The sequence below is a fragment of the Lepisma saccharinum genome, chromosome 9 (assembly GCF_977018435.1).
Source record: "Lepisma saccharinum chromosome 9, izLepSacc3.1, whole genome shotgun sequence".
Taxonomy (NCBI): domain Eukaryota; kingdom Metazoa; phylum Arthropoda; class Insecta; order Zygentoma; family Lepismatidae; genus Lepisma; species Lepisma saccharinum.
In genome coordinates this window covers 82032577-82169548 of record NC_139237.1, presented here as the reverse complement: position 1 = coordinate 82169548, position 136972 = coordinate 82032577, and the positions used below count along the sequence as shown (strand labels likewise).

General features: G+C 38.0%; 2 protein-coding genes across 3 annotated transcripts in view; both read right to left on the bottom strand.

The window, feature by feature from the left end:
• Positions 1–43409: 43409 nt before the first annotated feature.
• Positions 43410–101634, bottom strand: coro (protein coronin). Of its 2 annotated transcripts, none has more exons than XM_083128515.1 (9): positions 101552–101634; positions 97544–97741; positions 58899–59053; positions 56419–56516; positions 54926–55104; positions 52832–53053; positions 52379–52585; positions 50983–51207; positions 43410–45525 (listed from the first exon to the last, which is right to left on the bottom strand). In XM_083128515.1, the coding sequence occupies exons 2-9, from the start codon at positions 97739–97741 to the stop codon at positions 45310–45312; spliced, it is 1500 nt and encodes a 499-aa protein (XP_082984641.1). In that variant the 5' UTR covers positions 101552–101634; the 3' UTR covers positions 43410–45309. The 2 variants fall into 2 exon arrangements, with proteins under 2 accessions (XP_082984641.1, XP_082984640.1); XM_083128514.1 differs by lacking the exon at positions 101552–101634 and adding an exon at positions 101225–101352.
• A 33126-nt stretch (positions 101635–134760) lies between these two features.
• Positions 134761–136972, bottom strand: part of LOC145992192 (uncharacterized) — a 7065-nt gene continuing 4853 nt past the window's right edge. Inside the window, exon 2 of the mRNA XM_083128512.1 lies at positions 134761–136972. This exon is cut by the window's right edge and continues 2488 nt beyond it. The gene's annotated coding sequence lies outside the window, so the exon portion shown is untranslated.

Here is a 136972-nt window from a genome sequence, read left to right as displayed (position 1 = left end):
AAAATTCTTCCAAGGGGGGAAGAGTTTTTGTTTTAACAACAAATATAAACAATTAGCTTGAGATTCGAATATACATGACTGGAATAATATCGAGAACATACAAAAAGAACTGACAACAAAGAGCCTCACCTCTAAGGACCCTAAACCCAGCAATCCCCAGAACACAGAAATTAGACCGACTTGTTACTTCTTCTCCATTTCTCATCGTCTTTCGTTAGCAACCACGAAGTACATAGATATATTAATAAAACACGTAATAGCATTTATATGTGAATTTTATACTTGAAACTATTATCACCTTAATATATCTTATTTTTTATCCCTCCTCCCTTATGCACATCATTGTTCATCTATTTGCAATTATACATTTTGAATGAAAGACAGTCGATATAATATATTGTATATATTATAAAATAATTTGAGACATTTAATGACATTATATATATAAATATGGGTCGGGTTATTCATTCCATGTCAAATCAGGCAGGAGTTGACCCTCATAGTCACGATGTTGATGATATTTCGGACACAGCTTTGCTTTGCTCCAAAACCTGTGAAAGGATTTTGCTGAAATATGATTATTACGAATTATATGAGGGTTGTTCAAAATGTCAGTTTTGAGCATCATGCTCTTTTCAATTAAGTATATCTCGGGAACGAACAAAGATACAGAAGCGTTCTTGAGCTCGTTGTAAAGGGGAAAAACGGTTGCATATTATGAGATGATAAAATGTTGAAACTTTGTAAAATTTGAACACACTGTTCAAATGTTCAAATTTTAAGTTTGAACAGCTCAAAACATCCCCCCATCGATTTTTCTCATTTTTGAATATTTTTAACTTCCATCCTTCCTCTTCATACTAATAAAGTTTTATCGAGGTTTTTTTTTATATAAGAGAGAAAAATGAATTTGAAATTTGTCCTGCATCAGCAATGAACTGAGCTATAATGAGACTTTTCATTTGTGTCGCGCTAGAGGATATACATACGTACTGTTCAGGGACAGATGATATTCCTCTTGATAATTGCCTTTATTTTGTGCTGTTATTGCTCATTTATACGTTACTGTTTTCATATTTTTAGCCGCGTTCATGGAGACGAGATGTGGGAGTGTTGTGAAAACTTCTGTGTTAGCCAAAAAAAAAAAAAGTTGAAAACGACGAATGTTGGGAATGATTCCGTAAAAGATGGATTTTGGTCAGTTGTTAGACCTCTACTAGAAGAAAAAAATCTCAAAAGTTCACGTCCTTCTCCCCTGTGCTTCCCCTCAAGCATCGGATTCACAGACTCTTAGTTACTGGCTTATATCTAAGCAGTTATTTTTCTATTAAACTTTTGATCCTCATTAGATAGACTGAAGAAAAGGTAATGTTTCGTTGTTCAATAATGCGTAACGATCTGTAGGATTTTATGTTTTGGTAATGAACGATACCCCCATAAGATTGGATCACATATAAAGACGAATTCAAAGGAATTATTTTCCGGAGAGGGGCATCGTAACGATCTGTAGAATCTTTTAAATGTAACGTACAACGAACTCTAAAATCCCAGACATTTAGCCATCACTTTCCAAATCAGGAAATTGCTAGAACCATCTAAGGAATGAATGTCTTGTCAGACATTGCCGAGCTTCCTTGATCGCCGTCGTTGCAAACAGGTGTAAACGATCGCAATCAAGGAAGAGTCTACAGATAACTGAGTCGGCATTACTGAGTAAATTCGATTGGAATAAATGTCTGGGAGGAGAGAGGTCAGTGGTCAGTTCTAAGTCAGTCAATCGAGGAGCGAGTACGAGGATTACGAAGAGAGATAAGAGGACGCCTTGGGAAGACCGTGTCGAGACGAGTCGCAAGTCAGACTCTTTGTATAGTCTCGAGCGTAACCTCTCATCACATATCTTCAGCTGTAGTGCAGAGACAAGTATACCCTTTCCAATAAGCCATGTTGATCCAGTCTTTGGGGGTTTAAAACTCAAGTGGTGCGTCTTGCCACACGTAGGGTTACCAGACGTCCAGTTTTTCCCGGACATGTCCTACATTTTAGCCTTAAGTCCAGCGTCCGGGAGGAATTTGAAAAATATCATAAAAGTCCTACATTTTGAACGTCACAAAATATTAATTAGGAAAATAGGTAACGGAAAGAAATCATGCTAGTTACAAGTCTATGGACTACGCTTCCAAACTCAATAGTGAAATTTATTTTGCTTCAGTCATTGATGTCCGTGTGCACGAACGAAGATCAAATTTTAAACTCGGATCGGGAAAGGATCACTGGAAAATTCCATTGCACGAAGACGGTTCAACACTTGTTTACCTTCTGATCGGCCATTCGCGACCGTTTTGGTGTGTGATCCTGGTTCACGATACTGACGCTTCGACTGCAGGCAGTTGTTTTTTAATATAAAAAGAGCGGAAAGTGATATCGAGGGCGTGCAAACGCTAGAGATGTTGGATGTACAATGCTGATAATTCGAGAACTATGTAAACTAAAAACTGCTAAAATAATAATAATAATTTGTGGTTCTGTGGTGCAAAGTTGTAATATTTATAAATACTGTACTTTCTATCCCAGAACACAAAACATATATAAATGTCATATATTACGTGCAAGGTAAATTAGAACACAGCAATGTTTACGATATTGCTACATGGTGTTGGAAATATGATTGTATAAATTTACGAAAATACATGTTACTGGCTATTTACACGACACGACAATATAAATATATAAGAATTAAGAAATGAAAAATTCAAATAGTTACCACAGTACAGTAATAATAGAAATAATAATAATAATAATATATCTTTATTGCGGGCGAGGTTCAGCGTACACTGTTCTCTCAAAATCGAATGTATTTCGTAAGGCATTAAAGTCCCGTAGAAGAAGGTTCCATGCTTTCTCCTCCTTTTGTGTTGTGCCGTCAGTTCTTTTTTAATATCATTATTTCTTTACACTCCACTACATCCTTGTACATATTGACAAGGTTGATTAGTACATCTCTCAAATTCAGAGAAGTTTGCAGCCCGAATTATCTTCTTCTCCTACATGTTGATACTTTACCACATCACATTACTCTATGGAGTTCTTGGTTGTAATTTGTGTTAGCCAACCAATCAGGTATAGCCTTACAAATTAATCTCGGATCAGTTGAACGGAATCTCCTGAACGTCGTTTTTCGTTGGTGCAATGCAAATCCTTAAACCAAGTTCATTTATTGTGGATTAAAATTGATCTCGTTCATCTGAACTTCGAAATAATCGGAGTTGGTGAACGCGGCCATGAGTCATTGCCCCCCCCCCCCCAAAAGTTTGTCCTGCTATTAAACAAACAGGAAAACGGAAGCACTTAATGAACAAAGTTTTGGGACCACTTTCTGATAACGTCACTGTTCAATGCCTGAGCAGAATTTCTTGCCTTAGGGTTTATACTGATGGAACAAGGTCTTGCCCATTCTGATTCAATATTCAATACAATTTGATTGTAAAGCAGGGGTATAGATAACAAAATTATTCATGGTGTCTGCCAGTCAAGAAAGTCATGGTAGTCAAGAAAAAGTAAATATATTAACAAGTAGGTCAAGAAGTCAATAAAAAGGCAATAAATTATTCTTGTGGTCAAGAAGTTTTGCTATCATAATGAATGATTGGTTGATTTAGTTTATTTTACTTCACTTTTTTCTGTCCCTTTGGCTAATCGCGAAGATGAGGATGAATGGTGGTAAGATAAGATGGATGAAGAGACAGTCACAAACATATAGGGACAACCGACACAAGCCCCACATGAGTAGACGCCAAAGCCTCGCTTATCTGCCAAACACAGTTCAGGTTCTTTAGTAGGGTTTTTCATTAAATAAATATTTATTTTCTTAATTACTAATTTTCAACTTTACCTAAGTAGCGGTCGAATAAATAGACATTAAGAAAAACGGAAAAAGGTATAGAAAAGTCCAGAAAAAGTCAAGAATTCTGGATGTGTTATTTTGGTAGACACCCTGGACACTACTCAAGATGAAACTTCTCGAACCATTTTTAATTACGGTAACTGCTGAATATTTGTTTGCCATTACAGGTCATAATTCAAATGTTGAGAGAGTACTTTCATTACCATCAGCACAACAGACTCACGAGAGAAATTATTTTTTCATGAAGTCTGTAAAATGTTTGTTTGGTACTGGTCCCTATAATTTCAAAGAGTTTGACTGTCCACTCTAACATAAATATAGTTTGGCTAAACCTGAAATTTTGATAAAGATTGTCTCCTCTGAGAAGTACCGCTTAAATCATGTAGTGAGAGGTGCATTGATTAGTATGATTGCAAGTTTTGAAATTTTGCATTTAAAAATTCATTAAGAATTAATTTTTTTAAAACTGAAAAGTGTCACTTTTCAACTACTTTCTAAAGTGTTCTATAGAAATATCTATCATTTATTGAGAATATTTTGTGTCCTACCTACATTTTGGATAGCATGTCCTACATTTCCCTTACAGCGATCTGCTAACCCTAGCCACACGTATGTGTTTAGTCAGTACTACTTGCACCTTACCATCAGGTTTGCCATGAACAGCGAGTATGCCAATAGTTGGGGTGATGAATGATGAATGAGCTACATTACCCGTAGTACTATCCCACGTGGTGATAGATGTGGGATATTCATTTATTTCAATTCGAAATAAATGAAAATTGGAAGGATAAACAATGATACGAATGTAAGTGGTTTTCACGTTATGTAAGAAATCATCTTTTAAAATAAAGACAAGTCTTGTCTTCCCCTGTAAAATAGAGACAAGTCTTCCTGTACTTTTAGAATTTTCTCGATTGTAACTATCAAATAAATTATGCGACAGAATATTATTTGGAATAAAAATTATAGCCTAATTTATAAGCGTTAAACTGATATAACTTTTAATGTATTTAATCAAAGAATCGCCATAAGATGTGTCTCCAAATAGAGGACTCGTACCCACCATCTTGATCACTGTCCAGCGGCTAAGTCCCTAATGATTGACGAATTGTTACACTTTTTGATAAAAGCAAGAGACTTGGTAGTATAATTGTTATGCCATTTAAGGAATTTTCAGTCGAGGAGCCAATCGCTATGTGCGTGCCGATGCCTCCCATGTTCAAAATAGTTCACCGTATTAGATTTATTTTGGTTTGATATTTCTCGGGAACGGTGACGCCTATGAATGTCTGGTTTTCTCAGAAGTGCTCCAAATAGTATAAACTTTCACACTAAATCAATAAATCTATTTTTAAAAAATAAACGATTATTTTGTGAAATACTCATTTTTAAAGTATTTTGTGAGAATAACTGCATATTGAAAATTTTGTTGATGGTTATGTTCTTACATTTTCAGTCATATAAATTAGAACTCATTCCAACATCTCGAATTGAGGTCTCAAGCAATAAAATTTTGTATAACTGTCATTTGTCCAGTAACTTTATAAATATAAAAATAGTATTTTAAGAGCAAATCATGCCCCTTGCCCGAGCGCGACCGTCTCCCCCTCCCTTTCCTAGAAAGACGAGTTTTCCCCGTTTATTTGTAAAAGAAGTAATCAATTCCACTCCTCCGTAACTATTGGACTTACGACCTTCATATTTTTATGGGACACTTTTTAAAGGTTTATTTCATAATCTATTCACTCAAATTCTCTGTAGCAATAATGATTTCATACTTGATTTTAATTACATTGAGTTTGGTAACAGCGTACAATTGCCTCACTAAATGGTCGGTCGGCTTCTCACTTTCCGATTCCGAGGGTAAACAAAACAGGTTTCGAGAATCGACGGGACCGAGCGGGCAGTGGTTTCTAGTGTTTCGCCCGATGGGAGGGATTGAGAGAGAGGGGAGGGGGAGTGAACTGCCTCCTCCAGAATAAATAGCCTCGGCCTTTTACTATAGCCATGGGCAGGGGCAGCGTGACAAAATTCGCAGCAGCTTCTATTCTCCACTTGCTTGTGTCCATAGGAACACAGAGCAGATGGTAGGTTGGTTACTCTATCCCAGTGGTTCTCAACCTTTTCAAGACCTCGGCCTAGTATTTTTTTATTTTATAGGACGATGCCCAATCCCAACAAATTTATTCGTAAATACTTTTCATTTTTTTTATAGTGTATACTAACAATTGGAAAGTGTGGTATAATCATAAAGACTGACAAATATAAATTTAAATGAGTTACCAATCACTGGACCAATGCAATATTATAGCATATAAGTTCCTCAAGCCATCATCATTAAATTAATTTCTGTTCATTATTATTGACAAACCCCTTTCTGATAAAAAATATATAATATTATTCCGTATAAAATTGATTGATTTTAATTGTGTAATTAAAACTGCCGGCCCCCGTGGCGGAGTGCTTAGCACATCGCGCTACGACGACAGGGGTCCTGGGCTCGAATTCCGGCCTGGGCATGGATGTTTGTGAGTGTCCATTTATCAATTTCATCATATCATTCCTCATCACCATCCTCGCAAATTAGACAAAAATGGCACAAAAAGCGAAGTAAAAGAAAGCAAATCAAATCAATAATTTTAATTAAAACTGTACTCACTATAGAAGTCAATTAAGCAGGAAGCCAGCAGAAGAATGACAGCTTATCGGCGAAACCCTGTCCTATCATATACACACAACAAATATGTACATGCGTAAAATATATAATTTAGTCAATAAACACTAGTTCAACACTAATACCAGGCTGTCCCAGAAGTCCTGCACCATCAGCACACTGAGCCCCAAGAGATGAAGTTTGCGAGGGTAGGTGGCGCCACCGGTGAAAGGCTGTTGGCAGGCATAGAGGACAGGTTCGTGGGATCAAGTGAAGGCACGCGCAGCATGTGTAGCGAGTGTTCCTTTGAAATTAAAGTGGGCACGATGCGTGAGGACCAAATTGCACTTCGTGCAGTGCTAGCTTTTTTTATGGAAAAAATGTCTAACAGCAAAAGCGGCAGCGGAGGAAATTTGTCGTGTGGAGAACGAAGAAGTGGTGAATCGATGGACAGCTTCCAGTTGGTTTAAAAAATTCGCTTCGGGTGATCTACGCCTCGCGGACAAGGCCCGCACGGGGTGACCTCAGATGGACATTAACGAGTCTCTGCAGGATGCTGTGCATGCTACACCACAATCCAGCACACGTGTTAGCCAGAGTGGTTGGGGCATCCAAATCGACAGTAAAACTTCGCTTGCATGACATGGATTACACCAATAAACAGTCTCGACAAAGTCCACACGAGCTGACAGAGGTGCAGGCCCAGCGCAGAGTTGCAATTTGCCAGACATTGCTACAAAACCCGCATGATCTTCGTTTTTGGAGGAGAATTGTGACAGGAGACGAGAAGTATGTGTTTCTGAAAACCCCGATACACGTAAACAGTGGGTGAAAAGAAGGCAGGAGGCCATCGCCCATGTGAAACAGGACAGATTTGGGAAAAAGCTCATGCTGAGTGTGTGGTGGAATATTGACGGGATTGTCCATTATGAGTTTGTTCCAGAAGACCATGCTGTAACAGGTGAAATGTATTCTGAACAATTACGCCGAGTGTATGCCATTCTGGACGGGAAATACCCGGCATTAACGAGGAGGAAGAGGTTACTGCTGCAAAATGACAATGCTCCCAGTCACCAGTCTCGAAGAGTGACCAACACACTAGCTGAGCTTGACGGATTTGAGTTGTTATCTCATCCCGCCTATAGTCTGGAAGTTGCACCATCGGATTACGGTTTGTTTCGCTCGCTCTCATTTCCTGTGTGGTCGGCACTTCAGTTCATATGATGAGGTAAATTCTGCCTGTCGTGAGGTTTTCAATTCTAAACCTGCCACCTGGTATCGCCATCAGATTGAACGGTTGTCGCAGAGGTGGGTGAAGGTAATTGAACATGGAGGCCTGTACTTTGCTGAATAAAGTCTGTCTTTGTTTCTGATATTCTGTGTTTCGTTTTCGTTCTAGTATGGTGCAGGTCTTCTGGAACAGCCTGGTATTTTATTTTGAATCTGCAAACTCGCTGAAAAAAATAGTTGGCTTATTTTATTACAACTGAGCTTCTTTTTTTGTAGGTTATTCTAGTGAAACTTTTGCTGCCGTTTTCTGTCCGTAAGTTTGTTAATTCAGGAATGAATTAAAGTGATATCCAAACGAAGACAGTCACAAAATTGCAGGTTTTTACCTTGGAACACTAAAACACTTCTATCTTCATTTAACTTCTTAGATTCCATTTTCTAATATTCCTGTGAAGAGCATGTTCCAATGTCACTTCGGGTTCGGGCCTATTATAATAATTAATGCACTGTTACAGAAATTGAATTACATGTTTAAGAGATGATAATTAACCTATCGTTAATGTCCAGGTTGAAGAGGTCCTCCATTTCTTCTCTTGGGATCTCGTCAAAGAAGGCGTCATTAGAAATATTATGCTTATTTCTGTGCTTAAGTCAGAAATTAGTTTTTAGATTATATTTAGTCCAGTCTTCACAGAATTGCTTCCACATAAAAAAAAAAAAACATCCACTGTGAAATGAGATTTGAAAAGCCTCAATTGCGTACAATTTATACGAATCCATGTTTGAAAGACAAATTGAACGACATCCAGACAGCGCAAATTTGTAATTTATATTTTCAACAGATAGTTTCTAATTTATATGATCAGCGATCAATATATGTCGTGGGATATACACTAATGAAATCTGTCCGAAAATCTTACTAATTCAAACATTAATAGAATTTTCAAGAAAACGTGTACATTACCCAGGGCGAAGTTCGAACCTGGAATCTTCGGCGGTGAGATTTTGAGTCGATAACTCAAATCATTTGGCCACTGAGGCTGTCCATTAAATGTAGAAAATATAGGTACGTGTACCAGTTTGTACTTAATCACTCCGGATAAATTCTAAGATGGTACCATAATGGAGGCTCCTCCTCCCAGTTTCATATTTTTATTCCTCCATCTCGTCTTTCTTAATCTAATGATATAAAGAGCAATATATTTAAGTTTATTACACTTATATTCACCTCACCGTTAGATCAACTTTGATGGGGAAAAAGTTTCAAGATAAAGAAAATTGAAAGAAAGCATACGAGGTCTTTATGGAAAACACAGTCTTATAATTCACATAAACTGACTGTATTTATTATTTTCCTTGCTTTTATAATTCTTAGTTTAATCGCGACTATGAGGATGATGAAGCGTATACAATACAATTTCTCTCTCCGTGTAAACAATAATTATAATTATAACCCATGGCGCAAAGGTCCAAGCAGGTCAAGATACTGCCGGCATCACTCCCACATGCCTCAGCAGAGGGAGATCATGCAACAGTGGCGCAACTACAGGGGGGCATTGCCCCCACCCCAACCTTGGACGGAAATGAGTTCTGGGGGGGGGGGGACATTGACGGCCAAGTGCATCTGCAAGGGGCAATTACCGCCCACAACTTCAAATTTTATGTAAATAAAAATGCTTTTCGTAAAATTTTCTTCCTCGCTTCGCTTGCAATACCTGCTTTTCTTAGTATTATCAAGTCCCGAAACATATCTGGGAATGGCGAAAGTCGGCCTTGGGCGCCGAACGATCTAAATGAAAAGAGATGAATTGTGGTTTTAAGTCCACTTTATGCACAGAAAGGCTAATAGGGACTGGACATACAGTTTAAAGTGGGATCCGAAGCACTGTCATGTGCCTCCGCCGGGTATCGAGCCCGGGACTCCATCAAAAGGTGACGACGTTACCACTACGCCATCGGGGAGGCTAAAAAGTTGTAAAAGAGAGAATGCGTTGGCGTCCCGTGAAATTATTTGCCCCCTATTAATTTAAAAAAAAATGGATCTAAAAATATTCTTGCTCGCAGGTTGTTTTCTGTAATGCATTGTAAATTACCAGAGAGAGAGTAACACTTTTATTAATTGATTTTGTTTTAAATGTATGAGCAATTGTTGAGGAAAAGGAGCGTGCACAATTTATGTAATTTTTGCTGTTGGTTTATTGTGAGATGGATGAATTTATTGTGTAATGTATTTAAATAATATATTATATTGTATATAATATGCATTAAAGCAACTTTGAATACGTACACAATTTAGTGTTGCATATGTGCGACACATATATCGTGCATGAGTTATACATGTTAATGTAAAAGGGAATTATATTTGGAATGCATTTATCAAGCATTACTATCTTTCAAAAATAGTTTGAGTACTTGTTTTCCATTATTAATGTGAAATTGAACGTGTTGAAAAATAATTTAGATCGTTTGTTCGAAAACAAATACTTTAGCACCAACTTCTACCCCTTTTTGCATAATTTACGAGGGTAATAACGTCTTTGATACTACTACTACTACCGCTACTACTACTACTACTACCAATAATAATAATAATAATAATAATGTTGGTCCCGGGTTCGAATCCCGGCTGGAGTGTCAATTCATCAATTTCATCATATCATTCATCCCCATCTTCGCAAATAAGTCAAAAGTGGCACAAGAAGCAAAGTAAAATAAAGAAAATCAATAATAATAACATTATTATTATTATTGGTACGTTTATTATGGTACTTGCCCCGCCCCCAGACAAAAATTTAAAAAATTCGTGGTTCCGCCTCTGTCATGCTACCAGTTACGGGATGACGTGTGATTAGCACGACGAACCCTCAGTTGTTGTTATAGGTTTCCACGACCTGATTACACTAATCGTTCGTAGCTCCCCAATTTGCTCACGATGGTGAGTGGCCTCCGACCTCATACCCTGGCCAAAATTTTCGGGAGAAAAGTTCTTACTAAGTAGAAATATTTTCCAAGTATAATAAGTAAGAATTTGATATGGTTCTACTAGAAAGTTTGTATTACTAGGAAGCTAGCAAAAAGTCTATCACAGTTTTGCAATTGCAAGCCGAACGATACTGATTTTATATGACCAGGGGTCAACCTAGAATTTTACAGAAGTATAAGGGTAAATTTAGAGCCGAAATAATCATAAATTTGACTTCAGTGAAAATTTTTTGGTGAAAGTTGAGAAATTTTGTAGTCGTTAGGGGTGCGTGGATAAATTTCTGTATAGGACGTCATTACTTTCACAGGTAAGGTAAAGCAAAGTTCCCCGTGCATATAACACCGTGCCATAACACACATTTAGGGGATGTGAGGTAGGGCCCCACACATTCTCGGTCTCGGTCATGTGATCAGCACCACGATCCGACCGCCTTTATCCCAAGGGTTGCCCCCAGATACACATTGATTAGAGGCTAGGTGAGCCTCAGAGCCGCTTTATGAGGGGACAAGGCCCACCTCCAGGTTCGAAACTGTGTCTCCCACGTGGCAGTCAGACGCCCTACCGAGTAGACTACCGAAGCCGTATTCTTTATTTTTATTTCATTTTGTCTTTATTTTTTTTATTTTTGGTGATCTGGTGTCCCTTGCTATCACTTCGCTTAAGAATGATTTAATACACAAGGATTCTCTGTTATTTTTAATACACCAAATCGCCGACCTACATGACGCTGTGGTTGGCACTGTGCGCAACAATGCCAGGGATGCAAGGTTCGAAGCCAGGGCTTTGCATGGTTGTTCTTTGTGAGTGTCGGTTCATCAGAACATCAATCATCCTCATCTTCACGATTAGCTAAAAGTGGCAGAAAAGCAAATAAAATAAACCAATTCAATCAAACCACAAAATCGAAATTAAATATTTGTTTTTACCCGGACATGCAAACAATTTTCATTGTGAACTCAGCCGGCTCCCGTGGCGGAGTGGTTAGCACATTGCGCTCCAACGCCAGGGGTCTCGGGTTCCCGGCCTGGGCATGGATGTTTGTGAGTGTCCATTCATCAATTTCATCATATAATCACTCATCCCCGTCTTCGCATATTAGCCAAAAAGTGAACAAAAGTTGAAGTAAAAATAAAGCTAATAAAAAATATTGTGAAATTTTATGTAAATAAAAATACTTTTCGTAAAATTTTCTTCCTCGCTTCGCTAGCAGTACCTGATTTTCTTAGTATTATCAAGTTCCGAACCGTAGCTGGGGGTGGCGAGAGTCGGCCTTGGGCGCCGAACGATCTAAATGAAAAGAGATGAATTGTGTTTTTTCCATTAATTCCGAAGAAGAGCACCCTGCCGAGATTTATTCTTTGGAACCTTTGAATATGGTATTCTGCGCCTTTTCTCTCTTCGATCTTCCATTTCTTGAAGGTTTACTCTTCCAACGAAGGTTTGGCACTTGTTACAAATAACACAAACTCCCGTTGCTTCGTAAAACACACTGAAAGGAGGTTCAAGCATTCCGTGGTCAAAAGCAGGCGGGCCATTAGCAGCACCCCTCCCTTCCTTCGCGGTCCTGCCGAAATGAGGGGGGAAAAACTCCAACCGCCGGGAAAGACCCCGTTCCGTGTAAAGGGTCGATTTTGACTTCGCCTGTTTATGGCATTTGGAATGAACATTGTCAAATTTAATGTAAATAAAACCAAATATCAAACCATTTGTGAGAATGAAAATTTGAATGAATAGATTATGAAATAAACCTTTGAAAAGTGTCCCATAAAAATTTGAAGGTCGTAAGTCCAATAGTTACGCAGAAGTGGAATTGATTACTTCTTTCAGAAGTAAATGGGAAAAACTCGGGAGACGAACGCGCTCGAGCGAGAGGCATCATTTCTTCTTAAGTATTCAGTTAATCCAAAATTTAAATTAAAACTTCTAACAAACATTGCCCAATATTACAATACATATAATACTATCGTTTGATTCTGGAATATTTGTAAGACTGCTAACTAGGAGTGGTGATCGGCACAAGAAGAGAATTAAAATAAAGTAAATCAATAATAACAATAATAATAATAATAATGTTACAATAACATTATTAGCAACATTATTATTAACATTATTTTATTAACATTATTATTATTATTATTGGTACGATTATCCTGGTACTTGCCTCCCCCCAGACAAAAATTCGTGTTTGCGCCTCTGGTCCCAACCAAGACAAAGCCTACATCACACAGGAAGTCACAGCACGGAGTTTGCGGGTTGTTTTTAAAGAAATCGTTGACGCACGACATCAAACTATGGTCAATGGATTCGTCTCTCCCCCAACCTTCCCTCGCTCAAGGACGACTGGTCCTCTATGCCTCGCAAGAAGGCATCCCTTCTGTCCCGCAGTCAAGTTACGTTGTGTTCTCTGCCCACTGCCTGAAGGTCCCCTTTTGCAGGGATATAAAACCTTTTTCGAGCAAGGCCTCATCCCCTTTTGCAAAGAGAATGACTGGGATTTTGTCAACCCTCGCGGTCTGAAAATTCTGTGACGTCATCGTCACATCGGCTCGAAGAACTTGCCTTCCTGTGATGTGTTCACTTGGAAGCGTATAGAAATAGAAACATCAGTGGAGTGTACTGAGTGTACCGAGTTTAAACCCATTCTTGAGCTTTGATTATATAATGGAAAATTTGGAGAGCGGTATTGGAGGTTTATCACGAATCTTTACAGTGTCGTTTGAGAACTTTCGATATGTCTAAACCATGTAAGCTACCGCCACCGCAAAATTCAATTTTGCATTCCCGCTCCCCGCCCCCCCAAAAAAGTCACGCGGTGACTCTTGCCAGAATTGTGAAAATTCCTTTCCTCGTCGCATTGGGTCGTCGTTATTGCGAACGTTCTTCCCGGTATTGATTTCGTATCCCCTTGTGAACTCTCAAGTGGTACTGAATCTACATCTACATCAGTAAATAATGTTGATGAAGTGCTTTCTGAATACCCTAGAAGTGATTAATGCGTTGCAATTTTTTAAAATTTACTTTTGAACGCAAAAATAGACTCAGTGGAATTTAGCAACATGTATTCTGGTGAGTTCCATAGGTAAAGGTAATGTAAATTTTCCCGTGCATATAACACCGTGCCCAGGGGCGCCGACTTGTCAAAATTATTGGGGTGGCTCTGATCACTGTAATAAATGAATGAATGACTCACTCCCTCCCTTTTTTAAAAATAAAAATTACGTCTTCGTATAGCAGATTTAAGCAGCTATTATATTCCTCATGCAAATGAAATGTAACATGAAAAACGTGTGTCTGCTCATTTGTTTTTTAGATAACAATTAACATTTTTATTTAAAAGTAGGCTATGTATTTACATTATGCCGGCCTCGGTAGCCGAGCGTGTTGGGTGATCGGCTCAACCCGCTTTGATCCGGAGGTGTCGGATTCGAGTCCCGGCGAGGGCATGGGTGTGTTTTAATGTCCGCAACAGACTTGTAAAGAAAGGACATGTGACGGGTGCAAAGAACCTTAGTGTTCACGTACCCATAAAAATAGCGAATATTTACAATATTTAACAGCTTTATTTAATTATTTACATAAATGCTAACACAAATCGCAGGCAAATAGTTTACTTTTTTGTTCTTGCTACAATATTTTACTTTTTAAATTTAATTTTGCAATAATAAATAAACACATAGCACGCCGTGCTTTAGCAATAATGCCTTTGATCATAGCCCTTCCCGCTTTCGCAATACAGACTTTTCATAAGCTTTCCTTGCGTACTTTACTGCAAGCCAGTGTTAAATAAACTCAAAGACTTTAGAATTATTTTCCCCTTATTCTTTGGACTAGAGGAGGAGATTTCGAGGATAACTAAATATCGTACATATCAATATTGCCTGAAAGTCGTGTTTACGACCTCAAATTGTTCCGATTTCACTAAACAACATACTGGTATAATTGTCATATCACCTCGTTATTTTGAAACTCTTTTTAGTAAAAATATTATCAATACTCATAATTATATACTTAGTATATAGTAATAAGTCATGTGTTTTGCTGTCTCCGCTCATAGCCGCCCCCCCAAAAGTTGATGGTTTAGCGGTCTCAGCCCCCAAATTTGATGGTCTAGAACATTTCAAATGTGTATTTTAAGTTAAGTTCATGTTGCACAATTCAGAGTAAACTTTACAAGAGAAGCAAAATAATACATTAGATTCTCTTAAGCAAAATTATTTGAGGGTCTCTTCCCCCATATCATTAACATGGGGGGGGGAGGCTCGAGCTCCCCCCCCCAAGCCCCATGGAGTCGGCTCCTATGACCGTGCCATGATGGCATATGCAAGGGTGGGGCCCACACATTCTCGATCTCGACCATTTTGGAGGTGATGTGATCACTACGCTCTGGCAGGCTTTACCACGTTGATTTACTCTCGGGTACCCATTGATATAAGGGTGGGTGAACCTTGGAGGCACAAGGCCGGAAAAGTACCAACCTTAGATAACCCATCCCGAGAATCAAAGCCAGAAAAACACCAGCTTTGGGCCTCTCTGCAGAGCTGATTAAGGGAGTCCTTTATAAATCGTGCTTCATAATGTTTCCCACTAGTTTCCAGTATGTAAGATTTTTACTCACAAAGGAATCTAACGAGAAACCAACAACACCATTGTGTTGTGTTATGCAAGAAAAATCGAATTAATTAAATAATAATGGTTACATATTATCTATACTTTGATGATAAATTATGTAAAACTTTGTAATATTTTTTTTCCTACTTGCTAAAACATGGGTCCCTTAGTCCACCACGGTTTCTATTTCCTTCAAAGGGCAGAGACTCTTGCATCACAACAGACAATGTTTGCCTCCTGGTTACGTTAATCATTTTGCAAAATGTTGTGTGAATTTTGTTATTTTATTGTTGAAATAAATGTGTTTGACACCCAACAAACAAATTGGAATCCCTTGATTGATCAGTTACTTCTTGGATTACTGTGGCATCATTAATATTTCATATGAAGTTTCATAGAGAGAAATTTAATTAAAAGGGTGCAAATAATTTTACGGGGCTCCATGGCATTCTCTTTAACATTTTTTCCCCCACATAGATCATTTGGCTCCCAAGGCCGACTCCCGCCGCCCCATGGTATGGCTCTGAATTTGGACTATAAGTGCGAAGATATTGCGAGCGAAGCGATCAAGAAAATTTTACGAAATGTATTCTTATTTGTATAATATTTGAAATCCAGGGGGCAATTTCCACTCTGTGCCCTCCTGCAAGTGCCCTCGGCCGTCTGAAAGATAAATGCATGGAACACGTGAAAACTAATTCCATCTTGAGTATCCATTTGTTCTTGTTTTTCTTTCTTCCTCAATGTTTGCTTCCCCTAGAATGAACTCAATCCAAGGTCGGGGAGGGGGGATGGACAATGCCCCCTTCACCCCTGTAGTTGTGGCACTGTTTGTGAGTGTATCTTTATCAATTTCATGTCATCACTCATTTTTGCGATTAGCTAGAAGTTGCACAAAAGCAAAGCTAAGTAACAAAAATTAAATATCCACTCCCTCTCTCTACCATATGATTCATATGATATGAATCAATATTACCAAAAGGTAGACTTGGGAATCAAAAATTTAAGCAGTTCGAAGTTCATACCAACACATCAAAGAAAAACATCCGAACACATTAGGGAACTTTAATACAACACTACTCAAAATGCCACAACTGTTCTAGATATTGAAAATTGCGAAATCATTTCCCGAAGTCTGAATCTCGAAGAGAATCCCCCCTTGCATCAATGATTGTAAAATAGAACTAAAAATACACAATATTGCAGACTGCAAACTTCTGATGTCTGTCTCTCTACACAACAAACACATTCATTTTTGCAAGAAGAAAATTGGAATTTTACAAATTTGAAAAATCGTCGATGTTATTTTCGTAGCTTATTGTAAGTTCACATTTAAATATTTCATAGTTCGAGGAGGGGCATGCCCCCCGTGGCCCCTCCCCTGGGTACGGGCCTGCCCATATTATATAATATTGCCTAAAATACCAATTTTTCTATTATTTTTTATTCATCTTTATTTCTTCAACTCAGGTTTAAGTACATTGTAAATGCATTTATGACCTAATACATGCAAGAAAATGCCCTATAAACTTAGAAAAATGACCTAGAAATTCTGAAAGATTTTTAAAACAAATTTATAAACTACCAAGAGAAATTCAAATTACAAATCAACGTTACGGTATCTAGCACATGCTCATTGCGTATGATGGTAGTACAAGTAAGAAAGTTCACTTTTTGTCATCTTTTACACTTTAAGTACTGAGTTGCAGTACACAACGAATGATTGTCGGTTTTTGGACAAGAGAGCCTTGTACACGGAAATTTTTTTCTCGACTTCCATCTACACAAGAGTAGCTTACTTGAAATGAACAATATCACTTCCTGTTAAGTCACTTTCAATTCCATAGAGTGCAAATTGCTCCCTGACAAAATATCCGATACAGAACACAAAACTTTGTACCCTTTGTTTTTTTTACAATAATCCGTCTGGCGACAATATATTTACTGATATAGGGGAAATCACATTGTTTGAGCTGAGTTGTTGAACAACACCTTGTGTCAACAATTATGCAGAGAATTTCTTTGTTTCTTCAAACACAGTCATTCAGAACTGCGCTGAAGACAATGAGACGAGAGTCGGGAACCTCTCTCCTTCAAAGGGTTACATTTGCATGTAAAATGTCCCTTCTTTCACCAAAATGTAGAAAATTCATAAAATGACTTAAAAAATGGCCGAAAATGACAAACGGTTTAAAAAGTCTAAAAAATTACATTTACTTCAAAAAGGTTCAAAGAATTGCAAAAAAATGCCCAAACAATGGCGTTCCCATTTATTCACTTACGAGTAAAATACGTTCCTATCTACTTATGCAATGTTTCTGCCTTACGAAAAAAAATTTCATTTGCATCAAAATCCTCGCCCTAGTTATCACATTACAAAGGATGTAATATTATTGAAATTCCAATTTCTTACTACCAGAGTAAAGAACCTGGATAGCTATTTAGTGACTCGGACAGAACGACACCAATCAGATGTCAGCCCACCCCTTCCTTTTTTTCAGCTCCACATTTATAGTAGTCAATCATTATTAAATTGTTTCGTTCTACGTGTATTTCGATGCCCGGCCTGGGCATGGATGTTCATTGTGAATGTTCTCATATGAATTTCATCATATCATCACTCAACCTCATCGCCGTGATTAGCCAAAGTGGCAGAAAACGACGTAAATAACCTAATTCAATCAATTGAGCATTCAACACTTTCGAATCTGCCCCCCCCCCCACAAATGCTTTGTGTGAGCCTGACATACACCCCCCTTCTTCAAATCAACATGTTTTCGTTGCTGAAATGGCGACCCTCGGAAGAAGTTTCACCTACGTAGGTGACGTCACAGCAGGCCTGTAGCTATAGGGGGCAGAGGGGCAACTGCCCCCCCCTGTAAAAAGTACAGAATACATATCTACCTGGAATTCTCACTAATCTTTACAATTTGATCCTGTATTACTCAACAACATAACAAAGACATTTATTGATTTTGTGATTTATGAAGGTGTGTGGGATTCCGTATAATGTCGCATCAGGATTTGGGGAATAAAATCTCTTCCAGATTCAAACTTCGGGAAATGATTTATCAATTTTCAGTATGTAGAACAGTTGTGATATTTTGAGTAGTCTTGTATTAAAAGTTCCTAATGTATTTGGATGTTTTTCTTGGATGTGTTGCTAAGAAGTTTGAACAGCATAATTTTTTGTTTCCCAAGTCTACCTTTTGGTAATAGCGATTCATGTGATAGAGAGAGGGAGTGACGTGAAATTGATGAAGAGACACTCACAAACAGTGCTGCAACCACAGGGGGTAGGAGCATTGTCCCCCCCCCCCCCAATCTTGAACGGAAGTCCAATCTGGGAGGGGGCAAACATTGAAGTAAAGAAACATGACTAGCAGAATCTAAGAATAGTAGAACAAAATGGTTACTCAAGTTGGAATTAGTTTTCAAGTGTTTCTTGCTATTTTCCTCCAGACGGCTAAGGGCACTTGCAGGGGACAAAGAGGGGCAATTGCTCCCTCGATTTCAATTTTTTTTTACAAATAAAAGTACATTTCGTAAAATTTTCTTGCTCTCTTCGCTCGCAAGGTCAGTATCTGATATTCTTATAGTCCCACGTTCAGAGCTATAGCTAGGGGGCGGCGGGAGTCAGCCCTGGGAGCCAAAACGATCTAAATAAAAAAAAAAATGTTAAAGAGAATGCCATGTTCCCCGTGAAATTTGTTGCGCCCTATTAAATAAATATTGTTTTCAGTTTGCAAATATTTGATACTAAAGATTTTCCTGCTCGCTTCGATCCCAATATGATTATTTTCTGTAATGCATTCTAAATTACCCGAGAGAGAGGTAAGGCCAGATATATACTTCAGACTGTTGCTGCTTAAATGCATGAACAATTCTTTTGAGGAAATGGAGCGTTCACATTTGAGAGACAATTTGGCGGATGAATTGACCATGTAATATATTTAAATTATATATATATATATATATATATTAAAGAAACTTTGAATACGTACACAATTTAGCGTTAACATGTTGCATATGTGTTTTCTTATTTTATGTCGCCCTATGTTACATATGTTTAAAATATATGTTGCATACATGAAAGTTATACTTGTCATATGTACAAAATAATAATGTTCGTCATTATTCTGTCCTTGAAAAATACGGTTTGTGTGCTTGTTTTCCATTATTAGCTAATATGAAATTGAACGTGTTGGAAAAATATTTCAAATAATAACGTCTTGTAATGCTACTATTATTACTACCATTACCAGCACTATATTACTATTATTATTATTGGCACGTTTGTCCTGGTACTTGACCCCCTCTCCAGATAAAAAATTGTGGTTTCGCCTCTGCTCACAAAGAAGACTCATGCCCAGGCTCGAACCTGGAACCCCTGGCTTCGCAGTGTGTTATGTAACCATCCTACCATGTAGGTCGGCTAGTGAAAGATGTAGGACAGCTTACTGGCTCAAATATCAAACACGATGAAAATGTGATAGTGTTTCACAATTATTATTTCGGTTAGAAAGCGATAAAATTTGTAGTTCGATAGGGTTACACTAAGCATCTTATGGAGTGTAAATATCAATTTCAAATCTTATGAATCATTTCTCTATGCAAACGCATCAAATATGGTAAGCAACATAGGTGTGTGTTATGATATCCATTTTATAAAGGAAAAGTTAAGTTTTAACCCTGACTGTTTGCATGATATCGTTTCAATAGCATGTTATATATTGCTCTCAGAATTTTAAACGGCAGAAAAAATAAATGACATTTGCAACTACGAAGCTTACAATGGGATTGCATCCATTAAGGACAGAAGATGTCTATTTTGATTGCTTGTAACATCGAAAGATGAATTAGAGGCGCAAATAGTGACTGAGAAAAGTTGCTTGCCTTGATGTCCTGCACACACTGTGAAAGTTGTCGATGTTATCAGGCGGCACCTTATGAATATAGGTTCAAGAAAATGACAAGTAGAAAAAAGCTGCAGTGAAATAAATACGATTGAAAATCTCTCAAATTACATTCTATTTATTTTCTTATATTTATAATAATAAATTGTGTCTGTAGCAGAAGTTGTCTGTTAAACCTACCTCAGGCACAACCTAATTTTTTGACAAATAATTATGTCAACTCTTCTGCTATGTAGTGGATTCTCCTAATTTTATTCATATATCTTAAGCCATTGTGTGACTGGTAAAAATTAGTATCAGAATAAAAATCCCTGATATTTGGGGTTTGTACTCTTCTGCTCAAAAAGTGGTGACGATAAGCTGCTCAGAGACTTCGTGCCGCGGAAATGGGGTAAAGCGAAGGAGGCCCCTTATATCTTTCGGTTTCGTACCATAGTCATTAAGGAAGGTATTTTTCAAAATGTAAAGAGGATACAGCATTTCCCTCGATAAAACTTGATAAAACATGAAATATTAATGATGACAGTGTAATCCAAGAAGTCGCTGATCAATCAAGGGATTCCTATTTGTTTATAAGGTGTGAACACAATATTTTGCAAAATGGTTAACGTAGGCAAAGATTGTCTGAAGTGATGCAAGAGTCTTTCATTTGAAGCAAATAGAATCCATGGTGGAGTAAGGGACCCATTTTAATGTTTTAGCAAGTAGGCCTAAAAAAATGTAAATGTTTACACAATTCATCAAAGTGTAGATAATATGTAACCATTATTATTTAATTAATTCTATTTTTCTTGCCTAACACGACACAATGGTGTTCTTGGATTCTCGTTAGATTCCTTTGTGCGTAAAAATCTTGCATACTGGAAACTAGAGGAAAACATTATGAAGCACGATTTATAAACGTCTTCCTTAATCAGTTCTGCAGAGAAGCCCAAAGCTGTTGGTACATATTAATCGTCTATTAACATTATTGACCTGTAAATATAACGTAGATACAGTCCCGATTAGCCTATTTATGTTAAACTTTATCTTTGTATTCTTTGGTAGTCCGAAAAGGTCATTATCGAAATATTGTTATTTGATGTTGCTCGAACTTTTTTGTTCGTTGGAGTTTCAAGATATCATCCCTTTCCTGTTACTTATAACTTTTGGAGGAGGGGGAGGGGGCATCTTCCAATGCAACACAATATATTAAAAATTTGCCCCCTCTAGGATTGACTTCGCCCCCCTACTAAAAATTCTGGCTACGGGCCTGCGTCACAGAGAAACTGGCTCTGGCGGGATTGTAAACACGAGAGTTGGGGGAAGAAAATGCCTGTAGGACCTTCAAAAGCTGACCAAACCTGAATCAGATCCGCGAGCAGTTTGGGCATCGGGGTAATGGTTGCGGTCGTAAACTTGGGAACATTACGACAGTTAGTGAGTCCTAACTCAAGGTTACCCCCCCCCCCCTCCTCCTCGAAGCCAATGCGTCGCTATTTTTCCACAGAAGATTTGAATCTGAAACCTGCGAAGATTGACATAACAGCTACTGAAGGGAGCCACGAAAGCTCAATTGATCATGATAATTAGAGACAGTGGCGTAGTGGTCGCCCGGCAATGCAGGGTGTGGCAAAGTGTAAAACCAGCCCCGCAATATTCTTTCTCTCTCTCTGCTTCTGAAATTTTATATAGCTTAGAAATTCAACAGGAAGTGTCGCTTATGAAATAATTTAATTTACAAGACAGAAATCTGGTTTCCAGTAACATATGATACGACATCTTCGATAATAAGCAGGGGCGTTCTGGTTCGGCCAGAGGGGCCCGGCTAACTTAACATATGTGTCCCCTCCGAAATGCAGAATTAACTTCCTTGCTAGCAGGTGGACATCTATAGGAAAAATCCCATATCTCATAACTAGACCTCGGATTTTTAGGTGCTAAAAATCCTGAAATAGGTCCTAAAAATCTTAAGTTAGGCTCGAAAAATCCTAAAATAGGTTCGAAAAACCCTAAAATAGGTTCTAAAAATCCTGAAATAGGTCCTAAAAATCTTAAGTTAGACTCGAAAAATCCTGAAGTAGGTTAAAAAAAACTTAAAATAGTTCAAAATTTCTGAAAAATGCTGATTAGGTATAGTCACCGGCAATGAAAATGGGACACATATATCCTGAAATATGCACTATCTTGCATAACGTTATGTGTGTTGCCTAACCCTACGGCGATGGCAGAACTCAACATTGGAAATTTGCTATTAAATTCCACTCATCGCCGTATAGTTAGGCACCAATCTGTTTTCATGTTATCCACAGTAAAACTCCGCAATTTTGTCTGTGAGGATCATCTTATATTCTGAAAATCTTACAACAAAAATATAGTGAGTGGTGCAAACTTCAATGCTGAAATGTTAGTTTGCAAGGCGTGAATGCCACAAAGCATGGAAGTGACACGAAAGTGAGCAAGACCACACAGATCAGACCACTTTGTATTGCACAGGTAACAGTGGAACCTAAAATAGGTTCTAACAAGCAAAATAGGTTTTTAGGCACTAAAAAACTTTTGTTGCGTTTTTTAACGAAACGCTGACATAACTTATTATTTCTTGCATTAATCCAGTATAGAAAGATCCAGTTACTCATCAGTCGTTGCTTTGTTGCTGCACAATATAAAGAATTAAATTTGATAAATCATGAACTTTTATCACTAATTTTAATTTTACGTGTGGTATTTGAATGTAACTTCACATCAAATATTTTCAAGATGGCTCTAAGCCTTTTTATATTCAAATAAGAGCTGAAAAAATTCTAAAATAGTTTACACCTGTTCCATGTTACTTCAAAGTGGTCCCAAAACTCAGTTTGATGTGGAGTCGAATTATCCCTTTGCCCTAAGGGTTCACAGCGTATGGGTTAAATGTTACCATTATTTGGGGGCATTTTGTGAAGTTCATTTTTCTTCCATATTGAAATTCTGTGGACATTTCCTTCTTTCCAGTGTGTTTTTATTTTATGATCTACAGTGCTCGAAGTGGATACTCCTATAGCTGGTATGCTTGGTCGAGGAGGATTGGATTGATTTGGTGTTTTAAGTCCACTTTATGCACAGTAAGGCTAATCGGGACTGGACCTACAGTTTAAAGTGGGTTCCGAACCACTTGTGCCTCCACGGGGTATCGAAACCGGGACCCCTTGATTACAAGGCGACGACGCTACCACTGCGCCATCGGCGAGGCCTCTTGGTCGAGGAGGGTCTTTGTGTAGATCAGCATGGAGACAATGAAGAAGTGGGGGATGCTTATGCAAATTATCCTAGCAGGAGGGGATGGTTAATGGAAATGTACATAACTGGGGGAAAAGCACCCATCTGCACTCCTTCTCCACACCCACAACTCCAGCACTGATGATCTATTATTAATATAAAAAGGTCTTGTTTCATGAAATATATCGAAAAGAAATGCTATTGTTGAAATTATTATTAATAATGTCCACTATTATTAAAATTGAAATCCTTTTCGGAATTCAGTCTTTCCGATCGACTTTCATTGAGTGACGAATTTTCAGTGAATGAAGTCCCATCACCGCCCTATTACCCGTCTTTCAAGGCTGGAGTTCCGCCATATTTCCTTCTACTAGATTTCAATTGAACTTGTGATGCTGGGTTAACACTGGAAATCTAGAGGTCCAGTTCAACCCCCAAAACAGAAATGAGCACATTGTTGAATACATTAGTTACTATTAGTATTAGAAGGCTAATGTGAGGGGATTACTTTATATCATACATTTTAGTCCGATGAGAAGGTCCGGAAAAATGCAGATAGATACCTCAAAAATTTTTAGATCCAATTTGTGCAATTGAAAACAATATTGATTTATTAGTGCGCAATTAATTTCCCTGGACGCCATGGCATTCTCTCTTTTACAACTTTTTTTAGATCATTCGTGCCCAATAGCTGGCTCCCGCCGCCCCTCTGAACTTGATGAAAAAAAGAATAGCAGATAATGCGAGCGAAACAAGCAAGAACATTTTACAAAATGAATTTTTATTTGCATAAAATTTGAAATCGAAGGGGTAATTGCTCGCATTAGCCCCTGTCCCCCCTGTAGTTGAGTCACTGTATAATGCAGACATACAGGGTGCTCTGAAATTCCCCTTACAAACTCCTAGGGCAAGTAGAGGGGACTGAGTAGACAATATTTGGAATAGGAACCCATGTCCGGAAACGTACCGTTTCCGTGCTACAACCATGACAATGTGTCGGATGTGCCTGTGTTGGTATGCAACCGGGTAGGCAGTATATGACGTCAGAAGATCACCTGATGACCTAAAGTGTAATCATTTATTACAACCATGTCAAATGAGGTGTTACGTAAGGTACAGAAGTGAATGACGTGTGACTCAGTCCATAATACAAACAAATTTATTTGGTAACAATGCCAAGGGAACAAAAAAGAAACTTACTATTCATTAATCAACACCTGTGTCGACAGTGGAACGCAACAATTTGTAGACGTCACGTGCCATCAGGTGATCTTCTGACGTCATGTACTGCCTACCAGGTTACATACCAACACATGCACATCCCATACATTGTCATGGTTGTAGCACAGAAACGGTACGTTTCCGGACCTGGGTTCCTATTCCAAATATTGTCTACTCAGTCCCCTCTACTAGCCCTAGGAGTTTGTAAGGGGAATTTCCGAGCACCCTGTATTTAAGCAATATATGTTTACTTTGGATACTTTAGGCTCACTGCCATTGTTAGTTAACCTTATTCTGCACAGTTGCTCGACTAACCTTGTGGTTTGGTTTGAGTTGCTGTTTTAAGTCCACTTTATGCACAGTAAGGCTAATCGGGACTGGACCTACAGTTTAAAGTGGGATCCGAACCACTTGTGCCTCCACCGGGTATCGAACCCGGGACCCCTTGATTACAAGGCAAGGATGCTACCACTGCGCCATGGGGGAGGCCCGACTAACCTTGTGTTAATGCGAATACCACGCACCCTTCCCCCTTCCATCCAAACCGATTCTAAAGGCATAAGAGATAATGTTTTATTTCAACCCTATCGCCGCGATCACACACAGGTAGGTAGAAAACCTATACATATTAACCAAAACTAAAAATCAATAACAAGTCAATCAAACGATAGTTTAAAGTGGGATCCGAACCACTATGTGCCTCCACCAGGTATCGAACCCGGGACTCCTTGATTGCAAGGCGAAAACGTATTCACGGCGCAATCGAGAAGGCAGTTATAAATATCTGATACATAAAAAATATCAAATAAATTCCCTTATATGTATTAAATACTAATGTATTTTTACATGTTTAGTAATTTGCTTTTATATTTAATAACATTATAAATATTAATCATATAGGCTCTTTCTTGTCAGTTGCTTGGTAGAAAATTTGAAAAGTTTCATGCACATACATAATATATATGTATAGTTTGTGTATGTCTGTGTAGACCACAATCTTCTTCCCCCCCCCAAAAATCAATCTTCAATGATTTCGCGCCCTGGTAGGGTATGTAGCTGCAGGCCCGTAGCCAGGAATTCTTTGTAGGGGGGGCAAAGTCAATCCTAGAGGGGGCAAATTTTTAATATATTGTGTCGCATTGGCAGATATAACAGGGTACACGGAGGCACTTGCCCCCTCCACAAAAAGAGATAAGTAACAGAAAGGGATGATATCTTGAAACTGCAACGAACAAACGAACTTCGAGCAACATCAAATAGCAATATTTCGATAATGACCTTTCCAGATTGCCAAAGAATATGAAGTTTAACATAAATACCTAGGTAGGCTAATAGGGACTGTATCTACTTGATATTTACAGGTCGATAATGTTAATAGATGATTAATATGCGCCAACAACTTTGGGCCTCTCTGCAGAACTGATTAAGGGAGCCCTTTATAAATCATGCTTCATAATGATTCCCTCTAGTTTCCAGTATGCAAGATTTTTATGCACAAAGGAATCTAACGAGAATCCAACAACACCATTCTGTTGTGTTATGCAAGAAAATAGAATTAATTAAATAATGATGGTTACATATTATCTACACTTTGATGAATTGTGTAAACATTTGTAGCTAATACATTTTTTTTGTACTTGCTAAAACATTAAAACATGGGTCCCTTAGTCCACCACGGACTCTTATTTCCTTCAAAGGGGAGACTCTTGCATCACTACAGACAACGTTTGCCTACTGGTTACGTTAACCATTTTGCAAAATATTGTGTGAATTGTAGTATAGTTGAAATACATGTTTTAACACCTGACAAACAAATAGGAATCCCTTGATTGATCAATGACTTCTTGGATTACAGTGTCATCAGTAATATTTCATATTGAGTTTCATAGAAAGAAATTATTTTAATAGGGTGCAATAATTTTACGGGGCACCATGGCATTCTGTTTAACATTTTTTTCTTCATAAAGATCGTTTGGCTTCCAGAGCCGACTCCTGCCGCCCCATAGATAGCTATGGCTCTGATCTTGGACTATAGAATAGAATAGAAGAGCAGATATTGCGAGCGAAGCGAGCAAGAAAATTTTACGAAAAGATTTTTTAATTGTATAAAATTTGAAATCGAGGGGGGGCAATTGCCCCTCTGTTCCCCTTGCAAGTGCCCTTGTCCGTCTGGTAGAAAACTGCAAGGAACACGTAAAATTAATTCCATCATGAGTATCCAATTGTTCTGCTATTCTTAGATTCTCCTAGTCTTGTTTTTTACTTAAATGTTTGCTTCCCCTATAATGGAATTCTGTCAAGGTCAAGGGCACTGTTTATGAGTATCTCTTCATCAATTTCACGTCATCCTTCATTGTTGCGATTAGCTAGAAGTGGCAGAAAAGCAACGCAAAGTAACAAAAATCAAATATCCACTCCCTCTCTCTACCACACTATTACCAAAAGATAGACTTTGGAAACAGAAATTTAACCAATTCCAAGTTCATAGCAACACATCCAAGAAAAACATCCAAACACATTAGGCACCTTTAATACAATACTACTCAAAATATCACAACTGTTCTAGATACTGAAAATTGTGAAATAATTTCCAGAAGTCTAATCTGGAAGGGAATCCCCCCCCCAATCCTGATTCGACATTATCCGGAATCCCATACACCCTAATAAATCACAAAATCAATAAGTGTCTTTGTAATGTTGCTAGAGTAACACATGATATAATTGTAAAGATTAGTGAGAATTCGAAGTAGGAATGTGTTCTGTATTTTTCACAAGCGGGGCAGAGCAGGCTCTCAGGGGGGGCAGTTGCCCCTCCTGCCCCCCTCTAGCTACGGGCCTGCGTAGCTGCCTGGCAAAGTCCTCATTCCGTAAATTCACGAACTGCATGAAATCAGAAAAAGACATATATTCCCCCTCGTTTTGAGAAAACCTGTTTCACAACCCACCCCTGTCCTTTCTGTGGTGAAGGACACTCCAGTGGGACAATGAATCTCCCCCTCCCCCTATTTACTGCGAGCAGCAAAAGAAGACGGCCGCTCCATCTACTGGCCACCGATGGAAATGCAATTTCAAAGCGCAGCGAGGTTTAAATGTGGGGTAATCCTCTACTCCCTAACTCCTCTATGCCTGGAAGAGGGGGGCACAATATTTCCCCTCAGTAAACGCCAAAAATATTCCAAGATTTCGATAGCTAACGTCACTCTCACTTCCACCCTGAAGATGAGAGTGACGTTAACTCTCGTAAGCTTGGAATCTTCTCCACAACTCACCTGGTCGATAACCCGAGAGAAACTTTTCATCAAAGGAAAAAAAATCTCAGTATAAAAAAATATATTTGTTTTGGTGTTTTTTTAAGTCCACTTTATGCACAGTAAGGCTAATCGGAACTGGACCTACAGTTTAAAGTGGGAATCGAACCACAATGTGCCTCCACCGGGTATCAAACCCGGGACCACTTGGTTGCAAGGAGACGACGCTACCACTGCGCCATCGGGGAGGCCCTTATAAAAAATATATTGTTTGAGAGCATTACAAAAAGTGCACAAATCCATACGCTGTGCACACCTGCCCGGTCCATTTCAGTTGTCATTAAATATTAGAAATAAATATTATACAACATAATACTTTACATGTAATTTTTGACTGAGAATTTGATTATCATATTCGGTTTCCTAATACTTATTCCTACAATCCTTTATAGGAGTTTAATATCTTTACAAATATTTACATAAAAAAGGAAGGTCCAAGATAAGATTTTCATTGACGCGAGGTCGATTTTTGGTGCCCCAACTGTCCAACCTGTCACCCCCCGCCTCAACTTTCTACCCTGATCCCACTACTTTCCACATTCGGCCAATAAAAAAAAACATGACCGTGCTGTATATTTACGGTTTTAACGAAGATAAATAATAGCCTTGTTCCTTGATTGCCTTAATGTAAAAAAACCCGTATATTGTAGGTTGATATCAAAATAACAGTAGTCTCTTAGTTTAAATTCCTACATGATTTACTTTCTCTGAATACAAACACATGTTAATATTACATATAAATCCTTGCTCTAGTAATAAATAGGAGTGTTTATGGCTTTTGCTTGTAGATCCGGCACTGCTTACCATTCTTCTAATAATAAACCTAAATGCTCTCGAATTTAAGTTAGGTTCTGTTAGCATTAACATACCATAATATCTCTAAATGCTTTCTAAAAAAAAAAATATTCTAAATAGGGTTATGACCCCACCAACCCTCCCTTGGGCATGTCACTGGCGATAAATGTGTAAGCATTTAATCATATTGGGAGACGAAACATTACATGTGTTGGGAACGGAAGGGTTTCACTGTGAATTAATTGTTTCGCGATCCAGCTGTATTCTAGAAGACTTTCTTTGTTTCGTGCCGATGTGTGACAAGACTGCGGAAGCTGTGACAGGCAATTTTGAACACTTGCGAGTGCTTAGGCCTGAATATGAACAATTTGGTGGGTTTCTGTTTTTATAAGAGCTGCAAACATGGGAGGACAAGACACATTAGTAGTGTTCAGGCTCAAATCAGAGAGAAATATTCAGACTATCTGCATCCAGTTCGACCCCCCACAGTTTGAATCTCGCGTTGTCGAGCGAGTGGATTGTCCATCCCTTGCATGAGGGGCGTGCCGTGACCTTTCGTGATAGGCAAGCGATGGGTGAATTTTTCGTTTTGGTTAATTATAACAATTTCAAATATAATATAGGCCTACACACATCCCCATTTAAAATAATGTGCATAATGGTGACGTATCGGGCTTGAGTGTGTGATGTGCATACATACCGTAAAATCAAATCTTCGCTGCACGGTTTTTAACACATTGACTGCCGTGTGTATGATATATCATACACATGGCTTCTTGCTTCTGGGCCACGTGTATGCTACTCCATACACAAACAAGAACCTGATTCTTGGCCGCGTGTATGGAAATGCGTACACAGTTCAAGCAAAACTATATGACTGTTAAATAGCCGTGGCGTACAGCTAAGATGGGGCAGTAATAATTTTTCGTTCTGTAATGTCTTACAAGAGTAATAAAATCTTCAAATCTTTATTTACGCTTACGTATTATTTTCACTAGTACAAATGTATTGACAACTAAAGAAGAAGGGTAAATGTGTAAATAGATTTTTTTCTGGTTTGAATTCACAGCAAACGATTATACATTATGGAATACATTGCTAGTACATCATAATTCTTACAAAACGATTCGTTATATAATATTTTTTTGTAAACTTATGTTCCTTGTAGATATATATAGATATAGGAATGACATATTTTGTACCGAACACTTTGGAAGTTCAATGATTTTTGTTGAAACACTCCCGGCACATAAAAGGATTTTTGGGACATTTGTCACATACTGTCTTCACCCACCTGGCAAACTTCCTCCCTGTCGAGTCAGAATTTCCACTTCTGCCATAGATTTTGTAGCAATGTTCACAGCGTCCTTGCATCTTTCTTCCATTATCCCCTACTTTGTTTATCAAGTGATGAGTTGGAGTTTTTCTGCCTTGTTGCCCAGGTAAAGTGAGTTTGCTGTCCAGGAGTTAATTGTTCAGAAATAATATTTAGGATTACAAGTTTCCTGAATTCATTTATGTGTATGTTACTGGACTGGATGCAGTCACTGTAGAGAATGTAGGCATTCACGAGAGCCGTTCTCCATATAAATTCAATAATTACTTTCTTGTACCATTTTGTAGTCTTTCGCAGAGCATTCCCATATGAAGCGAATTGATCACTTACGTCAATGACGGACTTGCTAGTAGTGTAATCAATAATTGCGGTAGGCTTTCTAATTTCTGAACCACGTCTTTCTGTTACAGTTACCTCTTCAGCAGAGTGAGCTGTAGATAGAACTAACACATCTCTCTTATCTTTCCACTTCAGAATAGTTACACCTTCCTGAGTTTCCATTCCTACAATATCACCTTTCCTCAATTTATCTTGAACAACATTTGCTGGCAAATATTTACGGTTAGTTAGACCTAATTGTACCAATCAGATGGGTATTATTGTCAATGGCAAGGTAAGCAAGAGGAACGCTGGTGTAATAATTATCTGTGTAAAGATGCCGGACTTCACCGAGAAGATCTCTTACAAGCTGTAACACAACAGTTTCAGGAACTGACATGTTACCGTCCGTTTATATTTCCAACATAAAGAATAATGTTCCATGTATAGCCCCTGCTGGCACACAACTTGAAAACTTTCACTCCGTATTTATTCTTTTTGGAAGGGATGTATTGCCGAAATGAAAGTCTTCCCCGCCATGGTATCATACTTTCGTCGACACAATTTTTTTCCCCCTGGTGTGTATATTTCTTGGACTTGTGAAATGAGTTTTTTGGTGATGTTCGTAATTTTTTGTAATCTATCATTAGGGACAGCACGTGAATTGTCTGCAAAATGCCACATTCGTAGAAGCAGTTCAAATCTGTTTCTACTCATCATACTTCGGGGAAGAGGAAAATCAAACAAAGCACTAGTGAGTGCTCCAGTAGTCTGATAATTTTGGTACTTTGATCACCACAAAATTTTAAAACAGCGTGATATTCAAAAAGAACAAGACAAAATGTGGTAACACAAAGCGAATAATTACGTGTATGAAATCATATACACGTGGCATACAACCTCAAATTGAAAACCTACGCCGCGTGTATAGAAATGCATACACACCACAAAAACCTCAACAATGGGCTTAATTTCAATTGTATTGAGATATTATGCATACACATTTTATTCACAGTCGGTCAGTAACAAGAAAATCGGATTGGCCCAGAAGAGATACATTTTCAGTTACATGGTGGCAGTCAATGTGTTAAAGAAGGAAAACAGCCTTTCGATATAACTTTTATATTCCAACCATGAAGAAAATTATGATTTACCTGATATTTGAGGGCAACTGTAAATTAAATTACGTTCTTCTTTAACCCTGAAAATAATAAACATCCTGTTAGCATAAAGTTTCGATATTAAATAAACGGACGGGTTTCGGTTTCTTACTTGGCTAGAGTTATGAATCATGACTTGTCTTCAGTGGGATGCAAGCGCAGATGTGATTCTGCGAACTTTCATGTCGTTGCACTGCATTATAAAAATTGCTCAAGTCACTCACCGTAGCCTGTATAGTTCCATCAGTGGCGTGCCCAGGATTTTCGAAAGGGAGGGATTATGTATACTTTTTCTTGGTAGTCAGCCCTCATATTGTCATATCTTCCTACCTTTGACGTTCTTTTTTAGGAATACTTGGCAAAAGAAGGGTTATAACCCACATCAAAAAACAACGCAAGCGGCGCTTGACCAGCCTTTCCTTACCGCACGCTTCTGCCCTGCATATGTAACAGCTTCGTAAAAACACTCCTGGTACACAGATGGTTTGATGCCTGATGAGAAGAAATTGACAAACACAAAGTTAGTGCATGTAAATGTACGAGGGTGGTTCAGCATGCTCCGCCCCTGACATAGAAGGAACCCTCGTAGGAAAACCAAATCACTGTCACTTTTCAACATAGTCCCCTGCAACATTAACACACTTTTCCAATCGGCCTTCCAGTGCTTCAATCCCAGCAGAAAAAAATATTTTTGTTGGTCCTGCAACCAAGCATTCACAACATCCATAACCTCGGAATCACTGGCAAAATGTTTTCCACAAAGGTGTTTCTTCATGTTCGGGAACAGGTGGAAGTCACTGGAGGCCAGATCTGGAGAATAAGGGGCATGAGGGACAATTTCGAACCCTGCTGCATGAATTGCAGCCACCGCAACTTGGGAGGTGTGGGCGGGAGCATTGTCACAATGGAACAACAAACCACGGGCGAACATTCCGCGGCATTTCTCCTCGATGGCAGTACGTATTTCTTCAATTAGGGTTGCAGAATAAACACCTGTGATTGTCTTTCCCTGTTGGAGATAATCTATCAAAAGGATTCCTTCTGCATCCCAGAACACAGATGCCATCACTTTGCCCTTTGATGGTTGAACCTTGAATTTCTTTGGGGGTGGAGAATGGGGGTGTTTCCATTGCATGCTTTGGCGTTTACTTTCGGGATCGAAGTGGTGAACCCACACTTCATCCATCATAACAAATCTTTTCAGAAACTTTGGCTTGTCAGCCTTTATTGTCCGCAAAAGGTTCTGACTTGTCACACGACGTGTCCTCCTTTGGTTGACCGTCAGCATTCTCGGGACCCAATGTGCAGATTTTTTTCATTAACAAATGATTATGAATAATTGAATGCACACTGCCAGTTGAGATGCCACATGTGTCTGCTATATGGCGGACAGTCACTCGCCGGTCTGCCAAAATCATGTCATGCACTTTTGTAATCATTTCTGCTGTGGTCACCGTTGCAGATGAGCCACCACCATGCCCATCTTCACAGGTCTGCCGACCACATTTAAATTCACGGCACCATCTCTTCACTAGATCATATGAAAGGCTAGAGTCTCCAAGAGTTCCCACCATATCTGCATGGATGTCTTTCGGTGTTAGATTTTTCTTGAGTAAATATTTTATCACTGCTCGGACCTCAGATTTTTCCATCGTTTCACATGTGGCTACACTTCTTACTGATCATCAACGTGTAACGAAAAGAGAAATTGTTGTAAATTCTTGAAGCTTTGTGGATATTAGTCTAAAGAATGAACAATATTACATATAAAATTACAGGTCTCTACTATTACTGGAAATGGGCCAGGGGCGGAGCATGCTGAACCACCCTCGTAAACAGACGAGTCGAGTATTAATAATTTTCTGATTAAAATGGCAGCTTTAAACAGTGGCGACGATATAGGGGATAGTTACTCCCCATTTTTTTGCCTCCACACTATGGCCTCTTAATGCTAAGCCTTGTCTGCCAAGAGAATGCTAACTTTTCTTGCACCCTTCCCCTCCCCCCGCTTTGGAACCAAATTGCCACCACTGGCCTTAAACATGCAATTGTGTTCAGCGCCTCCCCCGAAAAGAATTCCTGGATACGTGCGTCTCCTGACTGTTATCAAATACGTATTTCAATGTTCAGTTAATTTTTTAGCCACGTTATTACGTAATTCAAACCTGTTTCATTTCATTGTTTTTCGAAAGGAGGGTGTTGTCTTCTTTTGTTAGTAGTCAGTTCCAGTGGCGAAGCGTGGTGTCGCTGGAAGGGTAGGCACAGGCGTGTGAGTTCGTGCTGTTATGGGTGCGACTTTTTTAAAATATAAAAAATATAACCCTTAAAATTATTTTTGAAAAGGTAACAACATATTCTTGCATCTATCAACGTACCTGAATAGTAACTCTTGATGTGTGTTAACTCGTAAATCGTATTTCTTGATTTTATTGTAAATTGATGCTCTAGATGTCATTCGAGTGGCAGTCCTCAATGTCCCTTCTTTCTTCCTATGCCCGGTAATAGGCCTTTATGCTTGTTTTTGTAGCATTCTAGAGAAATACAAGTCATTATTCCCCTTGCTCCCTTCACGCTCACAACAATGGAAGCCGCCCCCCGTGGCGGAGTGGTTAGCACATCGCGCTACGACGCCAGGGGTTCTGGGTTCGAATCTCGGCCTGGGCATGGATGTTTCTGAGTGTCCATTCGTCAATTTCATCATATCAACACTCTTCCCCATCTTCGTACCAAAAGTGGCACAAAAAGCGGAGTAAAAAAATCAATCAAAGAACAATAAAAAAATAAACGAAAAGAAAAACAAGATAAAATATAACAATAAAACAACAACGCAACAGGAGTAAATCGAGAAACTAACGAAAACGCAGAACACTGTGATATAAACATTTTTTTCACCCTCGGAACAAGTTGTCTTTGCCTTTCTACCCTCAAATTCCCTTTCCCCTCGTTGGACACCCTGCGCTGGGCAAGAAACAGACGTGAAGCCCAGTTTGTACCGTGTGTCCAGCGTTGCCAACCTTCCAATAAGGAAGAGTGTGCCGATTAAACTCTTAAATTTTGCTAAATTCAACTAAATTGTGCTCGGATGACTTAGGTCTTAAGTTCATTTTATGCATTTATTTTGGGGGGAGTTGTGATGTGAACATGCATTGTTGATTAGTTAAACAATATTGGTAATTTCCCCCATTAAATTAATTACAATGGTTTAACCAATATAATTTGTTCAATATAACGCTTGAAAAAGTTTGAGAAAATTCGACGACTACAAAAGGCGGCGGTTTGTTTTATCTGTGACCCCAACTTTCTAGCAATTCCCTTCAATAAAATGTTCCTCGTGAGCTAAGTAAGCAAAGATAAAGAAAAGATGAAAAGAAGACGGTGGACCAGATGTAGATGGATCGGCATGCTACCTTTTGTTTGAAAAAAATAAAATCTGCGATTTTTTTTAAATTTTTTTTCTCACAAATATATTACTCTGAATTCAATTTATCTGTCTCCCAGGGGCGCATGTTTATAGATGATGCTATATTTTACCATTATCCCAAACACAGGGTGCTAGATGCCAACAAAGTTCAAATTGTACTACGTTTAGCACAATTATGTTAGGGTTGGCATCACTGCGAGAGGTCGGACTCACTGTCTATTTCGTGTTAACGCGGCCCTGAAATTATGCTTTCCCGCATGAATCACATAGAATGTTATGGGACCAGCTGCGACCCTCGGAGAAGTGGCTCGACAAGCGATGATAGCGCCTATGGCAGGGATAGAAATTTGAGCAAATTATCGTAAGGCCTAGAATTTCAGTTTTCTTGCATTAAGGCGTCGTTTAATGAAATTATGAGTAGTAATAAAATAATCCGTAATAGCCAAATACGATAGGTCACACTAAAAGTTTTTAGACACGCGCAAATAAAACACTGGAGACCAAAAGTATGAATGCTATAATTTGTCAAAGTATTCTCCATGACAGTTGATACACTTGTTCATCCGCTCAAACCAAGTGTGAAAGCACTGGGACCACACATCTGCAGGCACCTCTTGAATGCACTGAACGAAGGCGGTGACTGCCTCCTCGGGAGTAGGAAATGAAGAACCTCGTAATGTATCCTTGATTTTAGGGAACAGGAAGAAATCACAAGGGGCGAGGTCGGGACTGTAAGGAGGATGAGTCATTTCTTCGATGTTGGAGGCTTTGAAGAATTCAATTGTTCGTACTGCTGTATGGCTGCGCGCATTGTCTTGATGCACAATAATGCGACTTCGTGGGCGTTTTTCACGAACTTTCCGTACGTCCCTGTAGCGGCACTGTTGCAATATGGCCCGTCCGACTGAAGAAAGTGGCAACCATTTGTTTGCCAACACTTCGTCCCTTCCTGACTTTTGTTGGTGGGTCTTCATCCGGGAAGATCCACTGCGTCGACTGTCGTTTGCTCTCGGGTTCATAACAGTACACCCAAGTTTCGTCACCTGTTACGATGTCATACACTGCATTTGATTGTCCTTGGTTAAATTTGTCCAGCATTTTCATGCACCATGTGACCCGTGCCTGCTTTTGCTCCTGAGTAAGATGGTGTGGGATCCATCTGGCACAGAGCTTCCTGACACCAAGGCGGTCATGCAGGATCGTTTGAACCTGACTCATACCAATACCCAGTGTTGCACTAATAACTGCATATGTCACCCGGTTATCCTCCTCTATCATGCGACGCACTCTGTCGACGTTTTCTTGAGAAGTTGCTGTCACAGGACGACCACCACGTAATTCATCACTGACGTCCACTGAGCCATTTCTGGCGTCCACGTCGAAATTCTAAAAACCAATTAAACACAGTCGCACGGCATGGGGCTTCCTCCTGAAATGCATTTCGGAGCCTTTCATAACATTGCTGCTGCGTTAAACCTGCTCGAAAATCGTAAAAAAATCATTGCTCTGAAGTGCTCCCGTGTTAAATCCATTTTACTGTACACACACGACAATAATTGACTAAGTTCTGGCACACAACAATTAACAACTATAAATTCTGCAGCATTATCACACTTCACAGACTACTAACTTCAACATATCCTAGATACAATGTATTGCTGCAATCAGTGTTGCCGCCCGCCTTCGGGCCTCTTATGAGGCTTCGCCACTGGTCAGTTCTATATCTTGCAAACTTTTCCAGAATTTGATATTGTTTCTTTTAGGGTTCCCAGGCCAAAGGCGGAGTCAGGCTCGTAGCTAGAGGGGGAGCAATGGGGGCAACTGCCCCCCTGAGAGCCTGCTTTGCCCCCCTATGAAAAATACAGAACACATTCCTATCTGGAATTCTCACTAATCTTTACAATTATATCATGTGTTACTCTAACAACATAACAAAGACACTTATTGATTTTGTGATTTATTAGGGTGTATGGGATTCCGTATATGTCGTATCAGGATTGGGAGGAAAAATTCCCTTCCAGATTCAGACTTCGGGAAATCATTTTGCAATTTTCAGTATCTAGAACAGTTGTGACATTTTGAGTAGTCTTATATTAAAGGTGCCTAATGTGTTTGGATGTTTTACTTGGATGTGAAGTTTGAACTGCTTAAAATTTTGTTTCCCCAATCTACCTTTTGCTAATAGTGATTCATGTGGTACAGAGAGGGAGTGGATATTTGATTTTTGTTACTTAGCGTTGTTTTATGCCACTTCTAGCTAATCGCAACAATGAGTGATGACGTGAAATTGATGAAGAGACACTCATAAACAGTGTCACAACCACAGAGGGGCAAGGGGCATTGTCCCCCACCCCCGACCTTGGGCGGAAGTCCATTCTAGGGGAAGCAAACATTGAAGTAAAAAAAAAAAAACAAGACTAGGAGAATCTAAGAATAGCAGGAAAATTGGATACTCATGATGGAATTAGTTTTTACGTGTCCTTGCATTTTTCTTCCAGATGGCCAAGAGCACAGAGGGGCAATTACGCCACCCTCGATTTCAAATTTTATACAAATAAAAATACATTTCATAAAATTTTCTTGCTCGCTTCGCTCGCAATATCTGCTATTATTCTAGTCCAAGTTCAGAGCCATAGCTATGGGGCGGCGGGAGTCAGCCCTGGGAGCAAAGCGATCTATATGAAGAAAAAAGAAGTTAAAGAGAATGCCCTGGTGCCCCATAAAATTATTTGCGCCCTATTAAAACAATTTCTTTCTAAGAAACTTAATATGAAATATTAATGATGACACTGTAATCCAAGAAGTCATTGATCAATCAAGGGATTCCTGTTTGTTTGTCAGGTGTCAAAACAAGTATTTCAACTATAATATAATACAATTCACATAATATTTTGCAAAATGGTTAACGTAATCAGCAGGCAAACATTGTCTGTAGTGATGAAGAGTCTCCCCTTTAAAGGAAATTGAGTCCGTTGTGGACTAAGGGACCCATGTTTTAATGTTTTAGCAAGTACAAAAAAATGTGTTACAATTTTTTACACAATTCAACAAAGTGTAGATAATATGTAACCATTATTATTTAATTCGATTTTTTTTTGCATAACACAACACAATGGTGTTGTTGGATTTTCGTTAGATTCCTTTGTGCGTAAATATCTTGCATACTGGAAACTAGAGGGAATCATTATGAAGCATGATTTATAAAGGGCTCCCTTAATCAGTTCTGCAGAGAGGCCCAAAGCTGTTGGCAGTGACGAATTAAGGTGGGTGCTATTGATGCTGCAGCATTAGGCCCATTCCTGAAATAGGCCCACATTACAGACAAGAATTTTCCGAAAGCTGAACAGTTTTCTCTTGCTATATTATTGGATTGGTTTGGTGTTTTAAGTCCACTTTATGCACAGTAAGGCTAATCAGGACTGGATCTACAGTTTAAAGTGGGATCCTAACCACTATGTGCCTCCACCAGGAATCGAACCCGGGACCCCTTGATTACAAGGCGACATTTTGCTATATTAACCTGAAAATAAATCTTAGATTGAAATTTGGAGCCCCAATTTCGGACGCCTAGACTCAGTGTTACTTATTACACAGTTTCTATTATTCTTTGAGCAACAGGCCCAATTTCGTCTTAATCCGGCCCTGGCTGTTGGTACATATTAATCGTCTATTAACATTATCGACCTGTAAATATCAAGTAGATACAGTCCCTATTAGTCTATTTATGTTAAACTTTATATTCTTTGGCAATCTGGAAAGGTCATTATCGAAATATTGCTATTTGATGTTGCTCGAAGTTTTTTTTTGTTCGTTGCAGTTTCAATATATCAACCCTTTTCTGTTACTTACCTCTTTTGGGGGAAGAAGCAAGTGCCTCTGTATACCCTGCTATATCTGCCAATTCAACACAACATATTAAAAATTTGCCCCCTCTAGGATTGACTTCGCCTCCCCCTACAAAGAATTCCTGGCTATGGGCTGGGCAGAGTGAGGGGGGTAATCACTTTTTGGACATACCACCGTTTGTGGAAATCATAAAAACATATCTGCTACAATAACACCAGTAAGCAGGAAGGCACAAATTCCATTCTCTGTCACTGTTTCCCAATTCCTAACACTTTGATGTTGGCTCCTCCATGATTCAGTCCAGGAAAGAATGAGTACAGGATGGCCAACATAGTGGTAATGGAACTTTGTGGCCACCCTATACATTCCATCTCATTATTTTACAAACTCTGTATTGAAACAAGGGTGTATCTAGAGTCTGTCTGGAACCCTACAAAATCCCCTTTCTGTGTACATTTAATGTAATACGTGTTATACTTCTGATGCAGAAATGGAGCAAAACTCTGCACTTGCGAAAAAGGAATTCCATATAATTGTCCTTATTTAGAAGTTCTGCATTTTCCTCATGGCCTCAGAATGGCAGTTTTTGTTTTGCTATTAATAAATAGCAAACTACCTTTATGAACCTACTTAATATTTCTAGGTTCTTTTTCATTGTGCATCTCTTCTTCAGCATTTGTCGAGTATCTACAAGAACATCAATTCTAGTAGGGGCGGCATTAAATTTGTCAACATTTAAAGAAACTAGAAAGATGCACTTCAGACTCACTGTTTTTCACTGCAGCGTTAAAAACGCTCATTCTGCCTCTCCCCAGGCAGAAACACTAACGGTTGAACACCAGCAGCAATTTTTGGAACTTGAATGCAGTAGCCAAATTTTCATTTCAGTGTCAAATCAGTTGGTTGTAGACTCTGAAAGTTACAGTTATGCATTAATCCTGTGTGTTTGATATACATGACAACATTAAGCCATCCTAAAGGTCTTGAACTTTGCAGACGTTTAGGCTGGCTTTAAACGAAAGCATTTCCTTTAGAATTTTTGCTGGCATAAATGCTATGTAAAAGCTTCCACAAATCTCACAGTAGATAGTACTTTACACGCAAGCATTTCATGTAACTTTTCGGCTAGCTTTTGAGATTACAATGCATAACATATACAGCATGAAAGGCACGTCAAGTTACACCATATATGGCAAGTGTGGTGTTTACAATCGAAAAAACTAAAATATTATTCCATACGTGCACAGTAAACGTTGTAAAGTATATATTTAATCAATGCCATGCTTCTCTACCTAAACCCATTTAATACGAAGCGTAATTCTTCTCGGTTGAATTATTATCGTGTTCTAAAAATCTCACGCAGCCGCCATTACAACTGCGCTCGTGACCTAGAGGTCGCTTCTGATTGGTTATGTTACGAAAATAGGACGGATCCTATCCTTGAGAAATGCCATGAAATATGCCAAATAGCAGTTTTGTCATGGCATAAATGTTAAGAAAAATGCTTTCGTCTAAAGCGGGTGTTACACTTTTCAGAATGTCTCTATGTACTGATTACATCAATGTGCTTGATTGTGAACCTGGAATTGCAGATGAGGTAAAGGGGAACAAACATCAAACTATCAAACCCACCATTGGTGCATGGCAATCCACGTACCAAGAATAGGCCATTTTAACTCGGCTTTGAATTGGACACAGCAATCTTGAACATTATTATTTGCTGCAAGTGTTAGAGCCTCCATTGTGCCATGTTTGTTAATGTCATTTTGAATATTCGGCATATCCTTCGAATGTATCAATATTCATTTCCTCAGACAAAGTTTGAACCTCCAGCGATTGATCATCCAATGTTGAGAGATAATGTTTTTAACTTTGTGAAAGAGCAGCCTCTTCCACTCTCTCTGAGGAAGTCTTTTTAGCTGCCCAATATAGGTAAAGAGAGACCTGCAAAGGAACAGACACCCAAGCTGAAATTTGAACCTGTAATCTTTGGTGGAGTGATCTCGAGTACATTGAGGGGTGCAAAATGGCCACATGTGCCAATGAACCCAGTAATTGAAGGGCTCTGGTGTAAAACATGGTGACATTTTTTTAATTTTTGAGTTACAAAGTAAAATGTGATGTTCTTCAATTTTCGAATGAAATTGCCATGTCACTTTGCATTCGACTCAGTGAGGCGTTGTGACATTGGTAAACACAACATGAAAACAATTTATCTACAGTATAGTTTCTAATAATCTTTTTTCAATGAAATCAGAAATGACCAAAATGTCACTTACCATGTTTTACACCCGTGCCCTTCAATTGTAATTCATTATTATTATTATTTCTACGAGGGTCACTATTTATATTTTGAGCCTTGGCAACACTGATTAAAGTTAGGCGTGATTTGACGTTTGCATGGAATCGTCTGGCATTATTGACCATAACGTACTTCAAATGTTTTGTCAATAGCTTCATTTGTGTTGTTTATCTTGCCTTGGAGATTGCGCGACAACAATAAAATGGAATTAACTCGTGAACATTTTTGTGCGATGATTTTTTACGATTTTCGACGTGGATTATCAAGACAAGAGTGCATCGATCAACTTACTTCCACATTTGGTGAAGCCCCATCCTTTGCCACTGTGAAACGCTGGTATAACGAATTTAATCGTGGCCGCCATTCGCTCACCAACGAGATTCGCGAAGGTCGTCCAAAATCAGTTGTTGTTCAAGAAAACATTGATGCTGTGCAAAACCTAATACTGCAAGATCGTCATGTGACATACTGTGAGATTGAGGCAACCATAGGAATTAGTTCCACCAACATATATAAAATATTACATGATTATTTAGCTGTGAGAAAGGTATGTTCTCATTGGATCCCACACAATTTGACAAAAACTCAAAAAGACGCTTGCGTCAATTGGTGCAAACAAATGCTCAATAAATACAATTGTGGTGCTACAAGATTGTAACAGGTGACGAATCATGGATATATGCATATGAGCTGGAACGTAAACAGCAGTCGACTGTATGGGTGTTTCAAGATGAACCCAATCCAACAAAAGTTGTTCGCGCTCGAAGCACATGGAAACAAATGGTCGCCTGTTTTTTCGGGAAAACTGGTCATGTGGCAACTGTGCCTTTAGAGGAACGTAGAACGGTCAACTCTGAATGGTACACAACAATTTGTTTGCCAGAGGTCTTCGGTCAAATACGAAAAACAAACAAACGCCCTCGGATCATTCTTCATCAAGACAATGCCAGCTGTCACACATCTCGTCTAACAACCGACTTTATGAACAGTCAAAAAATCGAGTTGATGGGTCATCCGCCGTACAGTCCTGATTTGGAACCCAATGACTTCTTCTTGTTCCCGAATGTCAAGAATAAATTGCGTGGACAACGATTTTCGTCGGCGGAAGACGCCGTTGATGCGTTCAAAAACCATATTATGGAGGTGTCTCAAGAAGATTGGAAAAACTGCTTTGACAAATGGTTCGAACAAATGCAAAAGTGTATTGACCATAAAGGAGAATACTTCGAAAAACAATAAAGCAGTTTTCAATGCCAATTCCTGTTTTTTCATTGTTAGGCTCAAAATATAAATAGTGACCCTCGTACAATATCTGTGTCATTATATAGCTTCTAATAAAATAGCTGCTATATATGATCAAATGTATCGGGACACACCGCGAAACGTGTGTTTGTTTATCACAGAGGGCAGAGTACTACCATCTACAGCATGGAACACATGGTCAGCGATCTCCGTAGTCTTTAGACAGCACAAGACAGCAGTATGGGATGGTCTGAGGAACTCGCGGACTTTCAACGTGGACAAGTGGTTGGGTGCCACTTATGTAAGAGGTCTGTGCGCGAGATTTCCACCCTCCTAAACATCCCTAGGTCCACTGTTTCCGATGTTATAGTGAAGTGGAAACTTGAAGGAACATGTAGAACCAAAAAGCATGCAGGCCAACCTCCCATGTTGTCCTCCAGAGACCGTTGAGCGTTAAAAGGTTCATAGCGTAATCGCCAATCATCCATTGCCACCATCACGCAGGAATTCCGAACTGCATCAGGATCCACTCCAAGCACTATGTTCGGCGTGAGATGCAGCAACTTTGTTTCCATGGCCGAGCACCTGACCATAAGCCAAACATCACACAGGCAAATGCCACCTCGCGTGGTGCAAGGAGCATTGAAACTGGACCATAGAATAACAACTTTTTTCCTGAGATTTATTCCAGAGTATGGGAGCAGCAATGACCACCCACCATTGTGAGGAAATTGGGGTTCTTCATTTTGACCACACGTCACCCCGTAACTGGTTGGATGTTGCTAAACACCACACAATACAAATAAACAGCATGGTACAAGATACTTTTTTTGCACTTTAATGGGTCTTGTATCAAGCTGTTACGAGTTTTGTGCAGTTTTTAACAATTATGTTATGTTATTAATCCAATAATGAAAATGAAGAAATCAGATTCTTAATTTTAACTTTATTAATGTCACTTCACAGACAATAGTATAAAAGTAACTTTCAAATTAGGAAATGCTTTAGAATGAAGGCACAGTCACATAGTTTTTACATGCTTTTTTTTTTACTTGCATTTTTGTACTCTAAATTCTTTTAGTATTGATTGCAAATAACACAAGCATTTAGATACAGTATTGCTCAAGCCAACAATTATCATGTCTAATTGCGCAATGTTTTCACCGCAGAAATCAAAACAACTTTCAACTACTGTACAACTTCAAAACATGTTCATTTGATTCTGATTTGATTCAATAACTGACACAAAGACTGAAACAGTTGTAAAAGTTAGTAAATATCAACAATAACAAATTCAGTTTATTAAGAGATACTCCACAATGCTAACTCATATGAAAAACCTGCAGCATTATTTTTACTCGATTCTGGCAATAAAAAAAAAGAAATACAATCCAGTCCACTGTTGTTTTTAAACAAAGCATCGTACAAAAATCTAATACAGAATTCTAAAAGGTCGTGCTACCAAAAAAAATGTCATGGTATTTCTTCCTTTTTTTACAAGCATCTCTCGGATTTATAAATTACATATATTACAAAAACTTTACAATTTATACAAAATAAATTCTTGAGAGTAAACTCAAGATTCATTTTCCACACAAATACCACAAAAAATTGCCCTGCTGTAACATACTAGAGGTGCGGGTACATTTCTTTTGCTTTGATATAAGTGTATCAAATCACAACAGCAACGTATATCTGTAATGTCACAAAAACGTGTGTGGAGAGTAATATTAATAAAAAAGATTAATAATATTAAAGCACCTTCCATTGTGCAAGAACGACTAGTTTATTAATTCAAAAATCAAGCCTAATTTATTTGCACTGTATTGGTTTTCTTGTGTACCAGTTTAACACAAGATTAAAGCTGTTAATAGTGTAAAACTAATACTTTCAGCTAGAGGACAGTGAGAAAAAATACTAATTTACAGAAAAAAAACATGCCTGCATATTACAATTCTGCTGATGAGGCTTGATTGGCATATGTCAGAAACATGTCTTGACTACTACAGTAGACTATTATTTAATGTACACAACAATGCTTTAAATACATTTTTTTACTTAAAAGATATGCAACAACATTCATCATTGCCAGCGCTAACATGTACTCCGTACAGAACACATTATGTATATAAAAAATAAAAATTTCCAAAGCGTTTCCATTACAAGACATTGATTCGAATCCAAATGTCAATTACACAATTGATCAGGGAGAATAAAAACAGAAGCTTCGCAATGACTCATATTTAAGCTCTCAATAAAATCTTACACCATCTTTACATGTAACATTTTAACATTTGATATTTTTTTTCCTGCTTATAAAAAAAATAGTTTCTTAGCTTGCAGCTTACCGGGACTCTTTTGAATGTATTTCGTTCTTAGTTTCCAACGCATAATTAACGGCTCTGCTAAGTACAGAACTACTCTACGGCAACAATGTAGGGAGGAAGACAGGCATACAACCACCAAGTATGTATTTGCATTGGACGAATTGTATTGATTACATGAGGGTAATGGCACCGTTGTATAAAGGAAAAATCATTAGTGGTATTGGTTGTTGATTCATGTGAAATCGATCACACTTTTCAGAGAGCTTGCAATTAGCATTACATGATGTTGATTAAAACAAATTTCAGATCTGTGTTCAGAATTTGCAGATCCGATGCTCTACCTGCTCTTTTTAAAAATTTTCTTCACCGAAAAGACTGTTGTTTCAATCTGGTGAACAGCAGGGTATATTTTCAGCAGCCACTGCCTTGTTTTTTCGTTGAGTGGCGACTCATTGCAGTGATACAAGCTCCTTCGCTGAGCACACACACACACAAAGTGTTTCGTTTACACCTCGTCAGGGGCTAGTTCATCAGCCGGATGTGGACCCGAGTTATTTACCGAAGCTGTAGGAGGCTGACCCATCCCCAGCCCGTCTCCGACTCGTCCTTCGTCTTCGCCAACAGCAATTCGAGCTTCCAAAGCGCGGATTCTGTTCTCATGCTTTACAATCATCGCCTTCAACTTCCTAATTTCCTCTAGGAGGTCATCCACAATCTTCTCCTGCAAGGCAAAACTATTATTATTAACACTCTAAATACATAAGTCAGATTCTGCCTAAGATTTAGGCAATTATTACTTCACAGACACACTTGTGCATAGTATTCCATACCTGAATGTTGTATCCAAGATGATACATCACTTGGTGTGTAGTTGAGTTTGTTCAGAACATACATTAATTACATCAGAGCTTCTATTTTAAAACACAAAGGAGATTACTACAGGGAGGTTATTGCAGCATGCCACCGCTTCAGCATCGGCCGCTTGCCGCCCCAGTCAGGCAACAGGTGCCGGCAAATTGCGTAACAGATAGCCCGTAACAGAAACCGCTTGTTTTGTAATGTTTCCACTTTTCACAATTACAGTTACAATTACAATTGAAATAAGCACGTACCTTGTCGCACGGATGCAGGAAAAGGTGTCCTCCCAAATACAAATATTTCCGGCACCTTATTTCTGACATCTAATCTTAGATTAGACATCGCTACTTTATCCTCAGTTGTCAGAAAGGGAAGACAGCATCCCGGCGCATAAAGCAAACCGAAAGCGTAAAATGATATTTAAAAGTAATAATAATGATGATCACTAACCTCCTGTGTTATAAGAGATGTTGAAAATGACTTCCTTCAACAGCAATACAACACGTTTCTTAGGTTCAAGAGATCCTGTCTATCGTAATCCCTGACCACTTTTCTGCAAGAATTCGTTTTCACGTAATTATCGTACATAAAAACTCTATGTTCAAGACTATATTTGTTTAACGACATAAGTAATGAATGAATAACAATTAACACACAATAAAGCACTAGCACACCAACTCAATAACACAGTATAAACAAAACGCGTACTGATAAACGCGAACAGAAGTGAACATGAATGAGCGTAGACTCACTGTCTGGTAGCCGACAGTGTTGCTAACCATTTTTCGGCAATGTCCCTACAGACGTAGTCAAAATGTCCCTACAACTGACCAAATGTCCCTACGCCAAGTAAAGTGACTAAAAAAAAAACACCTCATGAGCATGCAAACAGAAGATAAAATATACACATTTACTTACCAAATCTTTCTGCTCGGTGCTTCCACAATTAATGAAGGAGCGAATTTACAATACAGGACCTCTCCCCGATTTTTTGTAATATTTCGCATACTCACTAATTGAGGCCTCCTAATCACGAATTTGAAGTTAAAATTTGGGGGGTCACGTGTAGAAATTGCAAAATAAGTGACATTGAGTGGTCCGCGATCGGCACGATTGCTTATTATTTACCGGAAGATTTTGTGTTTCCAATACTTAAAAAACGAAATATACATTCCTGATATTACTACGACCCCAAATTTTAACTATGTTTGCCTATCCTAACCTAACCTAACCGTACCTGAATGGTTCGTGGGGCTATCCGTCAATGGTTTGTTGGGCTACCCGTGCATGTTTTTTTCGAGCCCAAATTTTAACTATGTTTGCCTAACCTAACTTAACCTAAACTTACCGAGAATGGTCAGTGGGGCTATTCCTGAATGGTTTTGCGGTAATTGTGATTACGAACCGATAAAAAATATTATTTTCGTAGCACTTTAACGGCAAACGTTCATCATCGAAGACGCCATTTTCGTATCCTGCAATTTTATGATTGATGTACTGTTGCCAAATTTACCTGTAATCAAATCAGTTCTTCTACATCGTGATTGTCGCTGTCACATGTAAGCACGTTCTTTGGGCAATATACTGAAATCCATAAGTTTATTAATTAGCCCACAGCCATCCTCCTGCACACTCCACCTAACAATCTGTACAACATTAACAACTTTTTTACTGTTCTCTTCCGCCATTCTTACACGATCCATGCTCTCCAAGTATGAAATCAACAGTGTGGCAACGCTGTAGACAGCGTAACTAATTTTAATTTGTTCATATCAACAAATATGGCTACCATACTTGTATACGGAGAATCATTGCGAGAATTGAAAAGCTTATTTTACAACTTCTACACGTTAATGGACATTTTTTCCCCCTCACCCCAACATGTTAACTTGAGATAAATAATCACGAATAATTATTTCGTGAGTATAAGACGTAGCATAGAAATTACAGAAGGGTCCGGTATTGTAAATTCTTGCCTTAATGAATAATAGGGGTGTGCTGGACAGAATTTTTTGGGTCGGGACGGGATCGGGACGGTAATTTTTTTAAATCCCGACATTCGGGACTGAAAAATTTGCAATTTCCCGACCAAGTCGGAAAATTTTCTGGACGGGAAATGTTCGAAATTTCCCGAAGCACTGGAAATCTCGAATTTTACAAGTCATTTTCACTTTAAGTGATTGTTTTTGCATTTCTAGAATAAAAACTTACAACTTTCGATAAGTTCCAGAAACTTACAAGGCAGAAAACGTCGAGAATTAACGACTTTTTAAAGTAAAGAATCCAGCACACCCCTAATGAATAACGTTGAGTCGTTTACTGTTGATTATGTTATTTGAAGTCATACATGCTGCTGCTGTGAAGAGATAGATGTTGGTTGGTGATGCTGTATTTCCTGCATTCTTTAACAATTTTGGTCCCATTTTATTTCCCTTTTTTGTTTTTGTATCACTTAACATTGAAAATATTCTTTCCGTTTCCGCGTTAGAATGCGGCAATGTTAGCACTATTTTCGCGAGAGTGGAAATGTTTTCAAAAAGGAACTTGCCTTGAAAGTTTTTGGTAACCGATAACATGTTCCAAAATTCTGATGGAGATCTGTTAGTTAGTTCTTTTTTCTCCTCCTCGCTAAAGTATCCAGATAAACTAATTCATAAAATGTAATTTACCAAGATTGAAAAAAGTACCTACGTTTTCCCTCATTTGGCAAAATCTGTCCCTACGTTCCTACGCGGGCGAAATTTAGTGAAAAGTCCCTATGCGTAGGGACATGTCCCTACGGTTGGCATCACTGCCGACACGTGCAGTATGAAGCGCCATCTCGCGGCTGACAACTCACCCAACCCCCGATAAGCTGCAGGCGCTGTCGCGACAACTGAGAATAAAGTAGCGATGACTAATCTAAGATTAGACGTCAGAAATAAGGTGCCAGAAATATTTGTATTTGGGAGGACACCTTTTCCTGCATCCGTGCGACAAGGTACGTGCTTATTTCAATTGTAATTGTAACTGTAATTGTGAAAAGTGGAAACATTACAAAACAAGCGGTTTCTGTTACGGGCTATCTGTTACGCAATTTGCCGGCACCTGTTGCCTGACTGGGGCGGCAAGCGGCCGATGCTGAAGCGGTGGCATGCTGCAATAACCTCCCTGTATTAATATGAGGCGCATGTCAAAAAAAAAAAAAAAAGGGCCGATATTTTTAAAAAAACAAGAAAATGATAGGAGGAGAAATTTCTTGTGATTGATAAACAAGTACATACCTTGGCTATTTTTCGACGTAGTCACCATTAACCTCCAGACATTTCTGATTGCGTGGCACAAGCTTCTGTATACCCTGTGCGTAAAAATCTTCCGCCTGAGAGTGCAGCCAGTCCAGAACTGATGTCTTGAGCATGGCACTGTCGTTGAAACGCTCCGATGCAAGCCACTTTTTCAGGTGTAGAAAAAGAAAGAAATCGCTGGGGTCAAAGTCGGGGCTGTAAGGGGGATGATTGTTTAGTTCCCATCGAAATATTTCAATTGTCTCAACAGTACGAGCAGCTGTGTGGGTGGGCGTTGTCATGGATGAGAAAATTTTCAGAGCGTAGCATTCCTCTCCGCCGATTTTGGATGGCACGTCGCAGTTATTCAGTGTTTCGCAATAGACCTCTGCTGTAATTGTTCGTCCTGGTTCCAAGAATTCCACAAAAATCACACCCTCTTGGTCTCAAAACACGGTTGCCATGATTTTGTGAACTGATGGTGTTTATTTGAATTTCTTCACTTTAGGAGAACCAGAGTGCCGCCATTGCATTGACTGCTGCTTCGACTCCCCAGTGGCATACGATATCCATGTTTCATGCCCCGTCACTATGTGTGAAAAGAGGTCATCCCCATCCTCTTCCCAGCGGGCCAAAAAATCACGTGCAGCTGTCCTTTGCTCTTTGTGAGCGTCAGTCAGCATTTTTGGTACCCACCTCGCACACAGTTTGTGATACCCCAGGTTGTCAGTCACAATTCGATGCACTGTTTTCGTAGATGCTTCTAGAAATTCTTTGGCGAGTTCAGATATTGTCAACCGGTGATTGGAACGCACTTTCTCGTTAACGCGTTTCACCAGATCGTCCGTTGAACACTAGGCCTTCCGCTACGCTCATCGTCATGGACATTTGAACGCCCTTCCTGAAACTCTGCACCATGGCCTGACCTTCCCTTCACTCATCACTGATGGTCCATAAATGGCACACAATTCCCGACGGATGTCAGCTGCATTCTGTCCTTTGGCGTTCAGAAATTGTATGACAGATCTCACTTCACATTTGGCAGATTTTGTATTACGGCAGCCATTTCACTTTACTGCTACTCGCACATACGCAACCCCACTCTGACTATTCTATCTCTGTTGCAAGCAAAGAATACTAGGCCATGCTAAACTTCATCAGTGTTGACAATTCCGCGTAAAAAATTATCGGCTTTTTTTTTTTTTTACATGCGTCTCGTAAAAGTCAAAATATTTAAGTTCAGTATTTTCTTCTCCTTAATTCACCTTTCAGTAACCAACGCATGGAAGGTTTATGACCAAAACATTGAACAAGAAAGAAGGTACTGTAAGTACTTCCAACTTTTTTTGATGAATCTCTGCGCAAAATGGTAAGGTCTCATATTTACTATGTACGAGTCCTGGCCTTTCTCAAATTTTTGAAATATCAAACAGTTCTTCTTTCAAAAGAAATAGTTTAAAAAGTAAATTTTTCTATTATTACAGTTATGAGGAAAAAATTGGTTGGGAGTTCAAACATATGACAAGAGTAATAAAAGTCACTATGATACATGTCAGTGTAATGTAGTTATGGTTGAAAATATATAAAAAAGGAATATAAAACTTCAGACAAAAACTGAATACAATTAAAATTACTTTAAAAACCTTGCTAAATAATGGAGTAAAAGAAAACCTTGCATTAGTTCTCCTTTTTATGGCACTTAAGAACAGTGTAAAGATAATAAAATAATTTTTAATACTGTATTTCTTATTTTATGTCCCTTTTCAGGCCTTTTAGGCTTATTGCAATAATGAGAATGAGTGATAATTAGATCAAATTGATGAAAGGGCACAAGAATACTCATGGTAGACCAGGACTCAAGCCAGGAACCTTGGGTGGTGATATTGTGAATAAATTACTCAATATGCTCAACCACTGGGGCAGCTATTTGTAATGTTAACTAATGCATCGAATTTGACAGATTTCCCCCATGTTATTTCTTCTAAAAACTATGCAATAGTCTGCTCTTTACTCCAACACTTGACGAAACATACACAGACACAAACAAAAATTCTCACCGATATTCCACCTCCTGCCCCTCTTCCACCCCGAGGGGGCATCTTGTCCAGCACGTTCGCTTTCTTGCTAACTTTCAATTCAGATTTCTTAGTGCTTGGAATATGCCCTCCCTTCAGTGAGATTACAATGGGATCTGCATTCTTCCCCTCCATCCATTCCTCGGCATTCACAGCTGGAATATCACCTGGAGTGTCCGGATAGAGATCCTCTTGAAAGAGTTCAGACTGAAAACAAATGGTTTATTCTTTAGAAAACAATGAATGTTCGTAAAAATAATACATTTTAAGTACATTATTTTCTTTTACTCGTAAACAGTTGATCTGTGTTAACTTGACCTGAACAATGTATGCCAAAATACTTCAAGAATTCTTATTTCCGGGGGCTTCCAGATGGAGAAGCGCTAACGTTGTCACCTTGTATTCAAGGGGTCCCTTAGGTTTTATACCTGGTGGAGGTATACTGTTCAGTGGTTCGGATCAGATTTTAAACTGTAGGCCCAGTCGTTATTAGCAAAAAGTGGACTTAACAACAACAAAAACTTCTATTCTTGTTTTCCTATTTTTTCACAGCAGTTTCTAAAACTGAGTGGAATAAAATGCAAACACATGAAAGAGCAGTTTATTATTTTGTCACTGACATCAACCACATCCTGCTTAACTCCCCCCCAAGACACACACACACTGCCAAACATACTGCAAGAAATGGCAAAAGTATCAGTGAAGCCAACTGAAACTATGTATCTTTAAATCAAATTTTACCACTTGCTCAGAATTCTAATACGTTTTAATTTAGGCAAAATGGAGCCTCGAAACTTCTTTACCAGGGTTGATAAAACATAAAATTCCATTGCAATCACATCTTTGGAATTACTTCCAGATTTTCAATCAGTGCTGTTAAGGCTTGGATGGACCTTGGATAACACCAGCAAAACTGTTTTAAAATTTCCCTTTCCTTTCCAAACACCAACATTATATATTCTAAAAAATTCATCTGCTTATAATTCCTTGTAGAGCATTTACATGAACGTCCGTGTGTTTTACTTTCACTGTTGTCTATATATTCACAATAGTTTTGTCACTATGTAAGCAAGCCTATCAAATTATTCTGAATATCTGGGCAACAGCAAAAGCATATCACATGAAGATTCATGTGAATGCTGTACAAGGAATTTCAAGCATATGTAATTTTTCAGATTTTGGTTTCGAAAGATGAAATTCTGAATGGGCCATTTAGTATACTAGTCAGAAAACGGCAATTTAAAATTTAGAATTCAAGAAGCATCAGGAATCCCAATTGAGACTCTTTCTTCCCCACCTTGATCCCATATTACATTCACACATCCACGCCTCTCATATTGCTCTACACAAATGAAATACAAAGAAACCCAACACTCACCTTTCGTGGAACAGTCATTGTGATAACCTGGCAAAAGCCGGAGTTGTTTAACCTAAAGAACCGTGTGATTTCACACGAATTAACATCACAACCTCGTTTTGGCATCATGCCAATTCCTCGCTGAGGATCTGGTGTTTGAAATGTGTTGATGTAATGCACAAAAGGTGGCTCCGCAGTTATTTCAAAGTACCGTATTACGCTATCACCCTGGAAAAGAGAACAAGACAAAAATGCATTAATTTCTTTAATCATACTCTGAACATGGTATGGAAACCATAGTTTTATATTTAACAGGGATTATAAGATACCAGTAACTGTAATCTCTATCAATGGGTAAGGAAGTCCTTAAACCATCAAGTTGGTACACCATGTTTGATGCTAGCACACATGACCAAATTTCAATCAAAAAATGCAAACGTAAAGAAATGCATTAAGTTAGATTTTTTTACTCACCTTTCCACAGAGGTAGACTAGATTAGTGTCTGGGTCATATAATGGGAACATGACTCCATTGCTTGTATCCAATTCGACCATCACTATAGGTTCTTCTAGATGGCCAGGTGCCCGCAATGAGTACTGCCGTTCACTCATCTTGCTGAAGCCTGTAGTGAATACCAAGCCAGAACGAAGAAAAATGGCACGAGTTGCTTTGCTACCTTCATGACAGATAGCCTCCTGAAACAGAGTAGTAGTTCAATAAGCGGTCACTTCAGATTTGTCAAAAAACCATGATTAACCCATCCGCATACCTAGTCGTCGAATCGACGGGTTCCCGATTTTCATCACGTAGTTTCTCTTTCTGTCAATAGATGGCAGAGGTTGTATGATCTTTCAAATCTATGATGACTATGTTTGTGCTGCTAAGTTTTTCATACCATTTCAAGTGTGTTTTGTTCAGTAATTTCTGATGTAAACAAACCTTCATTTGTTACATCTTGCAAACATGTCGCGTAAGTATGTTGTAGAAGATTCTGCAATTGAAAAGTAGCTTTTTCGATAGCGATGAAGAGGAAAATGTGGATTTTGGAAGTGGAGATGAACACAGAGATTCATTTTGTGTTAGTGAAAGTGAAGAATGTAGTGAAAGTAGTGCAAGTGAGGAAGAGGTGGCTGTGGCAGAAAAAAAAAGGTTGAGGAATGGAAATGGGCAGATGTGTGTGATCAAAATTATTAGGCGAGTTTCTATTTATTTTTCAAGTAAACTGCATATGTTCATACTTATTACTGTACTTTCACTTCAATATATAAAATTTTCACATAAATTGCTTGGATAGTTTTTACAATATTTGACATCTTGTCTTGCTGTGCAACCATCACGGGAGATGGCCAAATTTAAATGATATTTCATAGCAAAAAATTTGACATTTAAATGGTATGCGGATGGTTAATCAGATGCTAACTAACCAATATGAGATAATGTATGCTTTGAAGATTTCTATCCATCTTCATTTTTTAACCACGTCTATGAAAATAAATCATCATTTGTGAATGCAAAATAAAAAAAAATAGCTCTTTTATGGGAGAGGGGAAATATGAAAGATACATAGAGAAAATGGTGAACAGAAATAAAGCAGCGAGACATACAGTGCAAAGGGAAAGTAAGAAAAAGAAAAAGGAAATACCAGAATATTTTGGTATTTGGAAAAATATGCTTTAGTGTGAGAAGATATTGTTCAAATAATACATAATTCCTGCGTTAACATTGTTGAGCCATGTTTCCATGTGAATAAAACATTAAAATGCTGCACAAGGCAAAATTTATTGTATATAAAAAATATACACTAAATACGTAACGTTTCCACCCTCTAACAGGGTCTTCTTCAGTCGAAGATTCACAATAAATTGATGGAACATCCAACCATCATCTTATATACATTCCCAGAATGTATATACAAACAAATAATGTGGGTTGCTGCATGTCTCTGTGCACATGGTGGACATTTTGATAATTTCTTGTGAACCTATTTGTCCGTTACCTACAGGTCTGGTGTGCAGCGTTCTGGTATGGGGTGTTGTGTAGTATGTAGCATATGAACTGTAACGTGTCAATAAAGCGTTTCCTGACTACGATGTGTTTGTCGAACCCCACTTTCAGGCGGGGTCAATGCCAATGTCTCCCACCATGTTTCCTGCCAGTTCAGATGTGGGGTATGTGGCATCTGACAGCTTTTTCGACATTCCACTCTACACCGCTTTTGCCTCATACACAGTGTGCAGCATTTTCAAAAATGCGCTCTAACGCGTGAATGACACATTTCCGAGCACATGTTCATATAACACTATTTCATCATATAAGATAATGGTTGAATCTTTCATCAACTTATTATGAATCTTCGCCTGAAGAAGACCCTGTTAGAGGGTGGAAACGTTACGGGTTTAGTGTATATTTTTTATTTACAAAATTTTTAGCATTTGTCATCATTTTATTGTTTTATTATAATTCATGCACGTACAAATAACAACTTGCTTCAAATTTCTGACAGAAAAATGATTACAGAAAGAAAGAAAAAAAGAAAGAAAAAATTCCTTGACCCATTTGCTACTTACCTCTTCTACTTCTCCCGATCTAGGATCTATGAGACGGATTTTTTTATCCTTACATGTGGTGAGCAGCTGGGATCCATCCCAGTTCCAACATGCACTGTAAACGAGATCAGGGTGGCAGTCAATGTGCACGAGAACCTCTCCAACTCCCACATTCCAAAGCACCACTTGGTTATCACTACCTGGAAAAGAGAGACTGCCTATCGAATTTTGTTTGTACACAGTTAAGATATCTGCAAAGGAAATTTCAAATAAGAACTGAAACATGACTTTTTGGTAAATTTCCCACTCACCATCCAACCCCACATACACAGTGTCAGGGGAAAAAGAGGTAATTGAACATTGTGTGTGCATTTCTTGTTAAAAGTAAGGTAATTTACTATATGTTATGTCTTTTTACAGAAGATATAGCGTGGCAGCAAGAATGCCACAGTACACCATCCACGAACGTGCATGTTACATGCAACACTATTACTGTAGTTACAGGACAGGATGAAATAGTGGACCTTTCCTGGCATCTGTAGCAACTGGGTTCCAGGACCATTTCCAGAATATGCACCACCAAATAAAACTACCCCATCTTGGTCGAAAATGTTTCAGCAAACAGGGTCCGTGGCCAATCACAATGACGGATGTTCAAGCAGACCTAGCAGCACTACCAAACAATGACAAATGCTATGTGGAGCATGTAGTTGTGTAAGGATGGCCAGATAATGTTTTTGGTTTGCTCTGGATACTTTTGGAGTTACCTTTTTATTGCAATACCCTGTGTATGTGTGTGTATATATAAGTTCAAATAAATATATATATATATATGGAATTACTAGCCTATCCGCATATTAACATTTAAATAATACTTGATTTGTAATGCATGGACGTCCAGGGGATTTTTCCCAAGGAGGGGCAAGTATGGTAATTTTCTTCCAGGGGGGTAAACAAGATATGTTTCTCCCCATAATAGTGCTGCCCTCTCAACATCTATGCTAATATCCATTTTCTTCCGGACGACTATGTTGTAATGCAATCTTGTGTTACAAAATTATTAGTTTACAGTATGTTTATTCCTTTGTTATTTCACCAATTTACCATCCATTCTCATTCTCGAAATTTGCACAAAAGGTACAAAAATAACTTAAAATAATGAGAAATAGAAATTCGATTGTAAAGACTAGAAATCTACAAATGTTGCTTTCAGCATTTGCACACTGTAGTAAACGAGTGGCTTGAGAGTAAAAAAATGATAACTCACCCTCCATTTAAAATGAGTTAACCTTGAAACCTGTTTCTACAGTCTCTTATTGCTGTGCAATATCAAGTGAATCACAGGAAATTCAATCTGTAGCCGGTAACTGGCACAAAATTATGGGAACATCTGGATAACTCATAAGTCACAACGCAATGGACAAACTTTCACTTACATTTTCTCAGTCTACACTTTTGTTGGTTATCAGGTTTTACTTCTGAGCCACTCAATGAAGAAAAAAGAAATAACCTACCTGCAGTTAATAAGATATTTTGTGCCGATGGATGCCAGAGTACTAGGCCTACCCTCCTTTGATGGTACACTAGGTCTACCACTGGTTCAGTCAATGTTCTAAAAGTATACATATCAATGTGCATGTCATTATTACTTAACAATACACTGAAAACAAGTATGAACATGTTAAAATTGCACTAGTAAGAATTAGGGCTGAGCTGATACCACTTTGAACCGATACTAATGACGATACTCTTACCACTTCGCACCGATACCGATACTTGAAAATTACAATAATTAAAAATTTTCAAAATATTGATCAATATTGGTGTGTAAATATTCTTCTCCGATTATATGCATCAATTTTGCTTTAGAATATTCAAGAATTACATCAGAATATTAAAATAGATGTTAAGTAATAAAAAAAATAGTTTTTTGTGCAAAATAAAAAAAAAAGTTTGATTTTTGATAATTTCCAGGATAATTATACTCCGCGTAAATGTCACACGGCATTTTTGCATACCCCGTGAAATACCAAAATGCCGGAAAAGTATCGGCTAGTATTGGTAGATGAATTCCAACAGATACTTTCTGATACCGATACATCGGTATCGGCTCAGCCCTAGTAATAATCATTATACTGAGGGACATGAAAAGGCGAGGCTCAAGGACACGCCTAGCCAGGGTGCTGTTGCCATAATGGGCAAACCGTCTCTCTACCTCGGATTACAATATTTTATACTTTATTTTACTTTTTATACACATATTAAATGACAGCATAAAAAATAATAATTAAAGATAGAATAAGCAATGAGGCGATCCGACAGATAGTGGAGGTGGTGAAGCTTCAGGACAGAATAGATCAGATGAGATGGTTCGGACACATGAAGAGGATGGATGCAGGAAGACTACCAGTAAGAGCTTACAATGCACAAGGAGTGGGAATAAGGCCAAGGGGGAGACCAAGATGTTGGTGGAAAGAGAGGAGTGGTGGAAGACCAGGAAAAAATAGAGAGGCTTCACTTCTATGCCGACCCAGTCAGAGGCAGGAAACGGCGAAGAATTATGATGATTAAATGACAGAAAAGATAACAGAAACTCTTAACAAATGGATAACAAAAATTTAAAATACTGAGTACAATATTAAACACACACACAGACACAATTTGAGTAAGAGGGTGTAAGGGTATATTTTGAGTTAAAATGACCATAAATTGGGCCTTTGTGAAATTTTTTTGGGGGGTATGGAAAATTACCGTACTAATGAATTGAAATATTGACTGTAGCAGCAATTCACGAAAGTGAAAAAAAATAATAAACTAAATAAAAAATTATACAAAATGTCGTTTGGGTTATTTAACTTTGCGTTTTTGCCACAGTTTTTTGGCTAATTGTGAAGACAAGGATGAGTGATGATATGATGAAATTGATGAAGGGACGGTCACAAAGTCCCATGGCCTGCTACTAAAAAGAAACGTGACTATACAAGAGAGAATGGAGTTCTCCCCATGTTACAAGTGGAAGTGGTTTTTCAAGTTGACTATTAAATTAAGCTAGACTATGGGTTCCCAAACATTTTTGTTTCATGGTGCCCATAGTGTTTCTATCTAACACTTGCAATGCTCAGTTAGTGTGGTTAGTTTGCTTGCCTTAAGTTAAAACAATAAACACATATTTCAAATTCAGAAATATTTTATAAGTAACAATATTAAATATGCACATACTTGGAACAATCATATTATTTCAGTTAAAATATTGGAACATTTCATGGCGCCCCAGGGTGCGTGGCGCACAATGAGCTAAACACAATATTGGAAAAATATTATAAGAATTTTCAAATTCCCATGCATTCCTTATGAAGAAAAAAGTGCAGCAAGTTCAACTTCAAGTTATGGCTAATCAAATGGGAGTGTTCGACTTTCTCGACGACAAATTAAAATCTTTAACGTGTCCTCTTTCTGATCACATGTTTTTCTACGCCATCAGAAATTCGGTATTCTGAAGAGAACAAGCAAAAATAATACTCCCATAAGCGTAATGCCAAGTTTTCTCCTCCCCTAAAACCACCCAGCGCACAGACCTCTCTTTCCCCCAGCTCACCGTGGGAGGGGCTGTTTAGAACCTCATGTCTTTCTGGACACTGAAACTGTTCCATTCCCTTAATCCATCTCATCACCTTTACGTTTACTGTTTTGCTTTTCCCAAGTTCTTTCCAGCTTTCATTTGAAAATTGTGATTTTCTCAAAATTTTGAGAGGGGCTGTAGCTACCCCTCTGCATACCCCACTGATCACATTCATCACAAATAACCAAAAGTGGCAAAAAAGGAACAATAAAATAATAAGTAGCTCTAATCATGATTTCTTAAGAGATTTATTTTCAAACCACCTGCACGACAATGGACATAAAATACATTATGCATAGATCAAAGCTTTAGAGATGTAAATGCACTATATGATAAGTGATTTAAAAGGTTTTATGCAAAATACTACTGTATTACCTTGAATGGCCTCCGTCTGGAATTTGCCAAACTTTAACTACACAATCTTCAGACCCGCTTGCTATAACGTTGTCATTGTGTGGACACCAAGCTATGTCCAAGACTGGTCCTTTGTGTCCTCCTACTAAGGGATAGTCTGCTGGTATCCTTCCTACCTGAATAAAAATCATCAGTGTTTAAGATGCATAACTATGTTTTTTTTACAATTCTTTAAAACACTTCTACAATAACTAGGACATAAATGAAACTTTTGTTCCATACTCAACGTACAGTGGGATCCAAGCAAAGTGTCCATCACCACGTTTACTCCCTTTGTTTTATGCAATGAGAGCTTCAAGAACTGACATAAAACAAGCTGCTTACAACCTCTGACCCAGCATACGTAAAAAAATACATAGGATGAAGATAAAAACCACCAAAAATAGTCCTGGACAATTTCCTGAGCATTACTTATAGATCCCACTGTACGTTGTTCTTAATGTCTATGTATTTGGCTGCATATACAGCTAAAAGAGTAGCTATCACAAGTGGCGTGCCCAAGGAGGGGTTGGTGGGAGTCAACCTCCCCCACTTTGGACAGTATTCCTAAAAAAAAAATGTCCAACGCAAGGAAAGATGGCGAAATGAGGACAACCCCCACCCACCCCGAAAATAGTGGGCACGCTACCAGCTACCACGAGGATAGAGTGGGGGCCTGGCAATGGTGGAACTGTTTAACCTTCTTGAACACCCACACGGGAAATTTACATATATTTTTGTTCTTTACTAAAACGCCGTTCAATACATTAGTTTATTTAAAGAAAACCCAATTTACCAACACCAAGTATGGATCTAAATCAAATAGTATCCGACGTATATTTCAATTTCAATTTTATTACTCCATATAAATCATATACATTGGTATTTGGAGGGTTCAGTACAGTTCATATACAGTGGAACCTTGATGACTTCAACATCTCGAATTCCTTGATAAGTCGAATTTTTTGTAATCCCCTTGAATTGTCCATAACACTCAATACTAATTTTACCTCAACAACTAGAATAAAACCTTGATAAGACGAATTTTTGTACAGTTTATGGGATGCCGTTCGAGCTCAATAACTCGAAGGTAGAGTATGAAAAACCTCTACGAGTGGAAGATAAATTCTAACTCGAAGTTTTAGTCCCACGGACCTCAATAAGTCGAAGTCAGGTGATCAACAATCGTGTCGGGATTTGAACTCCCCCCACCCTGCCGTGTATGTAACCATCATTGTTAATGTGCTTAGTGTGCGTTGTAGAAGTGTTGAGACATAAACTTTAGACCTCTATAACTCGAAGTCGGCGATTTTGGCCCTCAATAACTCGAACCTTGGTAAGTCGAAATCCTTGATACCTCGATTTTTTTCTTTTCCCGCTCAAGTTCGAGTCATCAAGGTTCCACTGTATAAAAAAAAAATATAATTACAAAATTTCTATAATTTACAATGTAGATATTCACTAACGCTATAATATTCCTATTAACTAAAGTTCTTTTAATTTGTTTTCGAAACTTGTCATACTTTCTGCTTTTATATCATTTGGTAAGTGGTTGAATATCTGTTCGGGTCCTTCTTGAACTAATGTTAGCTTGGTGAAGTATGGCTTTAGAAGCTGAAACAATAATCCTGATTACCAGTTAGCCACTAAGCCATGGGCGTCCGGAAGGGGGGACAAGGGGGGCCGTGCCCACACCCCCTGGAAAACGAAAGTCAACCAAAACTTATGTATTTCACACATACAATTTCATTTTAGCCACAATAATATGTGTTAATTACTGCATTAACACCATAAATTCAAATTTAAGCAATGTTTGTTTAGGGAACTACACTCTTTTGGTTGCCCCTCCCTGGAAAAAATCCTGCGGACGTCCATGCACTAAGCTATCCAAAAGGTGCCAATTCTCTAGGATCGAAAAATTCGCCCGCTAGCCAAATACCCAATCAGATGACCTTTTCAAGTAAACTGTTCAGTTTGGTTACGTAAACAGGTATTCCCGAGCAATGGCTAATAGTAACAAGTTTAGCAATACACTCATCGATTGTGTTCTGGTATAGTATCGCGAGCATTGGCTAAACTGGGTGACAGATCGAGAAAAAACACTCAGATACATGCCACCCCGACGTTTTTGGTGGTGCGTTGAGGTAAGCGGCCTATTTCCGTTCTTCTCGCGGGCTAAAAATATCGTTCCACAACCACTCAAAACGACGCCAACAAATCTTCGTAGCCCGCTCGTAAGATCATACCACGGCTCCAATTAATTTATTGACTCAATTTTTATTTCGGTACACTTCCCTGCATACTGCAAAGGTGCGTCACGGAAGACTGCAATCACGCTGGGCATGATTTATTAAAGGGAAACAAAGGCAAAGGAGCAGAAAAAAAAAACAAGTGACAGGGGCGAAAGCATATTAAAAACTGTTTTCCTTAGCTGCGTCTACCTAACCGGGCCTTTTCAGTGAATGAGTTCAGCTTATGATTTCACTGCCTGACAAACGCGTCACGCTTGTTTCAAATGCGATAATTCTTCTGGCGGGTACAAAGGGGTATATGGCATTTTACCTTGAGAACAGTGGCGTGCCCAGGATTTATGAAAGGGAGGGGGTTACGCATACATTTTTTTTATTAGTCAGCCCTAATTTGCCATCGTTTCCCGCCTTGGACGTTATTTTTTAAGGGATGCTGGTCCACCCTGACCAACCCCTCATTCCTTGGGGCACGCCACTGCTTCAGAATGAGATTTTTATTACTGTGTGTTACAGTCAGTTCCAGATTTAGATGAAGGGGGCTTCAGTCTCCGATCTTCATCATCAAAGGAGGCTGCATGGGGACGTAGACATGGCCCCGAAAAGGGCCACAACAAAATAGTTACTGGAATGTGCCCCAAAACATGGGAAAAATAATTTCTTGTTGAAAGCAAAAGCACACGCCATCTGAAGCGGTACACACACAAATACGCCCATTAGCAGTAGGAAACTGTTAATATGTACCGTATACGGTCGTATACAGGATAAAAAAAAAATGCCGTGTATAGAGAGCTTGAGAGATCTTTATTTTATTGGCGTCGCTTTTCTGACACTTTTGGTCAGCTGCGACAATAAGCTTAAATGCTGATGAAAGGATGCACACACAGAGATGGACAGGACACAACAAACGTTCTACAGAATGTTATCTTGGTTGCGAGTCCAGATTCCAGAACCTCATTGCGACACTGCAGTCCAGGGTGTACTACATGGACGTGAGGTTGACACTGGCTTCTGAAAAAGCCAATCCTTGCACACAAATTCCAGACGTAATACAGTAAAACCTCGCTAATCCGGACTAATGGGGGAATAAATTGACCGGTTTAACGAAAATCCGGATTAACTGAAATAACCTAAAAGAACAGCAGAAAGTGTATTAAAACTCCGTTTATAGCAACAAAACACGTTTATTATGGTGCATTTAAAGAGCATGGGCCTAAATACACTATACAGTACAGTACAGTACAAAGTCTGTGGTGAACAGAATTTCATCAGTGGTTGACTGCCTTTTCTTTGGGAAGTTCTCTTGTTGACTTCTAGCTATCTTTAAAAACCTTGCATTCTGTTGTTTTTTTTATTGCCTCTTGCATGTCCGGATTAAGCGCGGTCCGGCTTAACGAGGTTTTACTGTATTGGGTTCATCAACACGTGTTAAACATTAATGTACGACGCTTAGATTTCCAGGTTTCCAACATTCATCCTTTTCCGCTGATTTTCACTTCCAAATTTCCCGTCCCTGCATTCATTGATTGATTGAATGAATTTGAAATTTTGGGTGCGTCAGCACTTAGGCTATTTTACACCCGTCACATGATACGGGGCCCAGCCCCTTAACTTATCTAAAATATAACTAAGAAAGCAACTGTAATGTCCTAGACTAAAATATTTTCAGTTGAGACTGTAAGGGACACTCAGCAAAAACAAGGACGAAACAGAGAAAACACACACGGTCCTACGAAGATTATACTGGCCGTAGGTCGAGACGCCAGAGCCTCGTTGGTCTGCAAAATGCAGTGCAGGGAAGTGGAAGTGAGGCTGACAATTAGGTGTACTACGCGGAAGAGTCACCACTTACACACACGTTCATCTAGCTGTAAAAGTTCCTGAACTAACGTGGACATACATGACTCATGTACGAGATTGGGCGTTTAGCTGTTAACCTGAACGCATTTTACATTAACATTACGCTGGCTCTAATACTTTTAATGCTTCAGCAATGTTACTGAAGAAATTCCACGTTAATTCGAGTATGAATGAAGTAAATATTTTCATTTTTATAGCCTACATTACGAACAAATATTTTGGACATTTCAAGCGGTTACATCATTGTTTTGTTGCAGCGGAGTGTGGTGCTACGTCGAGCACACACCATATTATGACAGCCATCAAAATCCATGGACAACGATTCTGGTTTCTTTTACGATGTATTTTAATGGCTAAGAGACGATATGTACGCCCCATGGCTGGAACCATTATGCTACCACGCACGGCTGTATGACACACAGATATCCTGGAGCAAATATTTCCTTACACGGTCGTCAACACGCCAGAATTCCTCTCTAACTTCCTAGCCTGTATGTTCCACCGTGAAGTACGGCTTGCAATGTTGCCAAACTGGCTTGTAGAAAACAACTAAATGGAGTTGAAATAACAGGAAAAGTTAACGAAGATACGAACGCCTCTCCGTATCTTAAGGTTGGTTTTAGTCAGCTCGCAAATCAAATATCCCAGTCTTGTGAATACCGTCCTATAGCTTCCTTGCCTTTGGAGAATCCACGAAAATACTTTCGCCTTAGAATCCATAGACGACACGTACTTGAAAGGGAAAAAAAAGAGTAGTCAAATTTAGCTCTTTTCCCACGTTATAAATACGCAAATTAACAATTTAAGTGTCGTAAAGTAACTGCTGATAACGGTATTTCTATTGCAAAAAAATAACTCTGCTACACTTTAACAGTAGTTTGTTACACTTAGAATTTATTTTAAAAAAATAACTGTTACTTGTAACTCCGTTAATTGCTGATTTTACCACATTTTGCACATAGGATCTATTATGCGAAAATTTTAACACAGAGAAACGTGGGTGTCTGTGTCCTCACATACTTATCAATGCACAACCCAAACTCCTTGGGCCTAGAAAGCTGAAACTTTATGGGTGTTCTGTTATGACGTGAGCACATACTAAGAAGGGATGTTCAGAAATTCAAGCCCAAAAGGGGGAAAACGCTGAGGATGCTACCCCCCGCTAGAAATTTCCGCTTCGAGCACTGATGAATATAAGCAAGTCCTCAACAGCTAGAGTTGTGCTGTGTGTACCTTAAATCTCGGAGGCTGGACCTGAAAATTGTGTTTGACAACATCCTGACCAGGGGTTTATCCAGGTTTTTCCTTGGGGGGGGGGGGGAGGTGCAAGTTCGTATTTAGTGGTGTAATTGCAAATTTAGAGATAACAATTGGGCCGTCGTGAAAAATTTTAGGGGCGTATTGAGGAAATTGATGGATAAATCACTAGGCTGGCAAAAGTAGTATGTTACGAATAGTGTGTTCATGAGATGAGCTCCCGCGGAGTCTAATGGCTAGCACTCTCGCCTTTGAAGCGAGTGGTCTTGGGTTCGATTCCCGGTTGGAGCTCCAAACTTTCCTCCTTGACCCCGCAGCGTGAGGACAATTGAGGAAACTCGAATCGCCCAATGAAAAGCAGTTTGGCTGGCCTCTGCCCCATGGGCCCCAATTACGCATTTAGAGGGGGGTCCTGAGGGTCTGGACCCCCACCCAAAGACTTACCATGTCCGAAATTAAACAAGCAAAATACTCGTTTCTTGTAGTATAATATGAGGTTGATTTATTTCTGGAGAACTTATGTTTACATTGTAATTATAGTTTTTAGTTGAGAGTACCTCCAAAAACTTTAGCGTACCACTACAACTAATACGCATACAAACAATGATGGGACTTTTTATGTAACAATTTTCCAAAACACTTTATCAAAGGTTGCCTCCCCTGACCAAAAAACCTGGCTACACGCTAAGTGGAACAATTCATCGGGACTGTGGCGCGATTTTTAGGATTAGGAGTTGCAAAACGCCTCCCAGGTTTGGTTTAAAGAGAGCCAAGTTGGCAACCGTGCTGGCGTTGCTTGGTGAACACAGCAGGCACGGATTTTTGACTGGACAACGCCTGAGGAGGATAATTGGCACGACGTGTTATCACGCAACCAGACAGCCAGGAGGTTCGTTAGATCGTAAGCAACCGGAAACTTGGGTGATAACACTGTCTTCCTCCAAGAACAGTTCTTTTTCTCCGAGGCCGAACGTAATTTGATTGGGAAGAAATCTCGGCAGTACAACTGCAGTACTGTTCTCTATTCGTTCCTCCTTTCTACAGGGTGACCCAAAAGTTGCACCATCATCTGTGCCAGCAATTTCTTCCCCCCGGGAAAATGTTTATTCTTTGGGAAACCACTAATACATTTTGATGTTGAAAACCTGGATTTGTTAAAAGTCCCTTCTGGAACATCCAAGTGAACATTCGTGTGACTTTCTTTCACTGTTGATTTCAAACGCTCTTCTGCCATCTTTGGCTAATCTTGAAGATGAGGATGAATAGCCAATATGATGAAATTGGTGAAAAGACAATTACATACATGGACACAGGACCGACGGAAAGGGGGGGGGGGTCGAACCGTTCCACACAGAGCGGCAAATTTGAAGAGAAAAAAAAGTAAACCTATATTGAAAACTTGAAAGTTAATACGTGTATATGCCAACCCATCGTTTTGAAAGAAACATATCAGTAGTGCCACAAAGTGGGAAAGTAGATTCGATGCCTTAACTCTGAGGTCTATGATGCGCTCCTTCAATAAGTGGCGACAGTAAAACTGTCCAACTGGTCGCACATGAGGCTCAGTGTATTGCAAACCAGTTGCGTGGCTTTACATTTCTTTGCTCACTACTTACCTGGTATGACTTTTTACTCCACGTAATGTAATGAGCAAATGTCTTCAAAACATTAATCTACGATGTGTTAGATGCTTGCAAACATATCAGCGCTTTGAAAACAGCAGGAGTGATGAAAAATTTCAAAGTTTCTTAAACGCCACTTGGCAGCCTGGCAGGACCTCCCTACCTTTACTCGTGGAGGCGTAGGGGGGTGGCGGGCGACCTGTGATTCCCGGTTGATGATAGAGAATTGGCATCGAATTTAGATATAGATGATCCAAAGATAGGCAACACTGTACAGGACCGGAATCGAAAGAAGAAGCAGTTTCAGTATGATGAAACTGTTGAAGATCCACAAAAATGGTACCAAGTTGGTTTCTATTATCAGGTCCTAGATGATTATTTTGGCTCTAAGAGAAAGATTTGAGCAGCTTAAACATCACAGTGAATTTTCAATTTCTTTTATGATATTTGTAAGCATAAAGACATGCCATTTGATCTTTTGTTTGAAAAGTGTAGAAAACTCCGGAATATTAACACATGAAGGCTACTGAATTAAAAGATGAAGTAAAAGTGTTTTCGGCTATAATACTAAAACAATTACACCAAAGGAGACCTTAAACTGATACAGGGTCATGATTTTGCACCTAATGTGAGGTAGAAAGAACTTCGAATTTATTAACTTTGTCGGTAATCGTGCAAGTGGCGAACAAGTTTTTCTTTGGAAATTAAGGCTAATAAAAATACTATCTTCGGTCAATCATGTCTGAAACAAGCTTGTTTCCATTTTATGCAAGATAGCATTATACGAAAAAGAATATTGCATGCAAAGGTAATATTCCCTGTGCATATAGCACCATGTCATGAAGGCACATTTAGAGGATGTGGGGGTAGGGCCACACACATTCTCGATCTCGGCCATTTTGGAGGTGATGTGATCAGCACCACTCTCCGGGCGCCTTTACCTCAAAGCGTTGTCCCCAGGTACCTATTAATTTGAGGCTGGGTGAAACCCAGAGCCGCTTTATGCGGGACAACGCATGAAAGAATTCAGACCTCAGATCACCCATGCGGAGATCTGGGAATATTACATGTAATTCTTTTAAAAATCCAATCATATATCACAGACCTACAACGGTAAACATATGAAGTCAAGCCTTCATTTTTTTGCTAATACTTGTTACATTTAAGATACGTTTAAGAGAGAGATAGAGCGAGAGAGTTTTCATAAAATATAATAATAATATAAAATTAGTGTCGCATTTTTTAAAGTTTAACTGTGGTCGAGCGAGATATCCCTTTGTGCTTAATAGTATCGAAATGGCGTAACAAGTCTCATTATTTATTTTATAGTTTGATGTTTTACTTAGGAATATATTGATTTTCAATTTCCCGTTGCTGCGTAATGACGGGGAGGAGGGTTCGAAAGAGAGCGGCATCTGCCGCCACCGCCCAGGGCGGCAAAATGGCTAGCGCCGACCCTGCATGGACAGGATGCAACACAAGTCCCACAAAGGATTATACTCACAGAGCCTTGTTAATCTGCAAAATGGAAGTCCAGGATGTGCACATTTGGGTGTCTTCGGAAAGGATTACGCTTTACATCCTGGATTTCTTGTATGGAAGGAACTTAACAGAGCAACCGACCTCCTGGCGGGAGTTGTTAGCACCGACGTCGGGATCCCAGGTTACGATTTCGGCCTCCTTGCGATTAGCCAAAAGTGGTATTTCTTCAATGACTGCAAAGTTGTCCAGTAACCCGATTTCTTTCAGCTTGAAAAACAAATATTCTTCTTATTACAGACTTCCTAAAGAAGACAGTGTTCCTTAGTGGCATGTTCAGGAATCCATACTTTTTTCGTGTTCCTTTGTTTAGTCACAATCTTGAAATAAACTTGTCACTTTTCAAGCAAATGCTCTCGATTACAGGTAACTTGAAACACAACAAATTTATTTCAATCTTGGGAAGTCGTTTCTCTTTAATTTTGACTAAACTTGTCTAAAAATGACTTCAGGATTGAGAAGTAGTCATTATTCAATGTTGACTAAATTTTAGTAAAAAAATGAATAAATCCACCTCAGGCTTGAGAAGTAGTGATTATTCAATTTGACTACATTTTAGTCAAAAAGTGACCAATTGATACATGTTTAATACCTCTGACAAAAATTGGGTCGGTGCTAGTTTCAGTACTGGATTTAGTCAAAAGTGACTAAATTTTGCTCGTTTTTGACTAAGTCAATTACCGTAGAGCAACTATGACCTAACTGCAAATAATTCTCAGAATCAAACGACATGTTCACGTTATCGCACAACACGCATATAATAAAAATAATAAAAGTACTCCACCTGGATGAAATCACGGCGTCCCTGGTTTGATACCAAGGGCATTCCAGCGTTACGTGTGTGACATTTCACACACGAAATGTAAGGTCCTAGACACGAGATTGAACAACAAATGAAAAAAAAAACACTTGAGAATGGTGACAGCCTGGATGCATGAGCATTAACGAAAATGTGTTTCGCGTGTGGCGTTAAAAAATGTAGTAAAAATTACGTCATTTGTCTGGGAGGCATATAGGCTATCGATGTTAAGGGTCGACTGAACGTTTGGCAACGGTCAGGGCGATTTTTTAAATTTTCCTCCCTTCGAAAAACCGCTGATATTAAAAAATCTGCAAAATTACATCAGCTTGGAATTCCTTCTAGAGCATTTTAACGTCAATCTTCATGTGGTTTGGTTTCAGTGTTGTCTAGATATTATCCATAGTTTAACAAACTTACGTATTCGCAAAACTATTGAGAATATCTGAATAACAGTGAAAGCAAACTAAAAAAAAAGTCACGTGAATGCTCTGGAAGGAATTCTAACCTGATGTAATTTCTCAGATTTTGGAATATCAAAGCGGTTTTTCGAATGGAGAGGAAAATTTACAAAAAAAAAACGCCCTGACCGCTGCCAAAGATCCAATCGAGCCTTAATAACTTTTGTTGGTGAAATATGCAAATTATATGCATTCAGAATCATATGAAATATACAAATATATGCATTCACAAACATTTAAACCTTAATGCAGTTAAAAACACTAATTTTACGATTACGGTACGTCATTTTGTTATTTACATGGAGGAGGACCACTTTTCGTGGACTGCTCCTAATTGTCCAGTCCCGTTTACCCTATCTGTATATAAAGTGGACTTAAACAATCGGCCGGACAAAGGCTAGTTGTTTCTTTTCATACTTGCCCATCTCAAACTTCGTTCAAGTTCATTTACAGTCTGAAGAACTGAAATATGTCACGGACGTGAAAAAAAAACCTCCTGATTACAAGGCGGCAATATCAATCGCCCCTTTATAGATTTATGCCGATCGGAGAACCAAAGACACATGGCCAATAAAAAACGCAGAAAAATTAAAAAAGTATCACACAAGAAACTCAGGTCATCGTAAAATGTTTGGAACAATGCCAGTCTATAAGCAAACAATCCGACAGTGATGTGAGCGGAAAATAAATCCCATAAGTACCTACACTTCAAGCGTCATCACTCAAGGTTGTGAATTGTCAATTAAGAAGAGGCTATTACTTCCCTGTGATTGAAGTGTTTCCTTGTGAGGTAACGCCTCCGCGAAATAAAAATACAATCACTTTTTTTTCTTCTTAAATGGAGGATCTCTAAGAACTGAACTGTATCAAAGGGATAAGGAATCTTTATTAAAGCAGTAAAAGTATTGCCGAATAAAAATTAGTGTTGTTTTTATGTTTCTGTATTTCTACTGTTTATTGTCACAACTAATTGAAAAACTTATTTACAGTATGTAATTTTGCACAGAATTACAAGTGAAATTTCAGCACAGCAGTAGTACGCAAAAAGGACATGCATATTGAAAGGAGCAATATTTTTCAAATTATACAATTTTGCGTATTTTTGTTATTTTGTAGCGTGGGGTGGCGAACACATCAGCTTGTTGGTTTGCACACCAATCTTGAATACCAGTATTATTGTCCTGAAGGGTTCAGTTTATGGTCAGATGTGCTAATTTGCACTGAATCTAGTTAAACATCGAACCACAACCCTCATTATATGCCTCCGTCGAGAACCGAACCCGGATACCTTAATTACAAGGCGAAAGCATTTACCACTACGCTATCGGGGAGGCTTGTCCGGAAGAGAACTTTGTCAGCTTCTGTAAGACATTTCTATAAAGATTTGACAACGATTGTTTTTCTGCTTTTGGTGAACATTGTAAGCTTATATTTCCTGGAAAGCGATCCGCGTCCGCATCTTTATTCATTTTGACGAAGTGGACTGGGGAACAGATTTCATTACTTTGCTTCAGGTTCGCAGAAACGACGTCATGCCTCTTCAGCAGTGGCGATTCTTGATACCAAGGCTTACGGATGTGCTGCATGAAGACTCAAATTATCTTCACAAAGCTGACGAACAACGGTTCCTTTGGTTAGCACTCCTAAAACCTGGCGTGAGGTGAATTTTGACGTGCCAAAATGACTATGGAGAATGGGCGACATTGTTTGTTCAGGCACTCTGCACACTCCAGCTAATGTGGACACTTTCACACACACCTGTCTCGCAAAACAAGATTTCTTTCTTTTCAACACACTTCTGGAGTACTGGACATCCAGAACAAGCCATTCCATAGATAGATTCCCTGATTACGGACCTGAGAGATACACTGAATGACCAGTTCCGTCATTAATGTCTTTGTGATGATCTCAACCATCAAACAGTTTCAGATGTATCATCTTTTTGCAAAATACCAGGAATCGAATGCAGCAAATTCTAACCTAGAAATATTGAGTCAGCAGGACTTAAAATGGAACCTTTTCACTCTATGGACTGAGGCTTACTGTACGACACTCGAGTGGCATGTCAAAAATCCACTTCAACCAATTTTACTTCACTATGCGACTTATTCAGACATACCAATCGGATATCTAATGATTTATAGATAAGTAACTTATTTTGTTTATGAGTCATTCCATGCCAAATCAACACAGATATGTGCAATTTCCAACCTGACCATCTCCGATTTTCATGAAATTTGGGGAGATGAAACTATGCTTGGAACTTAGTAAGTATGAATTTTTTTAGTTTCGTTTGTCTTGTAATTGTTAAAATATTCAAGGTCAAAGTTCGAATAAATTGCCCTTTTTGAACCCGCTTAGCCATACTAAATGTGCTGCAACTCCGCCCCTATTTCGCCTAGGAAAGCTCAAATAAAGCTTATTGTACAAGCTTTCCAGTGATATATACGAACAAGCCTACCTTTGGATAAAAATATAATTTTGTCACGTGACCTTGACCTTTGACTTTGAATATATCACATGTCATCACCAAAAATCGTGAAAAAAATATATTTGGTCCCTCATGCCATACTCTAAAACATATCAAAAAATCATTCTGGGACTGCAATGGGATCAGAAGATACAAAATAATATGCGTAACTATGTGACTGATGAAAGTCTCATTACATGAACTATGACGAGTCAAAAGTCGCTTAACACCCCTTACAAAATGTTACGGCGTTATCCTGGTCATGAAAAAAATTGGTTAGGCACAGGGAGATCCCTAGCTGTGTGTGTCAAGCGCAGGTCCGGCATATTGTTGACCGCCTATTGAATTCAACGCAAACATTTTAAAGGAAAGGGGGGTGATGTGATATATCAAAGCAGGCTAGAATTTCACGAGAAATGAAGCGCGAAGGTTTTTCCAACATATATTTAACCAGCAAAAATTTATTACTGCATGCTTGTAACCATTTTCTCATTTTCGAAACAAAGTATTAGAATACTCCTAAAGTGTTTGGAACTCATCGAGATCACGCTGACATCTCGGGAGAGAAAGAAGTATACGCACCATTGCATATGATTTTAATCAGCGACATTCACCAAATACTAGTTGAATAGTGAAGAATATTGGGAAAATTATCTCAAACAATTACGTGACACTTCCTTTTTAATTGAAAGATTCGTCAGTGACGAGGCTCACGGTGAAGTTAATAAAAAGAATATGCAATACCCAGTGCTCGAAAAAAAATTTCTTCAAAGCTAAGCGCCAGCTCTGAAAATCAGGCGCCAGGAAACTACCTACTAGCAATTTACTACAGAGTGTTTCACAAGTCGCACAACCCAAACTTGGAAAATGTATATCATGAAAACCGCAAGAGGTATTTACACCAGGTTTTCTGCACTAAACTAAACATGTACGCTATCACTGGGTTAATAAATTGATGTTAATATGTATCCAAATAAAAGCAATTACATTATTTTAAAAAATATTGTTAATTTGCTGAAAACATCTGAGAATTGATTTTCAACAATCTATACCAACGTAGAAATTTTCAGCGAAAAATGCAGGTTCGACCAGGACTCGAACACGGGTCTCTGAAATAACATGCCATTGCTGTAACCACTGAGCTACTGAGCCAGCCTGGCCTCGCCTGATTTTTCGCTGTCGCTGTTTTACCTGCGTGGAATCTTCTCTGCCAGTGCTACAGCAATGGGATCTGTTGCCTTTGAAATACAGTACTTCGACGTTGCCTGGTTCCTCCCAGCGTAGAGATATTAATTCATTGAAGATCAGGCACACACAGAAAATGTACAACGTAGAAATTTTCAGCGAAAAATGAATTAACATCTCTACGTTGGGAGGAACCAGGCAATGTAGAAGTCTACTATGTTTCAAAGGCAACAGGTCCCGTTGCGGTAGCACTTGCAGAGACTATTCCACACAGGTAAAATAGCGATAACGTAAAATCAGGCGAAGCCAGGCCGGCTCAGTAGCTTAGTGGTTAGAGCAATGGCACGGTATATCAGAGACCCGTGTTCGAGTCCTGATCGAACCTGCATTTTTCACTGAAAATTTCTACGTAGTACATCTCCTGTGTGTGCATAATCTTCAACAATAATAATACCAACTCTTAACAATTTGTGGGGTCATTTGTTGGTGGTTGACTAGTCGTAAAACAGTTGCTTTGTGAGGTACAGCAGAAGCAGGGGATTTTTCTTGGAAAACCTCTTGCACATGAGTCAGCAATGCACACACGCTGCTCCAAAGAATACGCCATGCTGAATGAATTAAAAGAACACAGGCATAGTAGCGTCGAAAGTGAGCGAAGAGAATTCAGTGTAACCAGAGGCAGACTAGGATTTTCTCAAGAGTCCAATTTCGGTACAAAATCTTGGTTTATGATTTTTCACGTAAATGTATAGCCAATACTTAGGCACATGTGGCGTGCGTCTGTTGACAATAATTCGACCTGCTAGCATTGCCATTGTCCCAAAAATGGCACTTTTTCACTCAACCATAAAATCGCCAATAAAAAATCCATCAAATGTTGCATATGACCAATATTGGTCGCAAATGACAGATTGACATGGCATCAGACATCTAATCATCCTTCGATAATTTCTTACGTATTTTTCTCATTCAAAAGTGCATTTCTGGAAAAAAAAAATTAACGCTGCCTTCCGCCAGTTATTAATTTATGTAAATTTTCTGTATGGAGAAAACTGATAATTTTAAGCATTGAAAAATATCTCAATGGATGAGACTTTATAATGCAGAAAACCCGGTATAAATATCTCTTACGGTTTTCATGATATACATTTTCAAAGTTTGGGTTGTGCAACTTTTGAAACACTGTATAAGAAGCTGAGCATCACGGTATTTAAAACATCGCTAAATCATTCGAGAAAACAGGAAATGGGGTGTGGGGGGGACAAAGAGTAATAAATTATTACTGACACTCTGGAATGTTCACAACGTTGATTTTAAAAAAAGAAATCATTTGCTAACTTACGCTGTACTGCAATTTGAACTTAGAATCATCAAAATTTCGTGCATATTATAGCATAAGATCACAGTCGCCAGGCTGAAATTTTTAGTCGCCATGGCGACCTGGAGACCGGGATTTTTCCAGCACTGGCAATACCTGTGATTTCATAATCTATAGTAGACAGATACTAGCCGAATGGTTGTTGCTTGTAAGCTGATGATGTGGTATAGTGTATGGAGGACGGGAATGGTTGGTCCATATTCAACAACGGAACCTTAAATGGTGAGGACTTCTTGGATTTGTTAAGTGAACAGGTTTTCATCCTTGCTTACGGGATATGGCACTTTTCCAGAGTTCTGAAACAGGACAGTGTGTGACCACACTATGTGGACATTGTGGCAATTTCTTCACGGTAAAGTTTGTAGGTAGATTGATGGGCAGACGGGGATCTATTAAAAGGCCTGCATATTCCCCAGATCTAACTTCTTAGGACTTTTACCTTCAGAAACATTTGAAGAGAATGGTGCTTGCACTAAAGGTCCTTGATATTGACCATCTGAGAGAAGGCATAGTTGCTGCTTGCGATGATGTTGCACTACATTGCCAAATGCTCTATGTGAGTGTGAGATACGTCAACGAGTGTGCTCAGAGGAACATTGATAACATTATAATGTGCATATATCGTAAGTGAAAGATATGCGTATAACTTTTTGCTGGCTAGAGATACATTGGAAAAACATTCGCCGCTTCATTTCTCGTGAAATTCTAGCCTGATTTGATATATCCCATCACCCCCATTTCCTTTGAAATTTTTGCGTTGAATTCAATAGGCGGTCAACAAGATGCCGGACCAGCGCTTGACACACACAGCTAGGGATCTCCCTGTGCCTAACCAATTTTTTTTCATGACCAGGATAACGCCTTTACATTTTGTAAGGGGTGTTAAGCGACTTTTGACTCGTCATAGTTCATGTAATGAGGCTTTCATCAGTCACATAGCTACACATATTATTTTGTATCTTCTGATCCCATTGCAGTCCTAGAATGATTTTTTGATATGTTTTAGAGTATGACATGAGGGACCAAATTATTTTTCACGATTTTTGGTGATGACGTGTTTTGATATATTCAAGGTCAAGGTCACGTGACAATTATATTTTTATCCAAAGGTAGGCTTGTTATATATCACTGGAAAGCTTGTTCAATTCCCTGTACAATAAGCTTTATTTGAGCTTCCTAGGTGAAAAAAAGGGCGGAGTTACAGCACACTGAGTACAGCTAAGCGGGCTCAAAAAGGGCAACATATGCGAACTTTGACCTTGAACAATTTAACAATTACAAGACAAACGAAACTAAAAATTTTCTTCATACTTACTAAGTTCCATGCATAGTTTCAACTACCCAAATTTCATGAAAATCGGGAGTTGGTCAGGTTGTGTGTGGGCTGTGTTGATTTCTTATGGAATGACTCTTATCGTAGTTACAAAGCTAGTAGAACTGTGTACATGTGTGACTTTGTTGCATGGTAAAGGTAAAATAAAGTTGCCCGTGCACACTTCACTGTGCCGTAAAGGCACATTTAGGGCATGTAGGGGTATGGCCCACATATTCACGATCTCGGCCAATTTGGAGGTGATTAGCACGCACCGGCCGCTATTACCCACCAATTTATTTGAGGCTGGGTGCGTCCTAGAGCCGCTTTATGAAGGGACAAGGCTGGAAAGATTCCGACTTCAGATCACCCATACCGGGAATCGAACCAGGGGTTTCCGCGTGGTAGTCAGACGACATTAGACCACCGCGGCTCCTTAGTTGCACGCATTCAGGATAAAATTCCGAATTTTCGAGGATTAGCAGCGTCGAAACATCTACCACAAAAACATTACCAAGAAAAATTGCTTTTCATAACCCATACGCAATTCGAGCTTTTTGTCACAGGAGTTTTGCCTTAACTTTGCTGCAGATAAGAAACAACAAATTTTGTTGTTGAGGAACGCAGGACTTGGAGATAAAATTGGATCGTTTGTGTTATGGCTTCCTCATGGAGTCTTGGGAGTTGCAGTATGTGCGAAAGTACTAAAAAGGAAAATGACAACAATTGGGAACATCAAGAAGTATAGAAGTGGATTCAGTACCTGAAGCTCTGTTGCACATTGCATTTTCTGTAACCATTTTTTCACTTCTTTTTTTGCCTGGGAATTCTTGAGGAATTCGTCGATAAGGCAAATGATGGCAATCAAACACATATCAAAGCCTCTTGAAGTGTCTTATCAAAAGCCAATTGTTTAATGATCGGGATTTGATTAAGATTTTATGAGGTTATCAGGGTGGAGTCGCGAAAGGGGGAGGGGGAGACGAAGCGTTATCTTTTGATGGTACTTGATAAAGTTCATTGCATGTGAGCTGCAAGGACAGCAGATTAATTTCTCCTCTCCCAAGGGAAGAGCTGTACTCTTTTTCATTTTTATATTACTATTGATAAAGAAGGCAATAGGGGAAATTGTAAGCAATGTTCAGACAGTTATATTTTTTATTCAATTTGTGATTGAGTTTTTCTACAACTATAATGAGAGAGTCTTTGACACCTGGCGTGGGTTGAATCCAGAATTCCTGATAGCTGGGTGCATTATTCCAACGTGAAGTAGCTAAGTTATCATTAATACTTTGAAATCGAGATGTCATCCGCAAATTGCAAAATCAATTTATTTCAGTTTGATTTGTTTGTTATTTAACGTCGCTTTGCTGCTCATTTTGGCTAATCGCGACGACGATTGATTGATTTGCTGTATTTTACTTCGCTTTCTGTGCCACGTTTTGGCTAATTTGCGAAGATGGGAATGAGTGATGATATGATGAAATTGATGAATCGAAACTCACAAACATCCATGCCCAGGGTGGGATTCGAACCCTGGACCCCTGGCGTCTACTAGCACTCCGTCCCGGAAGTTGGCAAAATAAAGTTTGGAAATACATTTTTTTCGTAACAGAAAAAAATCACACTTCGTATTTGAATTTTGAATTACAGTTAATGCCATGTAAGCTTAATGAAGTTTATTGAGCTAGGTAAGCAGCTTGCTTCATGGAAATTGTCATTTCTCCCACTTGTAACTGCATATTTATTTCCATATTTTGATTAAAATAACTAAATATACATTACATATCCAAATAATTTGTACATACAAACTCGTCACTCATCTGTAAATTGTATTACTGGCGATTTACTTGTCCCAAGACTCCTTATGAACGCATGGAGACGTTGTTCATTTCGGAGAGTTGGATTTAAACAGTAAATTAGTATTATTATCAAACTAATCACACAGTGTGTTTTTCTCACGCCTTTCAAGCTCAATTGCCGCGATTAAAAACAAAAAAACATAATGATCATCTTTCTAGCTTTACGTGACTTTAGTAAACCAACAAGAATTAATAATTCTGTGATGCCATCTATGAACGAAGAACACAGTCTTGATTTCGCCGGCTGAATACTATTTTGTCGTAAGTCCATCTGCACTTGGCACTACACTTTCGCACTAACTTCACAGGAGAGCAGATTAAAGTTTGATTTATATGTGGATTTGGAATACACTACAAGATTTGCATACATATTTTAGTATTGTTGATAATTCATGCCACCTGACACCCAGATAAATCGCTTCGGAACGTGACGCATTAACGGTACACGATAACGTCACCAACCCACCCCAGACAAAAAGTGGAGATACGACAAAATAGCATTCAGCCGGAGATTTCAAATAAGAGCGGATTTAATGGAAGGAAGGGGGCAGTCAAAATTTAGATATGTTCCTTGGAGACGACAATATGAAGCAAGATCTCATGGTAGGGTATTTAGTATGGACCCAAAGGATGGTGCTATGATCACAGGGAGTACGAGGATTTAGCCCGGTGTCCCATACAGCCCTCGCGTGAACGACTTATTCCCATCTCATCAGTTTTCAGTTCAACTGTCGGTGTTTCATACAGCTACAAAGACGCGCTTCCCTTTTGAGTTTCACGTGCTCATATCAACCGACACGTCATTAATTTGCAATTAATACGCTCATCATCTTTTCCTAATGACCGAAATCATTATAACGCGCGTGCTAAGCTCGTTATATTCTCTCCTCTCTCACATACAAATTCACTAGAATGCTTAACTGCTACGGAAGTTATTAAGTTTTGCAGTTGAACTGTACCAGTTAATCTTGTTTCCTCGTTCTTCGCTATCTTAACGGTTGTGTTAGGTACATCGGTTGTAAATGGAAAAGTGCAGTTCCGATAGAATGAACAACTTTACGTCCGATGTTTGGCCTTCAGATTTTTCAGTGCCCGAGTATAAGTATCCTGTGTCACTGTTTCGTGTAAAACACACTTGAAACTTGTACACATAATACAGTTTACGTAATATATCAAACATTCGACTCCAAACCAGGAAGATATAACTGCGCCTCCCAGAACACCTTGTTGTGGCTAACAAAATTAACTTTAACTTGTTATTCAAAGCATTCAAGATACAAGTACACATTGGAATGTTACACTGAAATTTTGATTGACTGACTTTGTGCCTTAAGTCCCCTTTATGCACAGTAAGGCTAATCGGGGCTGGACCTACAGTTTAAAGTGGGATCCGAACCACTATGTGACAAGGCGACGACGTTACCACTACGCCATCGGGGAGGCACACACAGAAATCTTAAATACAAGTAAATAAACAGAACACAAGATGTGAAGTCCACGATTATGTCACGCTCTCCCATTATTTTCACAAATGACTAGAGGCACATATTTTTGGTAAATAAAAAAAGCAAAATTTCGGTACAAAAACAGAAGCGGTAAATACAATAAAATTTCGGTGTTATAGCGGTGAATAATCACATCAAAAGTACTATATAAAATGACATTTTGGTTTTAAAATTGTGAATATAATCCTAAATTTGATTTAAAAACTGCACTTATTACACAAAATAAACTTACCCCTTCGAATAGCACATTTATGTAGTTACCAGAGTATTAAGTTTATTACTGTGTAAAGCAGTCCATTTTGGCTTGCGAAATATTTACAGCAGAATTTATCAATTTCCCGTGAATTGCATAACTCACAGGATACTTCAGACTTCAGAAAGTGTCGCGACGGTATATAAACGGTAAATTTCGTGTTTAAGAGTATATTTCGCATTTTGCAGTTCATTTCGCATTATTTCGTGACAAAACAGGGTAGAAAAATGCGCCTCACACCTTTCAGAAACATGAAAAATGAACATTACAGCATGTTATTTAATATTTCGTTTTTTCGTCAAAAACGAAATTTGCATGCCTCTACAAATGACCAATTTAGGGTCATTGTGGCTCTGAATTTAGCCTACGTTCCCCTAAAAAGGAACCTACAATCCCCCGGATGGAAAATTCTGGATAAACTTCTGCTCTGATGGATGACCACATTTGACGGGTCACTGGGTGGGAAATTATAGAAAAGACATCGATGTTGAAGCTTTAGCCTTGGCTTCTCGTTATAGGGGCTATTCACGGGATGTTAAAATTTATGCGCGTCATTGGCGCGGTAGGGAACTTCAATTCCGATTTTGAAAATAATAACATGGACTTCAAAGGTGTAACGATAGGGATTTACAGAAAATTCGACAAATCATTGTGTGACTTTTGGTTGAAACACGAGATCGGGAACAAATATTTTTTTCTCAGGTATCTATGCATCACTTTCCGACAGGGATTCAGGCAGCAAAGGGAAAATATTGGAAGCCAATACTCTGCTATCGGCACTTCATCACCGTTAAGTAAACCCAATGAAAATATTTTCACGTGTTTTAAAATTATAATTGTCCAGCCCACATATGTTTACTGCTTATAATCATGCATGTTACCAGCCGTGATAGAACGTACTTGCCTTGTAGCTGTAGTTAAGTGTAAAACATGGTCATTTAAGTCATTTCTAAGTATATTAAAAAACAAGGTTATTATAAGCTATACTGTAGGTAAATTGTTTTCGTGCTGTGTTTACCCATTTCAGAAGGCTTCACTGAGTCCTATGCAAATTGTATGACATGGCAATTTCACTCGAAAATTGAAGGATGGCGCATTTTACTTTGTAACTAAAAAATGATCAAAATGTCACTTACCATGTTTTACACCCTAGCCCGTCAATTAATGTAAGCTTCATTACAACCTGCGGAAGTCTTATTAATTAAATACATACATTACCTTCGTGAACAAAAGTAATACAGAAACATCGAGAACACAGCAGGGGTCAAAGTTAATTCCTTTTTTGGTTGGGGGGAGGGGACTCGCGGTTGAAAAATCGAAAAACAGCCCCTTTGGGTAAGCTAGAGTCGCAATCAGCTTCTATATACTACAAACGGAAACACCGGCTTCTAGTGTGGCATTACTCTACGCTGCGTTGGTTTCATTGCATCGTGGCCTGGTTAAAAAGAAACGGGCAATGAAAAGTGGACGAGCGAGAAGCCGTCTTGACGTTTACTTATTCCTGGATCTCGAATGTTGTGTTCCGGTTGTCGTAATTTATGCCGCATCAGTCTACCTTTACGAAGATTGCGGTGGGACATGACAAGGAGATCCAGACGCCGCGACACGCGTAATAAAAGCAGTTTTGTGAAGCTGCGTTTTATCTTTCTGGGTTAGAGAAACGAACTCTCCACTGGGTTAATCACCGCACTGTCCTTGGCTAGTAAAGGAACATTAAAATAATTTTTATTATAATGATTTTTATTGCTGGCATTTATGAAGCGTCCTGTTGCCAGAAACTGATGCGATTTTTCTCTTACTGTATGGTGCACTTTATACGGAGGGACATACCTAAGTAATTACATGCGTCATTGAGTTCTTGTATGTTCAGAGTAGTGTTTACGAACCCTAGGCCCGTGACATCAATTATAGTGGGTAGTGAGAGGTTCCCCTCAAGCAGTTTTTCTTCAACCAACATCACTGAAATGAAAATAATAATATTGCTAGTTTTTCGAGTATAATAATATAGGCGTGTTTCACCTACGTCACAAACTGTTGCATTGTGGCTTCGAGCAGCCACGATTGAGACCAGTTTCTTGTGAGCATATGGAATTCAAGCGGACGGGCGGGAGATATTAACACCGGCAAACATGGCGGCTGTGCACATCCTGACGTCACATGAAACCCACCTATAGTCATCATAGTACGGCAAAAACCTGTTTTTATAGTAAGATAGTGTAAAATAAACTTATACCCTTATACCCTCCTGATGATTCCAGGAAAAGCGTCTCCCGTACTGCCCAGTACGACCACTTCCTGCTGGCACCTCAGCAAGATCATGTCTCTTCTCATACTATCACCTTACTTCACCCTTCGATCTCTATGCTTAGTCACATAGTATTACTATTCTTATTATTATTTTTACTAACTCTCACATTTTAGAGACTAACTTATTTAACATTCCTCAAGAAATTACACTCGTTCTACTCCCCCTGTCATAACACATTTCACCTTGTTCTATTAGTACTAAGATACTGATAAATACGGCTCGGAAGTTGAAGACCTTAAAATAGCCAAAAAAAAAGACCTAAAAATATAAAAAAGGACCTAAAAACTGTAAAAAGGACGTATAAATGTGATCCAAATTAATTAATAACTTCAGTTTTAATTACATATTTAATGAATAAAAAAAATACAAAATTCTGGTGGTATGGAACACACAGTGCGAAAAAACTGAAAGCTTCAAAACAAGAGAAAGTTATCACAGCGCGACCTTCCAGACAACTTACGGTTTAAGGACCTTGTACCTTACCTGCTTCAGTCGTCCAAAAATATATTTATTTATTTCTTTACTACAGAAAGGATGTTTAAGAGGTGATTAACTGATGATGATTCGAATTGAGAATGGGCAGTAAAAACGTAGTCGAAAGAAGGTGAAGTTGCAAAAAAAGCTGTTAAGACCTAAAAAAAAAGGTTAAAAAAGGAACAATAAGCCAAAAAACACCGAAAAAGGCAAAAAAAGGACAAATAAAACCCACCATTTTCTGGCCTACAATGACCCAAAATTAACATATATTATGTTGGGCCTCGTCTTTGAACACTAGAAAAAAAAGGATTTTTCCTCAACTTCCGGGCCATACTGATAAATATATACATTTTATTTTATTGCACTATAGCAAAAAAATCTTAACTGTGAACCAAGCTTGTTTCTGGTACACCAAAACAATATTGATCCACAATATCTAAGAGACGATAACCAGTTGTGCGTTATCGCCTCAAACTGTATAATTGAAAGCATCAATAAAGAAGAAGAAAAAGAAAAACGGGGGAACCGAAATTCCGCGGACCTGACGCAATGGTTTATTTTAAAGGGTCCAGGGCATTTAGTGCCTACCCCTGAATGTATGCGGGTGGAGGTTGGGAGTCTTCAGGGTTTCTCCCCTTTTTCTTGTAAAATAAACTGTAAGCTTAAGTGCAACCCTACTTCAAATAATAAATAATAATAATAATCGATTTTCCGATGACATTTTTCAGTGCTTAAAACGCATTTCAATGAAAAAAAAAGCACTTGCCAAATTAATGTAGTAATGTTGCCATGAGAAAACTACAAGACTTCATTATATCCAACTGCCAACAAGCCCAAACATAATCGAACAACGTGTTATGCTTTATGATTATGTCCATAATTTATTTAATTTCAATGTACAAAGGTTAAAAAATAAGATATATATGAGTAAAATTGATGGGATCTTGGCAATGACTTTTAAGAAATTAATTTACGGGACACGGTCCAGGAAGGTTGAGAATCACTGGTTTACATGCAGGCTGCAGCCTATTACATGTTTGTCTAGAACAGGGATGACCAAACCGACAATCGCGAGCTACCGGTAGCTCCCGAAGACATTCTCGGTGGCTCGAACTGTTGGTGCTGGCAGCGATTTCGAGAGAAACTGGCAATATCGGGTTTTCATGCTTCAGTACAGTAATACGGAAAGATGGTAAAACAGCGTGCCACAGTAAATTTCAAAGCATACGCTTCGACATACGGACGCTAGGGAATGTAGCAGCTCAATACCTACATGGCAATGGTGTGATCGGCACCACGATCCGGCTACAGTGGATGCATATAAAACTGCCAACTCCTGTAGCGGAGTGGTTAGCACAGCGCACCAGGGGTTCCGGGTTTGAATCCCGGCCTGGGCGTGCATGTTCTTTGTGTGTCCCCCTTGATAAATTTAATTTTATCATCGTCGCGATTAAACAAAAGTAGAAGAAAAGGAAATAACCTCATTCCATCAATGAAATAGGAGAAAAGATGTGAAAGAACGGTTCCAAGTCATGGTCCATCCTTGACGGTTAATTGATTTTACTTAGCTTCTCTGCCACTTTTGGCTAATCGCGACGATGAGGATGAGTGGACACTCGCAAAGAAAATCAGGCAAAGGCTCGAAACCAGAACCCCCTGACGTGTGATAACCACTCCGTCACCGAGGCCGGTATTATATAGAAATACCACTTAAAAGGAGAGAGTACAGAAACAAACTGAGGGTTTTATCGCTCGTGTTGTTGCAGAACAAACACGCTTACCTCGCACCAGGTCGCAAACAACTTCTCCGCAATTCGCAAAGTGAGGCTTGTTCAACTCTCACTACGGGCGGAGGGAGAGAATTGACACGTTCTGAAAAGCAAATATTTCTTCGTCACTCGTTAAAAAAAGAGGAAGATTACTAAATGCTTGAATACGCCTATTCCCAAACAAGCCGGACGTCGAATGCTAGCACCGAAAGCAAACTCGACATTGCTATTTTCAAGCATTTAAGCTAGCAAATTTCTGCATTGCAAAATCAGTTTTTCACTGGAGATGTTTCGATCGTATTGCTCGAGAATGTCTCAAATACTCTATTATTAGTTGTGCAATGCTCGCATTAAGTTAACGAGTGTGAAAGCAAAAAACTTGGCGAATCTAAAGGCTACATGAGAGTCGGAAAGCTTTGCTAGTATTGTATATTACGTAGCTATCCTATTAATCTGCGTTAATTCCAACGATAAGAACACTTTGCTGTGTTACAAGCAGGGGCGGATACACAGGGAAGGCGACAGGACGCCCTTCTCAACTGCTTCATTAGTAATATTTTTGAAGACTAAAATATTCTGTCTTTTATCACAAAGTTTAACAGGATCGATTCTTTTTTTAAAGCTTGATTTAAACCAACTTTATGCTCATGGTAAGCTAGACATACAGTCTAAATTTGGATCCGAACCACTGTGGAATATGCCTCAAAAGAGGATCGAACACGAGAGCACTTCAAAGAATAGGTTTTTCTTTCCTCAGCCCTGGACCCCTATTTTTGCAAAACAATACGCTAATCTCTAGAACATGGAAATCTTGCTTGGTTCCTGTCACAGGCCCGTAGCCAGGCAGGGGCCAGGGGGGGGGGGGGCTCAACCCTCTTGACATTTTTCATCTTGTTTATGAGCAGAAGTCTAAGCAGCGGCAAGTGTTTAGAAGATTATCTAGACTTTAGAAAGTTCTTTCATAGGGAGCCTTCTTTATCTGTACCTTCCCTGCCCCTGTTGTAGCCTCTCGTTTGACAGAAATCTGTGACTTTGATGTCATTATCCACATTCCTTCAGCATCTGCGTCAAATGTCAACAGATCCCAAGTCTTATTGCTTTGGCCGGGGGTGGAATGTAGGGTAGGCACTACTCGTATGATTGAAGTGAATATTGTACATTTTAACTTAAATATCTGTATCATCAAAAATAGTATGGAGTGTGAATTAAGAGATACTGTCAGTAGCAGTCATTAGCACTTCAAGAGATGTTTTAGAAGATATAGAAAAAGAAACTGTAGTATTCGTATGATATTTCTAAATTTTATATTTTAAATTAATTTAATGACCCCCGGACACGCATAATTTACTTTTTGAAAAATGGACTTGGTTTACAAAGCCCCCTGATAATCCGTGAGGCCCCCTCCCCGAAGGTCAGCTCTAGCTACGGGTCTGTCCTGTCAACAATACTATATAATTATATAAAACAAGTGTAGGTTGCAATTGATTCTGGTGAGGTGAAGTACTCGACTGGAATTCGCCCCTTCCACCTGTAACTTATGAATCCGCCACTGGTTACAAGAGTGAAAAAAAAATGGCATATTTGTATCACTGTGTGTTAAGTGAATACATCTTGATTGAGAATTAAAAAAATACGCGAAAATGTCATGTTCCTAACAGTATCATCACAGAAAAAAAAAACTGTACAAGCTGAATCACACCACCAATAGCTAGCTCAATATTCTCATCACAGTACCAGAACCAGACGCAGCAATGTGTATTCATTGTGTTCCTCGGGCATCATTCCAAGCGTGTGAAGTGTGGATAACGCAGTCGGGACACGTGTCACATGCCTTCAGCTGCAGCTACACACGCCTGCAGGCACAGAACGCTGCCTGCAAAGCCACATATGCAACAGAATTAGAAAAAGCGTGAATCATGTCACCGAGATGTGTCCAGGGGGCCGCCACCGATGACGGCATCGGCATTACGTCAGATTTGAATTCTCCAACCATAACATTGTTTTTTAAAGCGACGCAGCCACACGAACACGAATTCGCAGAATTTATAACAAACAAGACGATATTCAAGAACGACCCCATGCTTTTCCAGACAAAGTTGCCATAATTGTAAGTGTATTCTGGGTGCCAAAGAAGTTCCGTGGATATTCTAGGGTTTTCAAATATTCAGTGCTCGAAGTGAGGGTGAATGGCATCCACCCAGTTTTCTCATTGTCGCCATGTTAAATCATAGGAGCGTCACCCCAGCTAACCTCCAAGGCTCAACCCAGATAACATTTTCCACTTCAGACGCTTAACATAAAATATAATAAATATTTGTACACAAAATATCTCAAATCAAGAACCTTGTTGGTGAAAACGTAATGTTTTTTTCAGCCTTGCATCCATCCAATTTTCCTGACTTTTTAAGTTTCTAGAAGCATCAAACCAAATACTCCTAACCCATCAAGGACGTAATCAAACCAAACACTACTAATGTAGCAAATACGTAAAGTTACTATCAGAATCAAACCACACCTTCCCAACATAACATAAACGTACAGTCAACGGCAAATTGTCAATCACCATTTTCATTTTTTATTATGTGTTGATTTAATGGATGGATTTGCTTTATTTTACTTCGCTTTTTGTGCCACTTTTGGCTAATTTGCAAAGATGGGGATGAGTGATGACATGATGAAATTGATGAATGGACACTCACAAACATCCATGCACAGGCCGGATGCATGTCAGGCGTTGTCCTCTGATGATTGACGTTTCCATTTCAGTACATGATCTTCACAATTGTGGAAAACAGACTGAATAAAAATCCTGGTGTGCAATTCTCCTACTACTTATTTTGCTGTTGGGTATACAAGTCACAGCATCGCAGCCTTTCGACTTGGTCGCAGGGAAGATTTCGGAGAACTCCGTTTACTTCCGGAATTTCCGGAAGAGACAAATGAAGCCTGGCGTGGGAAGAGCGCAGCAGAAGTAGGTCGCATTCGCATTTCCACTGCCACCTGAACGGCGGTTAGGCCCGATGGAGCAAGCAGTTCAATGGGCACGGTTCATTAGCCTTCATCTGCAATGGAAGAACCTGCCACTTCCAACCTTCCATGGTTGACGCCCACCAGCGTCTCGCGTGACCAGGGCGGTGTACTCTGCCCAACAAACATGCAACCTGCAAAGAAACGATGAAGTAACAAAAATATCGCTGGAAATTTTTTACCCGAGGCTAAACCGAAGCTTTTTTTTTTGTTCTTTAGCGTCGCCTTTTCTGCCACTCTTCGCTAATCGCGACGATGAGTGAAGATATAATGAAGGTACACTCATAAAGAACACCCATACCCAAGACCGGGATTTGAACCCGCAACCCCAGGCATCGTAGCGCGCTATGCTAACAAATCCGACAGAAGATTTTTATATAATGTTACTCGATTCGCTGAAATGCCTATTTAATATTTTACAAACCTTTTCAATTTGCTAATCTGAATGCCTCAAATGTAAATAGTCCACCCGAGGTTTGGAATAATGCTTTCTTTTCTTGCAATGCATCCAAAAATGTTATTACTACGGCTCGGAAGTTGAGGGAAAATCCTTTTTCCCCCTAGTGTCCGAAGACGAGGCCCAACACAATATATGTTCATTTTGGGTCATTGTACGCCAGAAAAAGGAGGGTTTTATTTGTCCTTCTTTTTTGCCATTTTCGGCGTTTTTTGGCTTATTGGTCCTTTTTAGCCTTTTTAGGTCTTAACGGCTTTTTTTGCAACCACCTTTTTTCGACTACGTTTTTACTGCCCATTCTCAATTCGAATCATCATCAGTTCATCACCTCTTAAACATCCTTTCTGTAGTAAATATATATATATATTTACCATATATTTATATATATATATATGAACCATCCCTGAAACGAGAAAAAAACATTTTCGGACGACTGAAGCAGGTACGGTACAAGGTCCTTTAAACGTAACTTGTCTGGAATTTCAGCACGGTGTAACCGACCAGACAGCAAGTCAGATAATGAGGTGCCGCCCATATTCATTAAATATGTAATAAGAACTGAAGTTATTAATTAATTTGGATCAAATTTATACGTCCTTATCCCCGTTTTTAGGTCCTTTCTTGACATTATAAGGCCTATTCATAGTATTTTTTGGGCAATTTATAGGTCTTCAACATCCGAGCCCCAGTTATTACATTCCATAACGTATCAAAGGCAATTAAAAACCTTCTATCCCCACCCTTAATAACGAAATAGCATTAATAAATATTAGTAATTGATTGTTGGCTTATTTTGCTTCGATTTATTGTCACTTTTGGTTAATCGCGAAGATAAGGATGGGTGATGATACGATGAAATTTATGAATAAACACTCGAAGAAAACCAGGCCGGGATTCGAACCCGAGACCTCTGGCGTTGTAGTGGACTACCTATTCCTGCACGGAGGTTGGCAATAAATATAATAAAAATACCAAAAATTAATGGAAACCGAACCGGTCGTATGAAACAATAATGGAAAGAAATGCAAGAAAATGCATTAAAATTTGATCCAAATACTGAAAAATCATTCCAGTGACGCATTGCCATATTTTATGGCTTAATTTTCCACTTCATGCATTAAAAATGCATTGGATTCGGTAAAAGGCAAGCCAAGAGATCAACCATCACGCGTATGGCGTAATGAATGCATAAAGCGAGATGAAAGCAATCATAGGAAAACTAGTGTCACCAACGTTCAACGTAAATTCGAACCCGAATGGCGTTGAGCGGGGGGAAAAATCCATCCATTCTGTTCCAGACCTTGAAGCTATGTACTGTAAACTCGAAAGCAAAAATGAAATATCAAGTCCTTACGACCGTGAAGCATGACAACATGATTGCTACAGCAGCCACTGATGCACCACCGCATCCAACGACTTTCAGTTCTTCGTACTCATCCACTCCAAAACAGTACGTCTCCATTCTTGCGTCAACAAGAAAAATCTATTTCATGCAGATATATAACTGAACTATAAATATGACAAAACGGCTAATTAGGGTAATGAAACTTGCGACTCCTTTATTACTATATTTCTTATTGCAGCTTTTCCTTAGATTTATTAAACCTAAAAATAATAACACGGTTTGTAGTAATCAAAATTCTCAATTTAAATTATTTATATTTTCCTATTTTTTTTTTGATATTTTATCAAAATAATATAAAGCCAGGAGAAAGAAATGCACGGTGTAAAATATTAAAACAGACAATATGTAATTTATTAAAAATCATATTATACAATAATAAAAAGGCTACACGTTTCCTACTATTTTTAGCACGTCTTATTTAAAATTTGACAGCCATTTTTTTAAAGTTTGGTGGCTGGGAAGTATATTAAACATTACTGTACAATTTTCGATATTGGTGGAGCCACATGGCAAGTGGTTCAGATCGCACATTAAACTATAGTTCCAGTCCCGATTAGCCTTTATTGACTTAAAACAACAATTAAATCAATCCCGAAGCAAATTATCCACTATCATGTTTCTTTTTCTTTATTATACCCAGCCAGAGCTTCAGAAATTGAAACAAAACTCCAAACAAGCTATTGACAACTTCTGCACCAGCATATGTCAAAATCCATTTGTTAAAAACACCTAGAATGCAAGGGGAATATTACTGAAACTATGGGCAATTTGCCGAGTAATACTTGTGTATCGTACTGTACGTAAGGGTTAACAAGCAAACTATCTTGTACTGAAAATAGTATTGGACAATTTGCAAACACCATGGCAGAGTGGTTAGCACAGAGAGCTTCCCAGCTTCGAACCCCGGCCTGGACACGATTGTCAATCAATATCATCATATCACCAGTCATCCACCTCTTTGCGATTAGCCAAAAAATAGCAGAAAAGCATAGAAAAATAAAAACAATCAATTTTCCAAGCAAAACTTTTACATCCCACTGTACAATCTGCCACAAAGACACAGCTGTTTTCTTCTTATTAGCGTTTCTTGTTATCAATTCTTGAACCGCATGTTGCGGGACTCCTTCGGGAATTAAATTTCGGTACCTATCCATGACATACGACGTTGAATGTAAATGTAGGCTATCCTCTACGCTTGAGACAGTGCCAGTGTTCCAACCTAAATAACTTCAATGGTTTTCATTGATTGATTGGCTCTATTGTACTTCGCTTTTTGTGCCACTTTTGGATAATTTGCGAAGATGGGGATGAGTGATGATATGAATGGACACTCACAAACATCCATGCCCAGGCCGGGATTCGAACCCGGGACCCCTGGCGTCGTAGCAAATAACTTCAATGGAAAACAACTTTTGGTCAACAGCACAGCCTTCACACAGGAGCAATTGTAGTCAGGTGCGGATCCACGGAGAGGAGGGGGTTCTGATTTGCTGTTAATAACTTTGAGTTGATTTTGATGCTTTTTTAGTTCTAGTTTTAATCAATCATCATAAATGTTACTGGAAAAGTCATCAAAAAATATCCGTAAATATCCAGGAAATCAAATTTCTCCATTCTTTTCATCCCATCTCCTACATTGTATTTCATGATGATAAACAACTATGATAAACTGAGAGGACAACAGCTGTGTGGAATGGCACTGAAGTGTTTTTATTTTTTAAAGAAAAATATCTGAAGTGGATGTATAAGATAACAGTCAATCAAGGGTTACCTTGTCTAATTGGACATCAATGGGATTAGTCACTAATTTTACTTCCACATATTTTTTTTTTTTAGAATATCTAATCAATATTCTAATCAAGGTGCCAGGATAATGTTGAATCTTGTTGAAAAAACACCACCTACGCATTTCTTAATTTCGTTACTAATTTATACTTTTGAAAACTTGAAAGTATGATCGGCACTATTCCCTGCTCCCAATAGCGCAAGAGCAATGGCAGATTTTCAGTACATTCTTGTCTGATTGGCTCTGTCGAGCAATAGCTATGAGGTATAGGCAATACGGCACCACAAGTGACCAATCATGCTGTCTACTTCTCCTAGACACACTACAAACTAGGTTAAAGAGGAGAGTGCACGTCGGAAACTACAAAGGCTGTGATATAATAATTATTATATTTTAATCAGCCTTGCTGAAAATAAATTTCCATATGAGCACTATCTTCTAATCAGCAAGATGTGTTAATATTTAGCACCATAAAATTAATATGTACATGTAATCACAGATTTGCAGTCAGCCTATGGGGTGCGACCCACTGCTAGGTCCTGAGGGGGCATTTGGTGGGTCACAAAGTCTGGTTCGAAAATTCATTTACTGGTCTTAAAAACCTATTAGCCTGTTATTAGATATGTTTTAACAATTTAAATCCAACCTGTGTCACACGTAGTCTAAACTCTACATTTATGTTATTTGTGCTCTACAATTCATTTTTACCAGCATCTCTGATGAAAAGGGATTTTCATCTCTGATTCAAGTGAAAAGCAAGTACAGAAACAGACCTGACGCACTGATATTTATGACTGAAGTCAACCACAATTGAATCCAACATACCTCAGCTTATGCAGAACAGGCAGCTCCAACCGTCACATTACTTCAGTGGGTTAAAAAATATTGAGAAATTGAGAAGAAATAACAAGTCGGACTACCAAAGGTTTGAGTTGCTGTTTTAAGTCCACTTTATGCACAGTAAGGCTAATCGGGACTGGACCTACAGTTTAAAGTGGGATCCGAACCACTTGTGCCTCCACCGGGTATCGAACCCGGGACCCCTTGATTACAAGGCAATGACGCTACCACTGCACCATGGGGGAGGCCCACAAGTCGGACTAATTTCTGTGTTCTCGGGATTGGTGGGTTTAGTGTCCTTACAGATACTAAGGACACTACTTTGTTGCCTGTTCTTTGTGTATGTTTTCTATATTATTCCAGCAAAGTATATTCGAATCCCAAACTAATTGTTTATGATTGTTGTTAGAACACAATCTCCCCCCCCCCGAAAAGTTTGGTAGAGGAATTTTCCCTTGGTGGAAGGAAATCCAGGTCCAATTTTTGGTGAAAAGGGACATTTTATGAAAAGTATCGAAATCGCCGGAAAATCCGAAGTTATCAATCTCCTGTTTTTGCTTTACTTGCATGCCTGGTGTCTAATTTTTATTATATCTAATTCATCTAGATAGGATGAATATATATATATATATACACAATAAATAGGTCAGATTTTCAGCATACACGACTGCCAAGAATAAAACCTCCATACCTAGATTAAAGCTGTTGCTGTAAAGGGGTACACATACTGACAAAAATAGGACTCATGTCACCACATCATAAAATTTTTTAAAAAAGTTACTCTTGGGCTCCCTCTCAGTTATATTAATACAAACTACCTGCTGGAAAATAAAAACTTTCCACTCATAGGGTCAATGTTTCCAAACATGTATATATGTGACTATCAACATCAGGAGCTTATGATAACCAAGCCTGAACAGGAAACAGGAATTTCCTCCACCACAGCTAAACTTCCTCTTTCCTGCCAACTTCACTGCCACTGAGGACCAAATAGGCTTTTGATAGATGAAAGTTTAAGCTTCACATTAAGAAAAGGGTTCAAGCACCAAAGAAAATTTAATATTGCAGGGTTGCCAGGTCAAAAATTAAGGATGTAGCAGTCATGGATGAATATAATTATTATTTTAACATGACTACACAAGCATTTTATCTTGCCATCTAACAGATTTAATTAACAATAATAATTATTATGGCATTGAGTTTCCTTTCCAAATTTCATATCATTTGATATTCCACACATATGGAGGGTGTGTGTGAAGACCAAGGACTTATCTCATTGAAATTTAATCATTTTGATGCTATGAGAATGACATTTCTTATTCTGTTGAAAATTTGACAATTTGTATTATGATACTGATAATTGTTTGATTTTTTTAGCTTAAAGTGGGATCCACAATGTGCCTTCACCAGGAAACAAACCTGGGACCCCTTGATTACATGGCAACGTTACTCTAGGCTTCATGTGGAGTATAAATATCTCACACTAAACTTACATTTTCTTTTTATAAACGGAAACCCATCAAATACAAGAAGTAAACATTGTAGGCTACGTGTGTGAGGTGATAAATTAATTATATGAAGGAAAAGTGACTTCACCCTGGCAGTGTCTCTGCTGAAGTGGTATTTTTTCATGGCATAATGTCATTTTCTTAAAATGCATTCTGTTTGCAAATTCTCTACGGTACTCAGTTATATTTTACTTTTCCTTTCTGTTTAATGTAACAAAATGTATTTCAAGAAGTGCAAACCAAAAATAGATATACATTTTAACCCAACATGTGACCAGTATTCATCCAATTAGTCATATTGTAGAATGGTTTCACGACTTTTGGACTTTTGGTAATGGTTATGAACATTTAATGATTTTTTTCTTTCAAATTTTCATACAAGAAAAACAAAGTATCGCAGAATTGTGGAAATGATTGTTCAAGTAAAATTGAACCTTGGTGAAGGTAATTACCACTTATGGCATTTCCTAAAAGCCCCACCTGCACTCTGTGTAGTGCAGGTGTATTCCAGTGTCAGGGTGGCACAAGGAAATTACGTTCAACCAAGTAGATGGAAAGCGGTGTTCAAGTTCCAAAGATTCAACAAATGCCTGTCTGCTGCTATAAACGTCCATTTGATTAGTTAGCACTCACCACGTGATCATACACCGACCACGAACATAGTGCAAACACCAAAAAAATGAACTAGATGAATCGGTGTTTCACCGTGTAACCAATTAGACGCTTCAGTGCAAAGAGAGTAAAAAAGTGCAGCCAAATAGACAGGGCTATTGATTCTCATACACCAGGCATGAAGGAGTGTCGTGAGACCAGCAAAGACATTGAGTTGTTAAAAGAAAAATTATTGCAATGCTAAAAGCTATAATTATTTTCCTGTAGTTTACGGTTATTACAAGCAAAAGAAAACAGTTTTTCTTTGTGACGTTTTAGGAGAACGCACGCTCCTTTCATCAGATACTTATTTTCATTTTGACTAAAGATACAGTCATAACAATGGTTAGAAACTCTATACCAGATGTGGAAACCACAGGAACATATAATACAAGTTGTTCATGTTCAAAGGATTATGTGGGACAAACAGCAAGGAAAATGGCAATAAGATGGTACGAACACGATTTGGACATTATAAATCTAAACCCAAGAACAGGTTTGTCTACTCATATCATAGCTTCGTTCATTGCAGAGGAACACTGGAATATATTAAATAATGAAAATGGTAACATAGATCCAGTATGGAGTTTTCTTTTTCACAAATGGAGTAAGCCACCATCTTTAAAATTTAATGTAGAAAACATCAAGAGACTTTGTGAAAACAATGATGAATTTGAATTACCTGATGATATTTGGGATTCATAATTTTTTAAAAAATATATATATATGTCTGAAATAAAACTAAAACAGACTGCTTCTTTTCACAGTTAAGTCGCTATATTACAACAATGTAAGTGACAACATCCATTATATAACAGATTTTTTTTTGTTTAAAAAATTACTAACCATTGTTATAACTGTATCTTTAGTCAAAATGAAAATAAATGTCTGATGAAAGGAGTTTTTGTTCTCCTGAAACGTCACAAAGAAAAACTGTTTTCTTTTGCTTGTAATAACCGTAAACTACAGGAAAATAATTCTAGAATGCAAGCAATGCGTACATACAAGAAAAACAATCAAAGCTATAAACCTGACACACCTAACCTAAGTATGAAAGCATTTAGCGACGCTTTTTAAATGTTGAGCGAGTATTCAGGTGTGAAAGTATCACAGCATGGTAAACGGACCGATGCAGAAAACCACATTGCACCCTTAACATGTGACCTAGATGACATCAGCAGTCCGAAACCAAGACAACAGTAAACGAATGGCTGGTGGCAAGAAAAGATACATATAGGATTATACGTAAGTGAAAAACCATTCTTAAGGAAAGACACAGTAACTAATCACTAAAATTCTGAAGTATGTGTTGAGACATAAATACAAATCGAACCATGTAAAAATTCCTGTGCACCACAATGAAATCATAATGAAACAACCGGAACTTGGGCGCTCATTTTTCTCTCATTAAATGTTTTATATGCACACAAATTAAAGTATCACACGGAAGTTCTGTCAGGGTCATTCCACAGAATTTCATCACAAAAAAATAAATATGGTTGCTCGACCATTTTTGATTTTCTTCATATTTGGTATGTTGAACCCCTTAGAAAAGAGAAGTCAAAAACAGTTTTTAAATTTGTTTTATCTGTTGTGGTTTTTAAGTTACAGGGTGTCGAAAATCGCAAAATTGCGCAATTTCACGAAAAATCAGCTTTTGCAAAATATTTAATATCTTCATAACGAATGAAGATATTTTAAAAATTCAAAGTTTATTGGAATCTGCATATCTTGCAGTACTAAAAACGTTACATGGTTAAGTTTTGTAATAAAAAGCAACCTATGATCAGTGTATCGGAAATATCAGAACAAATTGTGTAAAATCGCTGAGTTTTGGGTTTTTTTTATTATGAAAGGGGGACAGATAACATGTTAATTTTATTTTTATGTTGTAGTAGTATGTTAGTTAATTTACCCTAAAAATAAGCAAGTTGTTAACTGCTCCCCTTTCTGAGATACAAGAGCTTAAATATCGGAAAATTAGCAAAAACCAGCTTTTTGACCCCCCTGTAACTCAAAAGGGGGAGCAGGTAGGATTACTAAATTTTGAAGATGCTTCATATGAGTGAGCATGTTCAAAATCTCAAAATTTGGTGTTGTTATTCAAACTACTTATGGAGATACAGGCATTTTCCTTTATTACATTTCAACGTCAATTCGTCATATGCCTCCTGGTATAAGAAACAGGAAAAATTCTAAAAATAATGTTCACACCTTAGAGGATGGATTTTTAAGAAATAATATCACACATTGACTCACATTAACTGCAGCAATAACAAGATAATGCAGTATAGAGAATGAAGACTGTATGCTTTGTGGTTGTCCTAATTGTCCAGGGACTGAGTTGTTCCACCAGTACCTGCGTGAAGCCATAGATGTTGACAATGAACTGCTTGATTCACCTGTTAACTACAAACAGTGGACCACAACTGAACGTTGTGAGCTACTGTCTATGTCGTATAAACAAGATTATGAAACTTAGAATGCATCATTATATTGCTAAGAGGCAGTCACAGTACATAAAAGACAGAAAAAGTAATCTCAAACCACATGAATGCATAGTACAAGGAGACTTCGCTGAGAACTTCACCTTCATCCTTCAGGATGAGATTCAATCTTACCATTGGGTAAATGCTCAGGCTACAGTTCATCCATTTGTTCTGTATTTTAAAAAGGAAAATGATACCGATATCACAAACACAAGCTTCTGCAACACCAAAAGAAATGTTTACTTTCTGCAAATATAATATACCAGGGGTAAAATATTCATATGTTACTAAAGAAAAGGTTGAAGAAACAGCTGAATTCCTAGCTGAAAGATTTCATTCATCTATTACAATAAAGCATACTCGAGGTTTCCACAGTTTTGTCCCTGTTAATAAGACCACTATCAGAGTCCGTCAGACATAATTTTCTGCAAACTTCGAAGATATGAGAATTTCTATTGAGGAAGACTGTGGTTGCAATGTATTATTTGAGTCTGTTAAAATAGGCAGCCATGTGGCATGTATTTATGATGGAAAGGGGTGGCTGGGAGTCGTCAAAGATATATGTGAACATGAACAGGACTTCCATGTACACTTTTTTCATCCTTGTGGTCCAAGTACAAGTTTCAAATTATCCAAGGATGACTATGTGTGGATAAAATCAAAAAAACATTTTGAAGGATTTATCACCATTAGAGGTAACAGCACCTACAGGAAGAGTACATAACATCCAACCAGAGATGAGTGAAGCAATTGAGAGTTGCTTAAATGCAAGACCATGATATAATAGCCCCCTACTTTGTTAATGAGGAAATATACATTGTTTTTACCATTAGTTATGGCTTAACACAATTTTGTACATTTGCACAACTAAGCCTACCTACTCATCAATAAAAAAAAAACACTATTATACATTTTCTTTTTTGTTTAACGAAATTGTTATTTTATTAAATTGAGATAAGTCCCCAAGTTGTAGAGTATGAGCGCTTATTGAACTGGCTGATTAAAAAAAAACACCTAAAATATTAATGAAATTTGTATTATATGTTTTCTTTGTGTCAGAGCAGAATAAAAAATAAAAATATTTGTACTTTAACAAATTTTTTTGAGTTTTATTTCTCTATTGACGTTGAAATGTCATAAAGGAAAATGCCTGTATCTCCATAAGTAGTTTGAATAACAACACCAAATTTTGAGATTTTGAACATGCTCACTCATATGAAGCATCTTCAAAATTTGGTAATCCTACCTGCTCCCCCTTTTGAGTTACAGGGGGGTCAAAAAGCTGGTTTTTGCTAATTTTCCGATATTTAAGCTCTTGTATCTCAGAAAGGGGAGCAGTTAACAACTTGCTTATTTTTAGGGTAAATTAACTAACATACTACTACAACATAAAAATAAAATTAACATGTTATCTGTCCCCCTTTCATAATAAAAAAAACCCAAAACTCAGCGATTTTACACAATTTGTTCTGATATTTCCGATACACTGATCATAGGTTGCTTTTTATTACAAAACTTAACCATGTAACTTTTTTAGTACTGCAAGATATGCAGATTCCAATAAACTTTGAATTTTTAAAATATCTTCATTCGTTATGAAGATATTAAATATTTTGCAAAAGCTGATTTTTCGTGAAATTGCGCAATTTTGCGATTTTCGACACCCTGTAACTTAAAAACCACAACAGATAAAACAAATTTAAAAACTGTTTTTGAGTTCTCTTTTCTAAGGGGTTCAACATTACCAAATATGAAGAAAATCAAAAATGGTCGAGCAACCACCTTGTGATGACATTCTGTGGAATGACCCGTCAGTATTAAATCTAACAAGAATGCACAACCATTATCAGTAATGATGTGATAAACAGCTCCTCAAAACCATCCGTTAGTTCACTGTAACACACATCCACAAGCAATAAAAAAAAAGCATTAAATACAATCTACATTAATTAAAAATTTTAAACTTTCTTGCTGGTGTACAAATGGGCACCAGCAACCGATGTATACCCTGGCTGAATGATTGGGATTGGGAACCCAAATTAACTTTTCCACACTTCTTCCCAACATTCTAAACTCTTCACCATTCTTCTGTATAACTTCTAGAAATAATTACGCAATCAGAACACACACACTTATTCTGAAGAAAACTTTCAGTACTTACCTTATTCAAAGGTAAAACTATAAATGCACCTCCACCAGCTGATTCAACAATTATTGCAAGAAATTTTGGATTTACTGCACAAAATGTGGAGTCCCATGATGACTTTGACACACGTATATTATCGTAACACTGTTCACGTTTAAGAGCTGAACCATATACATGGCGAAATTTACTACTCCGCACTACACGAAAGGACATCTGAAAAGAACAAAAAAGTCATAGGTAAAAAGACAAGAACTATTCCATGGCAATTTAAAGGTTAAAAATTTATTCATTAATATTCCAATCTCCGGGAGACGTCTCAAATTCGTTTATTTTGTTATTTTTCACATTTGTACTTACCTATTATGCATTGCTAAAGATTCTTTAAGGTGGGAATTTGCTTTTTTCACGAAAATAATTTCAATTTTGCACATATCGAGTAATTATTGTTTCGTTCCTTTTTCGCTTACGTTACACACAATATGGCGGGCAAATCTTGACTAGCATTTTATATCATCAGTGGGTATGCAGTGTTTCCAACCTTCCTAACCGAAAAATAACTACTTTCGTTGGTTAGGTTACATTAGTTAAGTTACATTAGGTTAACATAAAGGTAAAGGTAAAGTGTTCCCCTGTGCATAGCACCACACCATGAAGGCGTATAGGGGGTGCGGGGGTAACGCCCCACACTTTCTTGATCCGGTCGTGACTGGGGGTGATGTGATCAGCATCACGCCCCTGACTGCCTTTACCCCCCAGGGTTTCCCCCAGGTACCCATGTTATTCGACGCTGGGTGGGCGCCGGGGCCGCTTTCACCGTTAGAAAAGTTCCCGGATTTGAACCGGCCGGGGATCGAACCCGGGACCTTGAGCATGGTAGTCAGACGCGTTACCGACTGAGCCACCGCGGCCACTATTAGGTTAACATAGCATTACAAATATGCATGGTTGGAAACACTGACCGGGGGTTATGTCATGGAACGCACGCAATGTCCGGTTTATGAAGTGGAAGGAAATAGAGGCAACAACTTTTGTGCATCAGGGAGACACTAATCTAGAAAAATACATGATTTACAGCAAAATAAATTGAACGATGGGAGAAAACACTTCCACGACCTTTCAAAAGTGTACAGAAACTGAGTTCTGTAAGTAGGCTACTTTATCCTGTAAAATTGAAGAAATAAGTTTCCCGGAGATCAGAATTTTACCCATGAACAATTTAAACTGCTCACCATAAATCATGCATTCTGTCATGCTAATATGTACAAATTTGCTTCTGAATAGTCTCCACATCAAGCACATCGATCTACATATAGATGGTGTCACCACACTATGTTCAGACTTAATTTTTACCCAAGTGTCCACTTGACAGGAGGCTGGGTACTTGCATTCACTACATTTAGCAAAACACAAGCTAAAATTCCCTTGATGTTCATTCATTTGGGTTTTTATAAAAGCCACAGTCCAAGATATAATTATTATAAAGGAACCATCCATCAGTGTCCCCATAATACAGGTAAGATACATAATCACACATACAAATGGTTGTGAACTTCTCCGCAGCCAAGATCAAGAATATGTTGATGTCTACTGCCACACCCCTATATACCCTTATGGCAGAGATGCAATGCACACCTGTATTTACTAACAACCACCTTCCCTTTTATCATGGAGTTATTCAGATTAAGTAGACTCTTACAGACTTCAATAAAATTAACACACATGCCAATATATATTGGCCTCTTTCAAGGTTTGGTATGACTTAAGATGACTGGACCCCTCTCTGATATTCTTCATATTTGGCATAGGCCTACTTACTAATTTAGGCCTCCTAATCACGAATCTGAAGTTACAATTTGTCGGAAACGTCTAGAAATTGCAAAATAATTGCGAACAATCAATGCTAGCCCCACAAACCATTGACGTGTGGTTAGGTTAGGCAAAAAAAGTTAACGTGGTAACAGTTTCATACATCGGAGACACATTTCTTCAATTTTACACTAGAAACTACTTACGGAAAGGAGTTTCTCCAAGGTTTACAATGTTCGTCGAAGTATTTTCTTTAATCGTGGAATATATTTGACCGGGAAATCATGTATTTTTCAAGAGAAATATCTCACCGACACACAATTGCCATTGCTTTCATTTGCTTGCCCTACAACAACCGGATGCTGCATACGTTTGATGACGTAAGCCCCTGTCAGTGTTTCAACCCCCCCTTTTTTTTTACTATGCTTGCCTAACGTAACCAAACCTAACCTAACCTTATCGGAAATGGTTCATGGGGCTATCAGTCAGCTACCCATGCATAATGTATAATTTCCACAGGTGACAAACACGATAGTAGGTATTGTGGCCGCCAAGATGTGCCCGCCATATTATGTGTTCCGGAAGTGAAAAAAGGAATATAAAAAAAAAGCTGTAAGAATTTACAATATAGAGAAAGTCTCCAATTTCGTTAATGTTCGGTATACTAACTAATTTTGGCCTCCTAATCACGAATCTGTTGAAAAAACCGGGGGTCACATCTGGAAATTGTACATTTTGATGAAAAATTGTTCGTTAGCGCCAAAAACCATCCACGGGTAGCCCCACAAACCATTGACATTAGCCCCAAAAACCATCCATGGGTAGACCCACGAACCATTGACGTTAGCCCCAAAAACCATTCACGGGTAACTCTGAGAATGTGAAAAATTGCGTTTGTTCTCGTGTAAAAAGCATAATGGCACCTTGAACTATGTTCCGCAATACACAATTGGTAAGTACGAACCATACAAAACACAAAATATCCGATTTTAATGTGTCTCCGATCTATGAAACTGTTACCGTTAAAATTTGGTGTCGTGGTAGTATCAAGAATATATATATATATATATATATATATATATATATATATATATATTTCCTTGTGAAACAAAAAATTTCACGAAAATCGACGGTTTCCATTCCGAAAACGAACGCCTTATTTTCGCTTGTCTTGTAATTTCTAGAAGTTTCAGACAACTTTTAACTTCAGATTCGTGATTACGAGGCCTCAATTAGTGAGTATGCCAAATATGAAGAAAATCGGAGAGGGTCATCTTAGGTGTTAAGTCGTTCCCAAGGTTTTAAATGCTTGAGCTGGGCTTGCAAAGCTCAATGTACTTAGGAGAAACAAAAAGGTAATTGAATACCATAACAAATTAGCAAATAGATCACGTATCAAAAAATTTAGTAACGTGAAACTTTTCATATCAGCAATCCAGGTTGTAGTACAATTTATTTCATACAAAGAGCAAAGCGCACCAAAATCAGAATTCGAGGGTGAATTCGTCTGTAGGAAAAATTTATACACACACTACAAAAAGTTGAGATCATAATACTCAAATGTTCAAGGTTGGCTGTAGACAATTTGAGATGTCTACAATTAATTTGGGTATATTGTAAGAATGTTGAACGTAATTATTTTAAAATGAATAAATAACTTGAAATTTCCTCAAGAATAGCAACTCATTATTATCATTGTTCAATCAACACAAATGCATGACAAGCCGCCTACACTTTTATGATGTTCAGTCAAAACCGTGCGATGACAACATTAGCAAAACATTCAATCCACACCTATCTGCAGGTCTCTAGTTAAACACGCTCGTTGAAACTTGTTTTGACATTAACATTCCACATTATTCTTAGTAGCTAGCTCCTCAGATATCTTACCTTCTTTTAAGATTATTACTTGAAAAGTGTCTTTCGTTCACATTAACAACAAATACAACGTCATAAGGCAAAAAACTAGCACACACTATCAAAACACACCACTACGAGCCACACACACTACCGCGAGTTTCGGTCGGCAGTGTGAGCATATCGAATTCCTGAAGAAGGAACTTGCACTGAGCGGAAACAGTTGTACACTTCCTTATTAGGTAATGTACCTTGAAATTGACGAAAGTGAAATTTCAAGATAAACAAATACCGATACAAATATTTTATTTTATGTTTATGCTAATGATGTTCTTCGGCATTTCTATTACTTGTACTTACGATGTCAACTTGTTTTCCATCCGACTCTGCCGTACAGGTCGTCCTCCGTTTCTACAAACCACCTTTTGCCACTACCAAATTATCTTTTTCTTCTATAAATGTAACAGTCTGTGGGTGGCATAAACAGTCACAGATTACTGCGAGCTTGCATTTTCTTAAATTAGCCATTTAACCAGATTTGTTTCGGACGTATCATCAACATTCGAAAATAATAATTTAAAAGTAAAATTTATTTTATGGTTTAAAAATAGCGGTCTTGGAAACTCTCCAGGGGAAAGTTTGACTCTGCTTTGGCCTCTACATCTTGCTCTAGAGTCGAGACTAACGTTGACTTTTACAGCGATGATGTGAATGAACTGACGAAATGGTGCAGCAAACACAATGATGCATTCTTTTTTTCTCCCTCTCATGCCTGACCGGGGTTTGAACTTGGAATCTCTGGTTTCATAGCACATGACTAACACAGACAAATTCTGATACAACTACTTTGGTTCGATTGTCTTCTTAGTCCTAGGTGGCATTTATGTTCTGATGACAAAAGGAAGATCTCGACCCCCCCCCTGAAAGAGTTCTCACGTATTATAACAAAATAAATAGAATATTTGTATGCAGTTCGATTTCTAAAGCGTGCAGGCTTTTCCATCATTCGAGATAAAGAATTGAAGATAAGAATTCCGATTTCAATGAATATTTTGTATTGTCAATAGCAATTCATGTGCAATCGGGGTTCACCAGTTGGAATAATGGACATTTCCACTCAATTTTTTTTACAGCATATTTAAATACTACACCCTGGAAAAATTACCCCTGCAAGTTCTCGCGTTTCTCTGCGTCCAGTTTAAGGCAGAAACGAGACTTCCAAAGTTGCAAGGCTAGCGTTGCGCTGAAAACACGCCGCCGCCATGTTACTACGTCACTCCTTAGGGAGAGCTCGTTTGTCGTCTGCTTCGAGCGTTCAGTTCCGGATGCCAAATTTCTTTTTCCACATATCCCAGGACCCGCACCGGAAGTGATAATGAAATCCAGATTCCGGGGCCTCACAAAATCAGAGATGCCAACCAAGAAAAAGAAATAGCTTTAGAAAGAAGCTACGGACATATGCGAATATGCCGTTTTCTTTAAACAAAAATGAGAGTTGTTAGTTAGCAACATTGCGACTGATGGCCGAGTGCACCAACGCCGATTATTTCGAAGTTCAGATGAGCGGGATCAATTTTGATCCACTCTAAATGAACTTGGTTTAAAAATTTGCATTGCACCAACGAAAAACGACGTTCAAGAGATTCCGTTCAAATGATCCGAGATTAATTTGTAAGGCTATACCTGATTGGTTAGCTAAAACAAATGACAATCAAGAACCCCACCGAATAGTGTGATGTGTTAAAGTATCAACGTGTAGGAGAAGAAAGTAATTCGGGCTGCAAACTTATCTGAATTTGAGAAATGTACTGATCAACCTTGTCGACGAGTACAAGGATGTAGTAGGGTGTAAAGAAATAATAATCTTAAAAAAGAACTGACGGCATAAGACAAAAGAATAAGGAGAAAGCATGGAACCTTCTTCTACGGGACTTCAATGCCTTACGAAATGCATTCGCGAGAGAACAGCGTACGCTGAAACTCGCCCGCTCAATAAAGATATTTTATTATTATTATTACTGTATTGTGGTAAGTATTTGAATTTTTCATTTCTTAATTCTTATATATTTATATTGTCATGTCGTGTAGCAACACCATGTAGCAATATCGTAACATTGCTCTGTTCTAATTTACCTTGCACTTGCACATGTTTTGTGTTCTGGGATAGAAAGTACAGTATTTAGAAAAATTTCGACTTTGCACCACAGAACCACAAATTATTATTATTATTTTGGCAGTTTTTAGTTTACTTTACACAACTCTCGAATTATCAGCATTGTACATCCAACATCTCTAGCGTTTGCACGCCCTCGATATCACTTTCCGCTTTGTTTATATTCAAAAACAACTGCCTGCAGTCGAAGCGTCAGTATCGTGAACCAGGATCGGCCAACAAAACGGTCTCGAATGGCCGTTCAGAAGATAAACTCGTTTTGATGTTCCTAGATCGCGATCAAGTGTTGAACCGTCTTCGTGCAATGGAATTTTCCAGTGATCCTTTCCCGATCCGAGTTTAAAATTTGATCTTCGTTCGTGCACACGGCCATGAAAGGCACAAGCACAGATTAGGGCGGATTAGGAGCAGAAACAAACGCAAATACAAACTTCGTGGCAAAGATGTCGCATTTGCTTCTGGAAATTTTTCTCTGCGACATAAACCTACAAATAAATATAAAGAGCCATTGAATGCACATGCCAAATGAGCTCATAAATGTACAACAAATTAAGGTAATATTACATGTCAGTGGATTGCTGTAGCTTGAAATGATACCAGTATAAAGTGCTTGGAAATTTGGAGGAAGTTATTCACGTAAGAAAGATTTTGTGAATTCGTTTCTTTGGAAGGGAAGTTATTTAATGAAACTCACGATCTTGTTGCCTAAATTCTGGGCTTCGAACCCTAGCCAAGGCAAGGGCAGTTTTACCGTACCATAGTACAACAGCAAGAACTCGTTAATTGAAGAAATAGACATTATTTTCGTTAGAAATTCATTATTTCACCTTAGGAAATGTTCCGCAATGCAGAATAGTACGTTAGCAATGTAAAAAAAAATGCGAAATATATGATTTATAGGTGTTTCCATTATACTATAATAGTACCAAAATCTCAGTCTATACCAGGCCCGTAGCTAGAATTGATGTGAAAGTTCATTTTTCCAAAATTTAACAGTATTAGGGTAGACTGCAGAATATGGGCTGCTTGGGAGGAACGCGGTTCATAATTTTTTGGTAATGTTTTGTAGTTAGTAATCGGGTAAAGTAAGTTTGAAGGTGCGGAATAAAAATTTTCAGTAAATGTCTGTTATATCGGAGACACGTTAAAATCGGATATTTTGTGTTTTGGATGGTTCAAACTTACCAATTATGTATTGCGGAACATAGTTGAAGGTGCTATTATGCTTTTTACACAAAAATAACATCGATTTTTCACATTACGAGTAATTCTTTTGGTTCCTTTCTTCCGATGCGGAACATACAATATGCCACACACAGCTGTGGATCATCGCGCGTCGTGCTTGTGTTTTGTCGATTTGGAGTGGGTATGCAGTGTTTCAACCTTCTTAACCGAAAAATGCCTACTTTCGTGTTCATTATGTCATCCAAACCATTGACGGATAGCCCCACAAACCATTGCCGGATAGCCCCAAAAATCATTCATGATAGCCCCACGAACCATTGACGGATAGCCTCTAAAACCATTCACGATAGCCCCACAGACCATTTCCGGCAAGGTTAGGTTAGGTAAGCATAGTTAAAAAAAATTCTCATAGAAAAAGGCACCTTTGGAAACACTGGCGAGACCGCGTGACTTTCGACACTCGCGCTATCTGCAGGTACATAATGGAAACAACAGCATAATGTTGTCGCTTTGCACAAAATGCAAGTTTATTATATGAAAAGTGCTTGTTTCTTGTTGTGCAGCATTCTACGGTGAGAAAATACCTCCACGAACTTTCCAAATGGTATAGAAACTCATTTCCGTAAGTAGTTTCTTCTGTAAAAATGAAGAAATGTGTCTCCGATATAACAGACATTTACCAAATTTTATTTGAAAGAAACGAGAAATTCGTATCCAGGTTGGGCGCTCTTGGAAGGAAAAAGTGACATGGTGGCACACATTTCTGCACAAATCTAGTGAAAGCAAAAAGTGCCTACGTTGTTAGGGTTAGTTCTCTTAGCCCAAAGAATAATTTTTCATTGTATTTATGCTAATGGAACCTAACCTAACCTTGCAGGCATTCCTCGTCTGACGTTGGAACAGAAGGTAGCAAAACTCTTGTGCGGAGAGGAAGACCCCGAAACAAATGACAGCAACTCTATGTAAACAATATGGACGCGAACAAATGGATAAATGCATTGCTTTTAGTAGCAGGAAAAACTTTTTTTATGTGCAATAATATAATAGTAATCGGAAAAGTACCACCGGAAAATGGATGTAGAAGGTACATACTTTCAGGGGATATAAATTTTGTTCGTCTATTTAGAGGAAAAAAGCAGCCCATGTACTGCAGTGAGACCGTTCTATTTCATCTCATCGTTGCAATATCCTCTACAGCAAGGAAAAAAACATAAAAAAGATGAAAATCAGTCAAAATTTAAATGTATTTAAAGTTAACAAAATTTAACAGTATTAAATGTGTGTGTTGTGAAACTAGTTTTTCTATGTATCTTCTAAAACATTTCTTGAGGTGTTAATTGACTGCTACTGACATCATCCTCTACTACACACTTGACTACTAAAATAATTTTGATGATACAGATATATACATCATACAAAATGAACGCACAATATTCAATCATAGTGCCTACCATGTATTCCAGCCCTTCCTTCCCAACACCTGTGAGCTGTTGACCTTTGACGCAGATGTGGAAGGCATGTGGATTATGACATCAAGGTCAAATTCACAGATTTCTGTCTAAACGGGAGGCTGCAACATGGGGCAGTGAAGACACAGATAAAGTAGCTCCCCTATGAAAGAAATTTCTAAAATCTAGAGATGGAGAAAGTGATGCCCATAACTAGATACAGAGTGGCCAAAAGTGGGGAAACATGTCATCAAAAATTTAAAATGTTTTCATCTTTTGGGAATTATGTATAGAATAAATTTGACCATATGACAAGATTCACAAAACTTCAAACTATACATTTCAAATCTTCCAAAATCAATTTTTTTATGATACAAAATTACATCTACAGTACAAAAATGTCTTAAGGTGACCATAACCGTTGCCGGAACGAGTTTACAATACCGGACCACTCTCCAATTTCTATGAAATGTCGCCTACTCACTAATTGTGAACTCCTAAACACGAATCTGCATGTAATAATTGGCGGTCAAGTATGGAAATCGAGGAAAAAACTAAATAAACTATGTTTTCTTAACGTAACGTAACCCTACCATAAGAACAATAGCTCCACGGAAGATGCCATTTTCCCAACATGAAGAAATCAACAGGCAAGACAAGGTATAGTTCTCGTAGTTAAAATATTAATTTTTCTTTGTATTTATGCTAATGGAACCTAACCTAACCTCATAGGCATTCCTCGTTATGTCAGCAAGATTGTTGTGCATAAAGGAACACCATGAATGAAATGCGAAAGAAAGATAGTTCCGAATTGCTGTGTAGGGACAATCACCGTGGTAAATCGCAATGTTATTTTACAATTTCTAGACATAAATGTACAATATTAACAAGTGACTGCCAAATATGAACTACAGTTACGTCATCAGGACACCGAAATTAGTAAGTAGGCGAAATTTTATAGAAATTGGAGAGTGGTCCGGTATTGTAAACTCATGCCCCGGTGCCTCCACCCTAATCACTTTCTTATAAATGAACACACAACATTTCAAATGACCATGCTTATTATTAGTTAATATTGTTTCATGCATACATGTGTGTATGTGATCAGGGGGTCTGGAACTCCATACCCCCCAAATTTGGAAAATACTATGGTTGATTCATAATACTTCCCGATGAGACACGATGTAGCAGGTATAGAAGAATTCTTTCTGTGTGCATGGTTTGTGGATTCTGAGAATAATATCCACTAAAAGTTTACAAGTTTCACACTGGGTGGTGATATGTCAGCTGAAAATCTGACATCAGTTCTTTTTTAACAATGTCACAAACTTGGTCTTGACATGGAAAAAAATCACAGGTCAAGGTTATGATGTGAGTGGCAGGTGTGTTCAATCGTGAATAAATCAACAATACCCAAAAGGCATGTGTGCCCACTGTGCCAGTCATACTGTAAATGTATCCCTATCTTCAGCCATGTCGAACTCCACCGTGAGTAACTGTTCTGGTACAGTAAGTAAAGTTGTTTTTTTTCCGTCAGAATAATACATGCAGTGGTGAATTCCTAAAAACAATATATTGCATTACTACCAGGCAGTAAGAAACACTATTTAAATACAGAGAAACTAATACTCACTTTATCCGCAAAACTGTTTTTTCTTCTTCGTTCTATTAAACACTATTTGTTAGTGTGTGAAACATGATTTTAAGCAAAACATGATTCACTTCGTATGTAGTAAATTTTATTATTAATAATAATAATAGATATGCTGTCATCATTAAATACTTGATGTAGGGTGGGGGGAGGCATGCCATTGGGAATGGGCACCCCTGGCTGGATCCCCCCTAAGATTCTATTTCTGGATATGCCCCTGTATATGATTATAGACATTCGCGTACACTTGAAAAATTACAAAGCCTTCAATAACAGAAGGTAAATATCCACAAGTAGAGATGAAGCAAACACTGTCTGGTACTGTGGGGAATAGTTGTTGTGCAATGATAAATTAATCAGATTGGGTGTACTGTGATTAAGTCCATTAAGATGAGACTGAGGGAGATTTCCAAGCCATAGCACCATTGCAGGCTACATTTCATTGGTGAAATCATCAAGTTACAAGTGTCTCCCATCACTTGTCAGTTTGGTGTCACTTCGAAATGATGAAATGGTTGAATTCTCCCTAAGATCTCTCAAAAATGTGGATTATTATTCAGAACAAACTCAAGGGAACCTATGTTATCATTTTAACACAATAACTTTATGTGGATACACTGTCTGAGAAACGAATAAGTGTCTTGAAGGATGCAAATCTCTCGCACAATGTATTAGTTTTATTGCTACATGAATTTAAACCATGTGTATGGACCCACTAAGTTAAAATGCATATTAGTAAAAACAATTAAAACAAATATTCGTGATGAGGCCATGTTCGATTTGATGGTAAACAGTATTACAGAATAATACAAGGTCTCCAAATTTTTTGTTTTCAGGCCTCTTTGGATCTGAACCACTGAGTAATGTATCTCCATTGCAAATTGAATGTGGGATCCTTTAACATGTTGACTGTCAAGCTCCTGAGCTAATGATATTGCTTGGGGCCAAACTACTTCCTGATATTTGCTTATATGATCAAAAGGCTTGTATCTAACATCGACAATACCCACTAAGAGTTTGAGTTTAAGCCCACTTTATTCACAGTAAGGCTAATCGCGACTGATTCTACTGTTTAATGTGAAATTTGAACCAGTATGTACCTCCACTGGGTATCAAACCTGGGACACCTTGATTACAAGATGGTTACCACTACACCATCAGGGAGGCCCTGCCAATATGATAAATATGCATGTAGTGAAGGCCAGAAAAAATTGTTGGCAATGAAGCCTGCAGGTGTAACTTGCAGTTTGATGTAATATTTGCATTAAACTAGCACCTGAAGTTGAAAATTGTATCTGGGGCAGGGTGTCTATCAGTTAGGAATGTGAAGGAAGTCAAGCAAGTAGGCCAAGAAAGTCAAGAAAAAGTCACAAAATTATGCTTGTGGTCAAGAATTGTTGCTAATTTTTTTTTACAGTATAGTGAATGTACATTGTACTGGGATTTGATAAATTGTATTGAGTTGTGGTAAAGATTTGTTCACTCTGTTTCTCAAGAATTACATTCTTCTATGTGTGAAGTTTTGTAAAACTATTAAAGTAATGTGGCCATTCCCCATCCAGGATGAAGTCTGAAGCATTAAGTTTTACATGTATTAATAATTAAAGCAAGTCTAAATCTCTTTTTAAAGTAGAGCTTCAATTTTCATCTTAACTGGCCTTGCGGTAGGGGTTTTTCATTGAATAAAAATATATATTTTCTTTACTACACCTAATTAGAGGACAATTAAATAAATGTTAAGAAAAAAATGAGGGTCAAGAAAATGTAAAGTCATGGAAAAGTCAAGAATTTTGGATGTTATTGTGGTAAACACCCTGTGGGAGATGCTCTTATGGTTTGACATGGTGACAATGGGACTGTTGAAGGATGCTTTGGGAAAATTTTGCTAGCTGGGGGATACCATGTTTACTACTGAAGTCAATAATGATTGGCACTGTGCCTAACAAGAAAAGATACACATTGTTTTCCAAACCTAGTGGATTCACAAACAATGGAGGAAGCTCAAAACAAAGAAATCAAGGACACAAACTGAATAATCAATCACATCATTTGTTCATTCCACAAAACTTCTGGTCAAGCAATAGAGGATCGGTCAAGAATGATGGTGTCGATACTAGTAATTAAATAAATTCTTCCAATCAGCTAGTTTACTTCTGCATAGCAAATAGAAACCTGTCTAAATAGAAACCAGACATCATCCATCAGTACTCATCCCATTCCTGCTGCAGCCTCTGACGAGGTATGGTTCGGTTTGTTTTGGATTAGTGTTCTGTTTTTACTGTCAGATTATGAACTCGCTACACTCATCCTTTTGCCAGATACAGCATTTAAAGAAATCAATATATATTTTATTTGCATTTACTAATGAAAAGTTTGAGATAGACACTGTCTCCCATCTCTATTGACACTCCACTACTGCAAGTATTTATTATCTGATGTGATGGTTCTTCTATTACCATGAGATTTTAATGCACTGATTACATTTCTTACAACTGCAAGCATGTACAATTCTTGTAGAATTTTTGAAGTGGAAACAGGAACTGAATAGAACCAAGTATTTCAACAGATCAGGACAAAAAACATTTCAGGATGGATGCATAAAACAGTGGTATGTTCGTCAACTAGCAATCGAACGTGTAAACTGTCCAGCAAGAATTGAAGCCACAGTAAATGAAGAAACTGGGCACATAACTGTATTTTATCATCATACTCATGTTGTTCATGCAAAGAACCACAACCCCTTCGTAAGCATGGCTATTTCAACTGAATTTCAACAAAATTTTAGTGTTCCCCCTTCCTTATATAGAAAATAGGAATTATGGTTGTGCATAAATAAGTCTAAGGATTGGGTTTAGAAAGTTGAGAAGATATTGTGACAGAAGTCTACTTACAGTGCATGAGTCATCTAAAGAAAGATGGTAGTTGTCGTCTTCAGAAGAATGTCTTGACACAAAATTTTAGATTGAGTATACCAAAAAAATACTCGTACCAGGTGTTGTTAAACAGCTTCTTTGCACAGAATTTTAGTATAATACCTTTGAAACATTAAAATAGCAAAAAATATGTTACCTCCTGTAACGTTCTTTAATGAGATTCGACTATTTCTTTGCAGGGTCAATCTGAAGAGTGTGAGTGTGTGTGTGTGTCACACACACACACACACACACACACATGTGTGTGGCATCTGGTTAATTATGGGATCGAGTCATGCCGGGACGTAGCTCAATTAAATAAACATAAGATTTCAGTTTGGGTCACCCTTGACCACCTCTACCCTGAATGGTGTGGACTAAGGATGTTGGGAGCCTTAGTCGGTTGAATGATACTCACCACTTGCGTGATGATTTGGCCCTCGGCTATTGGCGTCGGCGACAGTTGGGCAGAGATGGGTGCACTGGAGATGGCGGGAGATGCTGGAGACTGCTGGCTTAGATGTTGACAGCGATAGGAGGCGGCAGGAGTTTTGGTGGCTTATCGCTGGACCGCTACTTCTCCGGACTTGGGCTGGCTTCTGGCTCTCTCTAGTCCAGACTGCTGCAATCGTACCGCACGCTTGTTGCGACCTCGTGATGATGTGATCTTGTCAATCAGCGTCGATGGTGTCTATTTACCATCTCCAGGTTTATTTTTATACTTCAGAATTCCTTTGAGATGTGGTGGACTTTGCACCTGAAGATATTCACCAGGGGTATCCCTTGATGCTGGTGGAAAGTTATAGTGGAGGTGCAATCACTGCTGGTAAGGGCCATTGCCTTGCTGACTGTGCAGAGCCAAGTGGAAATTTCTTATTACTAGACTCTGCATCCGGTAGAAATTGGGGTGAATGAGCTTTCAACCAATGAGTTTCAGAGCTATGCTTTAACAAATGGAGATTTCAATTTTTATGCTCCCAATTCCTTCATCTCTCTCTCTCTCACCACACACACACACACAGAGAGAGAGAGAGAGAGATGTATACACGTATGTATAAATGAAACAAGATGAAGAACTCCAAATAAAAAAGATGTGATATTATACCCAATTCATAACATGAAGAACTGTTCGAAAGAGAAAATATTATTGGCATGTGTTACTTTCTTCTCATTACACATTGAGTGTTTGGGAAGGTGTTGAAAACAGAATGTTATAATACGGTGGCGCTTAATTGAACCTAATGACATGGAGAAAAATCTGACATGATGGGAAGAAATTTGTCATATCCTACATCAGCATTCAAAATACTTCCAGAATAGCCTATTGGTTTGTAAACAACCGAAATTTCCCATGTTTAAATTTAGTTTATTGCAGTCTGTAATAAGTGTAATGGAATGGTGAATGTGAGAATTTTAATTGTGAAATTTTGAAAAATCCTGACATGATGGGGAAAAAAATGGATGCCATTTCTGTGATCTGCACTCAAAATACTATTATACTTTCAGAATCGCCTACTGATTTGAAACCATCCAAATTTTTCCCCCAAAATGGAGGGCTGTGTGATTATATAATTGCAGCAGTTTAAAATAAGAAAGTCTAGTTACCGAGTTATGACAACTCATCACATCACATTAAATAACTCGTAAATTGTTCTCATGTAGCATTATAGCACTTTAAAATGTCTTGTGACATTTTATGTGAACTTCTTTCTAGACACACAGGATGCAAAAAGAAGAAGTTTTTGAAAGTTTGCAAGCCTTTTTAAAGTGTTGCAGTGGATTATTATGAGCGTCCCTACTTCAATTTGATGTAATCAAGATTCTTGTTGTTTGGGTTAACCTGGAGAGGGAGGAAAATGGCATAGAAATATATACAAATATGGAAAAATAATAATGCTAATTTGACCAGCTCTGTTTGTGCCCCTGCTGCCCATTCTTTTCTGTCATATGCAACAAAAACAAGTCGCTGCAGTCAGTCAGCAGTCCCACAAAAGACTTACACAGAAGGGTAGGAATAAACAACCCTCCCTCCACACAGTGACATTCATTCCTTTCCCAAGAACTCTGGAATCGGCCCAGCATGATGATAATGGTGGTTTTGAAAATGTCCACGTTCTTACCCAAGAGTTTGCAAGCAAGAATTGGCAATGGATGATTTGTTTCATTTTTCCACATAGCATTGACCACTAGGCAGTTACATGCCTTCGATGTCACATTTGGGTGCAGCACATCAGTTCTGCCTTGGTTCTTGTCATCTGCTTTCCAAAAGGGTACAGCATTTCTCGAAAATCTATGTGGAACTTCTTGTGTTGGACCCCCAAGTCACAAAGGTGAATGAAGCTTTGAAAATGACATATCTTGACTAAAGAGTTGTTTCTCTTGGCTGCTCGTCTAGTCACTCAAGATCATTGACAACAGTGGAGAAAATTCAAAAGATACTTATCGATACCAACATGGCTCCGTCCTACTGTTTTTATGAATTCTTGTTCAGATTTCTGGCCTCCCCGATGGCATTGTCACCTTGTAATCAAGAGGTCCCAGGTTCGATACCCGGTGGAGGCACATAGTGGTTCGGATCCCACTTTAAGCTGCAGGTCCAGTCCCAATTAGCCTTAAGATGCATAAAGTGGACTTAAAACACCAACTCAATCAAATTGTTCAGATTTCTGTACAGCAATCGCAACAATTTGTTCACAAGAATAGAGTGGTTTAAGGAGTAAAAAACTCTGGAGATACATTTATTTGAATTTGAACTTAAAATTTTGGGTGCGTCAGCACCTAGGCTATTTTGCACCTGTCACGTTATACAGGATCCAGCCCTTACCATAACTAAAATAGCATAATTGCAATGTTGTTTTACTAAACTATTAAAATATTCTGACTTGTTAAAAGCTAAGATATGAGAAAATACCATGTAATTCAAGTGGTGACATTTTATGATAAATACTACTCCCTCTGTCCCATAATTATAGTCCGGTATACCAAAATGGTAGTACAGGAATGACAGCCGAAGAGGCAGATGAAAAGTACAATTTGTACTGATCCTTGAGTAGTAAAGTTGTATGACTCATTCCCTTGTTTCATGTTCTTCTGCCTACATCAATGTCACAGTTTGAATATCGGGCAATTATTACGAGACAACAAACAAAGTTGTACCGGACAATAATTATGGACAGAGGGAGTAATATTTTTTTGTGACTTGCAAACTGTAAGTTATAGCAATTACTGCCATGTCGAACAAAGTAAGGAAAGAACATTTGACTGCCATAACTAGGGGTGTCCAAGGATAAAAATTTGTGATGAGAACATGTGTAAAATTCAAGATTTTCACCATGTTCACAAATTTTGCAAGTTCCCCATCCCGAAACTGGTCCAGAAATGGCAAATTTTATCAGTTCCGTATGATAGGATTTCCCTCCCCAATCATGTTTTGGGAAACTTACAAAATTTGTGAACTGTAGGAGCTGGAGTCATTGGCTGTGAGTATGCGACTATTTTCGCTACAATTGGCACACATGTCTATTTGATTAACGATAAAGAGAAAATCCTCCCCCATCTTGATGAAGATGAAAATCTTGAAAATCTGGTGAAAATCTTGAATTCTACACACTATCCCCCTCCCTCTTAAGTGATTGTTTTTGCATTTCTGGAATAAAAAAACCTTAATTTCAAAAAATTTAGACACTTTTAGCAGAAAAAATACCAAGAAATAACCATTTCCCAACACAATCCTTTGGAATTTCTTGATTTGTCAGGATCTCAAAAAGTCGAAAATCATTTCCCCAAGTTGGCAATTCACATGCTGTCACTTTGAATTACTTTTCTTTTATACAGTAACCTTTGATGCATAAAAACATTGATCATTGGTGCTACGATGGAGAGCAGATTAAGTGCTCTCTGCTTGATATCAATGCATCATGAAAAATTTCAAAATGATAAAGAATTGTTCATCATCAAAGTGATAGATATTTATGGAAAGGAAGCAAGGCGAATCCAAATTCTTTTTAAATAGTGGACTCAAGTTGGAATTTGTCAACAGCGCCAAGGTATTTTCACTCAATTTCAATTTTATAATTTGTAAAATAATAATAAGAAAAGGTAACAACTTCTGTAACTGAGGGTCAAGATACCTTACTTTGAGTAAAAAAAGGTAAAGTGCTCCCCTGTGCTTAGCACCACGTCATGAAGGCGTATAGGGGGTGTGGGGGTAACGCCCCACACTTTCTTGATCCGGTCATGAGTGGGGATGATGTGATCAGCATCACGCCCCTGACCGCCTTTACCCCCCAGGGTTTCCCCCAGGTACCCATGTTATTCGACGCTGGGTGGGCACCGGGGCCGCTTCCATCGTTAGAAAAGTTCCCGGATTTGAACCGGCCGGGGATCGAACCCGGGACCTTGAGCATGGTAGTCAGACTGAGTCTCCCTGAGAAAAAATCCTGCGGGCACCTTTGTACCACATTACAATTTTTAAGTTTGGATTGAACTCCATCCCTTATCACAAACCTCTATTTTACTTCTTTTATATTGACCTGTGTTATCTCTCATGGCTCAATACTGTTGTCTTCATTACATTTAGCCATTGCATCATTCACCATAACATGCTTTTCCTTGTTCTTTGTTGTCTGACAAAAAATGTTTGCAAAGAACCACTATTGAATTTTCTGGGTGCCTTTGGATAATTCTATTCCTGTGTTGTTCCTAAATAGTATTCATTATTTGTTTAGTTGACATCTGTGACAGCGGGTGACCACAGTGTGCTAAGATGGCGGGTGTCCCAGGTTTCGAATCCCAGTCTGGATATGTTCTTTATGACTGTCTCTTCACCATATCATCACTCATTCTCTTCATCATGAATAGACAAAAGTGACAGAAAAGTGATACTAAACAAAAATACATTTGTTTTTTTGTTTAAGTGATCTTGCAGGATGGCAACTTTAGGACCATGGTAATATTCAAGTATAATTCCCAGTTTTAAAGGCGAATTTTCCAAAAATTCAAGGGTACATGCAGATAGATGTTCTCTCTCTTTCAATCCTAGATATTAGTACCGTCTCTCTCCACCCACACACAGATATAGTAACAAGATAAAGGGTCTGAGTCATTCCAATGGATCCAAAAATTCTAATTCAATTAAATGGTGTACATACTTAAAAAAATATTTAATTTATGGTGCAGAGTTTACGTTTGCCATTTAACATACTAAGACTCGAAATGCATCTACAAACATAAATCGCAAATGTTACGGCATATACTAATCTATTAAAGATTGCTAATTGTATAAAAATTTCGAACTCAATTTAACATCAACTTCGAGATATTTTATCTTGCAATAATCTTCCATCTGTCAGATAGATTGTTCTGCAAAGGATACTAACAAAGTAAACAGATTGAGAGAATTCTGTTCTATTTTCCACGCAGCTTTCTTTTCCTTCTTTGATAAAAATAAAGCTGAACTGTGAAAAACGTGCCTCAGTGAATTTATAGACATGTATAAATTCAATGGAATTTTGATTCACAAAAGTTACTATTTTCACGTGCACAGAGAAAAATCCATGCAGAATTAGAATTGGAAATGGTCGGGGAAAAAATGGCTTTCTGCAGCTTTTTTCACAAAAGTGTGTCAAATCAATGAAAATACAGGAGTTGGCAGTATTTTTCCTGTTTCATTGTTTTCGTTTAGCTCCCTACTGTAAAGTGGACACTCATTTCATAATATAAAATACAATTTACAATATGAAATTCGTAGATAGACATAAACATTGTTGAAACGGTTCCTACCGAGTGTTATCTTCATATTTTGGTTGGCTTATTAAATAAATCTATGTAGTATAAACATATTCATGTAATTAGAGTAGTTTTGTATGTTTTTTTTTTTTAATATAACCTAATAGTATGATCAGTAAGATACTATTTACAATGTTTGAATTTGTTATACGAACACGTACATGAAGCAAAAAAGAAAATACTGCTCTACCTTTAGAAAGTCTAGTATCAAATCTCTTTACATTAAATTTTGTGTTCAGTAAAATATGTATATTTGTATTCTGGCTTTCCAGTACATCATGCATAATTTGGATAAATGGCTGCTAAACCTGGTCACAGAGCAACTAGTGGTGTATTTTCGCTGCTTGTTGCAAAATTCTCAATATTTGTGAGACCTCAGCCCAGTAAATTTATTTCTTACAAGTCGATGCCCTGATCCCAACAATTTCACTGATAAATACATTTCTGATCTTTAAAGTTTATATGGAAATTAATATGCACCCTTAATTAATATTTATATATCAACTCTGGCATAATCATGGTTCAATTATGTATAGACTTGCTGTAAAATATAAAATTAGATTTAAATTTGTTGTCAATCCCTGGGTGCAATGGATTTTTGCGGCCCAGCAGTTGAAAAACACTGGCACTAAAACTGAAGCAGAAGCAAATAAGACTGGTTGCAAATGTCAAGCAAAAAAATCCTATTTTACAACTCTGGACTGGACCTACAGATTGAAATGAGATCCGAGGCACTCTGACCACTGAGGTTCGATCTTCTTGTTACAAGGCAACATTAATAATTTATTCCACTCCAGAGGCCCATTCGTGATTATAAAAGGAAACTTCTATCAAAAAGCCGGCCTTTTTACAACAATAGTACTAGCAATTTGTTCTCTGTGATTTACAGGCTAAATTAAATCTTAATGTCTGATGATGTAGCTAACAATCTTGTTAAGTTTAGAGAATATTCAGACCAAAGCAACACATGACAGTGGGGGGCCATGACAACTGACATGGGCCCCTTCAGTCTGTAAGCAAACATCCACCATGCATGCACAAGCAAGACCGAGGTGAAATGATGTGCGCCATTGAAGGAGATTTCAGACTGAAGTCACAGATGACGAGCGACACAGTCTCATTCAGTATAAAGCAAAACATTCACCGTGCATACCATTGAGAAAACAGTGTAGTCCGAGCAACATGCAAGTGACATGTTTAGGTCGTTGTCACACTTTGTTTTAAAAGGTTGAATGGTTTACTGAGAGTCTGCTTCCAAGTGACTGACACATGTCACTTGTTGCTTTGGTCTGAAAGTTCCCTGAGAAAATAGTACAGGCCAAGTAACAAGTGACACTTGCTTCGGGGTCATTGGATGTCAATTCATCCAGGTCATGTCACCCACCATCCCCAATTTTGACTAAATTCAGTATACTTATACAATTTTTAATGCTGATTACAAAAACAATATTTTTTAGATTGGTCTAGGGGTTCAGAAGTTAACGCACTTTCTAAAATCTCCGTGTACGCCACTTGCAGATCCACTTTGAATGACACACATTAGGTTATAAATGATGGTATCTTCCCTCAGGTTTGTTGTAGAAACTTCAAGTTTCTTTTCTTTTGTTAAAAATGGTGTAAGCTTTCATTCAAATAAGGTTTCAGATGAATGTATTAATAACCATGTATTTTTATGTATAGTTCCATGTAATTTTTAGAAGACTAAATTACTTACTTCAATAGCGAATTTCGTGCAATACCCCCCCCCCTTTCAATTTCCCACCAATTTTATATGTGGGTAGCTCGGAGTGTGTACTAATGCCTGATGGAAGAATTGGAATGGGCGGTTCAGAGACAGGGTGATAAAAAACCTGAGGGAAAATACCATCATTTATAACCTATTGTGTGTTATTCAAGGTGGAGCCGCAAGTGGCGTACACAGAGATTTTAAAGAGCACGCCAAGTTACAGGCTTGGTCACATGACAAGTGGAGTTGTTGTTCATTTGTTAGAAATTGCAGAGGTAGAAAGCGAGCAAGTTGTTTGTTGCAGTTCTTCAAATGTGTGGAAATGTATGTATAAGAACATTTGCTATGTGATTTCTGTGGTGAAACACAAGTGTTTAAACTGTGGAAAAGCAACGTGTTCTCGGTTATATCTACTGATCGTATTTGGCACTGCAGTCGAAGTGCAGTTTGAAAGATTTACACTTCCAGTCAACACCTTCAAGACCACACTGCAAGATTATTCTCGAAGTATACTCGCTTCAAGTATGGTCTTGCATCTTTTGGACACGGCCTGATACTCTCTTTGAATATTCCATAATTCATGTATTAATGTTAAATTTCAAGGGTACATATTAATTAATGTTTAAAGTTGAAAAAATAGGATGATATCTGCGAGAAAAATTGATGGGATCGGAGCATCAACTTTGAAAATACGACAGTTTCCAGTGATTCTTCAATTTCTAGTACATTCAGCCACATGTGATAGATATTGAAATAATCTAATGTGTGTCTATTCAGCCGACATCAGTGTTACTATTAATACCATGTTCCTGGGTGGATTACAGTTGTAACTTTATGCACACAAAATATGCCTGTTATGGCATGCAAGACCTTTTAACACATATTTTGACTTTGTATTTGCTAAACAAGCTGTGATTGATCAATAGTTCCAAAGTTATTGAACCTTGCAGTTAGCTACAATACTTATTGATCAAATATGGGTCACAATTTTTGTTGTGCACCACCTTCTTCCACAGGCTATAGCTTTAGAACTATTTCTCAGAGAAACCTAATATCCAAGACTTTCTGAAATTTGTCTGACAAGGAATGACCCATATAATTTCTTTACTGATATTTAAATGTAGTTGCGGTAGCTCAGTCATTAAGGCATCTGACTACCATGTGAGAGATCCGGGTTCGATCACCGGCAGGGGAGAACCAGGAATTTTTCCACCTGTTCAAGCAGCTCCGGTACCCACCCAGCATCGTATAAAGTTGGTACCTAGAGAAAACTCAGGGGGGGGGGGTAAAGGCAGCCAGGGGCATGGTGCTGATCACATCACCTCCACCTTCGGCTGTGATCAAGAAATTGTGGGGACCTAACCTCACACCCCCTATATGCCATCATGGCATGGTGCATAACACAGGGGAGCACTTTACTTTACTGATATTTAAAAACTGTTTAAGCTATGTATATGATGCATCATATCTGGTTGAAAATATATGTAACTTTTTGAATTTGGTATTGCGTAGCCTTTTTATATAAATAAATTTTAATATAAGTTGTCTTACTTCTGTGTACATGGACATCTCCAGGATCTTTTCGAGGGGGGTGGGCAGGAATATTTTTACCCCTCAAAAAACACTATTTCAGTCTGAAATTATCATGTTTCTTCAATGAATTTATAATAAATAACATGAATTACCGTGACTGAAATAAAATTATGTGTGAAATATGTAGTTTTTAAGTGGACAGTCATTTTCCTTGGCTCCTTTCGGATGTCCATATCTGTGTATGTAAATTACAGTGGCACATTCTCCAATTACCACGATTACAGCTAGTAAACCAACTTTTTTCATATTGTATTTCATTTAAAGTATGGTTTATTGCTCATTATATATTCTGCAAGCTACGAAAACAAGCTTCTAAACCAGAATTTAAGTAAATTATTTACAAAAACTTAAAAACTGGTCTCCATCACACCCTTCTGATGACCAGGTTTCCTCCCAGATTGTAGGTAAGGGAGACGAAAAGAAAGTAGGAGAGTGGTTATTTAAAAACATGAGGCTTCAGGGTGCTTGGCAGAGACAATGTTGTTATGTGAAGGGAAATTTATCTTGCTACAGGGAAACCTATGTCCAATTGTAGGTAAAGATTGAATTTTATGAAAAATTTAAAAAAAGCAGAAAATTTGAAGTTGTTGGATTTCCATTTTCTTTCATTTACTTGCATGCCTTCATTAGTGTTTTTCTTCTATTACATATATTACATCTATTACATAGGCCTATATCTGGTACACTAGATCAAATTTTCAGAAACCTGTGCGTTACTGTATAAAAAGCAGGGTACCAGTTAGATATAGTGAAAACACATTTAACTCCGAATAATTTACATTTGTACTTACCTTATATGCATAGCGGAACATTTTTCAACTTGGGATTATGTTTTTTTTCACTGAAAAAAGTGTAATTTTTCAGATTACAAGTATTTATTGGTTGTTGCTAATTCGCTTTCGTTACACACAATATGGCGGGCAAATCTTGACTCACGTTGTCTATCGTCAGCTGATATGCAGTGTTTCCAAACTTATGAACCGAAAAATGCCGCACAAACTATTCACAAAAGGTTTTTAAGCGAAAATTGATCCACAAACCATTCATGGAAGGTTAAGTTAGGTTAGGCAAAAATAGAAAATTAAATTGGGGGAAAAAACCGCTCACACGTCATCTTGTAAAACTACAGTGTGGTTGCTACACTAACACTTATTAACCGAAAAAAGATAGTCTTTAGGCTAACACTGATCCACAAACCATTCACAGAAGGTTAGGTTAGGTTCAGTTCGGTTAGGCAAAAATAGAAAATTAAATTGGAAAAAAAAAACTCGCTCATACGTCATCTTGTAAAACGACTGCGTGGTTGCTACACTGACAGGGGGTTACATATTCGAATGCACGGAACATTTGATTCACGTAGTCGACGGTAATGGTGGCACGAGCTATCGTGCAACGGAGATACATTAATGTCGAAAATGACATTATTTACCGGCCGAATAAGTTGCACGAATTGAAAGAACACTATTCCCAGCTTCCAAAAGTCCACAGGAACTCAATTCCGTAAGTACTTTCCCATCATTTCTCCTGTAAATTTGAAGAATTCTGTTTTCACTATATCTAACTGTTACCAAAAGCAGAATTTATACTAGCATTACCATGAACTCATTTCCTAAAGTATATATTTTGGTCCTTTTCATCATGGACGTAATGGCATTTTAACTTTGTGTTCTGTAATTTATCATCAAATTCTAAACAGGGTCATTCCATGTGAAAATGCTTAAAGAACTAAACCTGACCCACCCAACTACGAAAGTATGAGTGCAAAATGTGCAATTTTTTCAACACCTTTAAATTGCAGTATTTTGGCAATCATGGCACCTGTAGAAGCTTATTGAACAAAATCTTCAAACATTTTGATACACGAATGACTGGTGTCAAGCACATGGGGCCGTTTACCCACCATACCCCTCCTGAATAACATTGACATTTATATTAATCGACAGATTTTGATGTTTTGCATAATAGTTGCAGCGTGCGGAAAACACAAATAACTGAGATATTCGATCATAAAGTATGACCAGCAAAAGCAAAAACCTGCCATTTTGGAGTGCTTCCGCTGCTTGTTATTATTAAAACCCTTTGTATGCACACTCAAATAGCAAAAGAACAAGTCGATAATAACTATTGGTACCTAACCTAACTATGTAAAATTATACTTGCTGTTGTAGAATGTCGTTTTGGGTGCTACATTCAATTGCGCAAAACTTTCAGGCTCTTATTGGTAAAGAAACACTTTATTTCACAGTGGCACATTTTCGCGAGCTAAAATCAACTGAAAACGTTCACAAACAACAAAATATTCATATACCATGCAAAACCTTTCACATTCTATAGAGGGTGTACACAGGGTCAAGGGTGCCAAACTCCACAGTATGTGTTAACAGACGTAAATCGAAATCGAACCATGTAAAAATTACATACGTAGCATGATGAAATCGCAATAAAACAAAAGGAACTTGGGCCCCAAAATCACTATAAATTGGGTATTTATGAAAAAATGTGGGGGTTATACGGATATATCACTGCCTCACATAACACACCCATATCAACATGTTTGAAGAAGCTTGCACTAAAATATCATTAACTATTTAATGTAAAAAAAACAGTGCATTAATTACAACCCCTCACAGAAGAGGTTTATTGAGAAATATTAATCTGGCTAGGTCTAACATTGCATTTAGAGGGGTGTAGGGGTAAATTTACAGCCAAAGTAACTGTAAAATGGGCATTTGTGAAAAAATGTGGGGTTTGTGCTGATAAATCACTGCCTCGCAGTACATACCCATATTAACATGTTGCATATTGCTGGAATCTTGCACTAAACAATCATTACGCCAATGCTAAGGTTTCTCTTACAGATATTTCTTTCGTCACAGCTCCTCTTCCATTTTTCAGTATCATAATTTTATACTCTAGTTATTGCATTATTGATTCAACTGTCTTGTCTACTCACTTTCGGCGAGTTTGTATCTTGCAGTTTTCAATATAATTTTATACTCCAGTTATTGCATTATTATCATTATTGATTCAACTGTCTACTAACTTTCGGGAGTTTGTAAAAGGATTTCACCTGAAAATGATATCAATCCGACAAATTATTCACACACTTCTTTATAATTAACATACGTATATTCAATTGATATACAGAATAAGACAACAACAAACAACACGCTTCGGTATCTGATCTTCATTTGTTTACATGACGATTGCGCGAGGCCCCTTAATTAGGATTTCATCATCACTTCCGGTGCTAGTCCTGTCCTATGTGGAAAAAGAAATTTCGCGTTCCGGATGGGTAGCCCACGGTGAGCGAACACGTGCAACAGTTTTACAAATCTGTACCGATTTAAATACTGGAAGAAGGGGCGATAGGAGAAAGGAGAAAGCTATGCTTTGTAATGATCATTCTTCTATGAAATATCCGTGCTGCTCACGTGCAAGATAAATGAAAGGGTTCAGCTGCGTGTGTTCTCAGGCCATGCGAAAAATATTGCTTATAAAATTGGTTGCTGACAAGACACTCAAAAATATTTTTTAAACTTATATTTATTGATATTTACCGTAACCTATGTACTGCAAAATAGGAATTTTCACATTCTTCACTTTATAAAGCCTATTTAACTTTCTTTTCTATAAAGCAATTTCAGTTTGTGTTCCATTTCTGTTGCGCAAATTATGATCAAATATTTTCGTGCAGATAAGAGAAAATACACTGGGAAGATTACACGGTACAGTACATATCTATATTTAGTTTATGTATAATTATTACAAGAAAATAATGTGTATAACCATGGGCGCATTTAAGGGGGATTCAACGGTTCCAACCCCCCTCTTTTTTTGGTTCACTAAAATTACCAGTTTCCTTGTTTTATCCGCTTGTTCATAAAAAAATTCTTCGGACTTATTTCATTCTCTTAAATTAGAAACGTATAGGACGGGATACGGATGGGAAGGAAATTTCGGTAATTCCACACACCAGATGGGACTGCAGACCAATATCTCCAATTTCCTGATAGTTTCGGAATTTCTGCGATAAGAAACTGCATTGAGACTATCAAATCAGTTGTTTTTTTTCTCCCTCGAATCATATTAAAGAAATTTGGTTCTTAAAAACGTAGTGACACAAGATGAACAGAAAAGTATCAATACTTCGTGACTACAAACACACAACTTTGTTGGGTCCAACATCCCCTCCCCCCATGCTCCCCAACAAGCTTCCGGCCAACAGTGTCCTGGGTTTTCACGAAATAAAGCAACCCTAATCATACCAAAAGTTGATCCATCCCTCCCCCCGTGAACTATATATACACGCCCATGTGTATAACAATATCCCATTCTGAAATGGTACGATATAATTATTTTGAATTTTGTACTGCGAAAAAAGGAGCCTCATCTCGTTACCCCGAACGCATTAATTGGTTGGTTCACAACTTCACCACTAAGGATCATATCGAGACGAGACATGGCAGCCTTGGTCTCGTTCTCGTTGAGAGTTGTAAATGTCTGTCTCGTGTTGATTTGTAAATGTCTCATTAACAGTCTCGTCTCAATTTATAAACATCCGTCTCGGTTTGGGAGGGCAATTCTCGTTCTCGTCTCAAGTCTAGAAAAATATAGAATTAAAAACGTATGCAGAGACTTATCATTATAAATACGAAAAAAAACTTTCTTAATATTTTTTATTATTATTATTTTTATATGACTTCTCGTTTCGACGGTACAGCCCTCGAAAACTAAATATTATCCTGCTTATATATGCAAACTAAACTGCAGATTCAGAATTACCAGGACTGAACTGGCGTTGTAATTATTATTCACAAAATTCATGATTTATCTGAGGAAGTCACATGTTCCAGGTTTGCCTCTCGACCTGGGCATGACTGTTTCCTTGTGAGTGACATTTCATTGAACTGGAAATTGTTACATGGGAGGATGTTTGCTCGAGACTTTGGAGACAGCTAGGGGGATGCTTCTATTGTTAATGTTAGTGTTGCTCACGAGACGAGGCATGTTCCATCTGGGGGACAAGTGAATGTTTTCGAAATGAGATGGGACAGAAGAAAAATTTCGTCTCTTTATCATGGCAGGTTGGGTGATACTTAGATTGTGCAGTTGGTGGTAGTGTGTGTGTGTGGGGGGGGTGTACTCCTGCACCCCGACTGCGAATACAGCTTGTAGTTATTCATCTTCATTGTAGCGATTAGCCAAAAGTGGGAAGAAATGTGATGTTAGAGATGATACATAATAAATTAACCATGCGTTCGTTCTCATCGTTGCGGTTAAACAAAGTGAACGGAAAAGCGACGTAAAAGTAGGCTAAATACAAAAATTTGCAATATATATATTAACTGAAGAAAACTGTCATTTACTGCAGGAAACTGTCATTTACTGCAGGAAATTAAAAAACTCACCGTACCTTTTTATACCGTATCACCTCTTATATTGCAGAAATTGGCGTGTAAACCAGTGTGTTCTAAAAGTATTATCTTAACATTTGTGAAGAAAATATTATGACGAAAATAATTGTAATTCCAGAAAAGCCATTCCTATAACATTAAGTTCTTGCCAGTCAGAACCAACCTATGTATTCGCAATGAACAAGGCTGTTCACGTGTTCAGCCATTCACTGTTACAAGTTTTGCTTTGTCACCCTAATGGGAAAACCCTCTACCAAGTGGCTGAATTATAGTAAATACTGCTAAACTGCTAGGGCATAATTCATCTCCAAGAAATGGAGCGCAGATTTTTGCACTGGAAGTTAGAAGATACTTGTTTTTCGTTTTACACAGTAACAAGTTAATTTTCTGTCGCTTCCGCGGCTCATGCTAAATTGACGGGACGAGCAGAAGCCCCGCCTGCACGCATTTCTAAGTGATGACGTCAGAGGACCTCCTGTCTGTGGAGAGGACGTTTTGAAATCCGTGACGTAGTAGGTGAATTTCAGCGGTGTTTGAAGGCGTGTTTCTCGAGAACCGAAACAAATATCGCCGAGATATTTTGCACATCTCATGTTTGTGTCATTATCTGTAAAATGAATGGATTTAAAACGTTTTTCATGTCAAAGTGGAAATGTCCATTTTCTGATTCTCCTTAAGATTGTCATTTTGACATTAGCTGTTTCCATGCAACTTTTAGTGTGATCTTAACTAGGAAGAACCTACATATGCAAATATATGCTTTATGTAATCATTTCCCATACCCATTTAGTTTTAAAATTGTTCCACATCCATGATTAGTTGCATCTCCAACTCATTTCTAGATTTGATTCTGCCCTCAATTTCTTCCAAGCTTTAGTCCACGATAAACTACCGTAAAATGGAATCTTTCCACAACTAGTCTCTTCTATTCAGGGCACAGGGTATGTTATTTTCTTCAACACCTCTGCCTTCCATTCATGTGCTTTGTACAGTTACATTTGGTAAGTTGTTTCTAGAGTAAATAATCATAAAAACAACTTAATAATTACACATTCATCCAATACCAGGTCATGTAGACGCTCTTGTTTTGCTCTTTATCATCCCATGAATGAGACTCACATTCTCCCCTTCAATAATATCCTTATTTGTGGCACTCATCAAGTGATTTGAATTATTCATGGAAAATTATCAATGGTAAACAGAATCTGACAATAGAGTAGATGTGTATGGATTTAGGATTTGGAAAAATTTTGTGCGACGGGTTTCCGATCTTGTCCTGTTACTACACAGTGGCATTAATCTCCACCTATGCAATAACATTATCAAACTACAATCACTCACACATAGCCAGTTGTCCTCACCCAGGTTTCGACACGTCTTCCAATACACATGGTATAAGAGTGGGTATCTTCCCGAAAGGCCACCTCCATTTGAGAATCCGGTGGCATTGTTTTGGTGGTGACAGTAATCTGATATGTGATGTTTGTGGTGCAGTGGCAGTAATCAGATGTGCATGGTGTAACCGAACATTACGTTTAAATCATTTTTTTACGGAGTACCATTACTGTGACGAGTATGTACATTGACACCGTGGAAGCAACAATAGGGGCGGTTTTCAATGTGATGCATGGGTGCTTGTCTTTACTTTGTGTTGGCAGATCGGTTATCATAATGTTGTTTCATGTTACTTTCTGGTGGTAATAAATGTTTTATACATGCTGTGTATTCATCTATGGAACTATCCTCTTGTGTCCTTGGCTATGGATATCACCTATATGATGTCTAGGTCATGCTTGATAGGGTTATGGTTCCTGTGTGCGGCTATTTTGATGCTCCGTTACTCTGCTTTGGTCAGTTTATTGTTATGCCCATGCCTATCCGGGAACAACAGTGTCAATGAATTCGGCATATCTCTACAATTGCACTGCGTTTGGTACCGACAATCCTACAGTTCTGTGCTGTGTGTGTTCCAATTGTGTTGGATTAGAAATAGGCCTACATACATCTCGTCTTCCGATATTTACTTTTCCGTAAAATCTGCTTTATCGGTGACACGACAGGAGAGACATGCTCGCGAATAAAAAAGGAAATATCTTACAAAGCATCATAAACATCTTCACGCTACGTCTAAATAGTGGAATCCCAAGGTAGAGGTGACATAATGTGTTCATACAGTCGTGAACATTTCTGGATTGCAAGAAACATCATACACTTTCATTGGTATTGCTACAACCTAGAAATGCACATGTCTGTACAAGGGATGTGACTTCGCCTGGGCATCTTTGCATTGGTCTCTGGAAACAGCAGTTATCACACTTAGGTCGAAGATTGTACACAGTAGAAGTCCAAAGGAAAATCAAAGGTTTCATTCTAAACTATCTCATCTCCAGTCTTTCTGTTAAACCCTACAATACAGGTCCCGTGTTCGTTGCTAGTAATTGCGTCTATAGGCTACATTCTTGTATGTCTGCTGACGTCAGAGTTACCGCAAAATGGAGAGAGAATTTGCTCAGAGGAGATACTTCTGTAGTATTGAGAACATGCGTATATAGATACAAAAGCTGTGATAATACGAAGCTGTGAGGTATTTTAGGGTAATGATTTAAAAGGCATCATTGGATGCTGTGGCTGAAGATGGACTTTTTCTCGTGTTGCCAGGTTATACAAAGTTCGTATACATTCACAGGGAAAATAAACTACGAAACTATTTGTCATTAAGTATTTATTTTTTTTGTTTATCAGGTGTGCATTCAGGAGGGGTTTGGTTGTATATATATACATATACACACTCCAGGAAATGCATTCGTTTCCAGTTTAAATGGTAATAGTATGAAAATTGAATAACAGTAATAAAACTCTTCGGAATGGAGGGGAGTTTAGTTTCGGCGATTAGAAGTCGTTAATCGAAGTTTAACAAATAATTAGAAGCGTTATATAAACACGAGTAATATTATTGCTGTTATTTGTACTTGAAACCGGATTTTATTGTATGCTCTTCATCTTTTCACTGTACATATACATTTGTATATGTAATTAATTATATTTGAGGCATTTGGGGAGCTGTGGAGGTAGGGACCCACACATTCAGAATGTCGACCATTTCTTGAGGTGATGGGATGAGCACCACGCTCCGGTCATCTTTACTGCCTCGACCCCGGGTTGTGTAAAGGTACCCATTTATTAGAAGTTGGTCAAGCCCAAGACCGTCTCCATGTTATGACATTGTTGAGAAAATTCCCACCTAAAATCACCCGCCTCGGAAATCGAACCCGGGTTCCTCTCGTAGTAACCAGACGATCGTCTCAAGTACTCAAAACAAGATTGCAAGAGCCCAATAAACGTTATCCATTTCTGCAGTTATAAACATATACCATATAACATAAATATAACTTCTAAAATGTTGGAAAACGTCTTACCTTTTCGTATCCATTGTATTTTCATTTTATGGTAAAAAAAATCATTGTAAATACATACGTACATTGTGAATATGTGTATGCTCATACTATATGTAATAAACATATAATAAACCGATCTCTGTTTAGTTCCTAGTTAATACACTCTTGCGGCTCCATACTGTTTTGTACATCCGTACTGCTGACTTACGATACGAAGAAATCACTCGCGTAATGATTACACGTGGATTTATTATATAAAAACGTAAGTGAACTGTAAACTATACATAAAAATACATAGCGTTGTGAACAGTGATCCTTTTATGTGCAGGTGTCTGTCTCTGCTGTACACTCGACGTTGTTTTATTATTTTTAGTAATACTCAACGCCGAGAGATGGCACTAGTTGGCTTTCTACACACTAGTCTAGCGATGACGGAACAACACAATATCCGGAACTGTGGCAATGTAATCCAAATGCGGCTTAATAAGGTTCTTAAATGCTGGCAAATCGTGCTTGCTTTTTGAATGTTGTTAGTCTGTATGTTCTACAGTATCTCTTTCTGTGCGTATATTACATAAATCTGTATTACTAAATTGTAATGTATTTTTCTTGCACAGTATGTTTGTCCTGTACTTCATAGGTAGCACAATGATTGCACTTTGTTAAATGTTATCGTCTGTTATGGTCTGAAGTTTGTTGTTCTGTTCCAAGCATTTGTTTATGTAGGTGAAGTTCGCGCTGATACAATACGTTCACCATAACATTAAGGATTCCACTGCATGCTCCCAGTTTATGTAGGTGAAGTACGCGCTGATACAATACGTTCACCATAACATTAAGGATTCCACTGCATGCTTCCAGTTTATGTAGGTGAAGTTCGCGCTGATACAATACGTTCACCATAACATTAAGGATTCCACTGCATGCTTCCAGTTTATGTAGGTGAAGTTCGCGCTCATACAAGACATTCACCATAACATTAAGGATTCCACTGCATGCTTCCAGTTTATGTAGGTGAAGTACGCGCTGATACAATACGTTCACCATAACATTAAGGATTCCACTGCATGCTCCCAGTTTATGTAGGTGAAGTACGCGCTGATACAATACGTTCACCATAACATTAAGGATTCCACTGCATGCTCCCAGTTTATGTAGGTGAAGTACGCGCTGATACAATACGTTCACCATAACATTAAGGATTCCACTGCATGCTCCCAGTTTATGTAGGTGAAGTACGCGCTGATACAATACGTTCACCATAACATTAAGGATTCCACTGCATGCTTCCAGTTTATGTAGGTGAAGTTTGCGCTCATACAAGACATTCACCATAACATTAAGGATTCCACTGCATGCTTCCAGTTTATGTAGGTGAAGTACGCGCTGATACAATACGTTCACCATAACATTAAGGATTCCACTGCATGCTCCCAGTTTATGTAGGTGAAGTACGCGCTGATACAATACGTTCACCATAACATTAAGGATTCCACTGCATGCTTCCAGTTTATGTAGGTGAAGTTCGCGCTCATACAAGACATTCACCATAACATTAAGGATTCCACTGCATGCTTCCAGTTTATGTAGGTGAAGTTCGCGCTGATACAAGACATTACATCCGTTGGAGGCCAAAAGATTAGTATATTTAAATAAAACACTACTAAAACGAGAGCGAGAGAGAGCCTGAGCAAATATTTGTAATTTAATCATTATATATTCCATATTTGAAAAAAATGAAATAAAGAAAGCATAACTGTTGTGTAGTAGTAGTTGTGCGTTTGTGTTTTTTCTTGTATAGTGGTTGTTATGTATTTGTGTGTCTTGTGCAGTAGTTGTGCTGTGTAGTGTGTTTGGGTTTTGTGTTTTTTCTTGTATAGTGGTTGTTGTGTGTTTGTGTGTCTTGTGCAGTAGTTGTGCTGTGTAGTGTGTTTGGGTTTGTCTTGTGTAGTAGTTGTGGTGCCTAGTAGTCTAATGTGTTTCTGTTTGTCTTGAGTAGTATCGGTGGTGTGTATGTATGTGTCTTGTGTTGTAGTTGTGCTGTCTAATATGTTTGTTTTGTCTTGCGTAGTAGTTATGCTGTCTAATTTGTTTGTTTGTCTTGTGTAGTAGTTGTGGTGTGAAGTTTGTTTATGTTTATATTGTGTAGTAGGTGTGGTGTGTTTGAGTTTATATTTTGTTATAGTTGTGATGTGTTTGTGTGTGTCTTGTGTAGTAGTTGTGCTGTCTAATGTGTTTGTGTTCGTCTTGTGTAGTAATTGTGCTGTCTAATGTGTTTGTGTTTGTCTTGTGTAGTAGTTCCTCCATTCATATTGGGGGTTAGGCGTAGAGCTGACAACTCTGCACTGTAAAAACACATGTCAAGAAACAACAATATAAGGCCATGGATGTTCCCAAGGTAAAATATTCTGGAGGTAAAATAGTCCCCCGTTCGGATCTCCGGGTGGGGATTACTTTGGGAGGTCTCTGGACTAAGGATAAGATCTACATTAGGAATAAATATATTAAATTAGGCACTTGGAATGTTCTCAGCCTTTACCGGCCTGGGGCATTTCAGTGTAGTTAATGAGATAGTTAAGTATAAATTAGATGTAGTAGCTGTCCAGGAAGTTAGGTGGCCAGGAGAAGGGAATTGTAAAACTAAAAATTTTTTCTATGGTGGTACTGAAAATCATAATTTTGGAACAGGCTTTTTTATAAATAATAGAATTATCTCGGCTCTTAAAACAGTAGAATTTATTAATGATAGGATATCATATGCAGTTTTACAGGGTAGGTGGTGTAAAATTATTTTAATAAACATACATGCACCAACGGAAGATAAAGATGATAATACTAAAGATGATTTTTATACAGAGTTAGAACAGGTCTTTGATAAATTTTCTCAGTATGATATGAAAATTCTGTTAGGTGACTGTAATGCACAAATTGGCAAAGAAGAGACATTTAAACCCACAATTGTTAAAGAAAGTCTTCATGAATTAAGTAATGATAATGGTATAAGATTGATTACTTTTGCAACCTCAAAGAATTTAATTGTGAAAAGTACCACTTTTAAACATAAAGATATCCATAAATATACCTGGTCTTCTCCAGATGGTAAAACTCATAATCAGATAGATCATATTCTCATTGATAAGAGAAGGCATACTAGTATAATTGACGTTCGTACACATAGAGGTGCTGACTGTGCCAGTGACCATTATTTAGTAATTGATAAATTAAGAGAAAGACTCTCAGTGATAAATCATAAGCAACAAAATCTAAAAGTTCTAAAATTTGATACAGGAAAGTTTACTGATGAAAGAATTAAGAAAGATTACCAAATTAAACTGTCAAATAGATTTGATGTTTTGCAGGATTTAAATGATGATGAAAATATAAATGAAACAGACGTAAATAAGAATTGGCAGCACATACGTAATGCAATAGAATCAGCAGCTAAAGAAAGTATAAGATACCATAAACCGAGAAAAAGTAAGCCATGGTTTGATAATGAATGTCATAATCTAATAGAAATAAGAAATCAGGCTAGACTTAGGTGGTTAAATAACTCTGATGATACAAATCTAAACAATTATAATAGAATAAAGCGAGAAGTTAACTGCACGTTTAGAAGTAAAAAAAGAGATTACTTGAAAAGCAAAATTAACGAAATTGAAACAAACAGCAAAAATAAAAATATCAGAGATTTATATAAAGGTGTAAATGAGTTTAGAAAGGGGTGGCAACCTAAAGTAAACTTAATAAAAGATAAAGACGGTGATTTTCTAGCTGACCCAAGTGATATTCTAAATAGATGGAAGAACTACTTTAATGACCTTTTAAATGTCCATGTAGGAGATAAATCAGAAGTGAATGAAGTACACACAGCAGAACCTTTAGTTCCAGAACCTAACTTGACTGAAGTTAAAGATGCTATTAAAAGGCTAAAGAATAACAAAGCACCTGGCATTGATTTAATACCAGCTGAGTTAATTAAATATGGTGGAAATTCATTAATATGTCAAATTCATAAATTAATTTGTTTAATATGGAATAAAGAAGAAATCCCTCAACAGTGGAAAGAATCCATAATTGTTCCTGTGTTTAAGAAAGGTGATAAAATGAACTGCAATAATTACCGTGGAATTTCTCTACTCTCAACAACATATAAAATATTATCTAACATTCTTTTAACAAGACTAACCCCATATGCTAATGAAATTATAGGTGATTATCAATGTGGATTTAAACGTAACAGATCAACTACTGATCAAATTTTTCACATCAGACAGACACTTGAAAAAAAGTGGGAATATAATCAAAGTGTCCATCAGCTATTCATTGATTTTAAAAAAGCATATGATTCAGTCAAAAGAGATAATATATTAGTAGAGTTTGGAATACCTAAGAAGCTTGTTAGTATGATAAAAGTATGCACCAGTGAAACAGAAAGTAAAATTCGTGTGGGTATTAATATGTCTGAAAAATTTACAATTCATGATGGGCTAAAACAAGGAGATGCATTATCTCCATTGCTCTTTAATTTTGCCTTAGAATATGCTGTTAGGAAGGTAAAAGAAACTAAAGGAGGACTAAAATTAAATGGTGTGACTCAGTTGTTAGCATATGCAGATGATGTAGACTTACTGGGGGATGATGTGAATACAATTAAGAATAATACTAAAATATTTTTCAAAACTGCTAAAGAGATAGGTTTGGAAGTTAACAAAGAGAAAACTAAATATATGCTTACAGGCCGAAAGCAAGTGTTAGGTAATAATCAAAATCTAATTATTGATAACAACTCGTTTGAACCAGTTTCCAAATTCAAATACTTAGGAGTAATATTAACAAATGAAAATTATATTAAAGATGAAATAAAAAGTAGGCTTAATTCAGGAAATGCATGTTACTTCTCTCTTCATAAAATTTTGTCTTCTCGTTTAATATCTAAGAAACTAAAAGTTAAAATATACAAAACAGTAATTTTGCCTGTAGTATTATATGGATGTGAAACTTGGTCCCTTACATTGAAAGAGGAACATAAATTGAGAGTATTTGAAAATAAGATCCTTAGGAAAATATTTGGACCTAAAAGGGATGAGGAGACAGGTGAGTGGAGAAGGTTACATAATTTAGAACTACATAATTTGTATTCATGTCCAGATATTATTAGAATAATTAAATCAAGAAGACTTAGGTGGGCAGGCCATGTGGCACGAATGGGAGAGGAAAGAGGAGTTTACAGGATTCATGTTGGGAAACCTGATGGTAAGAGACCTGTAGGAAGGCCAAGACGAAGATGGAGGGACAACGTTGAGATAGACCTAAGGGAAATCGGTAGGGATGGAAAAGAGTATATAGATCTTGCTCAAGATAGGGAAAGATGGAAGGCCTGTGTTGCTGCAGCCATGAACCTTCGGGTTTAAGAAGGCTAGAGAGTTAGTTAGTTAGTGTGTTCCAATTATAATTATATGAGCCTGTTCTTCCTATGCCAGATTTACGTGGTTTCGGAGTCAGATCCCCACTTCAATCTGTCCTCATCTTGACATTTGAGGGGGGTTTTTACCCCCTAATACAATTTTTTAGCCAAAACAAAAAAAAAACAGGTATTTCTTCCTTTGGGCCCCTCTATACACCTGCCACGTTTTATGGAAATCGGAGGGGGACACAGGGGTCAGATCCCCACTGCAATTTGTCCTCATCTTGACATTTGAGGGGGGTTTTGCCCCCTAAAACAGTTTTTAGCTGAAACAAAAAAACATGAATTTCTTCCTTTTGGCCCCTATATACACCTGCCAAGTTTAATTGAAATCGGAGGGAGACACAGGGGTCAGATCCCCACTTCCATTTCTCCTCATCTTGACATTTGAGGGGGAGTTTTTAGCCGAAACAAAAAACACTTATTTCATCCTTTGGGCCCCTCTATACACCTGCCAAGTTTCATGCAAATCTGAGGGGACACTTATATAACCTCCCTTGTCAGTGGTAGAGTAAACAGTGAGGAAGAATAATTGTTGATATATTTAATTTAGTATCTTTTGTTCGCATTTCAACTCAAACTAATTTGGAGAAACACAAGCATGTTGCCTCATGTAATGTTCAGTTTGTGCACCGAGAAGCTAATTGGGACTAGTGGCAGAGTTATTGAAAAAAAGAACATTCTTTTCATTTTGAGGTTTGAATTTCGAATGACCATTACAATTAAATAAACAACAACGAAAAGCACACTGCAATGTCTTAATATGGACTAATTTATTTCCAGAAAAATACTGAGGAGCAGGGATGTTCTTTTTTAATATTTATGCATCATATTTGACAAATTTGAACACAACGGAAAATCTTGTTGATCAATGGAAATCCTGAAGGTCTGAATTTAAAGAACAAAAACTTTGCACTTTTGTTTCCATTGGTAAGGCACCAATCACGCAGCCTCAATATTGGAATCATGTCAGCCTTTGTTAGAAACTAGACATGCATAGCAAAATTAAATTCCACGTCCTTGGGAAGCAGAGACTTCTAGGCACTCTTACTATTTTTTCATTTGTGAAAATGTTTGATTGATACTCCAACACAATGAATATAAGTAAGAACGCACAGAGACTGCAGTCGTTAAACATTTATCTCTTCTATGTTTCAAAGTATTCCCATGGCTTTATCAAGAGAATCAATGAATCCTTTCCAAATGTTTCGGTTTCAGGAAAAAATACATTTGTGTGCGTGCATTGAACTGAACAGGAAATAAATTTCAAATCACTATTACTGCAATTCTGGAGAACCATAAAACTTCTATGATGGAAGACATGGAAGAAAATTGCATGGTTTCTGGTGTGTTTTTTGCATGGAGACACAAAATGTTACAATTTAATTATTTTCAATCAAAAAAAGACAAACACATTGTATAGTACAATATTTCATTACAAAGATTCTTTCAGAAGCAAATCTGCATCAGTCTTACAAGCTCTTTGAAACATGGTAAATTGAAAGCATGAATGTCCTATTGTACAGCATCTATGGAAACACCATATATATTTAATACCTATTTTAAAATTGTTCATCATATACAGCTGTAATACTGACTATATAATTCGCTGAAATAAAAAAAAAATCAGGGTACATAACAATATTATAACACAATCAAAGTTTAATTATGTATAAGGAACAGCAGGACTAAGGACTAACAGCTTCAAACATCCAGAAATAATCTAGAACCAAAAATTTATCAGCATCAGTTGACTAACAAATTCTTACTGTACAAAAGACTACCTTAGAGTGACTGCCCTGTAATACAACTGCAATTCAATCATGGAGTGTGTCGAACTACTTCCCCTCAGAATTAATAAATACTCTGCCAGGATCTAAGAAAAAGGCAACATCTTCACTTTGGGAGGAAATAGGTACTGAAGATTAATAATATTAAAGCCATAAGTCACAATTTTTTTCTTGCATTATAAAGTAACATTTGCAGATACAATTTTAACATTGTGTTATTTCTCCAAATGTTTTTAATGGCACCATATATTTGTGTGCCATCCTTAACTTTCAATCATCTGATAACTTAGTTGTTCATGTGATCACCACCTCTTAATGGTATCTGTTTATTAGGCAACCACATAACTGATGCCTTTAGTGGTAATATTTGTATTTTTTTTTATTTTGCACATTCTTTTACAAATATGAAAAACAACTACAAACTTGTTTAGCACTAACTAATTTTTAGTTCTTCAGTCCAACATTTTGAATCTTTTCTCAGGAAATATCAGGAACAGAAACATTAAAAGCTAAAAGTAGTAAAAATTCTTCTTTCAATGTTTATGTATTTTATTTATATTTTTGTTATTTAGCATCACTGTTCTGCCACTTTTTGCTAATCACGACGATGAGAATGAGTGCTGATATGATGAAGGGACAATCACAAAGAACATCCAGGACAGGATTTGAACTTTGGACCCCCGGCATCATGCGATAACCACTTCACCATGGATTTATGTATTTAAATTCCTGGAGAAACGATCTTGAAATGAGTCTTAAACATTGGACTGAAGAAGTAAAGATTAGCTATTTTGAATAATGCTCTTCTGCATACTCACGCAGATGAGAACAAGTTATTAGATTAAATTGATGAAGATGAATGCACTCGCAGAACATCCACACGGAAGCTCGAAATGAAAAACCCTTGGTGGTGGGATTGTGAGTTGACGATTCGCTGGGTTTGATTTGTTTATTTTACTCCACTTCTCTGCTACTTTTGACTAATTGCACGAAGATAAGGATGAGTGATGATAGGATGAAATTGATGAAGGGAGACTCACAAAGGACACCCATGCCCAGGATGGGATTCCAATCCACTCACTGTGTTGAGCCAGCAAAATGATACAGCTTTGGTGTACATTGGTGCTCTTGCATCTATATGTAAACAACATGGAGGTTATTTTAGAAATGAATTATCTTCTGTTTCAGTTTGTGAAGATGAACAATGTATGAAATGTTCTCATGATTGATGGGAAAA

Excerpts from the sequence above, each read along its gene's own strand:
- coro (XM_083128515.1), bottom strand. The coding sequence starts at position 97,741 with ATGTCCTTTCGTGTAGTGCGGAGTAGTAAATTTCGCCATGTATATGGT. Across the intron at positions 53,054-54,925 it reads GATCGGGAGAAGTAGAAGAG|GAGGCTATCTGTCATGAAGG; the intron begins GTAAGTAGCAAA and ends ACTCTGTTTCAG. Across the intron at positions 45,526-50,982 it reads GGGCAGGAGGTGGAATATCG|GAGAAGATTGTGGATGACCT; the intron begins GTGAGAATTTTT and ends TTTGCCTTGCAG.